This window comes from Schistocerca americana, chromosome 4 (genome assembly GCF_021461395.2).
Source record: "Schistocerca americana isolate TAMUIC-IGC-003095 chromosome 4, iqSchAmer2.1, whole genome shotgun sequence".
Taxonomy (NCBI): Eukaryota; Metazoa; Arthropoda; class Insecta; order Orthoptera; family Acrididae; genus Schistocerca; species Schistocerca americana.
The window spans coordinates 734,695,212-734,836,039 of NC_060122.1; the positions used below are offsets into that span (position 1 = coordinate 734,695,212).

Here is a 140,828-nt window from a genome sequence, read left to right on the forward strand (position 1 = left end):
TCTCTGCTGTTTCTTTGGCCTCCACGTTTGAGGGTGATTTTGTAGACCGAGGAAGGAGTGTACCCTCTTCGGTGTAAGCAGGTTTAAGCCGCTCAATTGAGACTGTCTCTTCTTTACCATCCTTATCAATTTTGAAGCTGTGGCTTCCTCTTGTGATTACCCTGTATGGTCCAGAGTAAGGCGAAACAAGCGGCGGGCGCACCGTATTATCCCTAAGCCACACGTGGGACGTTGCTTGCAGGACTTTATGTACAAACTCTCTCCGGTCTCCATGTCTGACAGGGTTAGTGGGTTTGATGTTTATCATTCTAACGCTGAGTTGTCTCGCGAATTGCGTGCATAGCTCAGGGGCGAACGGCTGTGTAGATGCTGGAACGATAAATTCTCCAGGAACCCTCAATTGCTCTCCATAAACCAATTCTGCGGAAGAGCATTGTAAGTCCTCCTTCACGGCCGTTCTCAATCCGAGTAGGACCAGCGGTAGTGTTTCAGGCCATGAAGTGGAACTACACATTAACGCAGCTTTGATCGTGCGGTGTAGTTGTTCCACCATTCCATTACTAGATGGATGATAGCTTGTGGTGCGTAGGTGGTTGCACCCGCACAGTAGTAAAAGTTCATTGAAAAGTTGGCTTTCAAACTGCCTTCCGCGATCTGTTGTTATGTTTTGCGGAACGCCAAACCTGGAGAACCATGAATGCAACAGTGCTTTTGCAACCGACTCCGCAGAAATGTCTTGTATTACAACTACTTCTGGCCACCTGGTAAAAAGATCAATGATTGTGAGCAAATAGCGTTGTTCTGAAGAGCATGATAGCGGGCCCACAATGTCCACATGTATATGTGAAAATCTTGCAGATGGCGTCGGGAAGTCAGCAATAGGTGCAAAGACATGTCTGCTGATTTTATTACGCTGGCATGTTAGGCATGCACGCGCCCATGCACGACAATCTTTTTGTATTCCAGGCCACACTACTTTCGAGGAAACTAACTTGGCTGTAGCTCGTACTCCTGGATGTGATAGGTAGTGTAGTGCACTATAAATCTCGCGACGATATTGTTCTGGTATGTAAGGTCGCTCCCTTCCTTTTGCTACATCACACCAAATTCCGTCTGGAACATTTGGGACAGACACACGTCTGAGCTGCAGCGCAGTTCTCTGTTCCTCTATTAGACGGCGCAAGAAAGGGTCTTCTCGTTGTTTAGACGCTAACTCGGTCCAACGAATTGAATTTAAACTGGCACAATTCCTAGACAGGCAATCTGCGACCAGGTTGTCTTTTCCTGAAATGTGACGCACGTCAGTTGTGAACTGTGCAATGTACTCGACTTGCCTGCACTGACGTTGTGAACTGAGCTCTGTGTGTCGTTGAAATATAGCTACTAACGGCTTGTGATCGGTAAAAATTGCAAAGTGCCTCCCTTCGACAGACGCGCGAAAATGCTTTATGGCTAAGTAAATAGCAAGCAACTAACGGTCAATAGCACTCCATTTTTGCTGCTGTCGAGTCAGGTTTTTAGAGAAAAATGCGAGCGGCTGCCATCTGCCATCAACTTCTTGCTGTAGGCTGCACCCACTGCTGTTTGGCTCGCATCAACCATGGGCGCTAAAGGAGCGCTCAATCTTGGATGTCCCAGTAGTGTTGCCCGAGAAAGACATTATTTTAAGTCATGGAAAGCTGCTTCAGCATCTGGACTCCATGGAATTTTACGATTTCCTGTTGTACTTTTACCTGCAAGTAACGTTGTGAGTGACTCTTGGGCGGCAGCTAATTTAGGTAAGTGACGTCTGTAATAGTTGAGCATGCCTAAAAATCTGCGAAGTCGTTTGTAAGTTGTGGGAAGGGGCATCTGTTGTACTGCTTCAACCCGCTCAGGCAAAGGTGACAGGCCTGCTGCTGAAACCAAATATCCCAGGAACTTAACCTCGCGTTTTCCAAACGTCCACTTTGTTTCGTTAATAATTATGCCATACTCTGTCAGACGGCGGAAAAGCTGCCGCAGATGTTCGACATGCTGATATACAGAACCAGAGAATACTAAAATGTCGTCCATATAAAAAAATACGAATGGTAATTTTCGAAGCACTTCATGCATGAATCTTTGCCATGTTTGGGCAGCGTTTCTGAGGCCAAATGGCATAAAATTGTACTCAAACAAACCGAATGGTGTGATAACTGCTGTTTTTTTAATGTCAGATGGAGCCATGGGAATCTGGGAAAATGCTTTGGCGCAATCAATCACACTAAATATTTTGGCATTGCTAACCGCACTGTTAAAATCAGTCACATTGGGTACTGGGTAGCGGTCGGGAATTGTGCGGGCATTGAGCGCCCTGTAGTCTCCACATACTCTCCATGAATTGTCTTTTTTACGGACCATGTGAATTGGAGATGCCCATGGTCTATCAGACCTACTTACAATACCTGTTTTTAGAAGTCTGTCGAACTCAGGTCGCGCCGCGAGCAGCTTCTCTGGAGGCAGACACCGCGGGCGCAAGGCAACGGGTTGACCTTGTGTCGTGCTGATGTGGTGTTGAGTATTGTGTCTGCATTTCCTGGTTGCGTTGACGGGTTCGGTAAGTGCTGGAAAGTCTTGAAGGAGTTCACGAAAAAGTGATTCCTCCGACAGTGCTCTGATATTGCCTACAGTATACGAATCGTTACGACTGTCGGGTGTCTTCTTGCGTGACGCACACGTGTGCGCCCCGCTTAGTTGCGGGTACGAAATCGTATCACAATATCCCGACGCGGCACAGGAGCCGGAAATCTTCGTGCGGAAAGACATGGGCACATCGCACTGCACTTGAACCGACGCGGAAGACGCAGTAGGCAATATCCCTTCTGTAGGGAACTGTCACCAAACGACGGTTAACCAGGTCGGGCATAAGTCGTTAGTTCCGTAAAAAGTACGCTTCAATTATAGGACTCAGCACATCAGCAACCACAAAAGTCCATTTTGGATGGAAGTTGGAATTCAGATGTAATGCCAACTGTTTCTCACCATATTCTGGAATTGTTTGCTGCAGTCAGCACATGTTGCGTTGTTGTCGTGGGTATATCACCTCTCTTTCTTGGATAAACAGTGACTTCTGAACCTGTGTCAATCAGAAACTTCTCACCTGAAGAGAGGTCCAACACGAACAATCGGTGTGATTGGTTGACTGCAGATACCGTGGCGTTTTCACCTCTTTGAATCACGCTATGACTCGGGCGCCTATGTTGTTGTTGACGAACGTTAGCGCCCTTTAACGCCCGCATTTTAAGTTTGGGTAGCTGCAGGGTTGAATACATTGACGGGCAGTGTTACCGAAGCGTCTGTGGTACCAGCACCATTGATCTGTCAAATCCTGTTGGATAGCATTTCTTCGTCTTTTCCAACTGCGACTTCGTAGCTGGTGGTGGTGTGAAGTTACTTGCACGTTGAGTTTTGCCACTTGTGCTGCCAGTTGCTGTATGGTGGGTTCGGTCGATGAGCACTGCTGTTGGGAAGTATTATTGCATGTTCCTGGCTCACTGACGTCAGATTCCATCACACTACACGTTCTTGGGCCTCTATCCTGGCTGTAGTTGAATTCGGAACAAGCAGAAACTTCGGTTAAGGTGTTTGCGATGGTGTCTGCCTTTTTTGCTAAGACTTGCAATGGTAAGTCTGTTTCTGCTGCAATGACGGCACGGATGTTGGCAGGAAGTTTACGCAGCCATATTAGACGTAAAGACTCTTCAGATAGGAGTTCCGGGCCAGCTAATGTACGTAAGGCTTTGAGTACTTGTGACGGAGTCTTGTCGCCCAAATCTTCGTATGCGAAAATTTTTTGTAGTCGCACATCTGGTGACAACGTATAATGCTGTATGAGAGCTTCCTTTAGCACAAAGTAATTTTGTTGCGACAAGGTTTCTTCTACTTGCTCTATCACTTCTAAATTTAGATGTGAAACCACTATATTAAATTTGTCAATGTTGTTAGACACCCCACGCTGCCGAAATATGCATTCAGCCTGCGTAACCAAAGCTGGGGGCGCGTCGGCCAGAACGTGGAAACCTTAACATTTCCATGTCGCGCGTAGGTACTCCCATCTTTTGCGTTAACATCTGTCGTTCCGTTTTGTGGCGAATCAAAGGGCGTGGACCGCGATCCTTGGTCGAACAGACTGTAGTCTTCAATCTTGATTCCACTGCCCCATACTTTTGTCTCTGAATTCATTATTCTCGTCGGTATATATATTTTCTTTATGCTTCTGCTACGATCACGTCGGGTTCACCACTATGGGAGCCTTTATATTTTATGAAGCAACAGCTTTTTCATGAGATGAGAAAACATTTTATTTTCCAAGCACAGATCAAAAACTAACAAGAATAAACAACTAGTAACCAAGCCGACTACAGCAAAGATAAATATCTATCAGCTGCAGCTTTCACCCGCTGTTTTTGGCGCAGTGGATTAATGACGTCGCCACAAGTTGTATACCGAACTTTAGCTGATCTTTATAGGTTAACTGCAGTACGGGATACAAATTTAACGTATGTCGACTTTTTCGCCTTCACTAGCACTAGTATCCTATTCTTCAGTTGATCTATAATTATAGGTCGACTGAAGTACGGGATACAAATTTTACAGGTGTTGCTTTTCCGCCTCCGCTACTATGACATCCTATTATTCACCTATGCAGTTGACCTATATATGTCAACTGAAGTACGGGATACACGACTGAAAAGTATCGTAGTAATAGCAGTGCTAACGAAGGCACGGAATACAGAACTGAAAAATATCGTAGCAATAATAGTCATAGCGAAGGCGAGAAAAAGCGACAACTGTAAAATATGTATTCCATATTGCAGTTGACGATCCCTGCTTCAAATCTTTCATATTCATAGGAATAGATAAATTCGAACCTACAAACAGAAATCAGACAGCGAAAACTGTCCAGAAACAAAAGCAATTCTTCCCTAATATATCAAACTCACTAAGAAGGAAAATCTGCCTTTTAAAAGCACAGTCATTTATTTCAGTTTACAATTAAGATGCTACGCCACGAAAGATAACCGATTTATTATCTACGGCTCGAAAATAAGGACATTAATATCTATGAGTAAAATATGACTTCATTGGTCAAAGCCGACGGGTTGTATCCCATCCTCCAGCTGACCCGATAATTTTGAACCAGTATTCTGCAAAAAAAAATTATACTGGATAATACCGCTATTACCATATTTCCATCAAATTATTCTAAGGATAATCAATACACTTTTAATGTAGATGAACCAAATTTTCGAAATCTAAACTATTCAGACAGAAGAGAACTGCAAGCCAGTGTTTCGTGGTGACATGCCTCCAGTCGAGAACTAATATTTCAAAGTTGAACTAGAGTGACCTGGTCTTTCATGGCCTTTTTATACATCATAAGGACGAATGGGAAGTAAAACTGATTTATTTTGTAAAACTCACTGAGTCACAAATTACTTATTGGTGCCATTAAATTCTAACCACATAGTATTTGGTACCAGAACCATCGGCAGCCATTTTCTGGTACCTATTAGGAGATATTAATGTCACCCCTAAAACGAATCTTTTGAAATACAAGAAAAGAGAATCAAAATACACGTACGTCTAACGAAACTAAAGAACATGATGGAAAGGGAGTCTTGAAGAGCGCCTGACTCTTACATGGGGCAAAGAAATGGAAATCCTGTTATTTTCGATCGATGGTTGACTGGCTTCCCACATCTAGATTCACGTAAACCTCAATGTTTCTGTTATTATAAACGGTTAAGCTCACTTTCAGGTTAGTGTTATTTGATACGAGTTCCTATGGCAGTGAAATGTAAGAGAGTCTGCTTACCGAGTAGACACTACTCGTGGAAAAGAGGTGGTTGTTGTCTTCAGTCCAAGATTTATTGGATGCTAGTCTACCCTGTGCGAACCTTTTCACGTCAACATAATCGACTTCCTCTCCAGCCATATGCATTCAAGTCTTTGTCTTAGTCTACAACACTTTTAGTCAAGTTTACGCGGCAAATTTCTTTGTACCTAGTTCGTGTCAGTACGTCTTCTTCGTTACTCGATCTTCTCAACTAATTTACAACATTCTTCTGTAGCACAAATTTCAAGACCTTCAATTCTCATTTCGGCTAACCAATAAAGCGCAAAGATTTCACTTCCGTACATAGCTGTACTACAGACGAGTACCTTCGGAATAAACTTCGTGATATTCAAATTCATCTTATTTTCAGAAATTAGATTCTTGCATCTGTCAGTCAACATTTTATACTGTCTCGACTTCGGCCATCATCAGTTATCTTGATACTCAGATCAGAGAAGCACCCAGAAATGGAGCCGAAAACGCAATCAGACTTCACTGTTTGAGAGGGTCTCTGGTGTTATTTCAGAGATTACGTAAATTTACTAAGAACGTTCCGGTACTATACCGCTTTTCAGTTGACTTTATACATCTTCACGCCTGGATATAGGCACTCCTGTTCTTGGAAATGTCATGAAGCCGTTGAATCCTCAACTGAGGCAACACGGCCTACAGCTGTTGTACCTGCTCCTTGATGTCCTATGTCCTGACACAGGGAATAGCTTGACGCTCGAGTTGGTCACACATATGTTTTTGTAAAGGCCTCGTCTCCAGATTTGTAAAAGCCTAGTCGCTGCTGCTGTGTAAGCCGAGTTTGTGAGTTCGTGAAACGGCTTCCGGTGCAGCACACCTCTCAGACAATTTCTTCTTTTCACTATTACACAGCTATGCTCCAGGATCAGGTAACATGTTATGAAGACGAAGGGTCTACAACGCTGCAACAAATCTGTAAGAAAGTCACACAAGTGAGTTAAAAAGTTTACTTACACTGAAGCGCCACAGAAACTGGCGCAGGCATGCGTATTTAAATACAGAGATATGTAAACAGGCAGAATACGGCGCTGCGGGCTGCGGCGCCTATATAAGACAACGAGTGTATGGTGCAGTTATTAGATCAGTTACTGCTGCTACGATGCCAGATTATCAAGATATACGCGAGTCTGAACGTGGTGTTATAATCGGCGCATGAGCGATGGGACACAGCATCTCCGAGGTAGCAATTAAGTGGGGATTTTCCGATAGGACCATTTACTAGTGTACCTTTAATATCAGGAATCCGGTAAAGCATCAAATCTCCGGCATCGCTGTGGCCGGAAAAAGATCCTGCACAACGGGACCAACGACGACTGTAGAGAATCGTTCAATTTGAAAAAAGTGCAACACTTCCCCAAACTGTTACAGATTCAAAGCTGGGCCATCGACAAGAGTCAGCCTGTGAACCATTCAACTATATGCTTTTTCGGAGCCGAAGGCCCACTCGCGCACCCTTCATCATTGCATCACACAAAGATATACGCCTCGCCTGAGTCCGTCAACACCGACATTGGACTGTTGATGACTGGAAACTTGTTGTCTGGTCGGACGAGTCTCGTTTCAAATTGTGTCGAGCGAATGGATTCTACGGCTATGGATACAACCTCATGAATACATGGACCCTGCATGTCAGCAGGGGACTGTTCAAACTGGTGGAGGCTCTACAATGTCGTGGGGAGTGCGAGGTTTAAGTAGTATGGGAACCCTGAACCGTGTAGATAGGACTCAGACAGGTGGCACAATTATAAGCATCCTGTCGGATCACCTGCAGCCTTTCATGTCCATTGCGCATTCCGACAGACTTTGTCAATTCTAGCAGGACAATGCGACAACCCGCACGTCCAGGAAAGCTATAGAGTGCCTCCAGGAACACTCTTCTGAGTTTAAACACATCCACTAGTGAAACAATCACAACATATAATTTTAGTACCCATTCAGATGAAACCCCAAGAGTACCCATCTTGGTCGTGCTCATAAGCATCTGACAGATCTCAATTTCTGTAGAATGTTCAAAAGTTATTAAGCCAAAAATTTCATGAATGGTGAATCTTGAGGTATTCCCACATCTAAAATGTGGCAACAAGGCATACCACACACGCACACACACACAATGTTGCACCATGAATTTAAGTGTTAAGCAGTTATAGCGAACATTAAGTATGATCTATAGATGGTATAATGCACAACAGAGCCTCAACTTACTTTCCTCACCTAAATGCTTCTATCATGCTTACCAAGGGTCACACTGATCTTTCAAAAATTAAAAATCTCGAAAAAATACGTCAGCAACAAAAATACTTCAGTGTATATGTCAAAATGTACAATGTTATTGCCCACAGATTAAATATTTTCCACATCTAATCGTTTTGTGAAGCTTGTGAAGCGTTACAATGTGACTCTCCACACCCAAAACTCTGCAAAAATACGTCTGCACTCAAAAAATGCGATGATTACGTCAGGTGTCACAGTATTATTCTACATACACACACACTTACCCGTCAAAGTGATGCATAAAACATCATTTTGGGCTCCCTAAGTACGAGCCTCAACGTTATTTCCATGCCTGAACACGAGTGGCAAAAATAACATGATAAACAGACAGCTGACATTAGAAGTTAGGCCTAACTAATGACGCAGGAAACGCTTGATAGGTAAAATACTACCCTAAGCAGGAAAGCACAAAAACAAATAGGCAGTCTGAAATAAGATCAGCCACTGGAAGAAGGTAAATAATTCCGTTACTTCGGCTTACTCGTGCTGAAAGATACAGTGCACCTGCAAATTAAGTACTTCCACATATCACTAGTTCTGTTGTAGTTGGCGAGCATTACAGTAGTATTTTTACATCCAAAATACGTTAAGGGTGTTCTCATTTCAATCTGGCGTTCATAGAGCGGTAATAACATGTCAGTTTCGAAAGCATTTCAGTAAGGTTTTAGCTAATCAAACCATTAGAGAATGGGGCTTTGTGGTTCTTGCTCTTGAGCAGACAATGTAGTAGACGATATTGATTTATATAATTACTTTTTATTGCAATTTATTGGACCTAGACGACAAAAGCAACGTCTATGGAAGGCTGCAAGATACAAAACTTAGAATGTGCCGTCAAAGTTCTCTAGCCTGCATTACCCACAATCAGCTTTTAAATAAAACCAAAATTTGGTCAAAATGCGCAATGTAAAAGATATACACTCACATGCAACGTAGCTAAAATACTGAGAAACGGACAAAACACAATTTTAGGACGGGAGGTCGAAATTGTTTTGATGAGATTATTTAGTGTGATACATCATTTAACCTGATAATACTATCACGATGTACAAGGAGCTCTTCTGCTAGTTTTACATTCATCAGAACATGGCCAAAGATAATGCTGGGACAAGGCAGAAATGAAACCTAGGCAGAGATGATGGTGCAACGAAACATGGATCGAAAATCAACAACTCTAAAATAACAATTGGCACGAACAAAAAATAATTTGTTATTTATCGTGTACAAACACATACCCACGCACATACACACGCACACACACACACACACACACACACACACACACACACACACACACACACAAAGACCCACAAATGTTACTTATCCTAATATGCCAGTATAATTACAGATCACAAGAAAATTGCAACTTTGTAGCTAATTAAATAATTATCTTGTTTCCCAAAATATGGAAGACTTCCAACACAAAATGCAAGAGGTACTGCGGTTGTAATTTAATTATCCTATAAAAAAATACGCAAATTTATCTTGCTGGCACTAGTGGTGAAAACTTACAGTTTAAGCAGCACTTCTCATCGACCTAAGTGCAACTGTTGTACCACACTTTTCAAGCACAATGACCATTCAAATTAAATGTTTCCACATCTAAATTACCAATATTACTTATTACACTTCACAGCGTTCACTTATTAGCACAGCTAAAAGATATGATAGATTAGTGGACGACCGTTGATCGATTTTTATCTGAAGAATCAAATTCATTTAAATGTATAAAATTTTGTTTCCGTTACCTTGAACAACAAATAGGCAGTACTGCTGATCTAACATAAAGCTTCAAGTGCAGTTTTCGGCGAGAAATAGCGAAGTATAAATCGTTATCTCCATGGCTCTGACACTGACGTTATCTTATACTCGCGAAAAGCAATTGCAACTTGTTCACCTTTCATTCATATATACAATGCATTTCCCATTGCAATATGATTATAATCCCTAACATAAGCAATTACGTTTTCAGAATTCCGTAACTCAGTCGGTTAAAACAGATCGTTATATGATCACTTTATTGTCCATCCGTCTCTCTGTCTGCCCAAATGTTAAAAACCCTTTTTCTCAGAAACTGGTAGAGTATGAGGTTGAAATTTACGCCACCTACTAATGTCTACGGTCTCTTGGCGGTGAAAATTTTAAGCTTCTAAGGTAATGCAATCACTAGATATTGCCAACCACGTCACATATTTTGACACTCGCGAACTCCTTTATCAGAACCTATAGGGTATTCCTGTTGATGTAGAACCATGAAATTTGGCAAGAAGCAAAGTTTCATAGTACAACCAGAGGAAAAAATCTTAACTTGTTAATTTGTAATTATGTCACACGGAAACCATCTTTTCGTCATTTGTTACAGACTGTATGTCCACTTGTCAGTTAAATCCCTTTTTCTCAGGAACACGTAGACGTGTCAATTTGATGTTTCTTTCACATACTATGGTCAATGGTCCGTTAAAGCTGTAATAAATGTAAGCCTCTAAGTCAACGAAAGCAAAAGATATGACCATCTATGTCACATATTTCGATACCCCAAAACTCACTTACTAGAACTTACAGTCTACTTCCCATTGGTCTAGGATAAACAAATTTGGCAAGGAGCAAGATTTAAGTATGCAAGTAAACGAAAATTCCGAAAATTATGAATCTGTAGTTATATCACACAACAAATTTTTTTGTCATTTCTTATCAGACTTCCTGTCTGTCTATATATCTGTCAGGAATAGGTAGGAGTATCAAGTTGCAATTTATGTCATGTACCGACGTGGGTGGTAAATTCGTGGTGTAGAAAAGTTAAACTTCTAAGTCAATGTAATCAAAAGATCCATTCAAGTACCACAATTTGATACTGACTCATTATAGCCAATAGTGTACGTCCTGTTGTCGTAGAATAATGAAATTCGACAATACCTGATAACACGCATAACTGAATCAGTACAGAATCATAAGTAGGTGACTCCTACTCGCACCTGGCCATTTTGTTCCCTTGTTTTTGATATATATAAAGGCGATTGTCTAAAAAAAAACCCTGAGAAGTTAGAACTGTTGAAACATGTTCCGTCAAGTTTCTTCATCGTGTGCAGTCTTAGTTCAATGGATAATTTGATGAAGAATTGAGATGATGATATAAGTCCATCATTACTTATCTAAGCACACTTCTATAGGAAAAACTTAATGTTCTTATACGCTGCTTACCAGTCTGCACTTGAGTCTTCCACTTTTCCTGCAGCCATTGTACACTTCAGTAGCTTTTATTCTGCTATCGTGTAAATCAATTCCTACCGCTATCGATGCTACCTAGAAAAATAATCGCTCTACGAATATATATGGTGGATATTCCAGTGGACACAGTCGACAATTGCTGGCAAATCACTGAAGACCGTCTTCCAATTATGAAGCTCATTGTCCTCTTAGTAACCATCCTATTCCTCTTTTTTTTTCATCAAAAGCATCTCCCTCACTGTATTCATCGCTGTTCAAGTCAATAAAAAAGGCTCAGTTGTTCAGACAATAATCTGAAATCCAATTTGCAAAATGAGTAATGTCAGAGTAAAAAGTGCTTGCTTTTGTTTCTAAATTTCTTTGATGACGTTATTTTGAGGTCACTGAAAGTCATTGTTCACGTGACAAATTTCAATACTAACATAGAGTTTAATTACTTATTTTCAAATCATTACTTGATTGCCTTTTTCAAAATTTAATGCCAAACATAATGTAAGAGTGACTTCTCAGTTTTCTTTATCATAACATACTCATTTGAAATTAGTGTCAAAAAACGTGACAACCTTCAGTTGCCACATCACTGTTTAATAGAACGTGTTTTTCTTTCCCATCATCTTGTACAGGATTTTGGATGTAAACTGGTCTAGTGGGCTGGCGACTGTTAGTTATTTCTTTTTCGTTCATTAGTGTAACTTTTGGATTAATTATCAGTGGTATCCCTTTTCTGTCCAGTGTTGTTCGTGAGTGAATGTACAAAATAACTTTCATTTTTCCAAATTATAAGCCCTGTTCGGTTTAATTACTTTTAATTTTAGTAGACTTTTCCATCACAAGGGTCAGTTGTACACTTTCCTCCTACTTATCGGTATTACTTCTTTGGGAAAGATAGCCTTATCCAATTAGTAAAATTCCATTAGGCATACACGCAATCCATGGTCATATTTTATATCACAAGCAGTATAGGCCGTTTAGTAAGAGGGAGGTTACAAAGTCTCCTGGCGTCTCCAAAGTTTAAGACCAATGTAGATTTACATATAAGGTTAAGGTTGTGTGACGGTACGTCACGTAAATATTTACATTTTAATCGGTTGTAAACTGCAGTTAAAGTATTTTATGAATATAATTAGTGTAAAAGATATAGATAATGTTGTTGAAACAACTGATATGCAGCGATAATTTAAGAAAAACATCTTTATGTAATGTCTATGAAAATAAAAAAGGATCGAAAGAGACGCGATTGTACGGCCGAGGAGGAAGGACGTATTTTATGACACACACACTGTTTTGTTTCGCTATACAGAAGGCAGCCATTGAGCGGCTATACATATTTTATGTAAGTTATTCGTATTTCTACTAAAATAAAATTGTTATCATTATCACAAAAAAATTTCTTTGTAATAGTTGTCACCTCAAATGCTCACAGTGGCTAACTATTTTTAATAGCCATTTTTTCAATAATTTGCGCTGCGAGAAGCTCATCTTCTGATGCAGCCTGTGGTCGGCCATTACGCGGCGAAGTATTAATTTATTTTTCAAAGTGTTAAATGCGAGAGGTTTTGTTATAAGAACCTTTTCAAATTGCAACAGATAATTAATTTACGTTCAAGTTCACGTTTTTAAATGACACAGATTCCATGAGTTCAGTAAGTTTTACCTTGGCCGCTCCACGGCAACAATCGAAATTCTCTGAAGCCTTGCTTTGCAATCAATAAATAGAAATTAACAAAATTACATTCAATTTAGTTAATGGCAACTATATTTTAGTCACCACATTCAAAATTTAAAGTTGGTACATGAATAACAGCGGCCCTTCAAGAACCCATTTCATATTTACTTATGTACATAAGTGAAAGTGATAATAAAAGATAATATCCCTGAGAGAAAGAGTCATGCTCAAGCCAAAGAAAAATTCATGCTGATAAATTAAAAATAAAAATAGATATAAAATATATATGTAATTTTTTGTATGCAATGTAACAAATGCCACCAATGTCACAGTTGGCTTGATAACCATGTCGTTTCTCAATACATGACTTATCATCTCCATGTCCAAAATGCACAGTAGTTACCAGTATCTCAACTGTTCTTTTTTTCCACTACAATAATGAAAGTTATTAAACATCACGGAATAATACAGAAGTTCCTTGAGACTGTCATGCTCTTTCATTACAACTTCATTAGTGCGACCGATAAACTCTTATTTTTAAAATATCGTGTGTTCAAGATGGTAGAAAGTTGAGTGAGTCTAGAATTTACGCAGAAATTCTCGAAGCACTGCAGTATTTACTCTTAAAAAGCATTAATATTGATAAAAACATAGTAAAAGATCTATCATGTAATGCTTTTGATAATTCGTTAAGTGCATTTGATAATTTTCATCAAATAACTACTGCTAATCAGACAATAAAAATATTACATAATCAAATTTTCTAACTGAGATATTAGAATATGGAATTAAAACTGTAGCAGTAGATGCAAAAATAATTTTATTTCCTGAAGTTTGATCTTATATAAATGAGTAACCCTTATCACCTTTCAGACAATCATATTTGATGTCTGAAATGTAAAAGCTTTACTGATATGTCACCAGATACAACAACAACAAAAATGGAAGAAAATAATTGAAGATTCTGTGTTATATATAAAACTAAAGAGAGTAAATTTGTTAAAAAATTTAATACTTGAAGCAGTGAGAAATTCTCTCACTCCTGATGTTCATCAAGAAATTAATAATGAATTACGCAAAAAATGTGAAAATTTTTAAAAGACATATTGCCTCTCTTGGTATAGGTGATTTATGGCAAGATGATCTAGGAAAGATCGATCCTAGTAAATGTTAAGGAATTTCAAAAATAAATAAAGGCTATGAAAATTTACAAACTATAACTGTTGTTTTTTCAAAATATACTTGGTCTATTTCAGTTAAAAATAAAACTATTAAAATAGTTCCAACATTTTTGAAAAGCTTTTATAGCAAAGATTTCTAAGAAGTTTACAAACAGATAATGTTAGAAAATTGGATAATAACGATTTTCAAGAACTTATAAAAACATAATTTTAATCATTATTCAGCTTTGACTAAATTAAAAGCATCTATTGTAGAAAGATTTGCTAAAACATTTTCAAAAGTAAAGATGTGGAAAAAGTTTGACTTACAAGGAAATTATAAACTGAATGACCTAGGAGATAATTGGTTGATGAATATAATAACACAAAGCATTCAACCATTAAAACGGAACCAATAGAAGTTAATGACAAAAATTATAAGATAACTGTCTTTATACTTACTGATAAACTTAAATATAATGGTGATTGAGTCAGAATCAGCAAGATTAAATGAATTTTTGAAAAAGGTTGTATAGCTAACTAGCTAACAGAAATTTTTTAAATTGAAGATGTTATTCATTCAAATCCAGTCACATACGAATGTAAGACATTGGATGGAGAAAAAATTAAAGGAAATTTTTATGAGTATGACTTGCAGAGAACTAAATGCCCTTAGGTATATCTTGTGAAGAAAGTTTTGAAAAAGAAAGGTGATGAAGTATCTGTCAAATGATAGGTTTTTCATAATTCACATAATAGGCAGGTTAGTGAGGACAAAGATTTCCTACATCTTGTAAAAGTTGTTGCTCAGTCTATCCGTTATCCAATGAAAAGTAATTTCTGTAAAAATTTATATCCTAATTCAATTTTTCTTTCATTTTATTGTACAAGTTAATAGAGTTATCATTATATTCTATTCTTATCATTTCTTCACAGTTTGGATGTATATCTTCAAGTACATATAATCGAGTTTGTCTTTCTTCTTTGACATCCAATCATGTAGTAATCATAATCAAAGTCTCTGTCAAATAATCTAAGAATAACAAACGTATCTTTCAAATCAGTATTTTCATTTGGGATGCGACATGTTGTTGCATTTCGAAAATTCGTTCTACCAAGCAATTCTTCTTCTCCTTTCACATTTGTGATTTCTTCTCTTGCTTTCTTCAGCACACACATAGCCATTTGTTCATCAATCTGTAAATCTTAAATTTTTTCCTATAAATTTTCAATTGTTGTTAGTAGTTTATACTGACTGTATTTTCTAACTGAAAGATTAACTTGTTCATCAAGCCAATCTTGGAATTGTTCAGAACCTCCCCATTCCTTGCCTTATCAGTCCATCTAATTTTCAACATTCTTCTTAGGATCACATATCATATGTTTCTATTCTCTTCTCTTAAGGTTTTCACACTTTTCATGTCTCACTGCCTTATAACACCATGCTGCTAATGTACATTAACAGAAATTTCTTCCTCAAACTAAGAATTATGTTTGATACTAGTAGACTTCTCTTCATTGGGAATGCCCTTTTTGCAAGTACTAGTCTACCTTTTACATCCTCCTTGGTCTTTTCGCCATGGGTTAGCTTGCTGCCTAGGTAGCAGAATCCCTTACCTTCAACTACTTCATGATCTCCAATTCTGATGCTAATTTGCTCACTCTTCCCATTTCTACTACTTCTCATTACTTTCGTCTTCCTTTGGTCTATTCTTAATCCCTAATCCGTACTCATTAAACCGCTCATTCGATTCAACCGATCCTGTAATTTTTTCACTTTCACTGGGTATAGCAAAGTCATCAACGAATCTTAACACTGATATCCTGTCATCTTCAATTTAAATAGCACTGTTAAACTTTTCTTTTATTTCTGTAATTGTTCCTTCGAGATACAGATAGAAGAGCAGGGGTGAAAGACTACATCCATGTTTTACACCCTTTCTAATCTGTGCACTTCGTTCTTTGTTTTCCACTCTAATGGCTTCCTCTTGTTTCTTGTACACATAGCACATTACCTGTCTTCCCCTACAGCTTACCCATACTTTCCTCAGAATTTCGAACGTCCTGCACCATTTTACACTTTGAATGTTTTTTCCAGATTCGCAGATTTCATGAATAATGTCGTTATTTCTCTTCATTGATGCTTCCAATATCAACCACAACGTCGGAACTGCCTTTGTGGTGCTTTGCCTTTTGTAAAGCCAAACTGATCGTCTTCAAACAGATCCTCAATTTCCTTTTCCATTCTTGAGTATATTATTATTTTCAGCAACTTCGATGCATGAGCTGTTAAGCTGATTGTCCGAAGCTTCTCGCACTTGTTGGCTCTTGCATCTTGGAGAGTGTGCGGATGATATTTTTCCAAAAATTTCGAGGTATGCCTCCAATCTCCTTAGCACATCCATATCAAACTTCGTTGTGCATTGATTCTTTCTGATTGGTCTCTTGAACCTCAGCCTTCCCTTCACCATTTTTAAATTGTGATCTGAGACCGTAGCCATCCTTGGTACTCTGTTGTTGTTGTGGTCTTCAGTCCTGAGACTGGTTTGATGCAGCTCTCCATGCTACTCTATCCTGTGCAAACTTTTTCATCTCCCAGTACCTACTGCAACCTACATCCTTCTGAATCTGCTTAGTGTATTCATCTCTTGGTCTCCCTCTACGATTTTTACCCTCCACGCTGCCCTCCAATACTAAATTGGTGATCCCTTGATGCCTCAGAACATGTCCTACCAACCGATCCCTTCTTCTGGTCAAGTTGTGCCACAAACTTCTCTTCTCCCCAATCCTATTCAATACTTCCTCATTAGTTACGTGATCTACCCATCTAATCTTCAGCATTCTTCTGTAGCACCACATTTCGAAAGCTTCTATTCTCTTCTTGTCCAAACTATTTATCGTCCAAGTTTCACTTCCATACATGGCTACACTCCATACAAATACTTACAGAAATGACTTCCTGACACTTAAATCAATACTGGATGTTAACAAATTTCTCTTCTTCAGAAACGCTTTCCTTGCCATTGCCAGCCTACATTTTATATCCTCTCTACTTCGACCATCATCAGTTATTATGCTCCCCAAATAGCAAAACTCCTTTACTACTTTAAGTGCCTCATTTCCTAATCTAATTCCCTCAGCATCACCCGACTTAATTAGACTACATTCCATTATCCTTGTTTTGCTTTTGTTGATGTTCATCTTATATCCTCCTTTCAAGACACTGTCCATTCCATTCAACTGCTCTTCTAAGTCCTTTTCTGTCTCTGACAGAATTACAATGTCATCGGCGAACCTCAAAATTTTTATTTCTTCTCCATGCATTTTAATACCTACTCCGAATTTTTCTTTTGTTTCCTTTACTGCTTGCTCAATATACAGATTGAACAACATCGGGGAGAGGCTACAACCCTGTCTTACTCCCTTCCCAACCACTGCTTCCCTTTCATGTCCCTCGACTCTTATAACTGCCATCTGGTTTCTCTACAAATTGTAAATAGCCTTTCGCTCCCTGTATTTTACCCCTGCCACCTTTAGAATTTGAAAGAGAGTATTCCAGTCAACATTGTCAAAAGCTATCTCTAAGTCTACAAATGCTAGAAACATAGGTTTGCCTTTCCTTAATCTTTCTTCTAAGATAAGTCGTAAGGTCAGTATTGCCTCACGTGTTCCAGTGTTTCTACGGAATCCAAACTGATCTTCCCCGAGGTTGGCCTCTACCAGTTTTTCCATTCGTCTGTAAAGAATTCGTGTTAGTATTTTGCAGCTGTGACTTATTAAGCTGATAGTTCGGTAATTTTCACATCTGTCAACACCTGCTTTCTTTGGGATTGGAATTATTATATTCTTCTTGAAGTCTGAGGGTATTTCGCCTGTTTCATACATCTTGCTCACCAGATGGTAGAGTTTTGTCAGGACTGGCTCTCCCACGGCCGTCAGTAGTTCCAATGGAATATTGTCTACTCTGGGGGCCTTGTTTCGACTCAGGTCTTTCAGTGCTCTGTCAAACTCTTCACACAGTATCATATCTCCCATTTCATCTTCATCTACATCCTCTTCCATTTCCATAATATTGTCCTCAAGTACATCGCCCTTGTATAGGCCCTCTATATACTCCTTCCACCTTTCTGCTTTCCCTTCTTTGATTTCGGAATCTCTGCCTTACTATGATATAATCTAATTGAAATCTTCCTGTGTCTCTTGGCCTTTACCAAGTATATCTCTTTCTCCTGTATTTACCAGACACAGTATTCGCTATCACAATGTGAAATTTATTCCGGAACTCAATTAGTCTTTCTCCTCTATAATTCACTCTAACAAGTTCATATTATCCCACAACCCTTTCTTCTGCGGGTTCCCCTATAACCGCATTTCAATCCCCCATATTATTGGATTTTCATCTCCTGTTAGATATTTAATTACGCGTTCAATATCCTCGTATGCTTTCTCTATCTCTTCATTTTCTATTTACAACATCAGCATATTTATCTGAACAATAGTTGTCAATGTCGGTTTGCTGTCGATTTTGATGAGAACATTCCTATCACTGAACTGTTCACAGTGACTCACTCCCCGCCGTACCATCCTATTCATAACGAATCCTACCCCCATTACACCACTTTCTTCTGCTGATGATATTACCTTCTACTCGTCTGAGCATAGATCCTTGTCTTCTTTCCATTTCACTTTGCTGAGCCCACTATATACAGACTGAGCCTTAGCATTCCCCTTTTCAGATTTTATAGCTTTTATATCACATTCTAACTTCTGACATTCCATGCATCGACTCCTGGAACGCTATCCTTTCAATGGTTACACAATCTTTTTCTCATGATCACATCGCTCTTAGCAGTTCCCTCCCAGAGACCTGAGTTGGGGACTAGTCTGGAATCTTTTCTCAATGAAGAGATCATTGATACAGTTCTTGCGTTGCAGGCCACTTGTCCTGTGGATACACTTTATATTCTTTTAATGCTGAGATTTCCATTTTTTTCTGCATTCTCATCCATTGACCAATGCCGATTCTTCTGCATTTTAGTGACAGTTGCACACCCCAAGGTCAAGAGAATGCCCTGAACATCTGTCAGCTACCCCACCCTCTTTGATAAGGCCGTTGGCAGAATGAGGGTAACTTGTTATGCCATAAAATTTTCAGCTACCGTTGCTGATGTTTTTTATTCAAAGTTTAAGCAGTGGCAGGTTTGAATCCGAGATCGAGGAGATTTTGATTACTAAGTTATGACTCTACCTTTTGACCACGTGTGCTAGCAGTAAAAGGTTCAAAAATGGCTCTGAGCGCTATGGGACTTAACTTCTGAGGTCATCAGTCCCCTAGAACTTAGCACTACTTAAACCTAACTAACCTAAGGACATCACACACCACCACGTCCGAGGCAGTATTCGAACCTGCGATCGTAGCGGTCGTGCGGTTCCAGACTGTAGTGCCTAGAACCGCTCGGCCACCCCGGCCGGCAGTAAAAGGTATATGGTGGATTATTGTTTAGGTCAGCCAATAAAAATTTGGAAGTTTGGGAGGTTTGTTGATCCAGTGTGTACATAGATGATATAACCGATTATATTCATCTCGGTTTTGTAAATTTAGTTGATAAAATGTATGTAAAGAAACAAAGAGAGTTTTTTATTTTTCACAGCATAGTGAAGAGGATGAGTAACTGTATTATGACACGTGATATATGTCAAATGTGCAGACTTCCGATGCAAAGTGTCAGATCAAATAGTTTGAAGTAACTGATTTCCAAGGACCTTTTCTAAAGACAAAAGAAGGTTTTGCCGGTATTTTTGTAGTCTTGGACATATTTTCTACATTTATAAAGTCCCTCGCTTTGCCGAAGGCGGTTGGAAAAGAAGTCTTGACTAAGCTAGAGAATGACTATTTTGTGAAATTTGGTAAACTGAAAGCCATATTTTCTGATAAAAATCACAATTTACATGTTAAACATTGGAAGGGTTATCTTGCCAACCAGTTAAAGAAACTTCAACATATCACCTGGCAGGAAATCCTTCCAGACGCTACATGCAGGAAATTGGCTGATAATGCTGCAAGTAATCAACAGCAACCTTATGACATGGGGGGATATAATAGAGAACATTGCGTATGTACAGAATAGTTTCATTCATGATGAAAAAGGTTTTACTCTGAACTAATTAAGAGTTAGAGATCCATAAGTTTTGTGGAGGAGAAATTATATTTCCCCCCAGAAATGAGTTAAACTGGGACAAGAAAAAGAAAAGAATGAGGGAACTGGGGGAAACTGCATTAATGGAGACAAAGAAATTACATAATGATAAGATAAAAACTGTTGGTATTAATATAGGAGATATAGTATTGGTTAGAATAATGAGAAAAATCCAGAGAGATCAACAATGAATTATCAGAGTTTTTGGACATTATAAGAGTCTTTTGAGATGATGTGTGTACTACTACCAAGTGTGTTCTGTCTAGTCTACCCCCAATTGAAGAAGAAATTTGCCTTTAAGATTACAATAGCTTTGAAGCTGTATATGGCTAGAGTGGGACAAAAAAAGAATGTGAATTTTGTGAGACAGGCAGTTACTGAATACAGAACTTGGGATCCAGGTAGTGGATGTACTTCCAACAGTGGTCACTTGATTTTAGGAGGTATGTAAAGATGTCTTCTTGTATGTAGGATTTTATCGTCTAGGGGATTCAAATACTGATTTTGTAATGAAAAATAAAGGTAATGCACAATGTCAGATTGTGGAAATATAACAAGAAATTTAATTTATAGATGTGGCAGTCATTTACGAGTTGTTACAAAACGTTCTTGAGCAGTAATTTCCGAGAGATGTGATACAAAATAAGAAAGATACACGCAATGACAATTTGTAAGGGAATACTTTGTTGAGTACATGAAAATACACTTGAAAAAATGCTATAATTGGGGCCCAATGATATAGAGCCATAAATGAAATGTGCATAATGGACAAATTATAAGGGCACCTGAAGATATGTGATGAAAAGTGGTATCTACTGTGCATAAAAAAGTAACTAAATATACCTTTGGTGTCATGGTTTCAGTTATTGTAAATGTTTGGCGTGATTTTTAAAATTTCACCATATAATACATCTCTGATTGCTAATTCTGAGAACGTAAGATTGATTTTTTTCTTCATTGGTCGAATTCTAGAGCACTGTTATTCTGTTAGACACTGCTTTGATTATTAGATAAATATCAATATTACTCCATGATGTATTTGATGACTGCTGTTTGAAATCATGAACCTCATTTCTCATTACTTGAACTGATACTACTAAAAACACTAGCTAGTTTTATGTGTCGAAAAAATTTCGTAATTAGATGCTCTAGGGAACATTTAATGATGGGGAGGGGGGGGGGGGGGGGGGCAGGGAACATGCGAAGTTACTCCTAATTTCGAAAGATTAAATCTTTTATTTTTTTCTTGTTTCTCTCAGTTTCTTTTAACTCATATGTATATATTTTATACTTTAGAAATTTGTTTTTGTTCTGTAGTACGAACTGTAACTATGTTTTACGTTAATTATGATAATACAGAAATCTCTTATGAACCCTCAAGCAGGAGTACCATTTTTTACGACACGTGAGCGCTTTGGCGTACTTTGTACACGTGTAAGGAACAGCAGCTGCTAAGATAAACATGTATGACCGAAATCAAATTGTAATGTCATTTTAATTAAACAAAGACTAAATAACCTTACATTATACGAGCTAAATCTCTGCTTCATTGAACAATAATAAAACAAACATTCATTATATCACTCTATTGCCGCATACGGTTGTTACCCCACATTAATGAATCAATCAAAGAATTAATCAGCGTGGTTGCGTCAGATCTCAGACAACCGCTTATTCAGTTGTTAATTATCTTGTAGACAATTGCCTCACTGCAGAATTACGTTGCTAGCTCGGAGTCTGGGTCGTTTTCTTGCACGGATCGTATCGTAGGTTTTTTCTAACTCAGCTGGCTGTTCATTTTATATTACTGCTGCTTACTTGGACGTATGACAGCTCAGATTATCTCTGTGTTAGCTGAAGCAATAATGGAAGAATAGTTAAGGGCTCACAATTGTAAAACGGGAATGGAACGGTACAAGACAATGTTATTTATGGTTGGCTCAGTTTATACACAGGCGCCACTACTCAAGGGTTAACTGGATGCATAAAACTTTCGACTTCATTTTCTTTGTAATGTTGTTCTTAAATGTACGATGCATAGCTAAATGTAATACGTAGCACTGTTGGAAGAACAGTGATGCGAGAGCAATATCAATAGTAGCAGTCAAATAGAGGGAGTCAGCGATCAATCAGTGTCAGAGCTGCGGCATATATATGCACAGATACGTCATTTAACATGCTAGAATAACATGTCACACAGAGAAACATGGCACATTATGGTTGGATCAGATATTAATGTGAACATTAAGTAAGATAATGTTAGACCGTTTCAATACTGCGAGCTTTGTGGTGTACTATAAACAGACATCGCAAATGCAAGTTTTTCGTTATTTTCGTTACTAGAATCTCCTTGTTTGCAGCCATCCTGATTACACAAACCAAGGTATATCAACATTATTATTTTATATCCAATTCATTTCAGCGTGTGGGATGAAACATTAACCAACACAGTGGAAAGTTTTAAATTGTTAACAATACGTAAAACTGCTTAGTAGAATTCTGTATATGTGGTCGTGATATACATGTAAAAAGTGGATTTCGCTGTTTCAAAACCTTGTAATAGGCGTTGATAGCAGCTCCTTATTTGCAGATACTGTCGTTGGGGAAATACGAACTTCCATCTCTATAATAACAATTGCATTCAACCAGACAACGACCACATCTACTTTGACAGAGGATGATACAATATCCAGACGAGTAATATATTAAGCAAGAGGATAAATCCACTGCAATGTCAGGAATTATGGAGCTAGTTCAATAACATTACACTCCGACGAGCTCTTGTCGACGTCAAATGCACTGGCCATGAAAAGACAAGCTGCAACGTAAAGCTCTCAGTACCTCTCACTCAGTCAAGACTTCCAGTGTAGTTTAACATTCAGATGCAATTTTATTTTGTTTTGTAACGAAGTTTGGGCAGCATATGTTATGCTGTGGTTAAATGTATTTTTTGGAGAGATTTTCATCGTTAGTATTGACATTGTCGATCTTTCAGGTTAGCTGTAGTCATTCACGACATTCACCTTTCTCTTTTGATTGTAGGTGCTGTCGCGTATGTTTTTATGTATCTTTAGCAGGGGTGTGTTTTTATAAACGTATGCAGTGTTTCTGTCAGTCATATTTATGTAAACAACTTCGGTAGGCAGTAGATTGTGTGAAACTTTCTGACAGAATAAAACTGTGTGCCGGACCGAGACTCGAACTCGTGACCTTTGCCTTTAGCGGGGAAGCGGTCTACCAACTGAGCTACCCAAGCACGACTCACGCCCCGTCCTCACAGCTTTACTTCTGCCAGTACCTCGTCTCCAACCTTCCAAACTTTACAGAAGCTCTCCTGCGAAACTTGCAGAACTACCACTCCTGAAAGAAAGGATATTGCGGAGACATGGCTTAACCACAGCCTGGGGGATGTTTCTAGAATGAAACAGCTCAGTTGGTAGAGCACTTGCCCGCGAAAGGAAAAGGTCCCGAGTTCGAGTCTCGGTCCGGCACACAGTTTTAATCTGCCAGCAAGTTTCATATCAGCGCACACTCCGCTGTAGAGTGAAAATTTCATTCTAGAAACATCCCCCAGGCTGTGGCTAAGCAATGTCTCCGCCATATCCTTCTATCAGGAGTGCCAGTTCTGCAAGGTTCGCAGGAGAGCTTCTGTAAAGTTTGGAAGGTAGGAGACGAGGTACTGGCAGAAGTAAAGCTGTGAGGACGGGGCGTGAGTCGTGCTTGGGTAGCTCAGTTGGTAGAGCACTTGCACTGAAGAGTGCAAATTTCATTCTAGAAACATCCCCCAGGTTGTGGCTAAGCCATGTCTCCGCAATATCCTTCCTTTCAGGAGTGCTAGTTCTGCAAGTTTCGCAGGAGAGCTTCTGTAATGTTTGGAAGGTGGGAGACGAGGTACTGGCAGAAGTAAAGCTGTGAGGACGGGGCGTGAGTCGTGCTTGGGTAGCTCAGTTGGTAGAGCACTTGCCCGCGAAAGGTAAAGGTCCCGAGTTCGAGTCTCGGTCCGGCACACAGTTTTAATCTGCCAGGATGTTTCATATCAGCGCACACTCCGCTGTAGAGTGAAAATTTCATTCTAGTAGATTGTGTGATCTGCGGCGTCTAGCGTCTATGTCGTAGGTAGCACCTACCAATAGTATGAGGGAGGTTCAAAAAGTAACGCAACACTTTTTCTTTGAAACCAAGTCAGTTTTACTCATTATTCCAACTACCACCTTAATGCCCACTCTTTTGGATACAAAACCCTATTTTTCAACATACCTCTCTTCATTACGAAGGCCTTACATCACTTTATTAGGAGAACCCGTATGCCCACATGTTACCACTCAAACCAACTTCATGCTGCGTCGTAAGGCATATGCAATTCCTCACAGATGGTCCTTAGTTTGATTGTGATACGTCGATCATCTAGAATGAGTGTATCAACACCTTCCAATGTTTACGGAGTCACAATGTGCGGCCAGCTGGCACGAGGGATATTGCACAGATTTGTGCGAACTTGTGCCGATAACAAGAACATCACCCAACGACTCACCATGCCTTTATTCACTGCCAGGTCTCTATAGACATTGTACAAGCGTCTATGAATATCTGTGAGTTTATGGTTATCCGCCAAAAGACGCTCTCTGCTTGGAACGCACCTTCGTCACAGACTCCATTTTGAAGGCTACATATAGCACCGCCATGTTTCTGAACTTCATATAACTATAGGGCTTGAAACGGGAACACTCCACGATAACCCACAACAAATTAAGTGTTTTTTCAGCTAAAATAAATTGTCCTAGAAAAAAAATGTTGTGTTGCTTATTGGATACCTTCCCTAGTGAGGCTACTCTTTCACTGTTGGTATAAGGCACGACATTAATGAGAAATTTAAGTTTGACAACTGTATAACAATGATGACTAAGTTGATATTATATACATCGTCATTACAGAATACTCAAGAACGAATGAAGATTTATTTCGTTTTCATAATAACAACTGATGAATATTGCAGCTTGTTCTGCTATTGTTTACAACATACTACATATAATTTTGAATTTACATACCAAATTTTAATACAGTTGGTTTCAGTAAATTTAGTGCAGAAATGGGTGCTTGAGCGTCTAAAATAATCAAAATTTAGTTTGTTATCTTTTTACAAGTCTAAAGTTCAGACAAATTCATAGTCAAAACACTGCAAAATACACTCATGCTCATAAATTAAGGATAATTGCAGAATGTGGTTCCACAAAACGTGGCATTACACAAAACTGGCGCTAATAGCATAGGCACGTAGGGAACATACACGACACAGATCTGTAAGTCCACGGTATTGGTGGTAAGTTGAGAAAACCGTCCCGAAACACATGTGCTACAAAACGCCACTGTTTCCTGCCCTAGTACCCCGACATCAATATGGGATTGATAACCATGCACACGTACAGAGGCCGAAAAACGGGTTGCCATACTCTGGATCATGTGGTCGAGCATCTGCTGGGGTATAGCCTCCCATTCTTGCACCAGTACCTGACGGAGCTCCCGAAGTGTGGTAGGAGTTTGAAGATGTGAAGTGGAATGATCACATAAAACAAATAGTGGGAAAAGCAGGCGCCAGGTTGAGATTCATAGGAAGAATTCTAAGAAAATGTGACTCATCGACGAAAGAAGTAGCTTACAAAACGCTTGTTCGTCCGATTCTTGAGTACTGCTCATCAGTATGGGACCCTTACCAGGTTGGATTAATAGAAGATATAGACATGATCCAGCGAAAAGCAGCGCGATTCGTCATGGGGACATTTAGTCAGCGCGAGAGCGTTACGGAGATGCTGAACAAGCTCCAGTGGCGGACACTTCAAGAAAGGCGTTACGCAATACGGAGAGGTTTATTATCGAAATTACGAGAGAGCACATTCCGGGAAGAGATGGGCAACATATTACTACCGCCCACATATATCTCGCGTAATGATCACAACGAAAAGATCCGAGAAATTAGAGCAAATACGGAGACTTACAAGCAGTCGTTCTTCCCACGCACAATTCGTGAATGGAACAGGGAAGGGGGGATCAGATAGTGGTACAATAAGTACCGTCCGCCACACACCGTAAGGTGGCTCGCGGAGTATAGATGTAGATGTAGATGTAGATACGTCGAACGAGAGCATCCCAGACGTACTCGATGGGGTTTAGGTCTGGAGAACAGGCAGGCCACTCCATTCGCCTGATGTTTTCTGTTTCAAGGTACTCCTCCACGATGGCAGTTCAATTTGGCCGTGCATCAAGAGGAAGGTGGGACCCACTGCACCCCTGAAAAGGCGGACTTACTGGTGCAAAATGACGTCCCGATACACCTGACCTGTTACAGTTCCTCTGTCAAAGACATGCAGGGGTGTATGTGCACCAATCATAATCCAACCCCACACCATTAAACCACGACCTCCCTTTCAAGGACATTAATGGGTTGGTATCTGGTTCCTGGTTCACGTCAGATGAAAACCCGGCGAGAATCACTGTCCAGACTATACCTGGACTCGTCCGTGAGCATAACCTGGGACCACTGTTCCAATGACTACGTACTGTGTTCTTGACCCCAGGCTTTAAGGCTCTCCTGTAACCAGGAGTCAGTGGAATGCACTTTGCAGGTCTCCAGGCGAATAAACCATGTCTCTTCAGTCGTCTGTAGACTGTGTGTCTGGAGACAACTGTTCCAGTGGCTGCGGTAAGGTCCTGAGCAAGGCTACCTGCAGTACTCAGTGGCCGTCTGCAGACACTGATGGGAGACATCTTCGCGGGTACCGGGCGCGGTTGGGCCACCCTCTCCCCAAGGGAAGTGGCGGGTTCAGCGGCGTTCGCGGCGCACGAGGGTCAATGTGGAGGCTGACCGTGTGGTATCGCCCGCTCTGCCTGAGTGGACATGTGGCCGCTCCTTCAGCAAGGTCCGAGCAGGCACGCGGGGGGAGGGGGTTATTAGTGATTGGGAGCTCCAACGTTAGGCGGGTGATGGAGACCCTTAGGTCGGGGAAGAAGGCCAGTGTTCACTCTGTCTGCTTGCCGAGGGGTCTCATCCGAGGTGTGGAGGAGGCCCAGCCGGCGGCGATAGAGAGCACTGGGTGCACCAGACTGCAAATTGTTGCTCATGTCGGCACCAATGACTCTTGCCGTCTGGGTTCAGAGGTCACCCTCAGTTCATACAGGCGATTGGCGCAGTTGGTGAAGGCGGAAAGCCTCGCTCGCGGGGTGTAATCTGAGCTAACTATTTGTAGTATCGTTCCCAGAACCGATCGCGGTCCTCTGGTTTGGAGCCGAGTGGAAGGCTTAAACCAGAGGCTCAGACGATTCTGCGTAGATCTGGGGTGCAAATTTCTCGACCTCCACTATCGGGTGGAGAAATGTAGGGTACCGGTGAATAGGCCAGGCGTGCACTACACGCAGGAAGCGGCTACAAGGGTAGTGGAGTACGTGTGAAGTGCACATTTGGGTTTTTTGGTGAGAGAATTACCTCCCTAGGCCCGACAAGACGCCTCCTGCGACGCGACAAGGTAGTGGTAGGCAAAACGCAACAGGGAACAACAATATTAATGTGGTAATTGTAAACTGCAGGAGCGTCTATAGAAAGGTCCCAGAACTGCTCTCATTAATAAACGGTCACAATGCCCACATAGTACTAGGGACAGAAAGTTGGCTGAAACCAGATGTAAACAGTAATGAAATTCTAAACTGAGATTGGAATGTATACCGCAGAGACAGGCTGGGCGTTGAAGGGGGAGGCGTGTTTACAGCGATAAAAAGTGCAATATTATCGAAGGAAATTGACGGAGATCCGAAATGTGAAATAATTTGGGTGAAGGTTACGGTTAAAGCAGGCCCAAATATGGTAATTGGGTGTCTCTATAGGCCCCGAGGCTCAGCAGCTGTTGTGGCAGAGCACCTGAAGGAAAATTTGGAAACTATTTCAAGTAGATTTCCCAACCATGTTATAGTTCTGGGTGGAGATTTTAACTTGCCGGATATAGACTGGGAGACTCAAACGTTTATAAGGGGGGCCAGGCACAAAGAATCCAGTGAATTTTTTTAAGTACATTATCTGAAAACTACCTTGAGCAGTTAAACAGAGAACCGACTCATGGCGATAACATATTAGATCTTCTGGTGACAAACAGACCCGAATTATTTGAAACAGTTAACGCAGAACAGGGAATCAGCGATCATAAAGCGGTTACTGCATCGATGATTTCAGCCGTAAATAGAAATATTGAAAAGGTAGGAAGATTTTTCTGTTTGGCAAAAGCGACTTGACGGCTCAACACAAAAGTTTTGTCTCAAGTACAGATAGTGTTGAGGATCAATGGACAAAGTTCAAAACCATCGTACAATATGCATTAGATGAGTATGTGCCAAGCAAGATCGTAAGAGATGGACAAGAGCCACCGTGGTACAACAACCGAGTTAGAAAACTGCTGCGGAAGCAAAGGGAACTTCACAGCAAACATAAGCATAGCCAAAGCCTTACAGACAAACCAAAATTACGCGAAGCGAAATGTACTGTCAGAAGGCTATGCGAGGGGCGTTGAATGAATTCTAAAGTACAGTTCTATGTACTGACTCGGGCAGAAAAGCCTAAGAAATTTTGGTCTTATGTCAAACCAGTAGATGGATCAAAACAAAATGTCCAGACACTCTGTGACCAAAATGGTACTGAAACAGAGGATGACGGACTAAAGGCCGAAATTCTAAATGTCTTTTTCCAAAGCTGCTTCACAGAGGAAGACTGCACTGTAGTTCCTTCTCTAGATTGTCGCACAGATGACAAAATGGTAGGTAACGAAATAGATGACAGAGGGGTAGAAAAACATTTAAAATCGCTCAAAAGAGGAAAGGCCGCTGGACCTGATGGGATACCAGTTCGATTTTACAGAGTACGCGAAGGAACTTGCCCCCCTTCTTGCAACGGTGTACCGTAGTTTTCTAGAAAAGCGTAGCGTTCCAAAGGATTGGGAAAGGGCACAGGTCATCCCTCCCCCCTCCCCTCCGTTTTCAAGAAGGGGATGTCGACCAGATGTGCAGAACTATATACCTATATCTCTAACGTCGATCAGTTGTCGAATTTAGGAACACGTATTATTTTCGAGTATGATGACTTTTCTAGAGACTAGAAATCTACTCTGTAGGAATCAGCAAGGGTTTCGAAAAAGACGATCGTGTGAAACCCAGCTCGCATTATTTGTCCACGAGACTCAGAGGGCCATAGACACGGGTTCCCAGGTAGATGCCTTGTTTCTTGGCTTCAGCAAGGCGTTCGATACAGTTCCCCACATTCGTTTAATGAACAAAGTAAGAGCACATGGGCTATCAGACAAATTTTGTGACTGGATTGAAGAGTTCCTAGATAACAGAACACAGCATGCCATTCTTAATGGAGAGAAGTCTTCCGAAGTAAGAGTGATTTCAGGTGTGCCGCAGGGGAGTGTCGTAGGACCGCTGCTGTTCACAATATATATAAATGACCATGTGGATAACATCGGAATTTCACTGAGGCTTTTTGCGGACGATACTGTAGTATATCGAGAGGTTGTAACAATGGAAAATTTTACTGAAATGCAGAAGGATCTGCAACGAATTGACACACGGTGCAGGGAATGGCAATTGAATCTCAATGTAGACAAGTGTAATGTGTTGCGAATAAGTAGAAAGAAAGATCCTTTATCATTTAGCTACAATATAGCAGGTCAGCAACTGGAAGCAGTTAATTCCATCAATTATCTGGGAGTAGGAATGGAATGATCATATAAAGTTGATCGTCGGTAAAGCAGATGCCAGACTGAGATTCCTTGGAAGAATCCTAAGGAAATGCAATCCGAAAACAAAGGAAGTAGGTTACAGTACACTTGTTCGCCCACTGCTTGAATATTGCTCACCAGTGTGGGATCCGTACCAGATAGGGTTGACAGAGGAGATAGAGAAGATCCAACGGAGAGCAGCGCGCTTCGTTAGAGGATCATTTAGTAATCGCGAAAGCGATACGGAGATGATAGATGAACTCCAGTGGAAGACTCTGCAAGAGAGGCGCTCAGTAGCTCGGTACGGGGTTTCGTTGAAGTTTCGAGAACATACCTTTACTGATGGGCCAAGCAGTATATTGCTCCCTCCTACGTATATCTCGCGAAGAGACCATAGAATAAAATCAGAGAAATTAGAGCCCACACAGAGGCATACCAACAATCCATCTTTCCACGAACAATACGAGACTGGAATAGAAGGGAGAACCGATAGACGTAACCAAAGTACCCATCGCCACAAATCGTCCGGTGGCTTTCGGAGTCTGGATGTAGATGTAGATGTAGATGTAGGTGTAGACCTGCTGTGTTTGACCAGCCTCCAGTCGCCCTAGTATTCTACCCTCATAACGTGATCAATATGTGTTCTTTGAGCCATTTTCAATACACAGTCACCATTAGCACGTCTGAATACGTCTGCACACTTACTCGCTACAGCGTACTCTGACATGCACCAACACACTTCTGCGTATCTGCACTGCTGCCAGCGCCACCGTGCGACGACCGCAGGTCAAATGCACCGCATGGTCATACCCCGAGGTGATTTAAACCCGCAAAAGCCCACCAAAGCGTTGTTTCGCCATGTATCAGCTTTATCCTAAATTTATGAGCATGAGTGTAGATCTCTTAGAACCAGTTTCTTCACATACTGAAATACTGGGAAAAGTGTGATGGCTTGAAAAATTATTCTTAAATGTCACTGTCACAGGTCACTATTAAACTGTATTACATGTTTTTATCTTACAAAGGGATCTTTGCGACTGCTCTGAATTCCCGCTGTACATCCTATCACATACACTGTTTCATGGATTATTGCTGACATATTCACTGACCAATCCAATTCTTGACTGTCACAGAACTCAGAATCCATCCCTACAGAGGATGTTATATACAGCACTTTCCGCTTGTTACAGCAAGATGCTATAGTACCTGGTGCTAACAGATAGCCGTGAACACGACTGTTGTCCTTGAAAACGAAATATATGAGGCCTATCTGACATAATTTCTGTGTAGAGTACTCACCTCGCCTCCTGTAATAATGTCCATCCCGCCGCAGTGGATGCGCCTGGTCGTGGTCTCATGTAGAAATGGTCATGTAACGGTGAGAATGGTAGAAAAATCCTTATCTAGTTTTCAGTATAGACCAAAAAATTGTTTCAAGAACTGTCCATTATCAGTTGGTGTGATTTTTAACACAGCTCGTTTAGCGTTACACACAATGTATTGCGCAATATGCCATATAGATTGCTCCATACAGTACACTAGCAAATATCGACGATATCAAACTCCTTTTATTACTAACAGTTGTCCATTTAAGATACCACACTCAATTCCGGATCGTTCCTCAATAAATTATTAAGCCGAATCGCAACTTGTGAACCGTGAGATGACATGAGCTACGGATTCCTGTGGCAGCCATCAGCCAACTAGTTAATAACGCAATAATTAATTTTGCAAAATTTTTAACAACGTCCTTACGCGCGTCAGCATTCACTGCGACTGCCGCCCCTATGCTCTTTCATGAAACAATATCTCCTAACGACCAGAAAGAGCCATAACCGGAGTGACAGTACACCGTGGCTGGCGCCACTTGGCTCTTATCTCAAACTATGACATTGGAGTTTCTGCCGATAAAACATAGCTTCTGATTTGGGCGTTGTAGCCGATCACAGCAAAGTAAATATATGTCGGAGCTTCCCTTAGCTAATAGCAATCGAGAATGCTATCACTAGTTGGGTATAACACCAAGGCAGGTCAGTAAAACGCCACGCCGCACACCCTGTCCTTCGGCAGAGACTGTAGACCATTGATACATATTGCCCCATATTACGAATATTCAGTACCTATTTTAACATAATTGTTACATAATTTAAAGCTCTTTCACTTTTTTTGAGACAATAAGACAAGTTTATGATCCCTGTTTATAGATATAAACTATTCTTGAGCTCTTTCCTTTTCATCCCATAATTCTCCAACTTATGCATCAATGTTGTATGATCCACACAAGCAAACGCTTTTGTTAAAGGAAAGAAAGTACTTAGGCTTAACATTTTTATCTTTCCCAGTAACTTTGCTAGTGGCTCACACACAAGAGAATAAATTGTGTCTATTCTGTGGTTACTGCATTCCTACAGACAGCCTGACACCAGACGATGTGTATTGATACTGCCACTGCCTTCCTATCGGTTGCTTTCTCAAAACATCTGGAAACAGTGATAGCAAAGAAACTGGACAGTAATTGTCTACCTTATCAAATGGCTCTGAGCACTATGCGACTTAACTTCTGAGGTCATCAGTCGCCTAGAACTCAGAACTAATTAAACCTAACTAACCTAAGGACATCACACACATCCATGCCCGAGGCAGGATTCGAACCTGCGACCGTAGCGTGTCTTCCTTATCAATTTCATCCTTTTTATGGAAGGGATTTCAGTCTGTTAAGAAATTAACCACGCCTGAAAAACACATTGCTCACGAGACTGAGCACAGACGTAAGATGCGTCGAATCTCCATAATCCTATCTGAAATTTCATCATACCCATTGCAATCTTTACTCTGTAATGATGTAACATTTGATTCAGTTGCACCCTTGCTTGTGTGTTATAGCTGTATGTGATGTAACACCAGCTTTCAGGAGCTCTGCATACTTAACTATACCAAAAAATATTGTTTTCATTTGCCGATTATTTACAAGAATTGATCATTAAACACGTCGTACAACACTGGTGTATTACTGGCCATTTCATTCACACATAAGAGTGGCGTAATACGTTGAGCATCCATAATCGGCCCTGATACCCTTTTTAGAGCTGACATTATAGTTTTAATTTTGTTTTCAGAGCTTTCTATTCTCTCGGTGTAAGGCATTGTTTTACCGTGTGTGATGACGTTCCTCAGGATTTTTCAGTATTGTCTGTGCTAAAATTCTGTTAACAGGTTATGACTGTCTTCCATGTTATGATACAAGTCCTGTTTCCTCCCACATTATATTCTAGTGCCATTAATTATTCAAATTGGTTTGTTATTAAGGTCAGAGGAACGTATTACATTTGTCCTACAAGTGGTCTGTATTGTAGACATCTTGCCGACTTAGCCCTTCGAGATTTATTGTAAATGTCCTCATTGTAAGTGGACTCACGTTTCTACCCATATCCATGCATCTCAGCCACCATATAATAGTAAAATAACATTTTCCCAATGCTAATACTTTGAAGATCGACATGAAAATACCTGGTCTCTTTCATAAAATGTTTCCCCTTATCCGTCACCTCGACGTACGGTACGTACTCGTAGTTAGGTAGAGTTGAATATTAAGAGACTATTTGATATTAATAACCCATAGCTGTTAAATGCAGAGAAACTTCTTCCACTGTGGAAAAAGAATCAGCACTATAGTAAATAAAACTAGTTTTTAATTTTATGAAACTCAATGTTTCGAAACTACACCTGGTTGAAGGAAATATTAAAAATAGTGAGTCACTTGTATTATATTTAGTTAGTCTTGATCACGAGGAAAAATGAAATTACAGTTTACTGGCTGTCTATTGTGATTTATTAACAACAATTTTCAAAATCAAGCTTGGTAAAAATCAATATCAACTTCGCGTCTTAATATCTCGGGATGTAATGGGAATATTGCGATGCAATCAACGCCATTGTGTATGTGCTTTGTCATGCTATGGATTGCTGAAGAAAAAATATAGGAGGTCCATTTAAAAAAAACATAACTTTGTATTAAAAAACACATATGCTTTCGTTTTAGAATGTTTCCAAATATGTACATTCATGGGCCCCAGCCCTACATTGATACCGGTGAAAGTCGTTTTCCAATAGCTGTTACTGTTCCAGAGATATTTTGGGTGGACAAGGTAGCTGGGACACCCTGTATATGTAGAGAATAAGAACGGTCCTGTCACACTTCCCTGGGCCACACATGATAATAACCTTGTCTCTGATAAACTTGACATCTTACAATTAAGACGACTTGAATTATAAAACACCAAGTTTTTATAAGTACACTACTGGCCATTAAAACTACACACCACGAAGACGACGTTCTACAGCAAATGATTAGCTTTTCAGAGCATTCACACAACGTGCCGACATGAGGAAAGTTTCCAACCGATTCCTCATACACAAAGCAGTTTCTCATATACAGCAGTTGACCAGCGTTGCCTGGTGAAACGTTGTTGTGATACCTCGTGTAAGGAGGAGAAATGCGTACCATTACGTTTCCGACTTTGATAAAGGTCGGATTGTAGCCTATCGCGATTGCGGTTCATCGTATCGTGACATTGCTGCTTGCGTTGGCCAAGATCCAATGACTTAGCAGAATATGGAGTAGGTGGATTCAGGAGGGTAATACGGAACGCCGTGCTGGATCCCAACGGCCTCGTACCACTAGCAGTCGAGATGACAGGCATCTTATCCGCATGGCTATAACGCATCGTGCAGCCACGTCTCGATCCCTGAGTCAACAGATGGGGACGTTTGCAAGACAACAACCATCTGCACGAACAGTTCGGCGACGTTTGCAGCAGCATGGCCTATCAACTATGACACCATGGCTGCATCACAGACAGGAGCGCCTGCGATGGTGTACTCAACGACGAACCTGGGTGCACGAATGGCAAAACGTCATTTTTTCGGATGAATCCAGATTCTGTTTACAGCATCATGATGGTAGCATCCGTGTTTAGCAACATCGCGGTGAACGCACATTGGAACCGCGTATTCGTCATCGGCATATTGGCGTATCACCCGGCGTGATGGTATGGGGTGCCATTGGTTACACGTCTCAGTCGCCTCTTGTTCGCATTGACGGCACTTTAACAGTGGACGTTACATTTCATATGTGTTACGATCCGTGGCTCTACCCTTCATTCGATCCCTGTAAAACCCTACATTTCAGCAGGATAATGGACGACCACATGTCGCAGGCCCTGTACGGGCCTTTCTGGATACAGGAAATATTCGATTGCTGCCCTGGCACATTCTTCAGATCTCTCACCAATTCAAAACGTCTGGTCAATGGTGGCCGAGCAACTGGCTCGTCACAATACGCCAGTCACTACACTTGATGAACTGTGGTATCGTGTTGAAGCTGAATGGGCAGCTGTACCTGTACACACCATCCAAACTACATCTACATCTGCATCTACATTTATACTCCGCAAGCCACCCAACGGTGTGTGGCGGAGGGCACTTTACGTGCCACTGTCATTACCTCCCTTGACTGTTCCATTCGCGTATGGTTCGCGGGAAGTACGAATGTCGGAAAGCCTCCTTGCGCGCTCGAATCTCTCTAATTTTACATTCGTGATCTCTTCGGGAGGTATAAGTGGGGGGAAGCAATATATTCGATACCTCATCGAGAAACGCACCCTCTCGAAACCTGACCAGCAAGCTACACCGCGATGATGAGCGCCTCTCCTGCAGAGTCTGTCACTTGAGTTTGCTAAACATCTCTGTAACGCTATCAGGCTTACCAAATAACCCTGAGACGAAACGCGCCGCTCTTCTTTGGATCTCCTCTATCTCCTCCGTCAACCCGACCCGGTACGGATCCCACACTGATGAGCAATACTCAAGTATAGGTCGAACGAGTGTTTTGGAAGCCACCTCCTTTGTTGATGGACTATATTCTCTAAGGACTCTCCCAATGAATCTCAACCTGGCACCCGCCTTACCAACAATTAATTTTCTATTTGACTCAATGCCCAGGCGTATCAAGCCGTTATTACGGCCAGAGGTGATTGTTCTGGGTACTGATTTCTCAGCATCTGTGTACCCAAATTGCGTGAAAATGTAATCACATGTCAGTTCTAGTATAATATATTTGTCCAATGAATATCCGTTTATCATCTGCATTTCTTCTTGGTGTAGCAATTTTAATTGGCAGTAGTGTAACTTATCGATACGTCGGCAACGTAATGCACAAATCTTCCTTGTTAAAGAAATGCAGAAATCAACCCATGCCTCCCATAACACACGTAGCGTAATCTATTATTGCATGTTTTTCAAACTGCTCGTTTTGGTAATATTCAGTATACAGTAGTATATGCCTATGTACGGTATAAATAAGGAATATGTTATCCACATCTTCCGTCTGAGCAGACTGATTAACTATGTGTTATATTTCTCATGTAATGATGCAACCTACTCTTACTTTGCTCTGATAAACCATCTAAACTCCGGGAGACTGAAGTCTCCTACCATCCGAGATCAAACTTTTTTAGAGAGCATGATGTAACAGATTACCTTACAATTACAGCTTCTTATATAGCATTATTTTGGCAACAAATTAAGTTTCAAAAGAATTTTTCCTACAAAGACATGACAACAAAGTTTCTTTTAAAATTTAAAGGATTTGTCCTGATTTGGTTTTAATGTCATGCTATACCAACAATATCAACAACATGTATAATAACGTACGAAATCCTGAATAGAACTAAATCACTTAATCATTACAGCTAGAAGTATGTACAATGCTTACTGGGATTCGTCTTGTCATTTATTTCAGACATGAAGTTTTAGAATTTTAATTTTGCCTGTTGCGTTTAACACGTTGGTCTATACATAAAAGATAAGGAGAGCTGAGAATTCCACGGTTACCTCTGGGTGTAATTAAGGTAAAAGAATTTGTATTTACTGTGCAACACATTTGCATGTAAAGGGAGCACTTGACCATACCAGTTGCTATCGTTACTCACATGACACTAGAAAAAGGTAACACTACTTCATTAAGATTGAGAACTTGAGAGCTGCGCGATCATCCCTGTGCATATTACTGATAGCTACGTACCGACTTCTGGAACACCAAGTGAATGTATTAAAACAATAGCTTGTCGGTTGAGATCAAATAGCGACTACGTCGTCCCTAGGACTTTCCGTCAATGCCGAGGTAGAATATGAGGAATTAACTGTGAAGGAAAATAAGTTACTTTCATTATACAATAATGAGAGCCACAAATGTTGTGGCAACTGTGTTAATCTAATGGCGCGATTAACTGTGAATCAAGTTATTCCAGCACTTATTCCAGCGTCGAGGGCCGGTGTAGCTTGCTCTACAGAGTCCACCCACCGTTTTGGAGTCTAAAGATGGTTCTTAAATAGAATCTAAACCGGTCGCTGTAATAAAAATAAAAAGTTGCGATCAAGACTGTTTTTATTCTTTAAATTCTGGGAGAACATTTGTAGCAATCGAAAACTGTTGGCAGACGGTTTATCTACAACGAATTTTTGCCTGACGCAGCCTACTATCCGAACACGTCTTACATATATCCGCAGAGATCGGATAAAATTTGTTGCACCCTGTTGGCAAAATGTCCGGATTCGAGTCTCGGTCCAGGCAACCGTTTCAATTATTTTAACAACAGTTCGTAACAATAGCAGTTGCTTTCGTCATTTGTTGCACAGGCAGCATCATTCTACAAGAGGTACGCTATAGGATATCGCCTGAAAGACATTCTGAGCTCCTTGATAGATCGTAAACGAGTAATCTTTAACTATCAATTTAAATCACTTGAGACAAGGAAACACAGTTTTTGCATGTATTTCACAATTTATTATTTTACATGAGGATGGTTTCGGATTATAAGCTCATTTTCTAGTGATACTATTTCAAAAATGTTGATCACGTTTCTGGTGTACTGTGTCCACAAAGCATCTACAGCCATCAAAGTAATTACGTTGTATTATATCGTGTTCCTACAATATACACCAGAAACATTGAGGGATAATATGAGACACTGATGATTTAATATATAATAGGTCACTGGTTTAATATGTTATCACTAAACAATATTGAGAACGGGTGAATACATTACAGAGCAAAATTTTTCCCTACACGGTATTGACAATAGGCCATTATTGACTTCATAAAAGATAGCCAGCATTGTTCCAATAATTTTCGCTCTTTTTAAGCATGGAATTTTAGTCGCCCCAGATAGTCCCCCCTGATTGCTGCCGGCACGGTAGCTCAGCGTGTTCGGTCAGAGGGTTATCTGCCCTCTGTAAAAAAAAAAAAATCAGTGACGAAATTGAAAAAGCGTGATGGGACGTTCACCCTGAATAAATAGAACTAACAATACCGAACAAAATGAGGTCAAAAACAAAAAGAAGTGGTCAGCGTGACGGACTGTCATATCAAGGGGCCCGGCTTCGATCGATTCCCGGCTGGGTCGGAGATTCGGAGATTTTCTCCGCTTAGGGACTGAGTGTTGTGTTGTCCTAATCATCATCATCTCATGCCCATCGACACGCAAGTCGCCGAAGTGGCGCCAACTCGAAAGACATGCACCAGGCGACTGGCCTACCTGACGGGACATTTCATTTCAGTACAAATTGTATATGAACAGTAGAGAATGGCTGACAAAAGGGAAAGGATTAATTTATTTTTCTTTAAATATTAATGCAGTGCCGGTATACAGAAGTGGTCGTACAGTAGTAGTTCTGGGTGGACGTTTGGCCTTTACGACTAATTTATAATATTCAAAGGTCTCAAAGTACATGTTGTCTCTCTCTGTGGCCTCAGTGCAACATTTCAATAGTACAGATTATTTGTGATTCACTTCTAAACAATGCTGTGCGGATGTGAAATCTGTTTTCTTCTACCTGGTGCATACATTCCCTACACAATGCGAGTTACAGGTTTGCTACCAACCCATATATTCAAAGTCTCATTTCTGTCTTCTAGAGTATAATGTTCATAGAAAAACAAATAGTATGATTTCTTGGTCGTTGCCATTCATTGAGGTAGTAATGACTACTACTACCGCATACTGCAGCCACACAGATGCTCACTGGTGTCAACTATTCCGAATTCAGCTGATTCAGCAGCGCGAAGTAGGAGTAGGAAGCGTTTATCAGCTGCAAAAGAAAGACAGGAATAATTAACTTCAGTACGGTGGAGATATCACTCATCATGACAAAACTTGACAGCAGGATTGTTTATCTATTGCCCACAAAAATTATCTTTCGTATATAACAATGAACCGTCAATAATTACTCCTGCAGAAATAAGGTGTGTCTCTACAGAATCTCCAGGAACAGGAGTCTGTGGGAAACACCTGTCAGAAGAAGGGACTGGATAATTCAACAGGTCTTACGAGATTACAGAGTGGTTTCAACGATACTAAACGGAGCCATAGAAATAACAACCGCAGGGGAAGACAGATATAGAGGTAAGTCTAACAACTGAAGACATCGTGTTAAGTCTTCTTCTTAGGTGAAGGAGGGTAGAAATTTGACGCGAGTAGCACCAGGGCAGACAGAAGAGTCATGAGAATATAAAAAATTAATGTATTGAAACTGACAGAAATCGGGTTTCAAATAAGTCTCTATTTCACTTTAGTGTATTGCTATATACTTTTAAAGATATGAATTTTTCTACCATATGGTTATTCTCTAGAAGACTGACCAGTAGGAATGTCTCCCTGGTGATGGTGTAGAACTTGCTGGCGGTTAGCAGCAGGGGACGCCCCGTGCGGCACTGGAAGATCCGCAGCTCCCTGAGGAAACGTGGGGATCCCCCAGTCCAGTCGCAGCTGTACGCAGACACCTGCAGGCGCTCGCTCTGCAAACATAACGGAAAATTGAAATCACAAATGGCATCTTATGATTTTTCTGCTGGTGTCAGTTTTCGTCATCAGTAGGCAGGATCGTTTTTCTCAGATATTTGAAAATACAGGTTGAGGCAGCCAAGACAGGCCTCCTGAAACATATCCAGAACGAGTAAATACATTAAGAGCGGTTTATAGTGGAGAACGTGGTGATATTTCCAAAGAGCGCATGTAATTTTTAATGTTTATAATCGTAGCTGCTGAATTGTGACACAGACTTTGTTGTTTATATATATGTAATACAAATACGTATTTCTTCTGAGGTGTTGGAAAGAAACTTCGAAGACTATTTTTCTGATGATACTGTACATGGTTGTTTTTATCGCTGTACAGTCTACATGAACAACCAGAGCAGTGGGCTTTGGAATACTGAAAATTCTCATCAGTTAAATTGAGAGCCACAATGAAATTTTCTCTCTGCAGCGGAGTGTGCGCTAATATGAAACTTCCTGGCAGGTGAAAACTGTGTGGCAGACCGAGCCTCGGCCTCGGGACCTTTGCCTTTCGCGGGCAAGTGCTCTTCCAACTGAGCTATCCAAGCACGACTCACGCCCCGTCCTCATAGCTTTAATTCCGGGAGTACCTCGTCTCCTACCTCCCAAACTTCGCAGAAGCTCTCCTGCATACCACGCAAAACTAGCGCTCCCGGAAGAAAGCTGTGAGGAGGAGGCTTGAGTCGTGCTTGGGTACCTCAGTTGGTAGAGCACCTGCCCGCGAAAGGCAAAGGTCCAGAGTTCGAGTCTCGGTCTGGCACACAGTTTTAATCTGCCAGGAAGTTTTTTAAATTGAGAGCCTCTGTATGATGCTGCAACACGGTTGACATCCTCTCGGTTATTTTAAGAATAGGTTTATCAATTTCAGGTTCAAGAAACAGTACCCTAGTTTACACCAAGATGGAAGAAACGAGCTAACATTTCGTTCTGGGATGTAATATCAAACAACTTGCATGTGACGATAAGTGGCAATCCAACTGGGATGTGAGACATAATTTCGACACACACCTACCTTCAGACACTTGAGGCTTTACCTGGTCGAGACACTGTGGTTTGACTTCAGTGGGCGCCTCACTAAACACTGCGTGACTACACTAAGACTTGGAAAGGGGTCAGCTCCGGATCTACGATATTTCCGAACCGGGGTGAAAACTTGATAGTGCCCCCCACCCCCGCCCCCCCTCAGGTTGAGCATTTGAGATAGGGCGTAAAAATTAAAAAAAAATCAAGTGTCCAAAACCTGTTCATTTTGTAGGGCACATCTTTCTGAGGAGTTTCATATATAAAACATGTATGTTCGAGGAAATGTAAGACACGTTATTTGGTCTTAAGTGTGCCAAAGTGCAGAGTCACTCCTCTCCAAACATGATTCTTCTGTCACACGTCACTGTATTTCGCTCGGTGGAATTCAAACGTGTCTACTTTGTAATAGAAGCCATCAAAAGCCAACAAACCTATATTCAGGACAGTGGAAATTAAAATGTCCTGTGTTGCTTCTCTTGCTTCCAGTCGGCCGCTTTGACATCCTACACTCCTTAACAAAACTCACATTTAGTACTGGGTGAGATTACTTGTAACCAGGAGAATAAGAACCCTTCAGAAAAATTGCACTCTTTATTGCCTGTTAGCTAATAGCTTTCTCTTTTGAGTGACAAATTAAGACAAGAGACAGGGAAGACAGTATACATTTCTTCAATCCTTAGATCTCAGCATGTTTTTCTCTCTCATCTTGCTATAGATTTCGAAGGCGTACTTTCCTTTCTGCGAAAGAATCTATTATCTCATCAAAGTTCGTCAAACGTTTTGCTACATGAAAAATCAAGATGTTGCTATCTAATATTGAAAAAGCCGTTAATGCGAGTACTACCCAAGACTGATGCAGTTTCTCGATTTGATTACGTCTATTTTCTCACTGCCTGCAGGATAAAACAAAATAGGCCTTTCTAATATTGCAGCCAAATAAGCGAGACTGTTTTGACACAAGTGGTCATTTTTATCTACCTCATTTACATAAATAACACGACAGAAAATAATTCACGACATACCACTATTAAGTGGCAATTAGGCGTACTACAGCAAAAAGTTATATGTTAGGAAATAATTTCACATTTCATCCATATGCTCCAGTTCCTCAAGCGGGTGACCGAAAAGTAGTAATACGAAATATTTACATAAAGTTGAGATCGCCATATTCTTCCATAATATTTGTGTGATGTCCCCTTTTTTCTCTTTCCTCGTTCTAACAAACAATCTTGTCATCATTATTTCTGTAACTATACCTGCCATTGTGAAGATTTATTCTCCGGTTAACTTACTAACCCTGCCAGAATCACAGGTTCAGTTATCCCACATTTATTATCCAGTAAAGTGTTATTACGTGTTCGTGTGACGCGTTTTCCGCGCTCTTTCTAGAATAGAACATAAAGCGGCCGTTAACCAGGGACTGTATAACTGGCCCTTAGTAGTGCAGCGATCTGGCAAAACTTTTCTGTCAAAAGTTCATTTTCTTGACCCTTCCCTATTATTCCTTTTAGTCGTTTATTTCCACTGCGGTTGGCTGAATCTACGGATTTCGCTAGTAATTATAACAACGCTGATCAATCGCACACCCAATTGTCCACATAAAGGAACAGCGATTGGCCCGGCCGGTGAGGCCGAGCGGTTCTATGCGCTTGTCTGGAACCGCGCCCCGTCCTCACAGCTTTACTTCTGCCAGTACCTCGTCTCCTACCTTCCAATCTTTACAGAAGCTCTCCTGCGAAACTTGCAGAACTAGCACTCCTGAAAGGAAGGATATTGCGGAGACATGGCTTAGCCACAACCTGGGAGATGTTTCTAGAATGAAATTTGCACTCTACAGTGCAAGTGCTCTACCAACTGAGCTACCCAAGCACGACTCACGCCCCGTCCTCACAGCTTTACTTCTGCCAGTACCTCGTCTCCTACCTTCCAAACTTTACAGAAGCTCTCCTGCGAAACTTGCAGAACTACTTGTTGGCAAAATTGAACTGTCTGATTTTTTTATCGAATGTCCCTCAATGACTTAACATCTGTTGTGTATGAACTACGAATAATGGACGCAGCTGCATAGTTGCAAAATCAAGCAAACGTTTTGGCAACGGCAGATTCCTTTATGAGTGTCATGTATCTATTCAAGACATCCAAAATATTTGAGCTGTTGTCGTCAAAGTACGCATATTGTTCTTAGCTTCACCGGTTTCGCATGCGACATCACCGGCGACCCGCTCCAAGTCATCGGTTAGTTTTCTTTTTATGTGATACTTATTGTCCTTGGGATCCCACAATTTCAGCTTTTCTCTACAAATAGCTATAAGTTATTTAGTTTCTTTGCGGTTATACTCCATACTTAGCGTGGACACACTGCCCCAATGCGAATATAATCACTCAAGGTGTCACTACGCTTGAGAACAGTAAGCCATTTACGCAATATGTGGTATGCCGTAACTTGTCAGACTGTACAATGCATGGCGGCGCAGTGCGATATTTACTTGTCTCTCATGTCCGAAACGATTGGCATGAGAATCCCATTTCGGGTAGAATTCAAAATGCCTGGGAAATACTGTCCTGCAAGCAACTGATTCGAGGTGCAATGCATCAACTCATATGAGTAGCTGTCCAGAAGCAGCCTTGCAACAGTGAGTCGTAGCTTTGCGTCTGAGAGCGTACTAGGCTTAAGACTACTGCAGCGTACGCTTTTGTTCTCTCCGTCTCTTCCTCAGCCGTAAACATGGTGCTCCCAGTCTGGCCATATCTCCTCCTTCCTTGACGAGCTAAACTAGAGAGCTCAGTGATAAAGTATAAATAAGTCTCGGTTTCGATCCCTGGCCAATCCTAGCATTTTTAACTCTCACTTATTACTTCTTTCCCCTCTGACAAAGTTTGCTGATGTGAAAAACGGCGAGGAAAAGTAAGGCTGATACAAATTGTTAAACTTTCAATCAATAAAGTATAGCAACACTATATTGATATACTTTTCAGGTTACTAAAGGTGCTTCATAATAAACAGAGGCGAAATGTTCATGGCAAAATATGAATACGTTAATTCACTCGCAAATACACGTGAACCGGAACTCATTAACATCAGTAGCATTATGTTTTTAATATTAATGTTACATTAACGCCACCTATTTTTCCAAAAATGCATTGTGGTGTGCTTCTTTCTATAAAGTGTCCGTACTTTAGACAACTTTTCCTTCTTCTGGGACGCCGGCCGCGGTGGTCTAGCGGTTCTGGCGCTGCAGTCCGGAACCGCGGGACTGCTACGGTCGCAGGTTCGAATCCTGCCTCGGGCATGGGTGTGTGTGATGTCCTTAGGTTAGTTAGGTTTAAGTAGTTCTAAGTTCTAGGGGACTTATGACCTAAGATGTTGAGTCCCATAGTGCTCAGAGCCATTTTGAACTTCTTCTGGGATCCATGCCACCGGTATCAAAAAGTTCGTACAAAGAACCTTTTCTGCGGTTGGGTTTTATCACGATAGTTGACAACGGTAACGAAAAGCCCCAGCGTGTTCCGCGCAGTAAAGTGCTAACAGCAGAGAATATGAAACTGAGCAAATAAGACCACTTTGAAAGAAGTCATGTATAGTTCGCTGGAAAAGACATTGAACTCTTCAGACGCAAAGAAGCTGCATAGTAAAGTTCACACACGAATTCATCATGCTACTTTTTTCAGTTGCTAGAAGCTGGTCGTGAAGCTTCATACCGAAGCGCTCTTCGAATCGCTGAAAACAAGAAACCTCATCAATAAGAGAGGATCTCATCAAGGTTTGCTTAATAGATACAGTTATGTTGGTTCTAGGAGAGCAACGCGTGGAAAAAATATTTATTTCTAACAACACGATCAGATGTTGCATCGAGGACAAGAGTGTGGATATTTTAGGACATAGTACTCACCGAAATAAGATCAAGTAATTTTTTTGTACTGCAGTTAGGTGAATCGACTGACGTTTCATGTAGTTCCCAGCTGCTTGTCCATGTTCATTTCATAAAAGATGATGGCCTGAAAGAAGGATAATTGTACACAGAATCATTAGACACTACTACACGCAGAGAGAATAATTTCCGATCAGTAACGAATTTTGTTGAAGGAAATAAGTAACAATCGTCGAAGTTGGTTGGTTTGTGTATGTACAGACGGAGCAGCTGCCATTTGGGCGTTCGCTCAGGACGCCACAGATTGGTGAAAAATGTTGCTCCAAATGCAACATTCAGTCATTGCATTATACATCGCTATGCTCTGGCTGTGAAAACACTTCCACCTGATTTGTTAAATGTACTCACTTAGGTAGTGAAGACTGTAAACCGTATCTGAGGTAGTGGAACAAACACAAGAGTTCTCAAAGAGTTGTTCAAAGAGGTTGGAGCGAAATTCGATGTTGTCTTATTCCACACAGAAGTTCGATGACTGTCATGTGGCAAGGTGTTGCATAAAGTACTTGACCTCTTATCACAAACTGGTTTGATTCTGGAAAGGGCGTGGACGGAAATGGAGAAAGATTAACATGCTAAAATAACAGATAATATATTTCTTTCCAAAGTGGCATATCTTGCGGATTTCTTGCTGAACCTCGGCTTTCAAGGAAATGTGGTGAATATTTTGACGGCACAAGATAAAGCTGCCAGTCGTTTTTTTTATTTATTTTTTAGGTTGGGGTTTTACCAGCGCAGGACTGAAGTTCAAGACATTTCGATGTTCCCATAATTGACAGTATTGCTCGATGCCAACAGTGAAAAATGCTCATTGAGAAATGAAATAAGTCACCACTTACCTTCAGTAATAAAGTCTATCGGTAACTATTTTCATGAACTGGAGAACTGGCAAGTAAATGCCTCGGTTTAAAGACCGTTTTCAGGGAGCGAAGGAATATTTTCAGATTGTGAAATTCAAGCGAAAGCAGAATTTCTTTATACTACATGAAGACAACACACTGAAAATAGATTTCTCCAAAACAGAACTGGCAACATTTTGGAGACTGCTGGTTGACGAGTATCCATTATTGTCAGAAAAGTATTGACAATATTGATACCATTCGTCAAATCTTACAGATGTGCAAGCGGCCGGCCGTTGTGGCCGAGCGGTCTAGACGCTTCAGTACGGAACCGCGCGGTTGCTACGGTCGCAGGTCATGCCTCAGGCATGAATGTGTGTGATGACCTCAAGTTAGTTAGGTTTAAGTAGTTCTAAGTCTTGGGGACTGATGTCCTCAGATGTTAAGTCCCATAGTGTTTAGAGCCATTTTAACCATTTGATGTGCAAGTTGCTTTCCGACTATGGTGGCACTGAAAACAAAAGCAAAGAACTGACTGAACTTGGACCACGATTTATGATGTGCATCTTCGAGACCAGACCTAATATAAAAAAAGTATTAAAAATAAGCAATAGCAACCATCTCATTGCCTTTCATTACTTCTTGCTTTAATACAACACTTACAAAAAGATGTAAGTTTTATTTGCTAAGCGTTAACAAAATGTTGTGTATTTTCCTGTAATATTAAAAATTAGAATGTTGAAACATTTTTTTCAATAATAATGAATTATGTGTGGGTCCACCTTTTTACAAGCACACATTTGTTTTGTATTATTACCGATGCGTGTTTCACCACAACTGCGTCATCCACAGTGGGATTTTTCTTTTACTTTTTCTTGCAATTTACACTGTGTGACTCCTGTGACTGTCAGTGGAAATCGTCCACAGGTCTAGATTTGTAAACCATGTCATCCTTGCTGGACTGGTATTGTTCTGAGCTGTGGATGGATTTTATTTTGCGTGTTTTTGTTGTTTTTGTGAATTTGAAATGACGTTTTCTCCTGCTCATTTCTGAAAAACTGCGTCTGGTTATTTTTGTTCACTCTCAACTTTAGTTAGACAGTAAATTTTGTTGGCGGTTTTGGTTACTGTACGATGTAGTTCAGGGAACTTGTCTTAAAAAGTTTGACAACCACTGCCCTAAACTGACTGTCTTATTAGAAGTGGTTTGTGAAAACCTGCCACTGTGAAAACAATGGGTTTATTTATAACTAACTTTTATGCTGCCAGTCACGATTTACTTTTATTTATATTTTACACGAAGCGTTTCGGGAAGTGATTCCTGTTTTCAGCTTCGTTTTTTTTTCTGTGTAGTATGCCGTTTCTACGTATATATATTATTATTATTATTATGTGCGATTGGACCCATACGGATCACGCAAAGCTTTTCCGATTCAATTTTTTAATTCTCCAAACTTCTCTCATTCTTTCCCCATGAATTCTCTTTCTTTCCTCTGTCCATTTTGTCCCCTGTCTCTTGCAAACTTCATTCTCGGGTTGTACTTTCCAACTATTGATTTTTTGCCTGTATACATTTCTGTTTATAACTTCTGAAGAATTTATTTGTGCATTTGCTAGATCTGTTTTGGTTTCTTGTATCCAGGGTACGGTTTTCAAATTTTCAATGTATATTAAAATTTTGTGGGAGAGTCTGGGTGGTGGGAGTCCGTGGATATGACCGTAAAATTTTAGTCTTCTTTTCCGGATGTCTGCGGCGTGGTTAGATAATTTTTCTGTAGTTTTCCGAGACTGTAACCTGTATCCATCTTCCGTTCTTTTTGGGCCAAGAATCTTTCTGATAATTTTGCGTTCCTCTTTCAGGATGCCTTCCAGGTCGCCTTTTCTATGGAGTGTGAGTGTTTCGCTGGCATATAGTGCTTCGGGCTTGTATTGTAGTGTCGTATTTTTGAGTGAATGGAGAGACACTTTTTATTGTAGATATTGTGGGTTTTCCAGTATGCTCTTTTCAGTTTTTGTAGTCGAACTTTTTGTGCAGTTTTCTCTCCCCCTGTGGGTTCTAGGACCTCGCCTAAGTATTTAAAGAATGGAACTCTCTCAATTTGTCCATATTTTGTAGTCAGTTTTTGAGTTTCAAATTTTGAGCAGATGAATTTGGTTTTTTGGAAGGATTTTGCAGCCCAACTTTTTCGGCGCATTCTTTGAGAATGTCTATCTGTTTAATTGCTGTGGTCTCGTTTTCTGCTAGAATGGCCACGTCATCTTCAAATGCCAAGCATGAAATTTTAATACCATCTTTAGATCTTCCTAGTTGTATAGGCTTCCAGTAATTTTGATTCTTCAGTTCTTTTTCCCATTCTCGGATGACTTTGTCTAAGACAAGGTTGAAGAGGAGTGGAGACAAGCCGTCACCTTGTCTGACGCCGGTTTTGATCAGGAAGGGCTCTGATATTTCACCCAGGAATTTTATCTTAGAAGTTGTGTTTGTGAGCATTTCTTTGATAAGGTTTAGGGTTTTCGGATCGAGTCCTAGCTCCTCAAGGATAATAAAGAGAGATTGCCTATAGATTGAATCATAAGCCTTTGCAAAATCAACAAAGGAACAAATGATCGGACTGTTTCTGACTGCTTTGTATTTTAGTGTTGTCTTCAAATTGAAAATTTGTTCTGCACAGGATCGGTGAGGGCGAAAGCCAGCTTGGTATTCACCAATACTGTGTTCGAGTTGTTCTTGTGTTCGTTGAAGAAGACAAGCTGAGAGGATTTTATAAGTGACTTGGAGAAGGGAGATTCCTCGATAGTTGTTTATATCTGCCATGTCTCCCTTTTTATGCAGTGGATGAATTAGGGCGCATTTCCAATCTTCTGGTAGTTTTTCTGTCTGCCAAATGTCTGTGATGATTTGAGTGAGTTCTTTGAGGGAATTTGGTCCAAGATTTTTAAGTAGTTCTGCAGTGATATTGTCTTCTCCGGATGCCTTGTTGTTTTTCAGTCTATGAATATGTCTTTGGATCTCCTCTAGTGTAGGTGGTGGGGATTCTGGATTTGTGTAGATAACAGTTTCTTGAGGGAATCTTGAGGAAGGTTCAGGGCAATTGAGGAGTCCGGAAAAGTATATTGCCAGCTCCTCACAATTTTCCCGATTTGTGAGTGCTAGTTTTCCATCTGGTTTTCTGAAACATAGATTTCGTGAGCCGTATCCATTGATTCTCCCAGCAAAGGTCTTATAGAAGTCTCGTACATTATAGTTACGGAAATTTTCATCATTAGACTCACACTGTTCCTTGAGGTACTTCCTCTTGACTTGTCTGATTGTTTTTGCCACTTGTCTTCTGGTGTTGTGGAAGTGATCTGGATTTTCTGGGGATTTTTTACTGTTATACTTCAGAAAGGCTTTCTTTCTTTCTTCCAGCTCTTTTTCACATCCAGAGTCCCACCAGGGGTGTTTTGTGTTCTTTCTCAATGGGATCAGTTCTTTTGCCTTCTTTGTAATTTTTGTTCGAAATTTTTCCCAAGAGTCAGCTGCTTCCTTTTCCCACTCCTCCTTCAGATTGGTTTCTTTGATTGTTCGTGTGTCAAATTTCATCATGTGTGTTTTCTTCGGATAGAATTTTTTTGGGGTGAATTTCACTTTAATGCGTGTTAAGTAGTGGTCTGAGTCAATGTTCGCCCCTCTGCGGACTTGGACATCATGGATCTCTTTCTGTACGAAATAGGAGATGGTAATGTGGTCAATCTGATATTCGCCGATCTCTTGTATGGGGGACCTCCAGGTCTTTTGTTTTCTAGGTTTTTTTCTCAAAGATGTAGACATTATTTTTAGATTATTTTGTTGGCATAGTTCAATAAATCTCAGTCCGTTTCTGTTGGTGAATCTGTGTGCTGGATATTTTCCTACAGTTTTTTGGTGTTCTTTCTCTCTGCCAATTTGTGCATTGAAATCTCCCATTAAGATTTTGATATCATCCCGGGGAATTTTGGCCATGACATCTTCAAGTTTAGTCCAGAATTTTTCAGTTTGTAGTTGGCGTTTTTTGTTGTCTATGTTTGTGGGTGCATGAACATTTATCAATGTGTATTTCTTGTTGGCGCACTGGATACGTATATATATATTTTTTGACTTGTGAAGTTATGCTTTGTTTTTTGACTTTACTGCAATATATAATATTACCGCCTAATTCTGTAGGTCTTGTCACCAGAGAAAATATACTTCGAAACAAAAGTTAAAAGCATGTCGACGCGGCTGTAGGTATTCAGATTTATTTAACGTCAAATGAACAGATGCCAGGCTTGTGATCTAACCAATATGGATTGCCATCTTAAATAGGCCCGACCTCAGTAAGTGCCTGGCATTTTCTGCACTACACAGTGGTTTGTCGGTTCTACTTATAACTTTGAGTCAACTGAAACTTCAACTGTAATGTCAGACAATTCACTATACCAATTGTTTTCTATCAACATCACAACGTCCTACATCGATTCCTCCAGCGGAAACTTTTTAGGAACACTCTTCGAAATAAATTTCGCTTCATCCTTAATCTTACATAATGCGTTTTCCAGAACGATTTTTTTTTCTTTTCTTAGTCGTCCCTTCCTTGAAATCATTCGTCTGCTGCTTTCCAAGTCGAAAATTTCGTCTTACTTTTAGTTTGTGCCTTTCGCATCCACTCTGGCTCTCTCCGAAAGTTTCCGTAACCACATTATCCTGCCCGTCATGTTGGCGTGGCGTCCTAAGGCGCGATGCCACCCTCTCCTGCTTTCACACAGTCCCTCGAATTCTAATTTCAGCGCTAAAGTCTCACGATCTACCACACGGATCATGATGCTGTTTCCAACAAAATTAGTCTTAATTCTATATACATCTAAAAAAAAGGGCCCAGATAATCATTTCTCTCCTCCACTATTTTAATTTATTAACTTACTAAGTAGGATTTCGACCAGTCTGTACAGTTGAATGATCTACACTTGTCACGTTTCGTGTGATAGTAGCCAACCTATACTCGAAAACACCTCATAATACTGCTACAAATTCATTAGTAGTTTACACTATTACATTGCCCTACATGATATAAGTAAAGGTCCCTTTGTTGGTTGTTATTTCTCTGTAAAACGCCGCGCTATTGTTCACATAACGATCAGATTTCATGGTCAGGGAAAAGATGTGTTGCCACTATTGGCACACCACACTACAGGTCTCACAACTTGCAGAAGATCTTTATGCATGTGATCAGGATTTTAAGAATTCGAACGTGATATTCTGAATTTCTGGTCCCCAAAAAGGCAGCGATGATTCATCAGAAAAAAACGACAATCCAGCGTTAACCACTCCATCATGGACAGTTCATAGTACTCCTCTAGAGTGACAATTTTTTGCAATCTCTATTAGGGGAGGTGACCATCAGCAAAATACTGAATAATCAATAAAAGAGTAATGTTCTGTCAATGGAGGCATGAAATATCACAGGTTTGAACGTGGTAGGGAAGCTAAAAAATCTTAAAAGGTAAATGCTAAGGCTTCTATAGTGAGTGTAGGTGAAGTGAAATGGAAATTAGACCGTCTGATCAGATAAGCATAGGGTAATGTCAACAGCAGCAGAAAATGGTATAATGGGAGTAGGATTCGTTGTGAATAGGAAGGCAGGACAATGGCTCAGTTATTGCGAACCGTTCAATGATATGTTGTTTTTATTGTGATCGACAACAAACCAACACCGACAGCAACAGTTCAGGTGTACGTGCCGACGCCGCAAGCAAAAGATGAAGAGAGAGAAAGGAAGTATACGAGGATACTGAACGAGTAATTCGGTAGATATAGGGAGATAAAAATATAATAGTCTTTTGTAACTGGTATGAAATTGTAGGGTAAATAGTAGAAGGGTTACAGGAGAGTGTGGACTTGGTGGCAGGGACGAGAGAAGAGAAAGACTAATTGAGTTCTGCAATAATTATCAGATAGTAATAGTGAATACTATGTTTAAAAATCACAAGAGCAGTAGGTATACTTGGAAAAGGCAGGGAGAAAATTCCAGTTACATTACATGATGGTCAGGCAGAGATTCCGAAATCAGATATTGGACAGATACAGACTCAGATCACAGTTAAGTAATGATGAAGACTGGGCTGAAGTTTAAGGATTAGACAGAAAGAATCAACGCACAAAGAAGTGGGACATGGTAGTGATATGGAATGAAGAGATATACTTGAAGATATCCGAGACTATAGGTACTGTCGTATTGTGTAGCTCAGTGGGCAATTCAGTTGAAGGGTGGTGAACATTTCTAAACAGAGAAGTTACAGAAGTTGGAAAGGAAAACGTAGATACAAGGAAGGTACTTGCAAAGAAACCATTGGTAACAGAAGAAATACTTCAGTTGATCAACGAAAGAAGAGGGTACAAAAATGTTCAGGGAAATACAGGAATACCTAACTTAACAATGAAACTAACAGAAAGCAGGGACGCTAAGGTGAAATGGCTGCATGTAAAATATGAAGAAATCGAAAAGGAAGTGATTGTCAGAAGGACTGACTCAGCATACAGAAAAATCAAAACAGCCATTTGTGAAATCAAGTGCAGTGCAGTGAGAATTCCACTGTTAATTGTAGAGAAGAGAGCAAATAGGTGGAAAGAGTACAGTGATGGTCTCTGTGGAAGGTTGGACTTATCTGATGACGTAACTGAAGAGGAAACAGGAGTCGACAGGGAAGAAATAGGAGATCCAGTGTTAGAAAAAGAACTGAAAGGAGCTTTGGAATGTAAGGGTAACATTCCATCGGTGTTTCTAAAACCATTTGGGAAATGGAAACAAAAAAAATATTCATTTTGGTGTGTAGAAAGTATGGGACAGGCAATATACCAATAGACTTTCGCAAAAACATCATCTGCACAACTCCAAAGCGAGCAAGAGCCGACAATTGCGGGAATCGTCGCACAGACAAGCTGCTGCCAAGAACAATATACAGAAGAATGGAAAAGAAAATTGAGGAGAAGTTGGATACCGATTAGTTTGGCTTTAGAAAAGGTGAAGGCACCACAGACAGTTCTGACTCTGCAGTTGATCATGAAAGCATGACTGAAGAAAAATCAAGACACGGCCGTAGGATTTGTCGACCCGAGAAAAGCAATGTCAGTTTCAAATGGTTGGAAATTGTGAGAAAAATAGCGATAAGTTGCAGGGAAAGACGGATAACACACAATATTTGCAAGAACCAAGAGGGAACAATAAGACTGGAGACCAAGAAAGAAGTGCCCGGATTAAAAAGACTATAAGACAGGGGTGTAGTCTTTCGCCCCTACTGTTCAATCTATACATCAAAGAATAATGACGGAGATATAAGAAAGGTTCAAGAGTGGAATTAAAATTCAAGCTGAAAGGACATCAGTGATAATATTCGCAGATGTCAATCCTACTCTCAGTGAAAGTGAAGAAGAATTACAGGATCTGCTGAATGGAATGAGCGGTCTAATGGATCCTCAATATGGACTGAGAGTAAACCGAAGAAACACGAAACTAATGAAAAGTAGCAGGAATCGACGAGGAAAGTAATGTATGGAAAATAGTGGCAAGAAGAAGGGACAGGACGATAAGACATCTATTGAGACATCTGGGGATAGCTTCCATGGTACTAGAGGGAGATGTAGAGGGTAAAAACTTTAAGAGGGAAATAGAGATTGGAATGCATTCAGCATATAATTGAGGACGTAGGTTGCAATTGCTACTGTGTGATGAAAAGGTTACCACTGGAGAAGAATTCGTGGGAGCTCATCAAACCAGTAAGAAGACTGATAGCCGGTCAGTGTGACCGAGCGGTTCTAGGCGCCTCAGTCTGGAACCGCGCGACCACTACGGTCGCAGGTTCGAATCCTGCCTCGGGCATGGATGTGTGTGATGTCCTTTGGTTAGTTAGATTTAAGTAGTTCTAAGTTCTAGGGGACTGATGACCTCAGATGTTGAGTCCCAAAGTGCTCAGATCCATTTGAACTCCGTCACAAGTACTCAAAGCCATTTGAACCATTTTTTTAAGACTGATAACCCCCCGCCCAAAAAAAAGAATATGTTTTTGGGACTAGATTGGATAGCCCAGCGTTCAAAAACCCCAATCCCATTTGACCAAAAACTGTTACTAGCTTCCTCCGGTAGTTCTATCCGGTAAAATGTAAGTCCCAAATAGATGCCGAGTCGTTTTCTCTTAACTGAGAATTTCCGGTGTGGTTACTTTAAGGTTACAAAGTTATAGCTGTGTACCTCAAAGATGTTGGCAGCAGTTGTTGGATCATATATGGGGTTTACCCTTGTTGTGTCTGTAGCATGTGCTCCATACTCCAATTCTCCCGAGTTGTCATATGGTTCTCTGCTGACAGTTCACCTTTGCTAGTGTATCCGCAACTAACGCACTTTTGGATAATCTTTTCAACACTGTGTAGTGACTCTCCTCACAGATGGTGGAAATTAGTTAGTAATACACATTGCTCAAAAAGTGCATTACGTAACTTAAATAACATCAGACATCCCTTATTTTTTATTGACCTCCATCAAACAAGAATACTCTTCAAAGCAGATGATCAGGTGACAGTTCACGAAATATACTTTCAGCAAGAAGTAGTCAACAGTTCCACTTATCTCCAACACATACTTTACGAGAAGCACTATTACAATGTTGAACCACCAAACGCAAACTTGCTCTATTTTTCGATGTCTATCTCGCAAACAGGTTATTCTAAATCTAGAAGGTTGTGGTCAAACGTTACAGGTTTAATGACCCTATGATAGAGATAAAATACAACAAATTTCCACTAGGAATTCATGTTCTCAAGCTTTACTTTTAGTCACTACATGACGCTCCTAATAAATACCAAGTTGTTATTGCTATCCACGATTTGCTATATGGGGCATATTCTGACGCAGAAAATAACATTTTCCTGAAAAATTGAAATTCTTCTGGATGTTGCACAGCGTCTTTTTATAAAATTATAACAGTTAAAAATATAAGTTTCGCCCACATTAAACGGCCGTCCTCAGGGAAGGGCTTGTCCTGGTGAAGGTTGTTGTAATACGGTCGAAACGTCGTTTTTCTAGTTTATACCTTTTCAAAAATTTTATTTTTACACAATGACGTGGTACACCCAGCAGCATTTAAACCATTTTCCCATCGACAATAGATGCCTTCTGGCTGCGTGTCTCATCGCTCGCGAAAGTGATTGTTGCTGGACATTCTCAGAGGTCGATTCCTGCAGCACCGTCTGTGGGCAGGTCTAATGGCCAGTAGTTCAGTGTAACGCTCCTCCAGCCCACGCCTTCTGGGGTATAATCTGCCTCAGTACCCTTTAAGGAACTTATGTACTGGTCCTTGTGTTTTATCATCCTGAGTGTCATGTACACTGGATGTTCCAGTGGAGAAAGATGTCCATTTACATGGTCGTAGAAGCTGTCGAACTTAACACTTCTTGATGATCTTCTTTGCGATTGAATTACATTTTTAGTGTTCGACATAGTAGTCGAAGGTTCATAAATGTTAACGGCCTTGATATTAGCAAGTTCATGTTTCATAGGGAAAACACAAGTGCTCCGTTCCACAGTGTGAAATGTATAATGAAAGTTAAGGTTATATGTTGAAAATGCAATACGTAACTATACCATCTACGTAGTAAATCGCGAACATCTTAACAGTGTATCGTTAGCACAGAATTAGACATGTAGACAAGGCCTTTACAATCAGTGTAGCATTGTAGAAGATGAGCTGGAAAGCGGAAGTTTCACTGTTCTGATGTTCGATAGATGCATCTCCGTGGCACTTAAGCTATGACTTGCCATTCATTAGAAAATGCTTCCTTTATTGTTGGATTGTCTCAGTTTCTTTCGAATGTATGTTCCTTGCAACAACACCTTGTGAACACCCACCTCGACCATTCATATACTGTCGTGTATTACACGAAATACAAAGTTTCTGTGCCGTGCTGCGGCTCACGTTGGTCCTGTTTGTAGGTTTCCGCCCTCTGTTGGAAGCCAGACTGTATTGTTTAGTTGGCACGGCTGCGATTGTTTTGCCTTCTTCTCGTGTTGACTGGCGCCACTCGGTCTCGCAAGCGTTGCCTGTCCACTAGTGGCAGCAGTGGCGCTTATCGAAATGTAGTAACTGTTACGCTATCTTTGAGGCGACGTCGTTGTTTTTCCGGGTCGTGCGAATGGGCCAGTTCGGATGGGAACTCAGGAGGACCCAGGTCTGCGCAGTGCTAGAACACGCCGGGACCGCTGGCGGCACGCATGGACTGCCGGATGGAAGGGCTGTGGTCACGAGGTTGCACGACCTCGTTGTAAACTGGATCCAGCAAGCTTTAAAATGAGTGCATTTCAATCCAAGTAGAGAAACCTCCACCACTGTGGTATCTCGCGATTCTCCAGTGACCTGGGTTCGTGTTGCTGCCCGTACTGCGCCAAGGCGAAGAGTAGCGAGTGGAGTGCTTGGGGAAGGCGGATCTGATTAGCTTTCCTCGACTTCTTATTACCATTTACTGGGTTCAACTTGTTACAATTTGTTAAGTTCAACCAGCGGTAATTTTTCTTGCCTGGTGGCCGATAACACCCCAGTTACTTCCCCTGGGGGTTAGTGTATGTAACGGCAGTGTACTTTTCCTCACCTTGCTACTGGTGTCTGGTAAGGCTTGTAAATCTGACAGCTTTGTTGATTGCAGGCCGGTTGGTGATCCCTTTACTCTGGTGGTTGTGATTCCTTTCTCGTTCCAGGCACTCTAAACACAGTATTCTGGGGACGTAGTGCAGACCGCCGTTTCCGGCTTTGTCGTATTGTTCCATCGTTGCATTTGGTTTATCTGACGTCAGGTAGCTTCAGCAAGATTATCATTAGTCACTCGTTAGACTGCCACTAGTCTGAGTTACCATCTTCTGAAGAGAATGCAACTTTTGGCTGCCTATCTCATCGCTCGCGAAAATGTTTGTTGCTGGATCTTTTCAGAGGTCGATTCCTGCAGCACCGTCTGTGGCCAGGTCTGATGGCCAGTAGTTCAGTGTAACGCTCCTTCAGCCCACGCCTTCTGCGGGTATCATCTGCCTCAATACCCTTTAAGGAACTTATGTACTGGTCCTTGTGTTTTATCATTGTATTATTTATTACAATACGCTGTAATGCCAACATTAAGGGTTATATATGTCTAGTTAATAGTTCTGGTCGCCTTCTGGAATTAATCTAGCAGTGTGTGTTCTGTGGATGTTAAGGGCTGTGTTACAAAGTTTACCATCATCTTATTTCACCCGTTTGGTGATGAGTTGCTTGTTTTTTTTAATTAATCTTTGTTATTATATTTGCTGCTTTACAGCAGGTTTCTAAATTTTTTATATTATTGCCATTCCTGGCGTGTAAGGTCTTCAGGTGTGTTGTGGTCATTTGCCTTAAAATTCTAATTTGGTATTTGTATTTTAGCAGTTAGCCTTAAAACCTCATTTACTGCCATTCCTGGCGTCTCATGTCTTCTGCTGTGTTTGTGGTGACTTGCCTTTAATATTTCAATACCCGTAATTTGTAAGTTGCAGCGAGTTTTAAAAAATTCTTAGTTCATTGCCATTCCTGGCGTGTAAGACCTTCTGCCCGGATCACAGTGGCTTGCTTTCAAAACATTATCTGTTGTATCAGTATTTATGGTGATTTGCTAAATTGTAACTCACTGGAAACACTATTATGTACACATTTGTTTATTCCTTCATTAATAACATGTGGTATTTCCAGAATGACATTTTCACTCTGAAGCGGAGTGTGCGCTGATATGAAACTTCCTGGAAGATTAAAACTGTGTGCCGGACTGAGACTCGAACTCGGGACCTTTGCCTTTCGCGGACAAGTGCTCTACCAACTGAACTACCCAAGCACGACTCACGTCCCGTCCTCACAACTTTACTTCTGCCGGTTTTAATCTGCCAAGAAGTTTCATATCAGCGCACACTCCGCTGCAGAGTGAAAATCTCATTCTGGAAACATCCCCCAGGCTGTGGCTAAGCCAAGTCTCCGCAATATCCTTTCTTTCAGGAGTGCTAGTTCTGCAGGGTTCGCAGGACAGCTTCTGTAAAGTCTGGAAAGTAGGAGACGAGGTACTGGCAGAAATAATGCTGTGAGGACGGGGCGTGAGTCGTGCTTGGGTAGCTCAGTTGGTAGAGCACTTGCCCGCGAAAGGCAAAGGTTCCGAGTTCGAGTCTCGGTCCGGCACACAATTTTAATATGCCAGGAAGTTTCAACATGTGGTATTTTTATTTATTGTTGAGTCTGGAATTACTGGTTTAACACACACACACACACACACACACACACACATATATATATATATATATATATATATATATATATATATATATATATATATAACCATAGTGACTATATCATATTACTTAAGTGTAACAAGAGTTCCCATTAAAATGTGGCTGAAAAAAGAACACTCTTTCGTTTTCCTCTTATTATTATCGTTGCCTGAGGTTCACAGTTGCATAATGGACAATATTTAAGAGGGTTGAAAGTGAAAATACGTTAACTGTGGTAGAATTACTGTCAGTAGTCTCGTAAAGTCTATGCATCTCTTCAGCATGTTATGAAATAGAAGGGCACAAGGAATAACAGATCATAAAAACCAGTTAAGTATGACGGTGACAAAAAGTAATTCGTTCCTTTCATAATGTAATTACTGTATGCTTGTAATTGTATACTTAAAGCATGTAAACTGGTAATTCTTACCATTGTTCTTTTCTTTTCAGCTCTTGTGTATAAAAAGGAGGAGGCATGAAAGGATACTTGCTGTTATGAAACATAGTCTCCCCAATTCTGATACATATACAGGATAGACAAAAGTTAAATTACTTCAGTAATTCTCCAGAATACTCGAATCAAGGAGACAGCAGCTGAGCAAAGTTCTCTGATCTGGAAATTTCAGAACAACTAGATCGATAATTTTCTGCCGTTGATGCAACAGTACCGCAATTTCAGTGGGGATGTTGGAAGCAGTTGCGCTAGGATACACAGCGTCTGTCATGGAAGAGCAAATGGTGAACTTCTTAAACGAAAAGAAAAAATGCGGGAACTAGAATTTCGATTTTAAAAAGAGAAAAGATAAAAAGAAAAATAAAGAACGAAGGTTTATACTGTCATCATTTAGCCATTTATCATTCACTTAGTGACATCTAACTAGACAACTTATGACAGATGTATCATCTAATTAATATGTACCCAATTTTTACTGGACTATCTTATCATAACGCACAGTTAATGAAAATAAACGGTTTTACAGCTCTGAGGCATGTTCATGAAAAGCAAGGAGGATCATTAATGGCAACAAAGTACAATTTTTGAAGAACAAGATAATAGGGTTGGTAAAGAATGAGGTGTATGTAGAAGGAGATGCTACTGAGAAAGTCAGTATACTCCATATGAAATTTGTGTCAGTATTTGTAGGGAGCTTGTCTAAAAAGTCATCCAGAAAGTTCATTGAAAAACAAAAAAAACGTGGATACTTAAACTGATTAAAATTTCATATAAGAGGGGTTGGGGAATTTATTATAGAGGCCACAATAAGTGGATATCCCAATACTTGCATTCTACAAAATATACTGTACAGTTTTAAGGAAAGTCATTTAAATGTCCTGAAATATGCATGCAATGACATAAATTAATAATGCAGATAGTAAAATTAAAACTATGTGAGATATCGTTAAAAGGAAGACATGGCAACAAATGAGTCTACAAGTTATTCTGACGAATAAATCATATGAAAATATTGTGCCTGTGGCACTTTGAAATTCTATAGCAACCGATTTCTAAATATAGTAGCAAAAAATGAATTAACAGCTTTCATCAAAAAAACTTCAAGCAGATAGATATAGAACCAACTTTCTTAGCAGAAATTAACAGAATAATAAAAATTACAAAAAATTTCATATTTTATTATTGGAATTTTAAAAAAATTCTGAAATGTTGTTCTAACTTAATAGGTAATATTCTCAGTTATATTTGGTATACATCACTGTCACAGAGAATTTTTCCATACAGGATAAAATATGCTGTGGTTAATCCTCTTAATAAGAACGGTGACAAGAAAGGCTAAAACAACTATCATCCAGGTTTCTTACAGATGTCTTTTTCCAAAATATTCGAATGTGTAAGGTACTCAATTGTACTCCCACATATAAAGAGAAAACATTTACTTAGCACATCAGAGTTTGGATTGCTCGATCAAGAATGTTATTTATGCATTTAATCACAAAATATTACAAGCCTTAAATAATAAAATTTCAGCAGCTGTTATTTTTTGTGATCTTCTCGAGGAGTTTCATTGTGTCAGCCATGTTACTCTGTTTGACGAACTTATGATTTATGGAATTCATGGCTTTACATACAACTGAATCACACTTAACCAGGAGAAAGTAAAAGGTATTGCTGAATAATTCAAGCAATGCTGAAAGGAGATATAATTTTAATGATTAGGGAGAACTCTTTAAGAGAGTCGAGAATGTTCATTTTTGTGTCCACTCCTATTTCTTAAATGTTATATATAACTGCTCTTCGACTTGACATTCATCAAGCAAAATTGATAATTTTTCCAGATGATACTAGTGTTGTAATGAATCCCGTTAAAGAGAAAGCAATAGAAGTTGTTAATAATGTTTTTCAAGGCATTATTCAGTAGTTGTCTGAAAATGGACACTCTCTTAATCTGGAGAAAACACAAAATGTTCAGTTCTGTACAACAAATACAGTCATACTAACAGTTGACCTAAAGTGTGAACAGGAGTCAGTAAACAGGGTAGAATTTCCCAAATATATTGTTACACGTACTGATGAAAACCTGAACTGGAATAAATTTATTATTGAGCTTTTCAAGCAATTAAGTTCAGCTACTTTTCCTATTCGTATAATTGTCAGTCATGAAACCAATCGAATGAAACTTGTGATACAGCTACCATGTTTCAACGCAAAAATATCTTCTGGAATAATTTTCTGGGGTAACTTACTACTTATAAAGAAAGTATTGATCGCACAATAGCGAGCAATAGGAGTAAAATGTGGTGTTCACCCACATTGAACATGTAGGTAAGTCTTCCAGGAGTTAGGAATCTTAGCTGCAGCGTCAAAATACATATATTTGCTAATACAATTCATCTTTAATAATACAGTGATGACCAAACCACAGCACTAGAGGTAAAATGACATTTATTAGCTATTAAGAAAGCTGTCAGTGTCTGAGAAAAGAGTTCAATGGGCAGCATAAAATTTTTGATCATTTGCCCCGTAATACGAAATGTCTGACAGGTAGTAAAGCAAGTTTTACATCCAATATGAAATCATTTCTCCTGTACGACTCCATCTATTTCATGGACGAATTTCTACTCATAAACCGGCAGCCTGGGGGGAAAAAACTTGTTTTAAAGTGGAGCTCCATAAGTAGGATTAAAAATTGTTAATGTTAATGTTAATCATGTGTACATATCCTGTGAACTGTAGGCTCCGCATCTAACTAGCCAAACCGTGGGGTAAGACGTATGAGGCTTTTGCAGTAAAATAAATGCCTTACTGCAGCGTCTATTGAGCTCCCCTCTCATCTAATATCTATTTGCGTCACATGATGATACCCCTTCCAGGAAGTGAAAAGCAAATCAATCACAGTAGAACTCCACTAATCTGAACTCTAGCTCTCCGCCTCACCAGCTATCCGATTCATTTTGAGGAAAAAGAAATTTCTTCTGTATCGCTAAAATCGTCGCATTTGTTCAATGGATTTTACAGTACACAGTCCATTCTACGCTTCTTTATCGCTCTAAAATCAGTCTGCAGCGAATGTTTTAAAAGATGTATTAAAAGATAAAAACTACCAGTGAACAACGAATACAGTAGGCGTTTTGTTGTACGCACAATATGCGCAGTACGCACGTTGTTCTATTTGTGGTGCCCCTCCTTCAGAGGGGCCTTCATCAGTCTGTTCTTGACCTTAACGCATACACTGATTTGTCACTATTCGTTCCGTCTTCCGTGTCGTTTCGTTTTCCGCCCGTGTTTTAATTTACTATGCGGCATATGTCTTTTAAAAGGAAACGCTTTGTCTTATCGTTAGCAGACAATATAGAAGTCACTGAACGGTTAGACAAAGGGGTGAGTGCTAAGCAGTTAACTGAGGTATTCAGAGTGGGAGCCTCAACAATTTCAGACAAAAGAAAAAAATTCCTCAATATTAAACTTTGTGTCTGTCCTTGAGACTGAAAATAGGAGCTCGTCGTGAAAAACGATAAAAACAGCAGAAAACAAGTGCTTGAAGAGTTTTTGGGATAACGAACATTGGGAAACCCTCTTCCAGGGCCAATTATTTGCGAAAAGCAAAAATTTTAGTTGAGAAAATCGACAGTTTGTCTTCAATTAAAATGAGCAGTGGCTGGCTACGAAATTTCAAGACAAAGCACAGCGTTCGCGAGTTGGATTTAAACTGATGCTTTTCATTTATTATTGGATTTAAGTGGTGAAAAACTATATCAGACCCAAAAGCATCAGAAAATTTTATTGGAAAAATTCAAAACACCGCAACTGAGACAGGCCTTCCTTTGAAAGCTTTGCCTGAAACAAATTGAGCTTCTAAAAAAGAAACTAGTGCCCATGGCCATAAAGTTATTGAAGACTGTGTTACCGTGATGAACTCTGGTAAGTCTAACAAAAACAACAAAATAGCCTTTCTATTGAAGGAAAATCGAAAAAAAACCGAGCTTTCAAAAATGTGAAAAACTCCCCAACTTTTATAACAATCAACCAAAGGCCTGGGTGACTGCTATTTCGTTTTGCGAATGGTATGACTCGCTCTTCACATCTGAAGTAAAAAATTCCAAGAGGACACAAGGGGAAGAAGGCACTAACGTGACATTATTTCTAGACAATGCACCTACCCACTCCAAAGAAAGATAGACAAGACGTTTCAACACACGCTTCCAAAGGCAAATGTAACGAGTTTGCTGCAGACAATGGAGCAATCGATGAGCGAAGCTATAAAGAAACTTTACAGAGGACAATTGTCGAGGACTGAACATAATATGAAACTGATGAAGGCATTGTGGCTCATCACCAAAAAAATGAATTTAAAGACTACTCTCATATGGTGCTGGAAGCACGAAATCTGATGAAGGCAACCACATTAAAGAGAGCTTGGAATAAATTTAAAGGCACTTCAACTAAAGATAAGATGCAGAAAGGCGAAGATGAAAAGAAGCAGCTTGAAATGAAAAGAAAGAAAAAGAAGAGGCAGAGGACTAAATTTCACTTGAGGACATAAGAAAGATCCTTTTCGAAATTCCACATTGTTCCGACTCCACTGCAGAGTATGTAGGCAAGTGACTTGCTTGTGCTTCGCTGGACCTTGGATTCGAATTCTCTGTGATGGTGAAATCTCTCAGAGTGTGACAGAAGAAAATGATGGCCAGGAAGATTACATTGGCACTGAACCACATGCAATACTATCAATTGTGTGGCGTTAGCATGTCTTGACGCTGCGCTAACATGGAGCGGCATCCTGAGTGTGTCAATAGGTTACGAGACTTGGCTTCACAAAAACGATTGAAGACGGCGAAACAATTGACTCTCACCGTATTTTCAAAAAATGACATTGTAGTGCACAAAATCGAAACATTATTGTTCTGTAGTCACTAAATCAATATTACAGTAGTATGTACACCAAAATTTTGGTTTCCTTTTTTAAAGAAATGACCTGTTTTCATAATCTGTATCCAGATGTTTGATTATCCGGACCAGGTCTGGTCCCAAATAATTAAGTTAACTGAAGTTCTGATGCACTGAAAATACGTACAAAAAAGCTGTTCTAGTTATATGGCTATGAGAGCAACCTTTCCTGTGGCAGCAGATGACAGCTATTGTATATGGTAAACTGTGGAGTCATTGACAAGAACTGTCTCAGATAATTCTTTCAATGTAACATCATTAAATGCTATATCATCTGAGCATTACCGTACACCTGGCAATATATGAAATGATCCTATTTTAAAGATGTGAAGAAAGAAGTGATAGAAATTTAGAGTTTAACTTCCCATTGGCAATAAGGTAGTCAGAGACGGAGGGGTGGTGAACATCTTAGTACAAGGCGAGTCACACTTTCGAAATTTATGTGGAATAATGTATTACAAAAGGACCATCAGTGTTGAAATACTAGTTCTGTAGTCGCAGATAAGATGGCGTTACCACGGTGATGGAACAGAATTTGTTGGGAAAATAAGTGGAACCAGAGAGAAATTGTCTGAATCCCTGCTCTTTAGCAGGTTAGTTGTATTTCATACAACACGAGAGTTTAAAGAGAGATTCGTTGACAGCCCCCCCGCCCCCCCCCCCCCTCCCTCAGGAGCCAGCACTTTGCCGTTGGTTGGGAGGCTTGCACTGTAGGTAGAATTTTGCACAGAGCACCGTTTAATCATCGTTAATCGTTGGTTTATGATTCATGAAAGAAGGTTGTATACGTGGAGGAGACCTGGTGATAGTGAGAGGTTTCAGATGACTATATAATGATAAGACAGAGATTTCTGAACCAGATTTTTAATTGTAAGACATTTACAGGGGTAGATGTGGACTCTGGCCGCAATTTATTGGGTATGAAGTGTAGATTAAAAGTGAAGAAATTACAAAACTGTAGGAAATTAAGGCGATGTAACCTGTATTAATTGAAAGATCGAAAAGGTTGTTGAGAGTTTCAGAGGGAGCATTAGGAAATAACTGACAAGAGTAGGGGAAAGGAATATAGTAGAACAAAATTGGGTCCATTTGAGGGAGGAAATACTGAAGGCAGCAGAGGATCAAGTAAGAGAAAATCGAGAGCTAGCAGAAATCTATGGGTATCACAAGACATATCTAATTTAATTGAGAAAACAATAAAATATAAAAATGAAGTAAATGAAGCAAATGAAAGGGAATACAAAGTCTAAAAAATTAAATTCACAGCAAGTTCAAAGTGGTTAAGAAGGAATGGTTCAAATGGCTCTGAGCACTATGCGACTTAACTTCTGAGGTCATCAGTCGCCTAGAACTTAGAACTAATTAAACCTAACTAACCTAAGGACATCACACACATCCATGCCCGAGGCAGGATTCGAACCTGCGACCGTAGCGGTCGCTCGGCTCCAGACTGTAGCACCTAGAACCGCACGGCCACTCCGGCCGGCTATGAAGGAATGCCTAGAGGACAAATGGAAGGATTTAGAAGCATGTATCACTAGGGGAAAGTTAGATACCGTCTACAGAAAAATCAAAGAGACTTTGGAGAAAATCTCTCTCAGCTGTATGAATATCAAGAGCTCAGGTGTAAAACCAGTCCTAAGGAAAGAAGGGAAAGCTGAAAGGTGGAGGGAGAATATATGTATCGTCTGTACTAGGGAATTATTATAGAAATGCAAGAGAACGTACATGAAGATAAGATGGGAGATAAGATACTGCGTGAAGAATTTGACAGAGTGCTGAAAGATCTGAGTAGAAACAAAGCCCAAGGAGAAGACAACTTTCAGTTAGAACTGCTGAGAGCCTTGGGAGAGCAAGTCGTCACGAAACCCTTCCCCCTGGTGAGCAAGATGTATGAGACTGGAGGAATACCGTCAGACATCAATAAGAATATAATAATTCCAGTTACGTAGAAAGCAGGTGCTGACAGATGTGAAAATTACTGAACTATCTGTTTAATAAGTCGTGATTGCAAAATACTAACGAATTCCTTACAGGTGAGTGGAAAAACTGGTAGAAGCAGACCTCAGGGAAGATCATTTAATATAATCCATTATGGAGTCGAGGTAGCAGTTGTCGCTATACTGGTTATCACTGTTAGCATTCAACCGCGATTCTTATACATATATTTTACCAACGCGTTTCAAGAGACAATGCTCTCATCATCAGGTTGTAAAGACTATGTCATGAAATTAAACGTACTAAAAAGACAAAATACCATCACAAATAGTTGGGAAGTCCATAGACTAAAACAGAATTAAAAGTATATTGGACTGTGGGTCCTCGTCTTACATTGAAGTTGTTGACACAAGTCGATGGCCGTCCAGCCAGCCGTGGTGGCCGTGCGGTTCTAGGCGCTGCAGTCCCGAACCGCGGGACTGCTACGGTCGCAGGTTCGAATCCTGCCTCGGGCATGGATGTGTGTGATTCCTTAGGTTAGTTAGGTTTAAGTAGTTCTAAGTTCTAGGGGACTTATGACCTAAGATGTTAAGTCCCATAGTGCTCAGAGCCATTTGAACCATTTTTGATGGCCGTCCCATAGCTACCAAGTATGCTGTCGCACTGTGCCGGCTCGGGTGCTGTTGTGGACTGACGTGCCTAGGTGTTGTGGCGTCACAACACCTAGGCACGTCAGTCCACAACAGCTCTAGAGTCGGCACAGTGCGACAGCATACTTGGTAGCTATGGGACGGCCATCGACTTGTGTCAACAACTTCAATGTAAGACGAGGACCCACAGTCCAATATACTTTTAATTCTGTTTTATTCTATGGACTTCCCAACTATTTGTGATGGTATTTTGTCTTTTTAGTCCGTTTAATTTCATGACATAGACTTTACAACCTGATGATGAGAGCATTGTCTCTTGAAACGCGTTGGTAAAATACACTCCTGGAAATGGAAAAAAGAACACATTGACACCGGTGTGTCAGACCCACCATACTTGCTCCAGACACTGCGAGAGGGCTGTACAAGCAATGATCACACGCACGGCACAGCGGACACTCCAGGAACCGCGGTGTTGGCCGTCGAATGGCGCTAGCTGCGCAGCATTTGTGCACCGCCGCCGTCAGTGTCAGCCAGTTTGCCGTCGCATACGGAGCTCCATCGCAGTCTTTAACACTGGTAGCATGCCGCGACAGCGTGGATGTGAACCGTATGTGCAGTTGACGGACTTTGAGCGAGGGCGTATAGTGGGCATGCGGGAGGCCGGGTGGACGTACCGCCGAATTGCTCAACACGTGGGGCGTGAGGTCTCCACAGTACATCGATGTTGTCGCCAGTGGTCGGCGGAAGGTGCACGTGCCCGTCGACCTGGGACCGGACCGCAGCGACGCACGGATGCACGCCAAGACCGTAGGATCCTACGCAGTGCCGTAGGGGACCGCACCGCCACTTCCCAGCAAATTAGGGACACTGTTGCTCCTGGGGTATCGGCGAGGACCATTCGCAACCGTCTCCATGAAGCTGGGCTACGGTCGCGCACACCGTTAGGCCGTCTTCCGCTCACGCCCCAACATCGTGCAGCCCGCCTCCAGTGGTGTCGCGACAGGCGTGAATGGAGGGACGAATGGAGACGTGTCGTCTTCAGCGATGAGAGTCGCTTCTGCCTTGGTGCCAATGATGGTCGTATGCGTGTTTGGCGCCGTGCAGGTGAGCGTCACAATCAGGACTGCATACGACCGAGGCACACAGGGCCAACACCCGGCATCATGGTGTGGGGAGTGATCTCCTACACTGGTCGTACACCACTGGTGATCGTCGAGGGGACACTGAATAGTGCACGGTACATCCAAACCGTCATCGAACCCATCGTTCTACCATTCCTAGACCGGCAAGGGAACTTGCTGTTCCAACAGGACAATGCACGTCCGCATGTATCCCGTGCCACCCAACGTGCTCTAGAAGGTGTAAGTCAAATACCCTGGCCAGCAAGATCTCCGGATCTGTCCCCCATTGAGCATGTTTGGAACTGGATGAAGCGTCGTCTCACGCGGTCTGCACGTCCAGCACGAACGCTGGTCCAACTGAGGCGCCAGGTGGAAATGGCATGGCAAGCCATTCCACAGGACTACATCCAGCATCTCTACGATCGTCTCCATTGGAGAATAGCAGCCTGCATTGCTGCGAAAGGTGGATATACATTGTACTAGTGCCGACATTGTGCATGCTCTGTTGCCTGTGTCCATGTGCCTGTGGTTCTGTCAGTGTGATCATGTGATGTATCTGACCCCAGGAATGTGTCAATAAAGTTTCCCCTTCCTGGGACAATGAATTCACGGTGTTCTTATTTCAATTTCCAGGAGTGTATATGTATAAGTATCGCGGTTGAATGCTAACAGTGATAACCAGTAATCAGGGAAGATCAGTTTGGATTCCGGAGAAATGTAGGAACACGCGAGGCAATAATGATTCCACGACTTCTTATAGGAGATATGTTAAGCAAAGGCAATCCTACGTTTAGAATGTCTGTAGACTTAGAGAAAGCTCTTGACAGAGTTGATGGCAGTTATAAAAGTCGAGAGCCATGAGAGGTAAGAAGTATTTGAGAAGGGAAAGAGACAGGGTTGTATCCTATCCTCGATGTAATTGAATCTGTACATTGAGCAAGCAATAAAGGAAACACAAGAAGAATTTAAAACAGGAATGAAAGTCCAAGTACATTAAATAAAAACTGAGGTTTGCCAGTGACACTGTAATTCTGCCAGAGGCAACAAAGGACTTGGAAGAGCAACTAAACGGAATGGAGTATTGAAAGAAGGATATGAGATGAACATCAACAAAAGCAAAACGATAATAATGGAATGTAGTCGAAATGAATCAAATAATGTGAAGGAATCTAGATTAGGAAATAAGACACTTAAATTAGTACATGAGTTTTGCTATTTGGGCCGTAAAGTAACTGACGGTGCTAAGCACAGAGGATATGAAATGTAGACTGACAATGGCAAGGAAAACGTTTCTTGAAGAAGAGAGATGTGTTAACATCGAGTGTAGATTTAAGTGTTAGGAAGTCTTTTCTGAAAATATTTGTATGGAGTGTAGCCATGTATGAAAGGTAAACATGGACGATAAACAGTATAGACAAAAAGAGAATAGAAACTTTAGAAATCTGGTGGTACAGAAGAATGCTGAACGTAACGTAACTAATAAGAAGGTACTGAACAGTCTTGGGGAGAAGAGAAATTTGTGGTGCAACCTGTCAAAAAGAAAGGAACGGTTGGTAGGACACATTCTGAAACATCAAGGGATCACCGATTTAATGCTGGAGTGAAGCGTGGTGGATAAAAATCGTAGAGGGAAAAAAATTCGAAAGATGAGTACAGTAACCAGTTTCAGAAGGATGCAGTTTGTAGTAGTTACTAAGAGATTAAGAGACTAGCGCAGGATAGAGAGCTGCATTAATGCATTCTTCGGACTGAAGATCAGAACAACGACAACAATGTTGACCTACACAGTCTGACACTATTCACCACTCTAATTTGCGCCTAAGATGCACAATATTAGGGGAAGCAAAGCTAAATCCGTTCCATCAATGTTACAAGCTAGTTCATCTGGGCTTCAAGAACTATCAATGTTCATTGTAGAAAATTCATAATTAGTTGATATATCATACAGCAAACCTTAGCTAGCTGTATTACATAAACAAAAATGGGTGTAAAATGCAATTTGAAAGCATGTTGTGCGCTACACTGATCAGTGAGAACATTATGACCATCGACCTACCATCAACACGAACCTGTCCAGGCGATAACTGCGCCACCAAGCGAGAAATGACAGCTAGTCAGACACGGTCGATGTAGTATCAGTGAGCGTGCTGTACCTTTGTAGCATGGGGAAGGTACTAGATCTATCTGAGTGTGACCGAGGGCAGATTGTTATGGCCCGGACGCTTGTGACGACTTGTTGGGTGTTCAAGGAGTGCTGTGGCGAAACGAAGGTGAAACCACGTCCAGAGGTCGTGGGGTTGTGCCATCCCCCATGACAGATATCGGACGCCGTAAGCTGGGCAGTTTGGTAAAAGAGTACAGGCACTGAGCTATGAAGGAACTAACATCAGATTTCAGTGCTGGGCAGAGTACAAGTGTGTCTGAACACACAGTTACCGAACACTCCTAACGACGGGCCCCCACAGCTGATGACTCACGCATGTGCCAATGTTAACACTAACCAAACACTAAATTTCTATTTTTTCGATATAGTATAGAATTTTTAAGCTGAATGAAATATCCCTTAGTTCAGCAAAGACTCAAAATTCCAGTTACTCACTTCTGTAGCAAAATTACCTCAGAGATAGCCACATAATAACATACACTACTGGCCATTGAAACTACTACACCCAGCGAAGATGACGTGCTACAGACGCGAAATTTAACCGACAGGAAGAAAATGCCGTGATATGCAAATGATTAGCTTCTCAGAGCATTCACACAAGGTTGGCGCCGGTGACGACACCTACAGCGTGCTGACATGAGGGAAGTTTCCAACCGATGTCTCATACACAAACAGCAGTTGATTGGCGTTGCCTGGTGAAACGTTGTTGCGATGCCTCGTGTAAGGAGGAGAAAAGCATACCTTCACGTTTCCGACTTTGATAAAGATCGGATTTTAGCCTATCGCGATTGCGGTTTATCGTATCGCGACATTGCTGTTCGCGTTCGTCGAGATCCAATGACTGTTAGTAGAATATGGAATCGGTGGGCTCAGGAGGGTAATACGGAGCGCCGTACTGGATCCCAACGGCCTCGTATGACTAGCAGTCAAGATGACAGGCATCTTATCCCCATGGCTGTAACGGATCGTGCAGCCACGTCTGGATCCCTGAGTCAATAGATGGGACGTTCGCAAGACAACAACCATCTGCACGAACAGTTCGACGTCGTTTGCAGCAGCATGGACTATCAACTTGAAGACCACGGCTGTGATTACCCTTGACGCTGCATCACAGACAGGAGCACCTGCGATGGTGTACTCAACGACGAACCTGGCTGCACGAATGGCAAAACGTCATTTTTTTCGGATGAATCCAGGTTCTGTTTACAGCATCATGATGGTCGCATCCGTGTTTGGCGACATCGCGGTGAACGCACATTGGAAGCGTGTATTCGTCAACGCCATACTGGCGTATCACCCGGTCTGATGGTGTGGGTTGCCATTGGTTACACGTCTCGGTCACCTCTTGTTCGCATTGACGGCACTTTGAACAGTGGACGCTACATTTCAGATGTGTTGCGACCCGTGGCTCTACCCTTCATTCGATCCCTGCGAAACCCTATATTTCAGCAGGATAATGGACGACCGCATGTTGCAGGTCCTGTACGGGCCTCTCTGGATACAGAAAATGTTCGACTGCTGCCGTGGCCAGCACATTCTCCAGATGTCTCACCAAGTGAAAACGTCTGGTACATGTTGGCCGAGCAACTGGCTCGTCACAATACCCCAGTCACTACTCTTGATGAACTGTGGTATTGTGTTGAAGCTGCATGGGCAGCTGTACCTGTACACGCCATCCAGGCTCTGTTTGACTCAATGCCCAGGCGTCTCAAGGTCGTTATTACGGCCAGAGGTGGTTGTTCTGGGTACTGATTTCTCAGGATCTGTGCACCCAAATTTCGTGAAAGTATAATCACATGTCAGTTCTAGTATAATATATTTGTCCAACGAATACGCGTTTATCATCTGTATTTCTTCTTGGTGTAGCAGTTTTAATGGCCAGTAGCGTAAAAATGCTTAATCGATTATATATTATGGGAACATCTGAAGCTGCACATAAAACTAAATGTGCTTTATTTTCGTTCTGTATCTCACAGGATATCCGTTAAGAATTAGATATAACTTATTTATTCACCATGTGTAGGTAAACAGAAGAACTGAAAACTTAAATTGTAAATTATAACCAAATGTTTGATGTGGCCCGTTCTATATCAGAAATTCACTGCCAGACTTGAAGTTATATTGTCGGATGCAGCTGCGATCACTTTTAAAGAAGAATTAAAATTGAAAGAATCGTGTTATCAGGGTGATTCAGACCTTATAAAATAAGTTGCTAACTGATACGCAGACCGTATTTTTGAGTAGTCTGAGAGAGTGTAAAATCAACTAGGAAACGTAAAATCCATAACGAAGTAGGAGTAAATACACTGAAGCGTACATTAGTCTCCACATCTCAAAGAGAACATAGCGTCATAATAAAATTATGATGCGCAGCGTAATTTTACTTTGTGTTGTAGTGTACATCAGGAACATTTTCTTGTTTTCTGATCAAGAGAAATATACGTAATTTACTGCTTGCCAGTAATGTGTGAACACCATAATTATGTGCACTGTGTGTACAACTACACATAAAAGTTATAAAATTAGAACAAGCGCTTCATCGACAGTTGTTATAATAGGCATTAAAAACCAATGGAAACACGAGAAAATGTACAAATAGCGCATTATCAGGCTGACAACTGTACGAAAGCTACACACAAAATGAAATCTGAGAAAAAAAATCGAAGCAGCATAAATTGCGCACATAAATATATCAGCAGCGAGCCACAACCATCGGCAACATCAGAACGCAAACCGTTACATCACGTAATACCGTATTCCGCGTACCTCAGACAGGATCTCATCCCCGAACCAGCAGTACAGGAACATCTGCTCCGCTATTGCAGATAGGTAGGAAGCATACTTGAACAGCCACCCCGAATCCGCTTTCTGTAAAAGAAATGGTTGTTGTTTGTAAACTAGTCAACCAGCTGAAACTGAGAAGTGCAGCACAGTTGGCACTTGCTATGCTTACGACAGCGGACAAAGAAATTGCGAAACTTTCTTTGATAATGTTGAAGGGCATACTCGAACGTTCCAGGGACATATCAGGAACTCCAACACTGCACAACTAGTATCTGACATTCGATGCAGGGGAATTCTACTGTTATTAGATCTTAGACAGTCAATGAATCCTCTAATCTACATCGGAGTGTACTGTACCGAATATGTGGGACTCCATCGTAAACTTGTGCTTTACTGGACAGTTTAAAGACAACTCAGTTTGCCTCAACGCTTCAATTTGCGAACGCTGAACTTTTCCTCAATGATATAATTCTTACATTCGTTTCCTAATTCATTACAAGCGGCCAATAATGGCGACTTAACGAAACATAATTGTTTAATCGAAACTTCCTAGCAGATAACAACTGAATGCCAGGATTCAAGCCAAGGATCTTTGACTAATGCAGGCAAGTGCTCTACCAGCTGAACCTCAACGTCCTATCGATAACGAGATCATTAGACACAGAGGAAAAGCTTGGATTGGCGAAGTGTGGAGAAGGAAAGCGGCTATGCCTTTCAAAGAACCATCCCAGCATTTGCCATAAAAGGGTTAGGGAAATCACTGGAAATCAGGAAGCAGATCTGATTAGTACAGTCATCTTCCCGGAGCTACCCAAGCATGATTGACGACCCGTCGACACAGCTTTATTTCCGCCAGTACCTCATCTACGTTCCAGGCAAAAGCCCCAGGTTCGAGTCCTGATCTGCCATAAAGTTTTGATCTGCCAGAAGGTTCAGATCAGCGCACACCCCGCTGCAGAGTGAAAACTCATTCCGGAAAAAAATCCAACGGGCTTTGAGTAAGCCAGTCGCTCCGCAATATTCTTTCGCTAGTCCCCCAAGTTATGTAGGAGGACTTCCGCGTAGTTCGAAAAGTAGGAGATGATGTACTGGCGGAAGGAAAAAAAGAGAAAAAAACAGGGATACGCTATAATTATTTACTGAGAAACACAAATAGTACCTGATCCCCACAGACGTGGAATAAATAAAAAAAAAGGCCTCCAGCATATTTTCATGTAAAAGGTAACAGATAACATGTCACAAAACATGTAAATGATCAATACAATGAAGGGGAGATTATATTTCCTAGAATACTGTATGCATGCACTATCAAGTGTATAACTCATTTTACAACATTTACGTACCATTATCGAATTACTGCACTGAATTTGTACAGAAGTCATATACTCGCAATATTTGGTATTATTAGTAAAATATGTGCACCAGTTTGTTCTACTAAGAAATTCGTCAGGTCAGTAGAAGGAGTTGGCCACCAAGAAATCCTTTAGGTTCCTCCTAACCTGGACTTCTTATGAGTGTTAGTCAGTTAGTTGGTTGGTTGTGTCTTCCATTGATCAACCCCGTGGTACGGTAACCGTTATGATGTGGAACGTGTCAAGTGCTCAAGAAATGCACATAGCACAAGAAATGCAGGTTACTGAAAATGTGTGTGCCCGAATAATGGATAACTTCTGGACCAAAGTAAGTGACTTTAAATATTCGTGAAGCTTATTCTTACTTCTAGTGTTGATCTGAAGAGCTGAACTGTTGATTTGAGAAAGACGTATGTTTTAATGACAACAGTCATTAAGGAATGAATAGATTGGGAAGCAGTAGTTAGCACTCTTATTTCCCTAAACAGGCCTTTCACACCATACGTAATTGTTATTATATGTTTAAGGACCTGACATACTTTAGCTTAGCTGAATGAGTCACCCCAAAAAATAATCCCATAGAACATTACGTAATGAAAGTAAGCAAAGTATGTTACCTCTTTTTATTTTTATGCCACCTACGCCTTAGAAAACTCGATTTGCAAACAGAGATTTGTTTAGAAACTTCAGCATTTCTGTGGTATGCTCCTCCCAGCTGAATTTATTATCAACCAGTAATCTTTAGGATTTAACACTGTCAACTTTTTAAGCATGCACTGGCGAGAAACCTTTTACAAGTTCTAAACTTCTTTTTCGAAGTTTAGTGACAAATCGTTGGATAGAAACCATTTACTAACGCCCACGAAAATTTCGTAATCGGATGTGTCCAAGACTATGTTTCATTTGCTACTGATGTTTGTATCTTGTGCAAACAACTTTGACATCTGGTAATGTTACTCATGAAAGGTCATTGATATATGCAAGAAAATCAATGAGCCCTAAGATGGAACCTTGAGGGATAACCCATGCAATTAGTTCTTAGTTGGCGTTATAGCCTAATACATGTCGCTTTGCTAATCACACCCTTTATTTCCTGTCATAGATATAGGATCTGTACCATCTTGCAGACTTTCCTGTTACACTGTAATATTCTAATTAACTTGAAAGGGTGATGCGATTACACAGTCGTAATCTTTGACAGATCACAAAATATGTAAGCAGCCTGCAGTTTATTGTCTAATGAATTAAACAGATATCGCAGTGTATGTAGTTAGTCTTCTGAATATCAGAAACCTTTAGAAACCTGAACGTTTTTTGTCAACTCGTTAAGAAGTTGTTTGTATATTATATTTTCTAAAATTTTTGAGAATGCTAGCGAAAGTTGGCAGAAACTTTACAGTACTTCTTTACCTCCTTTGTTGAAAAAATACTGAACTTCAGCTATTTCAACTATTCAGCAAGTGTTCCAGTGATAAACGACTGGTTACACAGATAACTTAGTATATTAAAATGAAGAAATTCCTCCAGCTGTATTTAAGGTGTCGATTTAATTTTGGCAACTAGTTTCAACGTCGTAACAATGTCATCTTCAGGTTCATACACTTGTTGACGTCAACTGCTTGCGGCTGATACTAGAAGTCAGTAGTGAGATATGGACGTACTCCGTGTGGGTAGTAACTAATATGAAGTCAAACGGAGCACGTCCATATCTCACCACTGACTGAGATATGGACGTGCTCCGTTTGACTTCGTATTAGTTACTACCCACACGGAGCACGTCCATATCTCACTACTGACTTCTAGTATCAGCCGCACGCAGTGGACGTCAACAAGTGTATGGGCCTGAAGATGACGTTGTTACAACGTTGAAACTAGTTGCGAAAATAAAATCGACACTTTAAATACAGCTGGAGGAATTCCTTAATTTTTAATATAAATTTATACCAGCTGACGTCCCACTGTCTTCCATTTCAACTATGGATGTAAGAATATAACTTAATATGTTACTGAACTCTGAAGGGCACTGCTTCGTTAACTTACTTGATATTTTATGATAAACGCTCGAACTTTCTAATTTTAAGGATTTTATGGTGGAAATTACTGCTACTGGTGCAGTGAAGGTCATATTCATATTAGTGATGCTGTTTGTAATGACTGGTCTGAGATATTCTGTGGCAGCATATACTGAACCTGATAAGTCCATCATTTCTGTAACAGTTATTAAATACTTGTTAAAGCGTTTTGCAACACTGTATACATCTGCTGTATCATTCACTCTTAATGCTATCTGCATCTGCCAATGTCCTTCACCATACTCATACTGTATTTTGTATGTGACATGATTATCTATTTTTCGTGTCCACCCCCGGTAGCTGAATGGTCAGCATGATGGATTGTCAGTCCTCTGGGGCCCAGGTTCGATTCCCGGGTGGATCGAGGCATTTTCTCCGTCCAGGGACTGGGTGTTGTGCTGTCCTGATCATCATCCTATCATCCTGATCGACTGCAGGTCGCCGAAGTGGCGTCAAATTGAAAGACCGGAGAACGGACTGCCCGATTGGGGGGGGGGGGGGGGGCAGTAATCTATTTGCGTTGTGTCCATATTATTATCTTTAATGCTTCTTAGTATGTCTTGCAATGAGTTATAGCATTAACAGGGTAGCTGTTTCTGACTAACAGATACAGTGTCTTTATGTTTTACAAGATACCTTCATTCCTTGAGTAATCTATGGCTTCTTTATATATTCTGGTCTAATCTGGGTTTGTTTTAGGAGAAACCAATATTCAAATTAGGTAATGAGTTTATTAATAAAAGTGTTGAATATTTCATCCATGACAAGACTACTTTGTACACTACTCCATTTCATTTCTTTGAGGAATGTCCTAAAAATACTATCGTCTTGAATTCAGATTTAGAAGATTTTATTTCCTGTTCAGTATTAACATTTAAGAAACCGAACTGCATGTCATGGTCTGAGAGGCAGTTGACTATTGATTTTATGATATAATTTTGTTCATTAGATATACTTATAAATATATTATCAATATTCTTTGTGAGCAGTTAGATATCGTAGTTGGAAAGTTTACAGTGGCAGTTAAGTTGAGTGTTAACGTTACTGACATTAATAAATTGTTACTGCAAGATTTTCTAAGAAAATCTACATTAACTTCACCAACAACCGTTATATATTTATGAAACAGATTCGCATTCTATGATTATGCACTGATATCAGCTGTTTGCGATATATGAAAATAGGTTCCAGGCCAAACTCTGACCTGAATATCCTGCGAATCCCGAACAGTCGGCTTAACCACTACAGCTATCTAAGCACTTCTCCAGGACTCATCCAAGCTTACATATGTCACGTAGTCACAACCCCTATGCTCGCACATATTCTGATTCCTGCACAGGGACACAAACATTACATTGTCATTTTACCCTGTTGAGACATGTCTGAATCATTGATGGTTACAACGACTGTGTTTACAGTGTGTCTGTATCTTCACAATACAACGTCCTTCGTTTTTTACTGTTATATAGGCCAGTAGAGCTTCAAGATGATTTACGAATAGGTTAAAATTATCTGTAGGGTCTTGGTATACACTTCCTATTAGGAAGAATTTATTATGGAATTCTACTGCTGTCGCATATGCTTTCATATGCTGCTCTAGGCAAAATTTATGAATGTCTGTTTTCTTAAATTCATGACACTTCATGATGAATACAACAAATCCCCCTTTGCCCACTTATTTTCTACAGAAGTGAGGTGATAATCTAAAACCTGTAACGTTAAACCCATCTATACCAGTGGTCACACGGTGTTCAGAGACGCACAAAATAGCAGGGGGTCATCAAATGGGTTTGATGACCCTAATTCACCAACATAGACAGTTATTTGATTTTACTTCTTACTTCTCTAATATTTTGATGTAATTAAAATATCTGGCATTTGTCACTGACTAAGACAAAACTAGGTGCAAATAAAATTTCTGTTGATTGCTGAAAGCAGTTAACCTACTGCTGTTCGTGTTGATACAATATGCCAGAATCATGACGTTTGGATTCTTTCTCAGACAGGATATTTGTGTCCCCCCCCCCCCCCTCTCAGCGCCGCCCTTTGAACTCCAGCGCTGTTATCCGAGCCCGTTTACCCCTCCATTTTTCCATTTTCTTTTGATGTGAAGGACATGCCTGAAATAATACTATCTACTGACAGAATCAACAGGAATCAAGCTAATATGTGACCTTGCAACTGACGTAAGCAGCGGTTCCAACTCCAAATTAACTCTCTTGCCAGAGGAATTCAAATTAGGTAAGTAATGGAGTCTCAGAAAGAGAAACTCACCATTTGTATGAATCGATGCTGATGCAATCTTTACCAGGTCGTACACTACATTGTTCCCAGGACCTCTTTCGACACTATTGCCCAGACCACCTCTATCTTGATTAAGTTTTTCAAAGTGATCCTAAATCTTCTGTGACCTTCTCCAGGTAAGTGCTATCTTTAAAAACGTTGGTGACTGGTATTCTGATCCAAGTTGATCCTATAGAAATGGACCTGCACCTCAAGCATGAGGAGTACCTAGCAACAACGCTTTCTTTCTCTTTACTGACTTCCCCATATTCATACTTCTCAGTTTACTGCTAAAAATTTGTTGTGCCCTGTCTGCACCTAGATTTGCCTGAGGCTCATCAGTCTGTAACTGAGGCAACAGGTCAATCTTATTTTTCAAATTCACCACAACTCTATCAGATGAAGCTCTAAGCCTGTTCCTTCTGTACCCTGTTGCCTCTTCACAACTCTCTTAACCCTTCTCCCACTTTAACCTGTGCAGATCTTCCCTAATTTTGTCTAATTCAGCCTGGGGGGGCGACAATTTCCCCCCTCCTGTTCCACTATCTTCCTATATCTACTAGATATCCTACAAAATCGATGAAGAGCACGTTGACCTCTCCAATTCCCACGCCGCTAAAGTCACCCCATGCCAAAACTACAGCACCCATCACTTCAAATGCTGAAACTAACAACTCTAAGGCAAGTGAATCTCATTTCACTAGCGATACTCTAACATGGAAAAGTCGATAAGATTACAGATAAAAAAAAGGAACACTTTTATAAATGTTAGGTCTATACACAAATTTATGTAAATAAAGTTCTAGTGCAAAATTCTGAATCAAACAATTTAAAATTTACGTCACTTTCATGAAACAAGAACTAAATAATGGAGGGATCCTCTACTTACATAGATGGAAATAAAAAAGAACAGTTAAAATAAATTATCTAAGATAACTGAGCCAATGTGTAGACAAAAACGTAATTATGTCAGCACATTGCGATCTATTCTCTTTTTATGGAATAATACGTTGAGAAAAGTGGAACCTTTAATACTAAGCTTAAAAACACACTAATTTACGTATTTACTGAGGACTCTTTGCTAAAATAATGTTATTAGCATCTAAATAACTTACCATTACGAGAGCACAAAAACTCGTGCGTCTCACCTTGAACAGAGCTGCTGTGTTTCTCACTTGATACAGCGCTCGCCCGCGAAAGGCAAACGTCTTATCTTCAAGTCACAGTCCGGCACACAGTTATGTGAGTGGTGTCGATGCGGAAGTTAGCAGACAAAACGCTTTGGACGGCTACTAACAGGTCAGAGGCATGCCATTTTCAATTTAAAGCAGAAGATGTACAGGAAACCGTTTTAGCGTGCGACCATGCTGTCCCCGAAATAAAGCCTGACCTAAGTTCTTGTACAACTTTCTGTTTTACATTGCAATCTACAAACCATTTGATATTCATATTCGTGTCTTTCAAGAATGTTCGTGTTTGCATGCTTTTTTTGACATTCTTCTACACTACGTATGGCCACATTCTCTTGTTGTTGTTGTTGTTTTTCTTGTTGTTGTTATCGTGGTCTTCAGTCCAGAGACTGGTTTAGTGCAGCTCTCAATACTACTCTATCTTGTGCAAGCTTCTTCATTTACGAGTAACTTCTGCAACCTACATCCTTCTGAATCTGCTTAGTGTGTTCATCTCATGGTCTCCGTCTACGATTTTTCCACCCCGCTCTTCCCACTAATAATAAACTGATGACCCCTTGATGCCCCAGAACGTGTCCTACCAACCGATACCTTCTTCTAGTCAAATTGTGCCACAAAATCCTCTGCTTCTCAATTCTGTTGAGTACCTCATAATCAGTTACGTGCTCTACACATCTAATCTTTAGCATTATTCTTCTGTAGCGCCACATTTCGAAAGCTTCTATTCTCTTCTCGTCCAAACTATTTATCGTCCATGTTTCACTTCCATACTTGGCTATACTCCACACAAATACCTTCAGAAAAGACTTACTGACACTTAAATCTATATTCGACGTTAACAAATTTCTCTTCTTCAGAAACGCTTTCCTTGCCGTTGCCAGTTTACCTTTTATATCCTCTCTGCTTCGACCATCATTAGCTATTTTGATCCCCAAATAGCAAAAGTCACCTACTACTTCAACTGTCTCATTTCCTAATCTAATTCCCTCAGCGTCACCTGATTTAATTCGACTACATTCCATTAACCTCGTCCTGTTTATATTGATGTTCATCTTATATCCTCCTTTCAAGACACTGCCCATCCCGTTCAGCTGCTCTTCCAAGTCATTTGCTGTCTCTAACAGAATTACAGTGTCATTGGCAAACCTCAAAGTTTCTATTTCTTCTCCATCGATTTTAATTCCTACTCCAAATTTTTCTTTTATTTCCTTTGCCGCTTGCTCAATATACAGATTGAATAACATCGGGGACAGGCTACAACTCTGTCTCACTCCCTTCCCAACCACTGCTTCCGTTCCATACCCCTCGACTCTTACAACTGTCGTCTGGTTTCTGTACAAATTGTAAATAGCCTTTCGCTCCCTGTATTTGACCCCTGCCACCTTCAAATCTACAAATGCTAGAAACGTAGGTTTGCCTTTCCTTAGTCTTTCTTCTAAGGTAAGTCGTAGGGTCAGTATTTCCTCACGTATTATATTTCTACTGAATCCAAATTGATCTTCCAGAAGGCCGGCTTCTACCAGTTTTTCCATTCGTCTGTAAAGAATTCGCGTAAGTATTTTGCAGCCATTCTCTTATTGATGTGAATAATTTCGTTCTGCTCTCATTGCAATATCCTAAACATAGCATTTAATGATGCATGCTTATCATTAATCTCTAAGAGCAACCTGTGTCACTTTAAATTAATTATGAAGCCACTAGCCACCAGCGCTCACTTTCTGTGCAATCAGGTGCTATATATATACGTAGCCAATATGTGTATGGTGTTGTTAATTCATTACGCAACCATGTTTAGCATACTGTTGACATGATAATTGGAGCACATTCCTCTATTCCCCCGGATACCGGTGTTACTGTAAAGTACGAGATAAAAAGTGCATACCTATTAGAAGAAACATACACATTCAACTAGTTACAAGATAACGCGTCACAGCAATGGTCACAACACACAGACTGCCTTTCGTGCTTCGAGTGACGCTTATAAAGCAAGATAAACAATATGAGCACCATGTAGAGAAGCATGATCAACTTACAAAAGTTAGCAGAACCGGATAAATATAAAATAAGGATGTGGAAATAAAATGAAAATAGAACTTATTATGTAACAACTATGAAGGATTATGAACCGCGTGTGACTTTACACCGTCGTTTTATTTCCACGTCTCTGTTTTACATTTATCAGATTCTTCTAACTTATGAAATCGATCATGCTTGTGCCCCCTCTACTTACATAGTTTCTCTTCCTTTGTAAGCTAGACGCAAGAACACGCATGGTAGTTTGTATTTTGTGACCATTACTGTGACACGTTGTTCAGTAACAAACTGAATGAGTAAGATTTCTTTAATATGCATGTGCTTTTTATATCGTATTTTACAGCAGCTGTTTGCACTCTGTCTTTTATGTTCTATTATAGTTCTGATGATGACTGCTTAGAAATTGAAGCAATCAATATTGTTACTAATTGTTGCTACTAAGCCATTTACAGTGAAAATCTAAAAGTTTTTAAACATGGCTGCTTAGTTCAATGACAATTAAAGATAAAGCAATTACAGCCCTCGGTCACAAAATGTAAGTCTTTTGACCGGGTTTCAACTCTTCTATGAGTGCCTTCATCAGAAATTAAATATTCTAATTGACCTATAACGTAAGTACAAATTTATGGGAAAATCTTTTTATATAAAAGTGTAAGTACTGACTAACAGTACAAGAAAGAAACAGTGCTTACATGTCACGTATAATATAAATATCAAGGGAGAAATGCTTTAGTCACAAAATTTTAAAAAAATGACATGGAAGGAGAGCCACTGTGGTCCGCTTATACCTATAAACCCATAGGTAGCAACAGACTGAGGCGCCTGCGTTAGCAAGTGCGAGCAGGTGATAATTACACCAAGAGCGCCATCTAGTAGCCGTAAATATAAGTAGGCTACTTAACATTTAAAATGTAGACAGCTGAATGTTAAGATGAACAGTATTTAGTACATGAATTAACAGGCAAAGTTTTATTTGACAACAGCAGACATGGTAACTTTTTGTTTATGTGAAAGCTTAGAAACACAGTTTGAAAACTGATTAGCAGCACAAAAAGTAGACGTACTTACACGTCACGTACAAAATAAATATGTTGTAGATATTAGATCGTAGGCTCCTCAGACAAAGTCTAGTTTTATAAGCTCGCTAGTTAAACTAGTTGTGTATGTATTACGTCTCGTAAGATTTTTAGGTGTCAACTGATGAACCAAAACATTATGGCCATCTGCTTAATACATGTTGATTCACATTTGGAATGAAATTCAACAGCAGTTTTGCTTGGCATGAACCTAACAAGATCTTGGTACGTTTCCAAAGTTATGGACACCGGATGTCTACCCACAGCACGCCGAATTAGGAGCCGGTGGGTTGTGGGTTGGTGCGGAACTGGCGCCATATAGCGTCTCAGATGTGTTCCATCGGGTTCAGATCAAACGAAATTGATTTCCAAGATAGCAACATGAGTTCACTGTCATGCTCCTCAACATATGTTAGCACGGTTCTGGCCTAGTGACACTTATCCTATTGGAAGATACCATTGCTGTCGGAGAAAACATCAAGCACGAAAGAATGCTGGTGGTCCGCATAGATGTTCAAGTAGTCCACACCTGCCTTCGTTTACTTCAACAGGGCCCACGGAAGCCCAGGTGGATGTCAGTCATCGCATACTACTGCCTCCAACCGTCGTGCATCCGTGTAACACGAAATGTGATTCATCCTATCTGATACACTGTTCCATTAATCCATAATCCAATCTTTATGATCCCGTGCGCCCTGAAATTGTAACTGATGATTCACTTGGGACAACACATAGAGATCGCCTGCTGCAGAGTACATGCCCCATGTTCAACAATGTGCGTTAAACGATGAGTTGGAGCGAATTATCAAGTACTGATAAGCAGATTAACGCATTATTTGTGAACTGAATTCATTCTGTCTAGTGTTCAATTCTTCCGTGCTAAGTTTGATGATAAAAAGAAGTTCAGCTGAGACTTCAGATTGCACTTCTAACGGTGTAAGCTAGTTTTGTAAAGCTGAATATGTATATTTAAATGTGATATGTAAACTCATAATTTGCGTTTATGTTGCTCGAAGTTCAATATATTCGTTTTTAACTGTACGTGCTGAATAGTCTTTCTTAGCCCTAACCCATGTTTGCTAAAATACGCTGCACATAGAACGCAGCTACCTTGTTGAGCTAGGGTCAAGCGAATGGTGCCGTAACAGGAAGTTGTTCTGTTCATGTAAGTGAAGTCTTTGATCTTTATTGAATAATTCTCCTTTAGATGTTCAACCTTTTACAGCTTTACACTATGTCGTCATACCCGCCATAGGCCGCCACGTGTCCTGCTTTACGTTCTGTGATGCAGCGTGGGTGTTGAAAGGTAACTTCAGGTAACATGCCAGAAAAGCATGAACTACTCTCAGAGGCAACGATGTGCAAGCCATGATACTTGCAGTGAGACGCAAGAATAAAATATCTACTGCCCATGCAATGATCACTAACACTGTCTGATCCGAAATAATACCTCAAAAGTCATCACACAGCACACACGTTCAAATAGCACAGCACATCGCATAATAAAGCGCCGTATATCTCGTTATACAGGAGATTATGCGAGTAAGCAACTCCATGAAAGTAACAGGCGTGGTTAATTTGCGTTAAGTTCACGTTTGTAATGGTCGGCAATGCTACGGCGGTGTTTCCCCAAGTACGCACAAACCTGTACACGATGAATGCAAAAACTAGGCATCTGAAAAAGAATTAATCAATAGAAATCAAAGAGCAGCATTTCACTCGTTCACCATTCGTTTGACCCTGGCAGCGTTCTAAGTGCAGAGTGTTTGAGCAAACATGGATATGGCTAAAAATGACTTTTCAACACGTGAACTTAAAAATGAATGTATTGAACTTCAGGTAACATAAACATAAATTACAAGTTTACATATTACTTTTAAATATACATATTCAGATTTACGAAACTAGCGTACACCGTCAGATGTGCCATCTGATATCCCAACTGACCTTCTTTTTGCCATAAAACTTAGAACGTAAGAACTGAACTCTGGGCAGAATGAATTAAATTCACAACTGATGCGCTACTCAACTTTTCAATACTTAGTAATTCGCTCCAACTCTACCCTTCCTCCATTGCCTAAAACTCCACAAAATACGAGGTTATCCAATATTATCTAGACGCTTTCAAGTGACTGTAAAAATGTTTGCACTGAGGTGAGTTATTATATAACTCAAAAATGAGATCGACAGGAAGTGCAAAATGGCTAAGCAGGGATGGCTAGAGGACAAATGTAAGGATGTAGAGGCTTATCTCACTAGGGGTAAGATAGATACTGCCTACAGGAAAATTAAAGAGACCTTTGGAGAAAAGAGAACCACTTGTATGAATATCAGGGGCTCAGATGGAAACCCAGTTCTAAGCAAAGAAGGGAAAGCAGAAAGGTGGAAGGAGTATATAGAGGGTCTATAGAAGGGCGACGTACTTGAGGACAATATTCTGGAAATGGAAGAGAATGTAGATGAAGACGAAATGGGAGATACAATATGTTGTGGATTGGCAAGACAACCAATCCACTAGGAGGAAGCCGAAAGGCACGCGTTTAAGCTCACGCAGGCTGGCGTGGAGTCTGGAACAGGATACGGAAATGAGACTAGTAAAAAACGTACGTAGCTTCTGGAATACCTAACTTTAATCCATAATTGGTGAACATCGCTCTTGACAGTACATGTTTTACAGCATCAATAGTGACTGGTAATGGCGCCTTGCTAGGTCGTAGCAAATGACGTAGCTGAAGGCTATGCTAACTATCGTCTCGGCAAATGAGAGCGTAATTTGTCAGTGAACCATCGCTAGCAAAGTCGGCTGTACAACTGGGGCGAGTGCTAGGAAGTCTCTCTAGACCTGCCGTGTGGCGGCGCTCGGTCTGCAACCACTTACAGTGGCGACACGCGGGTCCGACGTATACTAACGGATCGCGGCCGATTTAAAGGCTACCACCTAGTAAGTGTGGTGTCTGGCGGTGACCCCACACAATACTGCGTGAAGAGTTCGACAGAGCACTGAAAGACCTGAGTCGAAACAAGGCCCCGGGAGTAGACAATATTCCATTAGAGCTACTGACGGCCTTGGGAGAGCCAGTCCTCACAAAACTCTACCATCTGGTGAGCAAGATGTATGAGACAGGCGAAATACCCTCAGACTTCAAGAAGAATATAATAATTCCAATCCCAAAGAAAGCAGGTGTTGACAGATGTGAAAATTACCGAACAATCAGTTTAATAAGCCACAGCTGCAAAATACTAACGCGAATTCTTTACAGACGAATGGATAAACTAGTAGAAGCCAACCTCGGGGAAGATCAGTTTGGATTATATAGAAATATTGGAACACGTGAGGCAATACTGACCCTACGACTTATCTTAGAGGAAAGATTAAGGAAAGGCAAACCTACGTTTCTAGCATTTGTAGACTTAGAGAAAGCTTTTGACAATGTTGACTGGAATAATGTCTTTCAAATTCTGAAGGTGGCAGGGGTAAAATACAGGGGGCGAAAGGCTATTTACAATTTGTACAGAAACCAGATGGCAGTTATAAGAGTCGAGGGGCATGAAAGGGAAGCAGTGGTTGGGAAGGGAGTAAGACAGGGTTGTAGCCTCTCCCCGATGTTATTCGATCTGTATATTGAGCAAGCAGTAAAGGAAACAAAAGAAAAATTCGGAGTAGGTATTAAAATCCATGGAGAAGAAATAAAAACTTTGAGGTTCGCCGATGACATTGTAATTCTGTCAGAGACAGCAAAGGACTTGGAAGAGCAGTTGAATGGAATGGACAGTGTTTGAGAGGAGTATATAAGATGAACATCAACAAAAGCAAAACGAGGATAATGGAATGTGGTAGAATTAAGTCGGGTGATGCTGAGGGAATTAGATTAGGAAATGAGACACTTAAAGTAGTAGAGGAGTTTTGCTATTTGGGGAGCAAAATAACTGATGATGGTCGAAGTAGAGAGGATATAAAATATAGACTGGCAATGGCAAGGAAAGCGTTTCTGAAGAAGAGAAATTTGTTAACTTCGAGTATAGATTTAAGTGTCAGGAAGTCTTTTCTGAAAGTATTTGTATGGAGTGTAGCCATGTATGGAAGTGAAACATGGACGATAAATAGTTTGGACAAGAAGAGAATAGGAGCTTTCGAAATGTGGTGCTACAGAAGAATGCTGAAGATTAGATGGGTAGATCACATAACTAATGAGGAAGTATTGAATAGGATTGGGGAGAAGAGAAGTGTGTGGCACAACTTGACCAGAAGAAGGGATCGGTTTGTAGGACATGTTCTGAGGCATCAAGGGATCACCAATTTAGTATTGGAGGGCAGCGTGGAGGGTAAAAATTGTAGAGGGAGGCCAAGAGATGAATACACTAAGTAGATTCAGAAGGATGTAGGTTGCAGTAGGTACTGGGAGATGAAGAACCTTGAACAGGATAGAGTAGCATGGAGAGCTGCATCAAACCAGTCTCAGGACTGAAGACCACAACAACAACAATCGTATAGTACCTAACCTCAATATAAACTTTTTTACAAACACTTGAAACTGTATGGATCATTTGTATATAGGCGTGTGGACGAGAACAAATCGCGACTTAACTCACCACAAGCGGTTGCACAGAATTTAGCGCCACAAGGTAGTTTCGATCAGTCTTTTCGATAATCGTGTGCAGAACACAAGTAATTCAAAATCATGGTTCTCCATCGAACAAAAACAATTCATCAGAACTGCCCGTTCCAACCAGTGTGGCTCTGGTACAAATCATATCTTATCACTGCAAGCACTGTCCTCTCCTGTCCATTCGATGATCTAATGACTGACTTCCTCTTTAAACAAGAAGAATATGGTAAACTCTGCCGTCAAGGCCTGTAAGTGGCAGAGAGCTCACGGCCCGTCAAAGACAACGGTTTCAGACGTAGTGGGTATGCAATGAGTTTTAAAACGTACCAGAGACGATACGAAATGAAGCTGGCTAGTTAAATATCTCAGAGATAGCTATAAAAATAATCAGCATGGGTCTCTGAAAAGCAAAATAGATGGCGAGAAAATGGAAGAATCAACAGCTGTCACCTTTCAACGTCAAATGGTTTGTCGGCTACTAACGGTTCCACGATCCTTCAAACACTTTCCAAAGACTCTGATGTCAGTAACAAGGAAATTGCTTAGCACACTGGACTCGCATTCGGGAGTCCGACGCTTCATATTCGTGTCAGGCCATCCAGATTTAGGATCTCCGTGATTTTCTTAAATCGTTCCTGGCATATGCCGGGCAGGTTTCTTTCGATGGGGTACAGCCGATTTCCTGCCCCATAATTTCGTAATCCAAGCTTGTGTTTCGTCTCTAACGACCGCGCTGTAGACGGAATGTGAAACTCTAAATCTTCCTTCTTTTCTTGACGAGAACAGCCGACCATCTTCACCGTTTCCCAGATGTCCGTTCCCAGCAGTCGGACCGTAACAATTTGTCCTTTGACGCGGTCTCATATGCCAATGGATTTCCCCATTCGCCCCTGTTCCGCTTATACACCTTCCCTACTGAGTCACGGCACATTCAGTTCAAATGGTTGAAATGCCTCTGGGCACTGTGGGACTTAACATCTGAGGTCATCAGTCCCCTAGAACTTAGAATTACTTAAACGTAACTAACCTAAGGACATCACACACATCTATGTCCGAGGCAGAATTCGAACCTGCGACCGTTGCGGTCGCGCGGTTCCAGAGTAAAGCGCCTAGAACCGCTCGGCTACACCGGCCGGCACGAATTCAGACTCGGGGTGGCAGTGGCCACAATGTTTTGGTTCATCGGCGGATGCCTTGCATCATTTTACGACTAGATGGACGCTACTGGTGGTTGTGACTGACCACTGTTGTAGTGACGAAGGCGCTGACGCTGACGGTGATGACGTCAGCTAAGAACTCTCCTAGCAGTATGGGACCCACCAGGGCGCTCAGCCGCTCGATTAACCTGCAATCAACAACATTCTGATGATGATGGTGTGGGCAATGACACGCCCGTCCACTGAACACACAAAGGTAATCAGTTATGCCAATTATAACATTCTACACTCCTGGAAATTGAAATAAGAACACCGTGAATTCATTGTCCCAGGAAGGGGAAACTTTATTGACACATTCCTAGGGTCAGATACATCACATGATCACACTGACAGAACCACAGGCACATAGACACAGGCAACAGAGCATGCACAATGTCGGCACTACTACAGTGTATATCCACCTTTCGCAGCCATGCAGGCTGCTATTCTCCCATGGAGACGATCGTAGAGATGCTGGATGTAGTCCTGTGGAACGGCTTGCCATGCCATTTCCACCTGGCGCCTCAGTTGGACCAGCGTTCGTGCTGGACGTGCAGACCGCGTGAGACGACGCTTCATCCAGTCCCAAACATGCTCAATGGGGGACAGATCCGGAGATCTTGCTGGCCAGGGTAGTTGACTTACACCTTCTAGAGCATGTTGGGTGGCACGGGATACATGTGGACGTGCATTGTCCTGTTGGAACAGCAAGTTCCCTTGCCGGTCTAGGAATGGTAGAACGATGGGTTCGATGACGGTTTGGATGTACCGTGCACTATTCAGTGTCCCCTCGACGATCACCAGTGGTGTACGGCCAGTGTAGGAGATCGCTCCCCACACCATGATGCCGGGTGTTGGCCCTGTGTGCCTCGGTCGTATGCAGTCCTGATTGTGGCGCTCACCTGCACGGCGCCAAACACGCATACGACCATCATTGGCACCAAGGCAGAAGCGACTCTCATCGCTGAAGACGACACGTCTCCATTCGCCCCTCCATTCACGCCTGTCGCGACACCACTGAAGGTGGGCTGCACGATGTTGGGGCGTGAGCGGAAGACGGCCTAACGGTGTGCGGGACCGTAGCCCAGCTTCATGGAGACTGTTGCGAATGGTCCTCGCCGATACCCCAGGAGCAACAGTGTCCCTAATTTGCTGGGAAGTGGCGGTGCGGTCCCCTACGGCACTGCGTAGGATCCTACGGTCTTGGCGTGCATCCGTGCGTCGCTGCGGTCCGGTCCCAGGTCGACGGGCACGTGCACCTTCCGCCGACCACTGGCGACAACATCGATGTACTGTGGAGACCTCACGCCCCACGTGTTGAGCAATTCGGCGGTACGTCCACCCGGCCTCCCGCATGCCCACTATACGCCCTCGCTCAAGTCCGTCAACTGCACATACGGTTCACGTCCACGCTGTCGCGGCATGCTACCAGTGTTAAAGACTGCGATGGAGCTCCGTATGCCACGGCAAACTGGCTGACACTGACGGCGGCGGTGCACAAATGCTGCGCAGCTAGCGCCATTCGACGGCCAACACCGCGGTTCCTGGTGTGTCCGCTGTGCCGTGCGTGTGATCATTGCTTGTACAGCCCTCTCGCAGTGTCCGGAGCAAGTATGGTGGGTCTGACACACCGGTGTCAATGTGTTCTTTTTTCCATTTCCAGGAGTGTATTAAGCACTGCGCATGACCTGTCCGTCCAAAAAGTTTCGAAACAGTACTAGTAAAAGATAGAGAAAAGTGAAAATTCTGGTTTCAATCATTCAGATGTCGTACATAGACTTTCCACACTTGATTCAATGCCCAGAACATTCATACAAGCATGCGAAACTGTCAGAAAAGTTCTTCTTTGGAACGTTTTCAAGTCGCGTGTTACATTGTCTTGAATGTCGCTTATGTCGTCAAACCGTTGACCATTCACTTGAATTTTTGCACTTAGTCGTTCTGTGGTAGGTTCGCATTTGTATTACCGACTCCAGACACCTGTGATGATTTTTCAGAGACACGAATTATCGAAGTTTTGCATTTCAATCAAGTCGTGGCAAGTGTCTCCACATGGATGTCTTTCTTCGGGAGTTACAGTGTGCGAAACAAATTTTGCACACACTTTTCTCTCATTCAGAAGATTCTGGAGAATGTCTAAAACACTTGGTCTAAAGTTGTTGCCCCATTGTGATTTGTGCCACAGCTACTCTGACACACTACGGCCGCTCACCACTAGTTCACACCGCCTGCACCCAACTGACTGGTAGAAAGTAAATCTGTTGTATACAGTCGTTAGTTCAAACTACCACCATAGTCATTACGTAACGTCGCTTTGCGCCAGGAATAAAATCAGTCTCATAATTGTTTTGATAGATGGTGTAGATAAATAATACTACTCACTTTTATTACAAACTGACCATTACCAGTTATTTCAGAATTTTTCTGTGGACACATGGAGGGTGAAGTCACAAAAAATACTGTAAGTGGTACTGCAGGCATCTGCAGGACACACAAAGAATGGGGGATGTGTTTCTCACCAGTTATTGGTCATGAGACAGGACAGGACAGCATAAAGAAAGAAATCATGATGCACTGAGACCTAGAATCATCAGGATTCAAGAATCCTGTCAAGAAGAACGAGTTTCTGGATGAACATATAGCAACAGTGAATTTATTCGTCTCTGTTAAGTGAAAGTGGCAATCAGTTACTAGCAGGAACTCACAGGAAGGTCCGGAGACTATACTGAAGCATTTAACAGCGTTTCCTGTGAAGAGTATTCATCCAAAAAATGCGCAACGAATGAGGCAAGAGATGTAACTACGACGGACTTCTGTGAACCTCAGAACAGGAATAGTGTGAGAAGGATTAATAATAATATAGATGGATTGTTTAAAGGACAGCCGGCCGTCGTGGCCGAGCGGTTCTAGGCGCTTCAGTCTGGAACCGCGCGACCGCTACGGTAGCAGGTTCGAATCCTGCCTCGGGCGTGGATGTGTGTGATGTCCTTAGGTTAGTAGGTTTAAGTAGTTCTAAGTTCTAGGGGACTGATGACCTCAGATGTTAAGTTCCATACTGCTCGGAGCCATTTGAAACATGTTTAAAGGACACGGTTATGGGCGACAACATGCAGAGGTTCATCTCCAGATAGACGGAATAACTGGAACAACTTTCAAGTAGAAATAGCAAACGACATTTCTAAAGAAACTGCAAGGAGCCAGACAGGAAATCTTAGTTGTGGAGGTGCAGTCTCTGAATCCAGCAGCCAAATATGGAAATGGACACCTAGTCACTGATTAACAGAAGGAGATGACAGAGATTCGAATTAGGTTAGGAACGTTTTCATTAAATTTAGACTGTAATATAAGAAACTAGTATAGTATGTGGATACTTCCACTAGTAGTTTGTGTCATCCCAGATTGCGATGATTATTGTAGTGTCGTTTAGCTCACAAGAATTGGACTTGGTGCATATCTTCATACTTGCTCGATTTACAATCACTACATTGAGAAGGAAGGCGAGAGAATGTACTCCATATTCAGACGGACCAATTTTGCAAAATATCATTAGTAAAATGACTATGCAAAGGGGAATCAGGAATTTTACCATGCTACTCGCGCTCTGGAGTATTTGAGTTGTTGTCTTTCCTAAACTTGGTCATTTATCCACTTGTTGTTAGCCTTACTGACGTTCATTTGTGATGCTGTAATTGGAACACCAGAGCTGCATGTTTGCCAGAGTTTTAGCTGGAATTCGTATACTGTCCACAGAATGGATGGATGTTGGACACAGTCTAAGCTGTTGAGCCTGGTAGCCTAGGGACCCCTTGTTGAGTGTTTCTTACGAACATCGCTTGTCACAGTGAACGTGGGAGGTATCAGTTTCTTTGTGAGGAGGCTTCATTGACAGCATGGACAGTGTGAGTTATTTGTAGAGGCGACGGGCAGACCAAAAGTAAAGATCTCACGAACGGCACCATGAATGACAGAGTTTATTCCTATATGTGGTAACTATTGGAGGAGACATGACCACAACCTATTATAATTTTTCGTGCTAGAGAATCCATATTATATCAATAAACACACAACCATGAGTTTTAGGGAGAAAAAATAAAGTAGTGCATCACAATGAAGTGCATCATGTTTTTTATGTACCACTGCATGATAGATCTTGAACACCTGCCATACAAAACCGAGCCCATCGTCACTGGGGTGAACTAGCTCCATGGAAGAGGTAAGTATTTAGATCTAAAAGGTATGAAAACACTTAAATTCTTGTAAGTTTTAGTCAATAGCAATACTTTGGTGTGAATTTCCGACTCTGTATTATAAACTTTAGCTACCACTGTTGGTGTTTGTCAGTTAGTATGTCGACAGGTTGCATCACTGTTATCTAACCGTGTACACCACCAAAGTGAACGTTCGTTATCTAACCGTGTACACCATCAAAGTGAACGTTCTAATTAGTTTATAAGATATATCCCTAGAGCATTTATACAAATGCACCTTAGTGTCATAACTATACTTTCAAATCTGTTGTTAAGTACATGCTGGAATAACAGGAATGTAGTTTAATGGTGAAGGAAATAGTTAAACATTATCATAAGAAGTAATTGGTTGTGGGAGGTGCATGTTACTGGGAGATATGCGTGCTGCCAGAATGCAAACGGCGGGATGTGGCAGTTTTCTAAGTGCATACCGCAACATGGGCAGTTACACACACTACACATGACATCATCATTTTACTTAAATTTCTCATATTTGTAGCCCATAGGGTATATATTACAAGTAATAGTTAAGAAAGTGTAAGAATCATTCTTGTTATCAGATATTACAGAATTAAGTTTTTTGTATTCACATTATCAGTGCCTTTCTTTTACTTGTAAATTGTTATTGTAAATAAATTGTCGCTTGTCGAGCACTAGTGGTATGTGTGAAGTGTGTGCAGAGTTGGACCTGGCACTTGACGGCACATACTCGTGATGCACTGTGTCAGCATTGTGTGGCTGGGGAAGGCATGTTGCCCACTGCGCAGCAGGGGCTGGTCGAGACCCACCTGGAGGCGCACAGCTGACTGGGATCCTGGGCAAATCCCAGCAGATCTTGACAAAATGAGACCTCTGAGGCCCATGGGCTCACCAACAAGCGCATGTGTAGTGGGTGTGAATCGAAGCAAGAGAGAACCCAGTGGCAGCCAGGAGAACGAATCTGGTGTTTACAAACTCCAGAAAGAACAGACAGCATGATTTGTGGGACGGCGCAGCCACATAGCGCTCCTACTGGGCACAAGCACTTGTGGAGGATCCCCAGAATGTTTAACACCTCCATGGCTGACCATGTATCATGACGCACCACAGCGATATCTCTCTGTAATCGGATCTCACTACCTGCCCAGATTCCATTTTGACAACTGAGTATTAGTGATTCATTATCTTTGGCCAGGCTACAACTAAACGCACCTCTGAGCCATGACATTAGCTGCAACATGCACCTGTTTTTTTATTTTTATTTTTTTATTTTTCGTCTTTCTGACGTTATCCAACTCCAGTCGGCCCTGAAAACGGAACCGACCAGGACCAACTTATATCAGTTGGCATTTGGATAGTGACAATACACCTGTTGCGCTACTTCTTCGTTCTTCCAGAATGTATCCTGCTCACTATAGAGTTGCGTTTAATGCACTACTAACCTTATGATGCCATCATAAAATCTACGACTAAATTTGTGAACAATCATTTGTAACAATTGTATTTCTCTGTAATATTTTATTCTTATTTTTAATGTTGGAACACTTTAAACTGTTCTTTGCCTTGCACTCTATGACCACATCGGGCACGTATTCTCTGTGTACAAATTTTTTGACAAAGTATCCACTGATATCATGCATTTGTTGTGTTCTTTTCATTTGTATTTAATATCTGTATTGAACTTCCACACCATTTATTAAGTTTATCATTACGAACGTAATATGTTCCTCTTTTGTCATATCATTTGGCGAGACACATGTCTAATACAAACATTTTATTTGTACATATTTTCAACTTCCATAGTTAGCTCCCTGTTTATATATTATAATTTTCAGTCGGTACCTAACCACTTATCCGCTTGCACATACTATTGCCACATGTCACAGTTGACAATGTCACATCTCCAGTTACATTCCTATTTATTAATATAATTCTTTGTCCAAGTACTACAGGCACTTACACATTTCTACAAACTGGTATTATGTACACCTGTCACATATCACTTGCGTCATCAGTTACTGTATTCATCACGTATGAATGAGCACCAGCTATTTTAGTTGTCATCTATGACTGAGTGTTTATGAAAGATGATTAATGAATGCTGCATACTAAGTCGGTTAAAAGACCTGTTTCTTGGATTTCCAATCAGGAAGAACATATTTTTGTGGAAGTACAGGAATACTTCAATATTTTAAAACTATTTTGAACGTTTCTTCTCTGGCTTCAGTAAACGAGTTAGGTTTATTCAGCTGAAAGCATTTGATTTGAGTTTTATTTACTTTAACTGTCCAGCTGTGTTACTGATACTTGCATAGACCATGCTATCAAATGACGGCAACATCCGACCCAGCCTTCAGACCAGCATTCAAGAGTTAAGTACATAAACTGATATCTGATAGAATCCCTGAGAATATTTATGTGTTGGTTGTTGGTTCATCTTGTTTCATCTTCATCTGTGACTGGCAAATTTGTCTCCGTTACCTTGTTAATTTTTCGTTCAAAGTAATTGAAATGTGATCAGATATTTACGGTTCAAAGTTTTGCTTATACGTGCCCCACTACCCTAATTTGAGAGGAAAAAATTCCCATTCAGATAATTTATTATGAGTGGATGTTTGTGAAAGATGGCAGTTCCTTCCGATCTTCCTTTTTTACACCTAATTTATTCAGTCAAACAGACCATTATACGTTCTACAGCCAGTGAAACTACTATTATAGAGTGTTTACATTGATTGTGATGCTGAGTTTAATGGTAGCCATTAGAGATGGAGGAGCGAAACACTTGTTTCATCACACAGCCACGGCTGTGGCAGATGAGGCTTAAGGTTGCCAGGTCTGAGAACGTGACAAATCGCACATATAGACAATAGAGAGAGCGAATGGAGACCCGGGTCAGCTCCTTTGCACAGTGGAAGCTGCTGCAGAGGACTCGAGCGAATCCATATGGAAGGGGGAGGGAGGGAGGGTGGCACTGACCTTAGGAAGAGGGGAGCAGGGTCACAGCGTATTCAGCATACTGTCCCTGCGGCCAGGCTGCGTTGGACTGAGGGTGTGAAAATTATTGTGGGCCGAGTCAAAGTCCATTCCGCTGTTGTTTTCTGGGAAGTTTTCTATAAGATTATCAATTAGGCCAACGAAAATGAGGCGACACTGGAGGAGGCCGACACTGGATCGTAGAGAGAGCTGTAACTTTTTTGTCGTCATATGGACCTACGAGCCGGTCTGTTCCCCACATGTGCGAAATAACAGTGTGTTGATTAGGTTGCGGTATGACCTAAAACATAACAGCTGGCTTCTGTTTGATGCCTCTAGATGTATTAGGATTGGAGCAACGGTTTTTTCCGTCTTGTTGAGGGAGGCTACACTGTGCGCTAAGTGATATGCGACTGGTGCTGGAGTGCTTCACCAGTTGTAAGTTGGTGGTTTTAGTTTTTGTGGCAGTCTCCAAGTGGAGCTTTTGGTGGAATTGGATTTAACGTAGGAAAACTAGAGTTTCGAGCGCGAACGGAAGAGGAAAGTAGTCTGTTCAGTCTTGGAGAAGAGATATTGCTTTGGACTCAGAGCTTGAGTGTTGGATCAAGACGGGAGGAGGATATGGGAGTCTGCTGTTCGACATCATGCCAAGGTGCGATTATCACCACATGTCATGATTTCTTCATGCGCATGACGAGCATTTCGCAGCATTGGAATCTTTAGAGTGCACATCTCTTATTTCATTGTGTGCTCACAGCAACAATCGCTGTAATGTTTAAGAACATTGTGGTAGTTTCTTTCGGGGTACACTTCACAGTGACTGTCGTTTATATTAATCACAGTCAGATCGCATTATCCATTTTTTAAAGTCGGAATTGCCGGCCGCGGTGGACGAGCTGTTCTAGGCGCTTCAGTCCGGAACCGCGTTGCTGCTAGGGTCGCAGGCTCGAATCCTGCCTCAGGCATGGATGTGTGTGATGTCCTTAGGTTAGTCAGGTTTAAGTGCATCTAATCTTAGGGGACTGATGACCTTAGATGTTAAGTCCCATAGTGCTTAGAGTCATTTGAACCATTTCAAGTCGGAATTAGTGTCACGTTACCACCCTCTGTTCAGTTTTGACAAACGAACATTTCACTTAGTGAACATGAAGAATAAATATTCGATGTGAATATGAGAGACAATATAATCGATGTGTTACGTTGATCTATGTCACCTTTAATTCATTTGGTATTAAATTCGATCTGGTGTATTAGTAGATAAGATCTCTTGATCACCTTTACCAATTTTAGTGATCTATGTAGGAAATTTGCACAGAACATAACTTAATCGTAGCTAACACGTGGTTCAAGAATCATGAATGAAGGTTGTATACATGGAAGAAGCCTGGACACACTAGAAGGTATCAGACAGATTATATAATGGTAAGACAGGGATTTAGGAACCAGGTTTTAAATTGAAAGAAATTTCCAGGGGCAGATGTGGACTCTGACCACAATCTATTGGTTATGAACTGTATATTAATACTGAACAAACTGCAAAAAGGTGGGAATTTAAGGAGATGGGACATGGATAAACTGACTAAACCAGAGGTTGTACAGAGTTTCAGGGACAGCATAAGAGAACAATTGAAAGGAATGGGGGAAAATATACAGTAGAAGAAGAATGGGCAGCTTTGAGGGATCAAGTAGTGAAGGCAGCAGAGGATCAAGTAGATAAAAAGACGATGGCTAGTAAAATCCTTGGCTAACAGAAGAAATATTGAATGTAATTGATGAAAGGAGAAAACATAAAAATGCAGTAAATGAAGCAGGCAAAAAGGAATACAAACGTCGCGGAAATGAGATCGACAGGAAGCACAAAATGGCTAAGCAGGGATGGCTAGAGGACAAATGTCAGGATGTAGAGGCATATCTCACTAGCGGTAAGATAGGTACTGCCTACAGGAAAATTAAAGAGACCTTTGGAGAAAAGGGAACCCCTTGTATGAATATCAAGAGCTCAGATGGAAAGCCAGTTCTAAGCAAAGAACGGAAAGCAGAAAGTTGGAAGGAGTATATAGAGGGTCTATACAACGGCGATGTACTTGAGGACAATATTATGGAAATGGAAGAGGATGTAGATGAAGATGAAATGGGAGATACGATACTGCGTGAAGAGTTTGACAGAACACTGAAAGACCTAAGTCAAAACAAGGCCCCAGGAGTAGACAACATTCCATTAGAACATTAGAGCCAGTCCTGAAAAATCTCTACCATCTGGTGAACAAGTTGTATGAGACAGGCGAAATACCATCAGACGTCAAGAATGATACAATAATTCCAATCCCAAAGAAAGCAGGTGTTGACAGATGTGAAAATTACCGAACTATCAGTTTAATAAGTCACGGCTGCAAAATACTAACGCGAATTCTAGCTTTTGACAATGTTGAGTGGAATACTCTCATTCAAATTCTGAAGGTGGCAGGGGTAAAAAAAAGGGAGCGAAAGGCTATTTACAATTTCGACAGAAACCAGATGGGAATTATAAGAGTCGAGGGGTATGAAAAGGAAGCAGTGGTTTGGACGGGAGTGAGACAGGGTTGTAGCCTCTCCCCGATGTTATTCAATCTGTATATTGAGCAAGCAGTAAAGGAAACAAAAGGAAAATTGGGAGTAGGTATTAAAATCCATGGAGAAGAAATAAAAACATTGTAATTCTGTCAGAGACAGTAAAGGACTTGAAAGAGCAGTTGAACAGAATGGACAGTGTCTTGAAAGGAGGATGTAAGATGAACATCAACAAAAGCAAAACGAGGATAATGCAGTGTAGTCGAATTAAGTGGGGTGATGTTGAGGGAATTAAATTAGGAAATGAGACACTTAAAGGAGTAAAGGAGTTGCTATTTGGGGAGCAAAATAACTGATGATGGTCGAAGTAGAGAGGGTATAAAATGTAGACAGGTAATGGCAAGGAAAGCGTTCCTGAAGATGAGAAATTTGATAACATCGAGTATTGATTTAAGTGTCAGGAAGTCGTTTCTGAAAGTATTTGTATGGAGTATTTCGTATGGAAGTGAAACATGAACGATAAATAGTTTGGACAAGAAGAGAACAGAAGCTTTCGAAGTGTGGTGCTACAGAAGAATGCTGAAGATGAGATAGATAGATCACATAACTAATGAGGAGGTATTGAACAGAATTGGGGAGAAGAGGAGTTTGTGGCACAACTTGACTAGAAGAAGGAATCGGTTGGTAGGACATGTTCTGAGGCATCAAGGGATCAACAATTTAGTATTGGAGGGCAGCGTGGAGGCTAAAAATCATAGAGGGAGACCAAGAGATGAATACACTAAGTAGATTCAGAAGGATGCAGGTTGCAGTAGATACTGGGAAATGAAGAAGCTTGCACAGGATAGAGCAGCATGGAGAGCTGCATCAAACCAGTCTCAGGACTGAAGACCACAACAACAACAACCTGTGGGAAATAATAGGATTTGTTTTGGAGTTAAAATAATAAAGTCACGTTTCTTGTCATTTGTGTTTAAAATCCGTTGTGTATATTTTTCACCATAGTGTCACTGAAGGGGTGGTTCTGTGTCTTACAAATACTGAGAGGTAAAAGTTCGTTAGAGGTATCCACATACTTGTCTTTTTTTCCCTTTATTGCATTTCTATTCCCCCCCCCCCTTCCTTCTCCCAAGGGGAGGGGGGCTGGTAACAGCGTAATAGGCCGCTCTACAGCCTACAGAAACGTTAAAAAACATAATGAGAATATAAACAAACAATAAAAACAGGTGATAAAACGGTGAATTTCTACAAAAACTGTGAAATGGCGGAAATTTGTGGAATTTAAAATATAAAAACAGGGTGTTAACGGTGCGGATGAAGACACACAGTAAGTAGACAGGCGCAATTAAAAAACTCGGTGACAGTCTGGTTTCTGTTCGCACAAGATAAAAAAAACAACTAGCGAAAGTATGGTGTCAGTTCGCAACACTGATGGGGTACGCACAACACTGAACACTCACTTTAAGCAACACTATAGAGGCGTCACAGCAGTAGTAGGGGTGGAGGAGATCCCAGACTGATGAGGGTGAAAAAGATTGGGAGGTGAGGAAACAAAAAAGGGAAGGAGCTGATGGAGAGAGGACATAGAAAAAAGGGGGCAGTGTAGACATGGGAAGGTGTGGGGAAGGCAATGGAGGGGAAAACAAAAGGACACGGGGTCAGAAGGGAGTCAGAGATGGGTAGGCAGAGAAAAACAGGATGGAGGGGGGTAGAGGGAGCCTGAGAATAGGATAGAGGGAGGGAGGTGGAGGTAAGAATGATAGGAGGGATAAATGGAGGGAGAGAGGTCACCATCTGGGAGGGGGAGATGATGGAAGCCACCTTGGGAAAGGAGATGAAGGGTGTAGAGGGGTAGGGGGACACAATGGTGAAGCTGTGGGAGAGGATGGGGGTTGGAGAGGAGAGGAGCAACCAGAGAATCAGGGGGATCAAGTTGGTAGGAGGTGTAGAGGACACAGATATGTTTGAAAAAAATGAGCAGATGGGGGAAAGGAATCAGGTCACAGATGATCCACATGTGGGATGGAGGCATATACAGAAGACGAGGCGAAGTGCATGGTACTTGAGGATCTGGAGGGACATATAGAATTTGGGGGGAGGGGGGAGGCAGATATCCAGGTGGGACTGGCAGAACAGAGGATGCTATGGATTAAGGATTTGTAGGTGTGGAGAATGGTAGAGGGGTTCAACCCCCATGTCCAGCCAGAGAGGTGTTTGAGGACTCAGAGGTGGTAGTGGGCTTTGGATTGGATAGAGCGGAGATGAGGGATCCAGGTGAGGTGACAGTCAATGGTGAGGCCAAGGTAAGTGAGGGTAGGGGAGAGGCGGACAGGACAGGCGCAGATAGTAAGGGGAAAATCAAGGAGCCAGAGTGAATGATACCACCTATGATGATTGCCTGGGTCTTTGAAGGATTGATTTTAAGGAGCCACTGGTTACACCAAGCAGCAACAAGGTCAACGTGATGCTGGAGAAGGCGTTGGGACTGTTGAAGAGTTGGAGTGAGGGCAAGGAAGGTGGTGTCATCGGCATACTGCAGGAGGTGGACCAGAGGAGGGGGGGATGGGTGCCTATCTGCCGTGTACAGGAGAAAAGAGGTAGAGGACAGGGGAGAGGACAGAGCTCTGGGGCACACCCACGGAGGGGTAGAAGGTGTGGGATTTGGCGTCGTTACGGATGGTAATGTAGGAGGGGCAGCGGGAGAGGAAGGAGGCAATCAGACGGACATAGTTGACAGGAAGGGCGTAGGTCTGGAGTTTAAACAGGAGACCGGGATGCCATACATGGTCGTAGGCCTTTTCGAGGTCTAGGGAGACAAAAATGGCGGAGCGACTGGAGATAACCTGGAGGGAGAGGAGATGAGTGAGACGGAGGAGTTGGTCATTGGCAGAGAAGAAAGCTCGAAAGCCACATTGGGTGTTGGGGAGGAGGCGGTGTCAGTGGAGGTGGTGATGGATGCGCCAGGCAAGGATGGATTCAAAGAGCTTGCTGAGTACCGAAGTGAGACATGTAGGGTGAAAGAAGAGGCATCAGATGAAGGCTTGTTGGGTTTGGAGGTCATCAGGATACAGGAGGTTTTCCACAGGTCGGCGTAGAAGCCAATGGCAAGGATTGCGTTGTAGAGGGCGGCAAGGACTGCAAGGAAGGAGGGAGGGCAGTGTTTGAGATGGTGGTAGGTAATTCCATCATGGCCGGGGGCGGTGTTGCTTTCAGTGCACAGTGTGAGGCTGATGTCCTGTGTAGTGATGGGAGCGTTAAGTCCTGATGGTGTTGTGTGGCCCATACTTGCCCACCAGAACGACATTTTAATACTCTGCAGCATCGAAGCACAGTTGGAGTGCTATAGTTACTTTGATACATAGAGTGGTCAGAAATACTCTGAAAAACTTTTAAGGGTGTTTCAGGGTAGTTTGTGCTGAGAAATAATTGTTAAGGAAAAAATTCGATACGTTGCGCCGTTTCTATGTTAACTAGCACTGAAGTTAGCTAGTCAGGTAGCTGCGTACGCAAATTCAAGCGGCTCTCCAACTACAGTTAGTGTCACTTATTCTCGTAGTGTAAATGATGGCTCACGAGTGTGCTCAGCCTTTGGTTTGCTGTCGATTCTTACTATCGTCCCCTGTCTTATTTGGTTTCAGGGTCTTATTTAGTTTCAGGAAACCACACGAAGAACACATTTGGCGACATTGTCTCTGACTCGGTGCTTGAATTTGTGCGCGCCATGGCCTGAGTGGCTAATTTCAATGTTAATTAACTCGGAAACGGCACAAAGTATTGAATCGTTTTCTTATCAATTATTATTTCCCTGCACAATCTACCCTGCAATGCCCTTACAAGCGTTTGTGACCGTTTCTCACTACCCTGTATATGGACGTTCGGCAGTGCCCTGAAGAAGCAGCCATTCCGACATCCACATATACTGAATTTGGGAAACAATGAAATACTATACCACAACATCCAGTGGAGGATTATAGCACTGTATAGCCGAGTATGGCTCCAAGTTGGATAATTTGGAAAACATATTGCGAACTGTAGTCACAAAATTTGAGTGACAGTACAGTATCGGCTGTAGCTACAGGTTTACACACTTCAGTGCCGACAATTTGACCATCATCTCATTAGTTTTTCTTCACCATCACATAAGAGAAATAACTCGTATACATTTAAGGTGAATATTGTGCTGGAGAAAGTGCATAGAAGCAACTAGTCTATAAAATAAATCAAATACAACAGCTAAGTTTCTACAATATTTCACCATCAGTAGATATACAAAACAAGAGGCAGATGTATTGAAAAGACAAATTATTCTAGTTTTAAGTTGAGTAACAGGGACAAACACTCTCGTAGACATAATATTCGTAATGAAACGATTCATCTCTGTACGTTACTTCGGTCCACACATTGTCCACTTAACGCTATGCCTATGCCACAGTGTCTTACTCAAAAAACAAAAAGGACTACATATCTACTCACATATCGAAATGGTACTGGGGACACGTCTATCAATGGGGAGTCTAAAGCTCAGTCCACGTAGCAGAATTTCGTTTCAAAAACACTGGTTGGGTTAAACAGACGTAAGGTCATGCTCCTTTTTTTGAGACCTAAAATTCTGTGGTTTATACGTGGTCGAATACCTCACTGACGTCTCAAATGTAGTGGCAAACACGTTCGAAACTGACATGTGTTCAAAGTCTAAGGTGTGGAAAAGGCAGATATGGAGTGTCCTGACTGATGGAAATGTAGCCAGCTCTATAGTGACTATTCTGAATTTCTATGGGGAACATTCTAACCTCGCTTCTTCTTACAGACTATAGCATTATAACACATCACACCCATTCCTTGTCACCTCTTTGTACTCATTCATATTTAAAGGACGAGCGTCGTAAGTAATTTCCAGACAATTTCATAGTACCAATTTGCGTATAGGGTGCAATACTAATGACATTCTTTGCTTCAGCTTGATGCACCGTGTGAATAAAAAAGGCCTCGAAAATAACGGTAGCATGTGCGTGTGTAAACTGAAGTGTGGACACTGTCTAAAAGCTCAGGTAGCCCTAGGTCAAACGGGCACATAGTTTGAAACACATTTCAAAGAGCACTCTACAGTACACAGTAATAAAATAGTGCTCGAAGAACTTCTAACATCGAAGAATTCTGCTGGAACGATTGATACCCATCTGGGAGAGCTACACAGTGAACCTGAGGGACACCACCTGTCGATGTTGGCTGGGATTGGGATTTTTACAATCCGTTTACAAGAGCCTAGCAACATATTCAATTTGCAGAAGGATTTTACTAACAGTGCATTTTCTAGAAACTTCGAAGGCTCTTCCAAACGTCTACCTCCACACAGTGCCCGTATGAGCAACAATCTCACACATCGAGCGTGGGAAAGGACGGCGCATTGGCTCACACATCGTCTTAGCAACAAGCCGGCATAGAGACTGGCTTTCTTATACACAGTAAAACCTGCGGGCCCTATAACGCTGCCAAGTGGAAGCATATGCAATTAACCATTACTGCCAAATCTTGTTATACCTTTTATACTCGCAATATTTTACACAGTTAATATTTTAAGACACTTAATTTAATTTTAGTTACTTCAATAACTCCATTTTTATAATTTTACTGTTTTGCACCTTTTACAGTTTACATTTCCTCGGTTTTACTTTCTGAATAACTGATAACTTTTATGTAATTTTAATTTCAATGTTTTGGCGTAAATCTCTCTCTTTTTCGCTCTTGCTGCTATGATTCACCGAATGTAAATCCGTGTTGCTCATGATATCTCTGCCCTCCTCTTCCCTGCCTTTTTTCCCAATCCACGCCACTCTATTTCGTCCCCCCTGTTCACACCCTTTTCCTCCTCTCCTCTCCCCTCCATCTGCCAGTTGCCTATTTAAAACACAGATCATAGTTGTACACCACAGTATTCTGATGCGTAGTTACAATACAGACACAATTTAGTTCTGACGCAACTACAAGGCTAAGTTCCACAGTTACGTACATTTTAGTTCTTTTAGATCTAAGATGTTCCAGGGAGATCAAAATTAATCATAATCTAAAAAACAATGCGCAACTGAGACTGGAAAATAAACTATACATAATTTTATCAACTTTTGCTGAATTTCGCTGAAGCTTGCAAACATGAGAAAACGTATCACCGTTTCCATCCCACCTGGCAATGTCGTTGTGGTAGCGCACACACTCCTTGAGGCGTCTCCTCATTTCCTTCTCAGTGTCTGTGGAAGTAGACGCATAGCGGCAACTGTGACAGTTGTCTCCTTTTCCACACTTCTCGACATAGCCCATGTTCCTGGCCATGACGTTGAGGAACCGCACATGTCCAGACACGTTTATCATGAGTGAGCAGAACACGCCGACCAGCGTGTTGGAGACGAAGCAGCCGTAGAAGAGGCCTGTCGACACGACGATGTACACCACCTGAAAACAATATGTTACTCTGAGTGTCTTTACTGGTTTTTCTTCTTCCTTTTTAGGATGGCTGGTGCGAGCGAACCCTCTCTTCTTCACCCACACAGATTTTAAATATGACAAGCATGAAACGGAAAATAATTCAGATAACATTAAGTGGAAGCTGGGGTTCTTCAAGTGGTGATGAATGACCCTGATGATACCAGAATTGTTGAAGTTGGCGTTGCTGTGGATGTACTAGAGACAGTATGCCTAGAGACAGATGACCAGTTCTCTGGAACGTAAAATGGAAGTGAGTGAGTAGTTGAGACGAGGTTCAAACTGGCAAAGCAAACTATCAGGTGAACATTGCAACGGTTGGGGCATTATAAAGGTCTATGACGTAAGTAATGTGAGAACTGCGTGTATCAGCATTGGATATGTTGCACCGGGTAAGGTAGAAGTAGTAATGTTCAACGGTATCTAAAAAGCAGGGAGCGAAATTGACGTCGATCTGGGAGTACGTGGCGATGACGTTCAGATGAAATACAGACGTCCTGGCCAGTGTGAACTGTTGGTAGTGATAATAATAATAATAATAATAATAATAAACTGGAGTGTGACAGGGTGACGGACTTTCACCATTACTCTTTAATATCATTCTTGAAAAAATTATCAGGACATGGGAAAACGAAGTCAAAGGAATCCAAATTGGCATTAGAAAAGATAATAGATTCAATGTGAAGTGTTTAGCTTTTGCAGATGACCTTGCTATCCTCACAAATAATAGAAAAGAAGCCACTAACGCCATAGAGAAGTTACACGAAATTGCACAAAGAACTGGCCTGCAAATTTCATATGAGAAAACCCAGTACATAGAAAGAGTGCCACAAGACAAATTGCCTATTGTGACAACAAATGGGAAAATCGTACAAGTACCACATTTTAAGTACCTGGGAGAAATCATCCAGCCATCCAGGATCAACCTAAAGGCCAATGAGGAAAGAATAAAAATACTACAGAAAGCATATAAACTCTTGTGGAACTATTATAAGAAAAAGTCCATATCCATTAATGGAAAATTGAGGCACTACAACACTGTCGTACTTCCGGAGGCACTGTATGCATCTGAAACAACACAAATAAGTGGGCAAACTAAAATTAAAGAAATAGAGAAACAAGAAAGGAAAATTCTCAGGAAAATTTTTGGCCCGATACAAGAGCAAGGAATCTGGAAGAAGAGACCAACATCAGAATTATATAAATATACAGACATGATTACGGATACAATAAGGAAAAGAAGAATGCAGTTCTATGGTCATATCCACAGGATGAATGAAAACAGAATTTCAAAGCGAATTCTTAAGGTCATCAACTCAGGCAGGGGAAAAACAAAATGGATAAAAGAAGTTGAAGAAGACCTCAGACAAGCAGACATAACAGTAAACGATGCAGAAAACAGAACTGAATTCAGGAACATCATTGAAAAACGTAAATTTGACACCACAATACAGAAGAGACCAGGATGCAAATGTACAGCGGAGCGAAAGAAACTACACAGTGAACACATGAAAAAAATTTGGGCTCAGAAAAAACATAAACAATCATCATAAAGCAATTCAAGTTCAAACGCTCCCTTTAAATGGAAATAATCGAAAATAATAATAATAATAATAATAATAATAATCCCGTGGAGGCCCGGGAAAAGAATAGGCCTTCGGTATGTTCTGCCAGTCGTAAAAGGCGACGAAAAGAACAAACCAGTAATAGGGCTAACCCCCCTTTTAGTGTGATTAGTTGGTTCAGGACAGAACTAATGAAGCCTCGGACAAGCGCTGTCATGGTCGGGGACGACACTTGAACCCTGTGGCCGTCCACAGTGGTAACGACACTGCTAGCCACACAGAAAATGATTTAAATCCAAATAGAGGTGTTTTGCAGGATATGCTTCCTCCAACCACTCTAGAAGGAAAACAAAAACAGAGGATGAGATGGTCAGATGAAGTTAACCAACACCTCATGTTCAGTTATTACCAAGCAACAAACTTAGGAACCAACACAACTGGATACAGATCACAAGTATACACAACATTTATTACCAGATACCCAGAATTAAAATTTTTAACACAACAACGACTAGCTGATCAGATCCGTGTAATAATAAAAAATAACAGGATACCCCAGTCAGAATTAGAAAACATCAAACGACAAGTACAACAAACACTGGAACAAAATAATGTGCAATCAGGAGAAGAAGAAAATATAGTAATGGACTCAAACATCCCAGAGCAAACAAACAAAGAACAACACGCATCAGTTAAACAATCAGAGGAAAACGAAATCTTAAGACAGCCACCAGAACAAGCACAAATAGAACATGAAGTGACACACATGTTAGATATAGAAGAAAAATTTCAGCTGACAAATATAGAATACAAAGACACAAATACAAACATTAGACCATTCTTGCATAGACCACCAAATAATCCACAAGTCGAAACAACAATAACAACTATCAACACAATCATACACAACAAAATAAATGAAAATACAACTACGGAAGAGTTACAACTACTGGTTTATATAGGAGCACTCACTACACTAAATATACACACAGAACCAGCCAACACACAGAAGAAACCCACAAAACCAGCGTGGCAACACAGGCTACAGATCAGAATAGAAAAACTGAGAAAAGACATCGGACAGCTAACACAATTTGTAAGAAATGAAATATCAGACAAAAAACGAAAAAGGTTAGGTAAAATCTCACAACAAGAAGCCATAGAGCAATCAGATGAAAAGAAGCAGAAATTACAAGCATTTGCCAAACGACTTAGAAGATACAAAAAAAGTGAAAGTAGAAGGACACAAAACCAAACATTCAACACAAACCAAAAGAAATGTTATCAGACAGTAGATAACACACACATTAAAATAGACAATCCACCAAACATAACAGACATGGAACACTTCTGGAGCAATATATGGTCAAACCTGGTACAACACAACAGGCATGCACGGTGGATACAAGCAGAAACAGACACATACAAGATGATACCACAAATGCCTGAAGTGATAATTTTGCAACATGAAGTCACCCGTGAAATTAATTCTACTCGCAGTTGGAAAGCCCCTGGAAAAGATAAAATAGCACATTTCTGGCTAAAGAAGTTCACCTCAACACATTCACAACTAACTAAATTATTTAACAGTTACATTGCAATCCCAGACACATTCCCTCATACACTTACACATGGAATAACTTATCTGAAACCTAAAGATCAAGCAGACACAGCAAACCCAGCTAAATATCCCCCCATAACATGCCCACCAACAATATACAAAATATTAATCTCAGTCATTACACAAAAATTAATGACACATACAACACAGAACAAAATTATAAATGAAGAACAAAAAGGCTGTTCCAAAGCAGCTTGAGGATGTAAAGAGCAACTGATAATAGATGCAGAGGTGACATATCAAGCTAAAACTAAACAAAGGTCGCTACACTACGCATACATTGATTACCAAAAAGCTTTTGATAGTGTACCCCACCCATGGTTACTACAAATATTTGAAATATACAGAGTAGATCCTAAATGCATACAGTTCCTAAACATAGTAATGAAAAATTGGAAAACCACACTTAATATCCAAACAAATTCAAATAATGTCACATCACAGCCAATACAGATTAAGCGTGAAATATACTAAGGAGATTCATTAAGTCCTTTCTGGTTCTGTCTTGCTCTGAACCCACTATACAACATGCTAAATAATACAAATTATGGATACAATATTACTGGAACATACCAACACAAAATCACACATTTGCTATACATGGATGATCTAAGACTACTGGCAGCAACAAATCAACAACTCAACCAATTACTAAAGATAACAGAAGTGTTCAAAAATGATATAAATATGGCTTTTGGAACAGACAAATGTAAGAAAAATAGCATAGTCAAGGGAAAACACACTAAACAAGAAGATTACATATTGGATAACCACAGCGACTGCATAGAAGCAATGGAAAAAACAGATGCCTATAAATATCTAGGATACAGACAAAAAATAGGAATAGATAATACAAATATTAAAGAAGAACTAAAAGAAAAATATAGACAAAGACTAACAAAAATACTGAAAACAGAATTGACAGCAACAAACAAGACAAAAGCTATAAATATACTATACCAATATTGACCTACTCATTTGAAGTAGTGAAATGGAGTAACACAGACCTAGAAGCACTCAATACACTTACACGATCACAATGCCACAAATATATAATACATCACATACATTCAGCAACAGAAAGATTCACATTAAGCAGAAAGGAAGGAGGAAGGGGATATGGTAAACTCTGCCGTCAAGGCCTGTACGTGGCCGAGAGCTCACGGCCCGTCAAAGACAACGGTTTCAGACGCAGTGGGAATGCAATGAGTTTTAATACGTACCAGAGACGATACGCAATGAAGCTGGCTGGTTAAGTATCTCAGAGATAGCTATAAAAATAATCAGTATGAGTCTCTGAAAAGCAAAATAGATGGCGAGAAAATGGAAGAATCAACAGCTGTCACCTTTCAACGTCAAATGCTTTGTTGGCTACTGACGGTTCCACGATCCTTCAAACACTTTCCAAAGACTCTGATGTCAGTAACAAGGGAATTGCTTAGCACACTGGACTCGCATTCGGGAGTCCGACGCTTCATATTCGTGTCAGGCCATCCAGATTTAGGATCTTCGTGATTTTCTTAAATCGTTCCAGGCATATGCCGGGCAGGTTTCTTTCGATGGGGTACAGCCGATTTCCTGCCCCATAGTTTAGTAATCCAAGCTTGTGTTTCGTCTCTAACGACCGCGCTGTAGACGGAATGTGAAACTCTAAATCTTCCTTCTTTCCTTGACGAGAACAGCCGACCATCTTCACCGTTTCCCAGATGTCCGTTCCCAGCGACATAAAAAAGCTACATTATGTACAGGTAGATAATTTAAGAAAATTCTTTATAGAACAAGCAGAAACTAACAAAATACACAAAGCAATCACTCATATGAATACATCGGCTACATCACTGCAATTTCATAACCACTTCTACAACCCTTTAGATCACATAACATCAACAGAAACAAAGAAAGTAAATTGGAAAAAGAAAACACTACATGGCAAGCACCCGTATCATCTAACACAGCCACGCATCCAACACATGGCTAAGAAAAGGCAATATATAAATTGAGACGGAAAGATTCATGATTGCTTGATCAAGGTCCGCATCACTTTTCATTTTTAACCAGACATAACGTCTAAGAAAGGAAAGAAATAATAATAATAATAATAATTCTGTACGGCTCAGTGGCCTCGTGCTGAATGATATGAGGTATCAGCACTGCCCAAATTCTGCACTTTCCTCCTCTATAGTCAAAAAAGTTCTACCGTTACGTTCTTAGCAGTGTGCGCAAAGACATAAAGGGAAATTGTTCACAGAACTCAAAGAAAAACAACTGAGTACTCCTCCATTGCAATACACATCTGCCTGCACGATCATTGAGCATGATTTTGGACTAAACGTGATGAAACCCTTATTATTCATTTATTGTAGACATTTATTGTAGTCATACTGAGGAACAGAGCCGAGTACAGGACAACCATGAGGTCATATGGTATATTACACACGGGAATCATCTTGAGTACATACTATTTTCGAATAATGTAACTTACCTTTTGAGTATGTGGTACGTATTAATGTTCATTACAGGAAAAACAGTTGCTTGTGAATTATCTGTAATCGATTATCAATTGTAACTGATGTAGAGGTTACGGAAAATATTCAACAGTCCCTGGTTTTACCAGTTTAGTAGGAACGCTAACACGCAGGACAAAAAAAAAAAATCAGTAATTTTCAGGAGACACTGCGCCAATACCGTGGAACACCCATTCTAAGCTTGATAACAGCCTCATTTCGACGACAAAGGGAGAACACTAGGATGGCATACCTAGCTAAAGCATCAAGTGATATTGCAGTAGAAGGTAAGGTAAGGCAGATTTCTGCCCGGCCCGATCGACCACCATGTCATCCTGCGCCAATGACTTCGATGGTCACGGTATGGAGGAGCATGTGGTGAGCACACTGCTCACGAGGTCGTTGGCGGCTCTGTTGACGGAACCGCAAATGATCGGTCGAGTAGCTCCTCAGTTGGTCTCACGAGGCTGTGTGCAGCGCGTACCAGTCCTCCCACCAAGGAAAAATCCCTTTCAGTTCGGGTCCTCCACGTAGAATTCAGCAACGATGACCATTCAGCTGCGCAAGTTTCATAGTGTAGAGATACTGATCTGCAGGAATGGTTGACTCCTATGGTTCACCCAGTGTTCCAAATAGGCCCAGAAACTCTCTGTTGGATTCAGATTGGGTGTCTGATGTAATGGGCCAATCGAGTCGCGATAGTGTGCCTGAATATTGGTGAAACCTGGGACGTATGCATGCAGTCCAGAGAACAATGTTGTTTTCACCTTGGTCGAAGGAACTTTCATTGCCATACTTATCGCGATGATATAGAAAAGCGGGAAGAAATAGTCACCGCCAATGTTTAAATAAACATGTTGGAGCAAGTTCACGTTAACCTTAATGCGTGGTGTCATAAACATCATAGAATCACCTCTGGCTTGAGATAAATCATCCACACACTGTGAGTTAAACACGCTTCACCGTACGTGTGCTTGACACCGTGCATTATTCGAAAAGGGTCAAAACGACAACCCGTCGCGTGACACTACACATCTCCAGTCTGATAATGCCCATTTTGTATACTGTTTAATCAAATGAAGACGTATAGCTTATGTGCCGCTGTGAGCAATGGCCATATGTGACTTGTCCGAATTCATATGCTCACTGCACGTATTTCCCTTCGCAAAGTTTGCTCGGAAACTGGCGGTGGTGGACCTCCATTTACTGTCAGCAGTAATGCTTCTCAGGTTTGAAACGACTCTCATTGATCAGGCATCATTCTGTTTTTACAAAAACCGCATCGTTGTGAATGGTATGTACACCATATCTAGTATACACACTGGACGGTCCTCGTTGATATAACGACAGTTAAGCCAACTTCATTCACGATGTTGTCAAGGGCACGTCTCACGTCCCAGTACGATAGTTCCTTTCTGACATTATGTCACATCCCTACCCATTCAATCCAATTGCACTGTTTATTAGCAACAGACTGTCATATACAGACCGCTTCAATGCCACGATTTACGTCAGCGGTGGGGGCATCACATTACCTAAATCATTTACAGGACTCCTCCAAACAGAACTGACAGCTATTTTGAGAATATTTCTAATGTTTTATCTACAGACTATAGTAATACACAACTTATTTGCATTATAAAATCACCTAAATTTTAAAAGTTTACCGTCTGAAAATTTTATAACCAAAGCGAATCTTAGGTAGACAATAAATGAGCAACTCATTGAATGTTCAACTCACAGTATAACATACTTGCTAGTGGCATGCTCTGTAGCTGCTACACGTGACTTGGAAAGACGAAACGTACAGACGGCTCTGAGCACTATGGGACTTAACGTCTGAAGTCATCAGTCCCCTATAACTTAGAACTACTTAAACCTAACTAACCTAAGGACATCACACACATCCATGCCTGAGGCAGGATTCGAACCTGCGACCGTAGCGGTCGCGCGGTTCCAGAATGTAGCGCCTGGAATCGCTCGGCCACCTCGGCCGGCCCACGTACAGACAATGTCATGGTAAACGAAAATCTGTGGTTACCTGATAGAGTGGCGTCTCTGTGAAAGAGAACGGGTACCAGACGAGGGCCGGGAAGCCGCTCTGGACGCGACACTCTGTGGAGGAGCAGGTCCGAATCTGCAGCAGGGGCAGCACTTCCCAGACCGCGTAGACGGACAGCGCCAGGCACAGCTGCCACTGGAAAACGCGGCGCCCTCGGAGTGCACATCCGCCAAATATGGTTGCCTTCTCCTGGGCGTAAATCCGCCCGTAGCGCTGCGAAGACACATTGGTCAAACACGTCTGCTTATTAACCTGGTTGCTTAACACAAGTGAAAGTAAATACGCAAGGGACTGAAGAAGATAATTACGAAAGATATGATTCGAATCGCTTTAAGATATCAAAAGTGAAGAACTTTTTATTATATCCATGATGGGTTGAGAACACCGCGATTGTTCCCGTGAATATCACTAAAGAAAAAACATCAAGCCACCCTTTTTGAATTAACGATTTAATGCACCGTAACTAGCATCGGATATGGACTCATTATCAGGCGGCACCGCAAATTTCTCGTACAAATTTTACACTTTTGTCCTATAACATATCAGAACATTCATGATATTCCTGTTTACAAAACCTGTAGCATTATCTAAAATGTCTTTACGTTTTACTCACTTTATGATATGTTTCGCTTTATACATTACAGAACAGAGGTCTGCTTCATTGGTGTGTGACACGCTGACAGTAAATGCGAAAAGTATGAGGTCATCCACATGAGTGCTAAAAGGAACTCGTTAAACTTCGGTTAGGCCGGCCGGGGTGGCCGAGAGGTTCTAGGCGCTTCAGTCTGGAGCCTCGAGACCGCTACGGTCGCAGGTTCGAATCCTGCCTCAGACATGGAGGTGTGTGATGTCCTTAGCTTAGTTAGGTTTAAGTAGTTCTGTGTTCTAGGGGACTGATGACCTCAGATGTTAAGTCCCATAGTGCTCAGAGCCATTTAAACTTCAGTTACACGATAAATCAGTCAAATCTCAAGGCACAAATTCAATAAAATACCTAGGAATTACAATTGCGAACAGTTTAAATTGGAAGGAACACATAGAAAATGTTGTGGGGAAGGCTAACCAAAGACTATGTTTTATTGGCAGGACACTTAGAAAATGTGACATCTAGTAAGGAGACTGCCTGCTCTGCGCTTGTCCGTCCTCTTTTAGAATACTGCTGCACGGTGCGCGATCCTTATCAGATAGGATTGACGGAGTACATTGAAAAAGTTCAAAGAAGGGCAGCACGTTTTGTGTGATAGCGAAATATGGGAGAGAGTGTCACTGAAATGACACAGGATTTGTGCTGGGCCTTCAAAGAAAGGCATTTTTCGTTGCAACGGAATCTTCTCACGAAATTTCAATCACCAACTTTCTCCTCCGAATGCGAAAATATTTTATTGAGAGCGACCTACATAGGGAGAAACGATCACCACGATAAAATAAGGCAAATCAGAGTTCGTACGGAAAGATATAGGCGTTCGTTCTTTCCGCGCGCAATACGAGATTGGAATAATTGACAATTGTGAAGGTGGTTCGATGAACCCTCTGCCAGGCACTTGAATGTGATTTGCAGAGTATCCATGTACATGTAGGTTTAGATTTAGAACCACGATGTAGACTAGTGATTAAACGGTGGTCACATGTGATTACATGTGATGCCACGTCAGCTAGTGATTGGCTGTACAAAAGAACAATATGGCACAATAATGGAATACTTCTACACCTACCATGTATTCTGATATACAGATTTTTGATCTTAGACTAGATTCTGACGGAAGTTATACAATCAGTTTTCTAAACCAGTGGTAACGTGCTACAAACAGCTTTTTTCAGTAGAATGTTTCGCTTTACCTTTTTGATGCTGTGATACATAAATCAAAACCTCTCTTAAAATAAGTAAAATCTGTTTACGTATTGTAAGAGCTTTTCGAGAAAATCACGAATATTCTGTTCTTATAGGAGAAAAACGTGAAGTTTGCACGAGGAATACTACCTAGCATCTGACGATGTGCCCAGTCCGAAACTAGTTACGATGAAGCAAATCGCTCATTCAAAAATGTTCTATGGTTGCAATTTTTTTTTCAGTGATACTGAAAAAATTATGACGCTAATTGAAAGAAGTTCAAAAACTTAATGCAAGCCAGCGAATTTGTTGCAGAATGGGACTGACATACACAAAAATGTTTCATTAGTTTGGCAGGATACAAGTAATGTCAGTTTCAGATGTGATTGCATCGTCACCAAAGAAATAGTTTCTCGACGTTACCCTTTATGTTGATGTTAGATAGACAATGGTCGCCATAACATCAAGAATTCAAATCACGTGTACTCTCATTCCACACGCTGATCTGTGAATACAATATTCCTACTTTCATCTCAAATCGAGTATATGCACTTTATGAAAAAAAAGCGCACCACGAATAAACTATGTGCATGGCATATGGGCCACCTCTGCCCCTTACACAGTTATTCGGCTTGACATTGCTTGGTAGACTTGTTGGACTTCCTCCCTGTCGGTCATCAGTAATATGGATATAGGCGTTCTGGGCCACATTGCACTTAAATGCGTGATCGAACTATGCGACACTACTGATGTCACATACCAAGAATAAGAAGTGAATTGAAAAGTGTAAGCGTTAGTGTGGGTTGACTATGTGCTGCGGCAATGGTATAATAAGCCATGCTTCTTTTTCGATGACGGCATCCCAAGTCTGCCCCTTTCTTTCGATGACACATCAAAAGCTGGATGTGGGAAATCTGAAAACTGGCAGGGTAATGAAGACTATTGGGAAATTTACAAAAATTAAAGTTGGTCATTGATGTTAACGTAAAAAAATTACATGTTTTTATTAACCAATTGCGTTGTACACATACACACGCGCGCACACACACACACACACACACACACACACACACACACACACACACACACACGCACACGCACACACAGACACACACACGTGCACGGTTTTATCCAAAAATTACGTAAAGGGAGTATTTGAAAGTACTTTACAGAGTACTAACACTATGTGAATGCTCTTTCTTGCGTGGTATCCAAAGGTAGTTACCAAACAATTACATATAACGGGAAATGCATATGTGGATAGCTCAAACAAAGCTTCATATTAATTATTTCCTACATCTAAATTGTTGTCAAGTTTCACAAGATAATCAGACAGGCAGCAGCAGTGCTAAACTTGTTGAGCATACATTTTGCAAGTCTCAGGTTGTCTGATAAAAGCATGCATGCATATTTGTCAGGTTAGCAATATGTAAAATGACAAGAGGTTGTGAAAGTATTGACTCACTGAATAAGTACTTTTGCTTCTACCATGAAGTCACATCCAATCTGCATAATATGACGTAAGTACACTTGCTGACCAGAGTAAAACCTAAAAAAATTCTTTTGACATCAAAGTCAGTTAAAAATTATAGTGAACTCTTATTAACTGTTTTTCATATTTGTGCTGGTTGTCAAAAATCACATTGTTCTTTTGAGACCCAAAAATTTGCATAAATATGTGAGCAACACGAAAGGTACAATGTTTACATCAACTAGGTGTATGAAATATGATTCAACCTCCAAAGTACAGTACTCCAATTCTATCTTCATACCCAAAGAGATATGACTTGCTAAAGAGGCAGAAGACAAACTTCTTATGAAATTCATACTCTCCATAAATAGTAACAAGCCAAAGTCTGAGTGTGAAAGGTAACTACGAACTAGTGATATGTAGTTGACGAAGTCGAATTTTATTTTAAATGCTATCCAGTGAAACTTTAAAAAAGCGAAATAAATTTAACACCTGCTTCAGCTCCTGTTGCCTGTCAATCCAACAGACAGTGACTTTAATATTTCTAAATGCATATCATATTTGGTTTAAGACACAATAATTATTTTCTACTTTTACGATGCTTGTCAAGTGTCACGATGTTCTTTCCTAGTCTAAAATGTCACCGAAACAAAACTGTCCAATGTTTACATCAAATATCTCAATTTTATATTATAGGTAGACACGTATCTCTCAGATTAGTGTCTAAAACATGATTATGAACTCTCTGGTAAGTACCTCAGTACTATTTCCATGCCTAAATAGTTTCAAACAGTTTCCATTATATGTTAGGCCTCAAAGATCAATTGGTAGTAAAACTAACTAGACCAGGCTTATAGCAGAAGAAAATACACGTTAGCTAAATTACTATGCTAAGCAGGCAAGCACACAACCAACATGTAGTGTCAGTTACTAGAGGAATGTAATTATTGAGGCCTACTCTTGGTGGAAGTCACATTACATCATGAAATAATATTTCCTCACCTAAATTGTTCTCGTGCATCATTTTAGTAGGGATAAAGACAATGCATAATGTTATACACTAGATAAATCTGATTGATGATACTGATTGACAGAGGCCAAGGGGTCAAATCTCCCTAAAACATTTATATGCTGTATTTCCTACCACGTACGTTAAATAACACCAATATCCAACGTAAATATGTGTTACGAAAATATAGAATATGTGCAAACACACACTCATATTCACAAAATAACCAAAAGACGAGAAAAATGAGCAAACACGATATTAGGAATGAAGGAACAGCAACTTCAGAAATATGCATAAAATATAATAGAACTAATCTGCGGAAGATATGTTGTCTTGTAAAAATTATGGGCAGTGTCACTTACCTCCAAGCAAGTGTCAAGCTCCTCAATTAGTTTGTTCGTTAATGGGCGCATCTTGAGGAAGACAATAAACTTGAAAATGGCCATGCCGAAGGTGAAAGTGACGCAGGCGTTGGTGGTGACGCTAAGGATGTCTCCCCAGAAGTGCAGCATGGCGGACAGCTGGCTGGCCAGAAACGTCACAACAGAGAGCATCACGAAAGCAGAGTAGGCGCCGTACGCCAGTGACCACTTCCCTCCTGGAGGCACCCACACGCCAGCAAGGCGAAGAGCTCGCTGCTGCATGCTCAGGTCTGTGTAGAGACGCTCTGTGCAGGAGGAAAGTCCGTCTGTACCTCACATGTGGTGAATGCAGCCAAGGAATAATACGTTAATTTTTAAGTCCTAATAGACCTAGTAGATCAGCATGTTGTTAGTATTGTTCTGTTGCCACTCCAAAATTTGGAACTTGTAACATAATTCTGTTGAAGTCTCCGCTCTTTACGTCAATCTCTGATCTACTGATGGGATACCAGTTAGATTTTACACAGAGTACGCGAAGGAACTTTCCCCCCTTCTTGCAGCGGTGTACCATAGGTCTCTAAATGAGCATAACGCTCCAAAGGATTGGAAAAGGGCACAGGTCATCCCCGTTTTCAAGAAGGGACGTCGAACAGATGTGCAGAACTATAGACCCATATCTACAACATCAATCAGTTGTAGAATTTTGCAGCACGTATTATGTTCGAGTATAATGACTTTTCTGGAGACTAGAAATCTACTCTGTAGGAATCAGCATGGATTTCGAAAAAAACGACCGTGTGAAACCCAGCTCGCGCTATTCGTCCACAAGACGTCAGAGGGCCATACATACGGGTTCTCAGGTAGATTCCGTGTTTCTTGAGTTCCGCAAGGTGTTCGATACGGTTCCCCACAGTCGTTTAATGAACAAAGTAAGAGCATATCGACTATCAGACCAATTGTGTGATTGGATTGAAGGGTTCCTAGATAACAGAACGCAGCATGTCATTCTCAATGGAGAGAAGTCTTCCGAAGTAAGACTGATTTCAGGTGTGCCGCATGGGAGTGTCGTAGGACCGTTGCTATTCACAATATACATAAATGACCTTGTGGATAACATCGGAAGTTCACTGAGGCTTTTTGTGGATGATGCTGTGGTATATCGAGAGGCTGTAACAGTGAAAAATTGTAGTAAAATGCAGGGGGATCTGCAACGAATTGACGCATGGTGCAGGGAATCTCAATGTAGACAGGTGAAATGTGCTGCGAGTACACAGAAAGAAAGATCCTTCATCATTTAGCTACAATATAGCAGGTCATCAACTGGAAGCAGTTAATTCCGTGAATTATCTGGAAGTAGGCATTAGGAGTGATTTAAAATGGAATGATCATACAAAGTGGATCGTCGGTAAAGCGGATATCAGACTGAGATTCATTGGAAGAATCCTAAGGAAATACAATCCGAAAACAAAGGAAGTAGGTTACAGTACACTTGTTCGCCCACTGCTTGAATATTGCTCATCGGTGTGGGATCCGTACCAGATGGGGTTGATGGAAGAGATAGAGAAGATCCAACGGAGAGCAGCACGCTCCGTTACAGGATCATTTAGTAATCGCGAAAGCGTTACGGAGATGATAGATAAACTCCAGTGGAAGACTCTGCAGGAGAGACGCTCAGTAACTCGGTACGGGCTTTTGTTGAAGTTTCGAGAACATACCTTCACCGAGGAGTCAAGCAGTATATTTCTCCCTCCTACGTATATCTCGCGAAGAGACCATTAGGATAAAATCAGAGAGATTAGAGCCCACACAGAGGCATACCGACAATCTTTCTTTCCACGAAAACTACGAGACTGGAACAGAAGGGAGAGCCGATAGAGGTACTGAAGGTACACTCCGCCACAGACCGTCAGGTGGCTTGTGGAGTATGGATTTAGATGTAGATGTAGAAGCACTGAATTTCCGCCTAATCGATTTCTTCAGCTGGAAGGCTCCCTGTTCATTATAACTTAAATTTTCACACATCAGAAGATGGCACTGATATATCACAACACATACTTTTGGTTATAACGTAAGATTGCTTGAAATTATTAGCTTCTTTTCATATTAATTTCTTTACTTGATTTTATCAGATTTCGGCTTAAGATTCAAGTTTGTAACCGTCCAATTACATACGTTCTTTTACTCCACGGTAAAACATTAATTTCAAATGTAGGAAGAGGATAATTTTTAAATTGTTGCTGAGTAATGGGAGAAGGGCGACAAGTGTAAAAATTTTTACACCATGGTATAAATTTCCTTTGTTTAATTACAAGGAAAAACCGATGCAGTTCCAGAACTGAAAAGCTTAAATTTCATTTAGCTGGAACGTGACTCATAGTTAACGGCCTTGCCACAGTTGTAACACCGGTTCCCATCAGATAACCGAAATTAAGTACTGTCGGGCTTGGCTAGCACTTGGATGGGTCACCGTCTGGGTCTGCTGAGTACTGTTGACAAGCAGGGTGCACTTAGCCCTCGTGAGACCAATTGAGTAGCTGCTTGTTGAGAAGCAGCGGCAGCGGTCACGAAAACTGATAACGGCCAGGAGAGCGGCGTGCTTACCACATGCCCCTCTGTATCCGCACCTGGTGACGCCAAAGGTCTGAGGACGACATGGCGGCCGTCGGTAGCATTGGGCCTTCAGGGCCTGTTCCGGCAGTGTTTGTTTTGAACGTGACTCACAGTGGAGTTCTGATTCAATTCAGAGTGTGACGCCGCCAAGGTGCGTGCATTCCTGTAGTCCATGTAGTATCGCCGCAGCCCGCCTTTGTCACAAAAAAGGAAGACAATTTGGCCACTGTTACAGTCATTGCACTGTATTCGTTCTGCACTGACCAGTATATATTTGTGACGCAGCTATTGCAGTTTCCACAGATAATTTCTAAAGACATCTAGGAACATATTTGTATGCGGCACATGGATTGTAATATAATTTCAAAATTGTATCGTGACTGTAGTACAGTATTAACTAATTCGTTTTACTCGTACACATTGAAGTGATAGGTCAGCATTCTGATTTTTTCGTGTAGTGTACAGTTTTATATTTAAATCGCTGTGTGAAGCTGAGACATCTATTTACTCTTCGTATTAATATTTAGTGTTCCTTTGTCCTATTAGCGGCGGAACTTCTTTTTAAATTGTTGTCAGTTGCTAAATCTAGGGCTCCAGTTATGATTAGCGTAACGTAACATAAATTTTCGAGGAATTACTTTGATTTTAGACCTTTATATGCGATGGTTCACACGTGACAAACTATAACAATTTAAGACCTATTTCCGCATTCGGGATTGAATAACTTTTCATAAAATCCAAGCGTCATTTTTTAAGAGAGTAGCCAAATGTTTCAGGCTTGAATTTCCCATTTTCGAAATTATGTCAAACATTACTAAGATTAATTGAAGTATACCTTCCATGTATTAATCCTACTAAGCTTGATACTGGTACAGTGCTCGATATATTTTTTCTTTAAAAAGCATCTAGAAGTCAGTCAGTTAGTTGCATATTCCACAAATCATTTGCATGGTTAATTATAATGATGGGGAACAAGTCAATTTACATTCACATTACGTATCTACACTCCTGGAAATGGAAAAAAGAACACATTGACACCGGTGTGTCAGACCCACCATACTTGCTCCGGACACTGCGAGAGGGCTGCACAAGCAATGATCACACGCACGGCACAGCGGACACACCAGGAACCGCGGTGTTGGCCGTCGAATGGCGCTAGCTGCGCAGCATTTGTGCACCGCCGCCGTCAGTGTCAGCCAGTTTGCCGTGGCATACGGAGCTCCATCGCAGTCTTTAACACTGGTAGCATGCCGCGACAGCGTGGACGTGAACCGTATGTGCAGTTTACGGACTTTGAGCGAGGGCGTATAGTGGGCATGCGGGAGGCCGGGTGGACGTACCGCCGAGTTGCTGAACACGTGGGGCGTGAGGTCTCCACAGTACATCGATGTTGTCGCCAGTGGTCGGCGGAAGGTGCACGTGCCCGTCGATCTGGGACCGGACCGCAGCGACGCACGGATGCACGCCAAGACCGTAGGATCCTACGCAGTGCCTTAGGGGACCGCACCGCCACTTCCCAGCAAATTAGGGACACTGTTGCCCCTGGGGTATCGGCGAGGACCTTTCGCAACCGTCTCCATGAAGCTGGGCTTCGGTCCGGCACACCGTTAGGCCGTCTTCCGCTCACGCCCCAACATCGTGCAGCCCACCTCCAGTGGTGTCGCGACAGGCGTGAATGGAGGGACGAATGGAGACGTGTCGTCTTCAGCGATGAGAGTCGCTTCTGCCTTGGTGCCAATGATGGTCGTATGCGTGTTTGGCGCCGTGCAGGTGAGCGCCACAATCAGAACTGCATACGACCGAGGCACACAGGGCCAACACCCGGTATCATGGTGTGGGGAGCGATCTCCTACACTGGCCGTACACCACTGGTGATCGTCGAGGGGACACTGAATAGTGCACGGTACATCCAAACCGTCATCGAACCCATCGTTCTACCATTCCTAGACCGGCAAGGGAACTTGCTGTTCCAACAGGACAATGCACGTCCGCATGTATCCCGTGCCACCCAACGTGCTCTAGAAGGTGTAAGTCAACTACCCTGGCCAGCAAGATCTCCGGATCTGTCCCCCATTGAGCATGTTTGGGACTGGATGAAGCGTCGTCTCACGCGGTCTGCACGTCCAGCACGAACGCTGGTCCAACTGAGGCGCCAGGTGGAAATGGCATGGCAAGCCGTTCCACAGGACTCCATCCAGCATCTCTACGATCGTCTCCATGGGAGAATAGCAGCCTGCATTGCTGCGGAAGGTGGATATACACTGTACTAGTGCCGACATTGTGCATGCTCTGTTGCCTGTGTCTATGTGCCTGTGGTTCTGTCAGTGTGATCATGTGATGTATCTGACCCCAGGAATGTGTCAATAAAGTTTCCCCTTCCTGGGACAATGAATTCACGGTGTTCTTATTTCAATTTCCAGGAGTGTATTTGGAAGGTACCATTTATTTAGGTATGTCAGACGATGTATTGGGTCACAATACCTCGATACAGGTAATTTTTTCATGTAAAAGAAGATGTTTTATCTAGTAGTAATTAAATTTTCAACAATGGTCTTCGATGAGCCCCTAGAAACTTCGTCTTGACAATAATTCGATTCCTGATTTGTAATCTACTAATTAAGTGGAATCATTTGCTATCCATAAAAAGGAAGGAAACAAAACCCCGCCATCTGCGATATGGAGAGGCATGGTGTCCATACACCCCACTCTCGGCTGTCGACATTCCAAACCTGGAGTCACTACCTGTCAAACAGGAAGTATCTCTATTGGCATTGCGAGACTGAGTGTACCAAGTGCTGGAAATCGAACTGGGTCCCCCTGCGTGAGGGTCTGTGACGTTGACCACTCGGTAGACATTTGGTATCCATACCAAAGCGGTCTGTTTGATTTTCATTTTAGCATTTTTGTAGAGATTTTCATTTTCAGCGTTTTTACCACATGTATCCTCATATCATTTTCATACAGTCATCGTATTATAAACATGATTTACCCTAAAATAGAGCAGACAATCTGTGAATGTTCCCAGATGCCTTTCAGTACACTCAATATTGCTTTAAATTAACCTTCGGCGTCATTTTAAGTAGTGTAAGTGATAATTTGATTCAGACGACATGGCGAAAAACGGATGTATGTATTTGTTCCCCCATAAAAGTGAGGTCAAATTCAGCCACTTTAAAAGTCTCTTCCTCAGTTAAGGATGAGAAGTTAAGTCAATTACAACAGTTGGTAGTAGTGAGACACGAGCGACAAATGGTCGCTTTGTTTGACACGTTCAGATGGACCTACATTCGATTCTGAGTAAAAGTTTGGTGCCAACACTCACGTGGGCCAAAACGGATTGCAGTGGGTAATTGCTTTGATTAGGTTGGTTCGTAGCGCTTTTGTTTTGCGTGTTAGTATTGCGGCTGCTATGGGTTTACTTGTCGATTGTCATTTTTATCTGTAGCTCTCTGTTGCTATTTGACTTTATATATTGTCGGTTTGTCATTTGGAGACTGTGAGTGGAGTATAGACGCTAGAAAATGGAGTAAAAGTAGAGAAATCGGAACATTTCAGACATATTACTCTGTTTGGGTTCAGTGGAGGGGTGACAGCAGTGGAGGCAGTCAGAAACTTCAGCGCCGTGTATGGGCTAATATCACTGGACAGAGCACGGCAAGAATTTTGTTCTCCCGTTTTAAGGAGAATCGATTTGAAATTAGCGACTCTCCACGCTCAGGAAGTCATGGTTTCATGAAGATCGTTTAATCACATTATTCCTCAACGATCCACGTCAGTATATGCAACGATCGAGGTGGTTCATTGGGTAGCACACTGGACTCGTATGCGGGAGGACGACGGTTCAAACCCGGTTCCGGCTATCCTGATTTAGGTTTTGCGTGATTTCCCTAAATCGTTTCAGGCAAATTCCGGGATGGTTCCTTTGAAAGGGCACGGCCGACATCCTTCCCCATCCTTCCCTAATCTAATGAGACCGATGATCTCGCAGTTTGGTCCCCTCCTTCAAATCAACCAACCAGTGTACTCAGTACTGGCTAATGTGGTGAATAGTGATCATTCCACCATCGTACGACATTTGAATGGAATGGGGAAAGTTCAAAAATCGGGTTAATGGGTACGGTTCAGCTTGCTCTAAGCCAGAATCACAAAAACCTGCGGGCTGCCATATGTGGTCGTCATCAATTAGCTCGTGAAGAATTGCGACCATTCCTATCCTTTATCGTTACTGGTGATGACAAATGATGACTCTATGGTAACATAAGGGGAAGAACGGAACATCTGAGCCCCAAAAGAAAAAGCAGCAATGCCCAGTACAAAGACCTGCGTGCATCCACAACAGGTAGATAATGTTATGCATCTGGTGGAACAGCGTCGGTGTGGTGTACTACGAATTGCTTCCCCGAAGTGTAACCATCACTGCTGACATTTATTGTCAACAACTGAGACGTCTTGCAGGTGCAGTCGAAGAACAATGACCAGCAAGACTGCGTGGAGTGGTGCAGTTATACGATAACGCTCGCCCCCTTTCTGCTAGACCGACAAAAACACTACAAAGGACTTAGAGTGGGAAGTGATTCGGCTCCCAAACTTTTACTTGATCTTGTTCCCTCAGATCTTCACCTTCCCCAGTCTCTATCAATCAACCATCAAGGCTCGACCAGTTCTTCACCTCAAAACCACGTAACTTCGACAGTCACGGAATAAAAAAGTTACCACAGCGTTGACAGACTGTTGTAAATAGTGAAGCAGGATATACACTACTGGCTATTAAAATTGCTACACCACGAAGATGACGTGCTACAGACGCAAAATTTAACCGACAGCAAGAAGATGCTGTGATATGCAAATTATTAGCTTTTCAGAGCGTTCACACAAGGTTGGCCCCGGTGGCGACACCTACAACGTACTGACATGAGGAAAGTTTCCAACCGATTTCTCATGCGCAAACAGCAGTTGACCGGCGTTGCCTGGTGAAACGTTGTTGTGATGGCTCGTGTAAGGAGGAGAAATGCGTATCATCACGTTTCCGACTTTTGATTGTAGCCTATCGCGATTGAGGTTTATCGTATCGCGACATTGTTCCTCGCGTTGGTCGAGATCCAATGACTGTTAGCAGAATATGGAATCGGTGGGTTCAGGAGGGTAAATACGGAACGCCGTGCTAGATACCAACGGCCTCGTATCACTAGCAGTCGAGATGACAGGCATCTTATCCGTATGGCTGTAACGGATCGTGCAGCCACGTCTCGATCCCTGAGTCAACAGATGGGGACGTTTCCAAGACAATAACCATCTGCACGAATAGTTCGACGACGTTTGCAGCAGCATGGACTATCAGCTCGGAGACCATGGCTGCGGTTACCCTTGGCGCTGCGTCACAGACAGGAACACCTGCGATGGTGTACTCAACGACGAACCTGGTTGCACGAATGGTAAAACGTCATTTTTTCGGATGAATCCAGGTTCTGTTTACAACATCATGATGGTCGCATCCGTGTTTGACGACATCGCGGTGAACGCACATTGCAAGCGTGTATTTGTCATCGCCATCCTGGCGTATCACCCGGCGTGATGGTATGGGGTGCCATTGGTTACACGTCTCGGTCACCTCTTGTTCGCATTTACGGCACTTTGAACAGTGGACGTTACATTTGAGATGTGTTACCACCCGTGGCTCTACCCTTCATTCGATCCCTGCGAAACCCTACATTTCAGCAGCACAATGCACGACTGCATGTTACAGGTCCTGTACGGGCCTTTCTGGATACAGAAAATGTTCGACTGCTGCCCTGGCCAGCGCATTCTTCAGATCTCTCACCAATGAATACGGCTGGTCAATTGTGGCCGAGCAACTAGCTCGTCACAAAACGCCATTCGCTACTCTTGATGAACTGTGGTATCGTGTTGAAGCTGCATGGGCAACTGTACCTGTACACGCCATCCAAGCTCTGTTTGACTCAATGCCAGGCGTATCAAAGCCGTTATTACGGGCCAGAGGTGGTTGTTTTGGGTACTGATTTCTCAGGATCTATGCACCCAAATTGCGTGAAAATGTAATCACATGACAGTTCTATTATAATATATTTGTCCAATGAATACCCGTTTATCATCTGCATTTCTTTTTGGTGTAGCAATTTGAATGGCCAGTAGTGTATTATTGATGACTAAAGTCTCTGTTACGCGTATCTGTTGTGTTCATTAAACTTATAGAAAAATATTACGAACTTGTCGACCAACCCAATATTTTTGCGGGACATTAACAACAGTAAACAAATTTTACATAAACTTTTTCTTTGTTATTCCTATTTATAAGATCACCTCAGCCATAATATGAAGTAATAGACCGAGAACTATATACAAAGCGACAAAAATATGATGGGAGTAGTGGAACTGGGAAACTAATGGGACGGGGTCCGATAATATGCCAGAAAGTAAACATATGTTGGTCTCAAACTGAAGTTCCTCTAGCGAACATAAGATCTTAAATCTTGTCACAAAGTTCCTACTAGCCTGCAGGAATGGCCGAACGGTTCTAGGCGCTACAGTCTGGTACCGCGCGACCGCTGCGGTCGCAGGTTCGAATCCTCGGGCATGGATGTGTGTGATGTCCATAGGTAAGTTAGGTTTCAGTAGTTCTAAGTTCTAGGGCACTGATGACCTCAGGAGTTAAGTCCCATAGTGCTCAGAGCCATTTTGAACCAAAGTTATAACTATACAGTAGTAGTAACCAGGACAGTATATTTATTCCTAGTCCTGCCAACTATATCAGTACTGTGAAAACACTGACGTAGCTATGGGTACATGTTTAGTTAAAAGTTACACACTCTTGCTTCTGACGGAGACGTCATACGAACCCCAAATGTATTAGATAATTTATTTTACTGTGCAAATCAAACAAAAGCAGATACAATGGTACTCACATTTCCTTCATCGTTTCAGATATTTATTGTGTGTTGTTATGTCGGTACGTAAACTTGTAATGATCAGCTGATGTTACCTGCACTTCATGTGGTACAGTACCTTTGAAGATTGCACTTTAGCGCTTTTGGTCTCTGGTGTATGGTACTGGTTTTTCATTAGTACCATCCCCAGACTCATAGATTATTTTGTGGGCAGATGATACTAATACTGAACTAAAAAATACAGTTTAGAAAGCGTTGCTAACTAAGTTCAGGGTCTTTAAACTGTAAGAAGGCTCCCCATTATCGTTCAGAACCTGTAAGAGTTTTCCACGAAAAATAGGCACACAGTATAAGAACGTGCATATTGAACAAGTTCACAACATTAAATTTATTGTACTTCAAATTGATAATTTATTCTATTACAGAGAGTATACTATAGAAATACTGATACACCTCGAAACTCATTAGTGGCATTCCAAATATTGTTTAACATAGTTGGCATAGCAAGAAAAATGCTATTGCACTTAGTGTACTTTCTTTCAAAATTGCCACAGTGCATCGTATTGTGCTATAACTCTTCGAATTAGGGCATTGCAAGTATTAGAAGCCATTTTTCGTGTGAGTTTAAGGAACACATTCAAATTTTTGTCTGCATAATATACACCTATTTCAAAACCAACAAAACAGTTCACAGAATCAAAGAACAATCAACACAACACTCAAAGCACAGTGTGCAGAAAACTACCAGGTACCATCATATATTTCTAATTACTTGCAGGGAGCTGGAGAAATTAAATTGTTAATAGAGGAATTTCTTGCCAAATGAAGCGATTTAGGAATAATAATATCGTAAATTACTTCAGTGCATAACATTTCGAGTGCAGTCAAATGGTTTGCAGAAGATAAAATTGTAAATATTTTTTCTTAACTATACATGGGCGCTCGAATCTAGAACGAGTGATATGAACTTACAATGTATATGTTACATATCGATTATAATAATTCCATTAATTTGAAAATAGGAATATCTGCTGAATATTTAATTTGTTCCATATCGTTGAGCACTACTTCATATTTTATACATAAAACGAAACCTTAGAATAACTGCACTGTTTGTGTAGCCTAATATAAGAATTCTATATTTCTTTTACATGTTTTGATGATTTCATGATCCTCGTCTACTAAATTTATTATTGAAGGAGGAAGCTACATTATAACGAAATACAACTGTCAGACAACACACACAACGTGTAAAATTCGTGAGGGAAGTGCATTATATCGGAAAACGACTGTTAGGTAATTCATATCATCTACAATATTCAGGACAGAAGAAGAAGTTAATAATTTGGTGACTGAGACTATACGAAGCAGAAACAGTCCACTAAAAATCCAATGTATTGAGGAGAATAACAAGTCAAGTTTCCCCTTATGCGACTCTGTGCATATATTATAACAAAATTAATGTGTAGCATTCCTAATTCGAATGCACGGCACACACACATGGCACCGCAATGGGAGGGGATAGAATTCTTACAATACTGACTTTGCTGAAGATTGCTAGATCCTATTTTATACTTCATGACTTTTTAGACAATGAAACCGATTAATAAATATTCGGTATTTTTCAACTTTTCAAATTTCTTCACAAGCTTGCCGTTCTAATCTGTTAAGGTCTCACGTCGAACGTAAGGAACTGGTTGTTTTATGACATTAATGACGCTAATACTTGTTGTATCTCAAACGGCAGATAACCAATAACATAAATGCGTACAGATTCTGCAGATCCTGGGTTTTGAATGTGCCATACACCCATACTTTCAGTCCTTCGCAAAGTGGAAGCAGCGCAAACAAGTTAGGAAATTACTAGGACTTTACTCGCCGATATACAATTCTCTAGTAAAGCTGTCACAAAGATTTAACCGCCATATGTTGCGAGCCACGTAAGTGAGGATAGTAATGGAATACCGTATTAATGAACGAGCTTCAAGGAATAGTTGCAATCCGTTGTAACACCACTAATTCAAAGCAAGACGACTGCTTTTTATGATGAACCATTTATTTTTCTCTCAGTATCAATCATAGAAATCAACTTTCAGGTTGTAAAATCATTAGCTTCGTACTCCTATGTCTAATCATCACGCAGTCGGAAATCACCATTCTCTGAACACTTAATTACTGAAACGTCAAGCATGTTTAAAGAAACCTGCATCATGCAGTACGCAGCTGTACTTTTTTATTTCTATTATCATTTAGATCATGTTATTACCATCCTTAAATCACATGTACCAAAGGAGAACAGCAACATATATTTGCATACGATATCAATACATAGTACATCATAAAACATTTTTCATTAAATTTAGGTCCTACATGCATTATACACGAAGTGTAACTTAATTGGACATTTATGTACATGCAAAGCACATATTTAACCGTGTGTTCCACAATAGCGATAAGTAATCATTCTTGAAATGTTCCGTATAGATGTAAGATATGGTATCACAAACATATACTTCTGTCTTGCAACGTTAACGTAGATGTGTCTGGATAACGCCAGTAATTTATCTACTGCTACAACTACTGAAAAACTTTATGTTATAGAATCCAGTTATTCCACTCATTTTGACTATCGATTATTTTGGCTATCAACATATCCAGAACATCATTTAGTTCTAAGATACGATAAAGAACAGCTGAAGGAAGACTTTATATCAATTATTCTTTAGTTTGCCAACTAAAGAAAAATGATAATTCCAACCTTAATAAAACACCAGTTTTTTTCGCTTCTGAATAAAATGTTCTCTGACGTACATCATTTCTAAATCTTTCCCTGTATAAAGCAATAAGATTCTGGAACACTCAAGCTCTTAGAGAAACAACACTAAGAAGTGAATCCTTTTATAATTTTTGGTGTACCAGAGGTTGAATCTGTGTTAAAGTGTTAGAATCCAAAGTTCTTGGGCTCAACAGGCAGTTAGTCATAGGATTTTTTTCCTCTCACTTGTCACTTCTATCACCTGTGGTAATGTTTGATAATGTGAAAAATGCCAGTTTCACTGCCGTTCGCAGTCGATGTTAAAGTTTTATGTCCCCCTGTAACTGGCTGGAAAAGTCAGTGCAAAAATCAGAAAAAAGCGACAGCGTACGACCTCCTATATGACCATGTATGGTAAAGCACTGCCGGCCGGAGTGGCCGAGCAGTTCTAGGCACTTCAGTCTGGAACCGCGAGACCGCTTCGGTCGCAGGCTCGAATCCTGCCTCGGGCATGGATGTGTGTGATGTCCTTAGGTTAGTTAGGTTTAAGTAGTTCTAAGTTCAAGGGGACTAATGACTTCAGATGTTAAGTCCCATAGTGCTCAGAGCCATTTGAGCCATTTGAGTAAAGCACTGCTCTGTCCCAAACAAGCTTTGGGTGGCGACAGATTACCAGAGTGATCCAGTTATTACAGGGCTACTCAGACTGTCATAATATTTCATACCACTGCTCTGCTGATTACTCTGCTTATGCCCGGGACTTATATGTTCAGCTTTGTTATAAGTTAATATACGTTGGTATACTTCACGCAAGGAGATAAGGTACGTCTTACTTCAAAATGTAACAGAGCACTTTATTTGTTAGTCTGCATTTCCATTCAGTAGATCATTGTCCTTGTCGTCTGTACATCAATCACTGCCTCCTTTACCACCCCTAGAATTATACTCACATGCCCAGTTCCCCTAACTTCCACGCACTGTGAGTGATATGACACCTGTGCCTGACATTATGTTTGGTATTGTACGAATATACATACCACTGTCTCTGCAATGGTTCCTTCACATCATTAAATTCCTTTTCTTTTCTTTTTTTTGCATTAAGAGTACGTCATCTAAAGCTGTAAAGAAACACAATCTCAGGAATTTTGAGGTTATAATGACGATTTATATTGTTCACTTTCAATACATTTACTATTGTACATTGTCTACAAACTTTCAAGTAGGTTTTTCTAATAAGGTTCACTATCGCCATTCATGGTCCTGGTGCACTCTTTGCAACTCATTCATATTTGTCCTTGATATTATTATTATTATTATTATTACTATTTTTATTATTATTATTATTCAAGTTGCCGCTGTAACTATTATCATTACGCTAAGGAATGAGAAACTTGAAAATATATGTCTGTAGAAGTTCAATATGTGTAGTTCATAGATCCTTTGAAGAAATATCCTTAAGACATTATTTCTAGTAAAGAAAACAAATTTAAAACAATGATATAAAAATGGACAAATTGAAGGGACGTAATGCTTCTTAGCGCAACAATTAGTGAAACGTATAAATAATACGAAAACGAAATTGAGATAGACTAATACGGTAGTTTAGAAACAAAGAGGAATGTGCCATTTTATTGTCCACTGGTTGTTTCGCAATAAACTGAAAGGAGATCTCGATTATTTCAATACAAGACCTTGAAAATACTTCAGTAAGGCATCTGAAAATGTTGACAATTGCCAATAACTTGGAGTAAAATTGCAGGCTGCGGTGTTCCTTATAGGACAGCGTCCCGTAAACAGAAAGACTATCACCTTGTCTGTGGGATTTGCCACTTACTTTCTATCTGAAACAGTATTTTTCCTTTTGATACAGAGATATTTCACACATCATTTAGGTTTAGGTAATTGTACAACGAATAAGGCAACTAACGATACCCAAATTTCTGACTCTTTAATAGTTGATAAAACCCAATTAGCGTATTTAAATTAGTATTCCTCATGATTTTAATCTGTAGGGCAATTTTATTATGATTACAGTTGTGTGTACAATGATAACCGAAAGTGCAGTATATGACGTATTTACCAGCCTCTGGGAGCTTCGACATGACGAACTCCACTGTTCGCACTGCAGTGACGCAATGAAAGGTGCTCAGAGAACGCTTCTCAAAATCCGAGAAGCGGAACCATTTATCATTCTCTTTCCTGCTGTGACCTCAAGCCGATGTGCTAGTTTTAATGTGATAATAATCTCCTGCACTCGGTAGACGGGTTTCATAAAAAATTGACCTCAGTGCACACGAAATCTCTTCCAGTTCTGTGTCTGACCAAAAAGAAGAATTTCATCCGGGTTAAGTTGTTGCTGCTTATTCCATTTGCTGGAAAAGCTGATCGCTTGAAAGAGCCATTCTGAAATTTTTACTCTGTTCTCTGTTAATTAGAAACTCTGCGACCTGGCCCTTTGAGATATATTTCCGGTTTTACACAGAAAGAAAGTACAGGTCGCTAGGCGGGACGTATTTGCAAGAAAGTCGTGTACAGAACTGCGTGGTTGGCAGCCATACATTCAAAATTAATAAAATATTACTGAATAATAAACGCCATTCGCAGCTTTGACAGAGAAAGTAAGACAGGACAGAAGTCAATCTAGTCAAATGTGTGTAGGCCTATATTGGAGTAGCTGTATTTTGCAATGGTATCCAGAGCATAAATGTTTATGTCAATGACAGATAAACACCGTCTTCAGTACTACAGAATTTCACGTTCCATGTGTTCATCTGCAGATACTTAATACAAATTGAACTTCATACTACATCGCCACACGATATCATGGCACAACAGGCAACAAAAAAGTCGGCGTAGACATACTGCCTGGAAAAAAAACTAAGGGTACGGTGCAACATACGTACATCCTTGGGTGTAAGGATGGAGCATGGAGGTCATGATATGAAAAATTGTTGTGAATAAAGCTGTCCAGATCTCTAAATATAATCCTTCATTTATTATGACTTTAAGGCTATTGCCTGTATCAGATCGAAACTTAGAACTTGTAAACCAGCGTTCAGTATGAGCTGCAATAAAAACTAGGCCTAAGCATAGTGTCAACGCATCTGAACGTTGTTTTGATCTGAAATGTCTAGCCCTGTTTTTTTTCTTTTTTTTTTTTTTTTTGCCCTTTAAGGCAAGCAAAACCTGGGCTTACATTTCAGCTAGGTAATGCCCGCCCTCACACGGCGAAACTTTCTACTGATTATCTTCGTGCTTGCTAAACAATCCCTTAGCCAGGAAGGTCGCCGTATCTTTTCCCAATTGAGAACGTTTGGTGCATTGTTTGCATAGCCCTCCAATCAGTTCGAGATTTTGACGACCTCATGCATTATTTGGACATAATTTGGTACGATATCCCTCAGGAGGCCATCCAACAACTCTATCAAGCAGTGCCAAGCCAAATAACTATTTGCATAAGGGTCAGAGGTGGACCAAAGATTTATTGACTTGCTCAATTTGTGAAGCTCTTTCTCTTGAATAAATCTTTAAATTTTCTGAAACTGTAAGCATTTGTTTGTCTGTAAATGTACATCACATCTAACTAATACCGTCCCATTCGGATAATTCCTTTCTTGTGTGTTGTTTTTTGTCTTAGATTGTGTTTCACATCACGGGATTTGTTGAAACCCAAGTTGAAAGGTTGCCTTATGGAATACTCATTCTATTCTCTACAGAAGTTCCTCATGATACCCAGAATGAGATTTTCACTCTGCAGCGGAGTGTGCGCTGATAGGGTCCCTAGTTCGAGTCTCGGTCGTGCACGCAGTTTTAATCTGCCAGGAAGTTCCTCATGATACTTGAGAAATTTTCTACCTTGTTATTTATTCGCATACTCTCTTATAGTTAATTGTTTCGTTTACGAATTTCCTAAGATGCTTTGTGTAAACAATGTATTGACTCTTTCCAAAAAGCTCGCGTTGTCCCGTGAGATCTGGTAGAAAAATAAACACCATAAAATAAATATAAAATATGTGTTATCCCGTGTGTCTCCTACGGTGAACCTTACGTTGCTTGATACGAATGAGGTTTACCAAGGGGAACGCTACGGTCGCAGGTTCGAATCCTGCCTCGGGCATGGATGTGTGTGATGTCCTTAGGTTAGTTAGGTTTACGTAGTTCTAAGTTCTAGAGGACTGATGACCACAGCACTTGAGTCCCATAGTGCTCAGAGCCAAGGGGAAACTGTAAATATTGTTTTTAGCCAACTATTGTGTCAAACTGATATTACACTAAGTTTCCAATAGATTTTACGTTATTATTTGTGTACTGTGCTAATACTTTGGAAGACATGTAAATGTTTTATACTTCTATTTACGTAGTAGTCAGATACCATTCCTTTTTGTATAATATGCAATTGGGAATAGATGTGGAACGATGCCGACACGGGTAACTTGGTGGTAAACAATAACTAAATCCTATCACAATAGGTTAAGAATTCTGAAAAACCAACACAACAGTACATTTTAATTCTAAACAGCGTCCAAAGACGTATTTGCAGGATTTGCAATGCAGCCTACACAAGCAGAGAAATACTTTTTTTCTAAAGGGTGGTGAAGTTCATTTATTATTGACATTGTCTGAACAGACAATGTTATAAACGTTTCTAATTTAGGTAAAATGAGGTACGATGTTGCACTGATGAGCCTCGTGAATTTGAAGTTTTTGATTAGGTACATAACTGCTGGCAAGCGTGAAGCATTCACGATTTTCTCAGTACTTTAAACTGTCGAGCACCTAAGGTGACCCTCCGAGACATTTCCTTAGTTTTTAGTCGTAAATATTTGTCCTGCAATTTCGTCGTTCAGCTATTCTCCTCCAGCAATGTTTTGCTGCTTTAAATGGTGAGCATTAACATTTTATTTTAATTTTTAATACCTAAAGTGATTTGTAAATATATTCATGCATCACCACATGAGCTGATTCTGTCAGATTCATTTCACACACAAACACACAGCATATACACACATCAAAAAAAGTTTTGCATCTCCTCGGTTCCGAGAGTTCCGGAACCTGTACAGAAAAACGGAATAGAGATCAACATAAACATCATTTTCGCCTTTTTTATTGCTCATGAAACCACACATTGCACGTTGTATCACCATACAGCAAGAGCCTCAGAGGTGATGGTCCAGATGTCTGTACACACCGGTACCTCTAATACCCAGTAGCACGTCCTCTTGCATTGATGCATGCCTGTATTCGTCGTGGCATACTATCCACAAGTTCATCAAGGCACTGTTGGTCCAGATTGTCCCACTCCTCAATGGCGATTCGGCGTAGACCCCTCAGAGGGGTTGGTGGGTCACGTCGTCCATAAACAGCCCTTTTCAATCTAGCCCAGGCATATTCGATAGGGTTCATGGATGGAGAACGGGCTGGCCACTCTAGTCGAGCGATGTTGTTATCCTGAAGGAAGTCATTCACTAGATCTGCACAATAGGGGCGCAAATTGTCGTCCATGAAGACGAATGCCTCGCCAATATGCTGCCGATATGGTTGCACTATCGGTCGGAGGATAGATTCACGTATCATACAGCAGCTACGTCTCCTTCCATGACCACCAGCGGCGCACGTCGGCCCCACATCATGCCACCCCAATACAACAGGGAACCTCCACCTTGCTGCACCTGCTGGACAGTGTGTAAGGCGTTCAGCCTGACTGGGTTGCCGCCAAACACGTCTCCGACGATCGTCTGATTGAAGGCATAAGCGACACTCATCAGTGAAGAGAACGTGATGCCAATCCTGAGCGGTCCATTTGACGTGTTGTTGGGCCCACCTGTATCGTGCTGCATGGTGTCGTGGTTGGGAAGACGGACCTCGCCATAGACGTCGGGAGTGAAGTTGCGCTTCATGCAGCCTATTGCGCATAGTTTGAGTCGTAACACGACGTCCTGTGGTTGCACGAAAAACATTACTCAACATGTTGGCGTGGCTGTCGGGGTTCCTCCGCGCCATAATCCGTAGGTAGCGCTCATCCACTGCAGTAGAAGCCCGTGGGTGGCCTGAACGATGCATGTCATCGACAGTTCCTGTCTCCCTGTATCTCCTCCGTGACCGAACAACATCGCTTTGGTTCACTCGGAGATGCCTGGACACTTCCCTTGTTGAGAGCCCTTCCTGTACAAAGTAACAATGGGAACGCGATCGAACCGCAATATTGACCGCCTAGGCAAGGCTTAACTACAGACAACACGAGCCATGTACATTGGCTGTCGGACCCCCTCCGTCTAATAGGCGCTGCTGATACATAGTTGCTTACATTTTTTGGCGCGTTTAGTGACATCTCTGAAAGGGATTGTGTCTGTGATACAATATCCATAGTCAACGTCTATCTTCAGGAGTTCTGGGAACCAGGGTGATGCAAACCTTTTTTTAAGGTGTGTACATACACACGCACATTATATATATATATATATATATATATATATATATATATATATATATATATATATATATATGATTGTCTGAAATCTGGAAGTTTGGCTGTCAGACTCATTGTAAGACTAGCAGCAAAATATTTGCTGCTAGTCTTACAATGTGTCTGAGATCCAAACCTCCAGATTTCAGACAGTCATATAGGTACCAAACGTCGTGTGTCGATAGAGTATCAATCAAAACACCGATTTAGTTTGTGCCGTGTGTTGTTGTACAGTAGAACATGCGTAAACGGTGATTAAAAGTAATACCAGAACCATGGAGAATAGGAAAATCGTATCTGTGAGTTAATAATGCAAAAACCTCTAGTACGTGTGTTGGTACAGTTCGTTGTACTAAAGTTCCCGACCTCGAAACCAATTGATGGCGATTTTTTAACAGTCTACGCATGAAACTGTTGCATGGTAGAACTTTTTGTAACATGTAAAGGATTTTTTGGAATTTGTAGCAATGTTCATTTGGCAATCTGCTTTCGCTTCGTTAGTTTAAAGCAGCAAACACTTAGCATTTGTATAGATAACACCATACCTATCTATACAAATGTACACAATAGGCTTGCTACTTTCAACTAACGAAGCGAAAGGTTTGTGTGTAAGAGAAAATTGACAGGCGAATAAATTCTTCCAGTACCGGAAGAATCTGATGGATCTCAGCGGATTTGCTGAAGATTCTGACTGCATACGAAATGACGAATGTGAGATGAGGAAGACGATCGTATAAGTATTGTCAGCGAAGTAAGTGATGTGCATGACCAAGCAGATATTTCGAACCTAGAAGATGAAGATGATAGCAGTAATAGTGAAAGTGCTGACGGTGTACATCTTGGAAAAGAAAAGTGGATCTGTATGGAACAAAATCCCACCTGAGTGAACAAAAGTAAGGAAGTAGGATACAATAAAGTGTCAAGCTGAAAGAGTCAAGCTTCCACCTTCGGAAACTATTGTAAGACCGTCAGGATCTCTTCAGATAGTATACAGAAAATTATAAACTAGTTAACAACGAAGCTGAAAGACAATGTTACTTATAATCTGTCTTGATTGCAAAAATATTTATTCACATGAACGGTTTCGGTTCCTCTAGAAACATCTTCAGATCTGAAATGACAATGGTACTAACTTACTATTTCACAAATGCAACCCTATTTCGTCCTATCCGATTAACATTAAATGTACCAGTATGTACCTGCAATTTCGGTTACCGGAGTAACGCGTGCACACACAGCTACCTTCACACGCTGCGTCACATTAAATTGGTTGGCAGAATGCACGCCATTTATATTAATTATAAAACTCTTACCGACAGGTGGCGTCTGGTACATTTATTACATTACATATGCACATACTGTATTAAGTAGATTTTTCTAATTTGCTTGTATCTCTAAAAATACTTAGTCAAGATCTGTAGTTGTCAAGGTTAAAATCTGTACTGGTCAAAATTAAAATACACAATAAAATTATCGTTTTTGTACCACCGAAAACAAAGGGCGATTTCTGTATCCATGGCGCTGGTGTAGACTTGTTTTCCTCCATGGCCTGCTTCCGTGGTTCCGTTGCGAAGCTGAAAGAGTTATTATCAAAGGCGATTTTGAAAAGAGTTAGAGAAAATTTGGTAGTGTAGAAATAAAAGATCTGATTGGTCTTTTGATAACAGCTGGTCATCTAAAAAGCAATTTACCCATTGGAAGAGTACTGTAGAGCAAGAAGTACGGTCCACCAACATGTAGTGCCATAATGGGTTGTCAAAAATTTGATGACTTGTTATTGTTTCTACTGCTCGATGATAAAGCTACAAGAAATGTTCGAATTTGCTGCATTTAGAGACGTCTGGGAGGACGTAAATCATAATCTTGGGAAACAATTAACTACGAAACGAAAATCTGACCATCGACGAAAAGTTTGTTCCATTCCGTGGACGATGTGCATCTAGGCAGTAGATGAGTTCAAAACCTGATAAGTATGCAATAAAAATGTTCTAGATAGGTGACTAAAAGTGTCTTTCCACTGAAAGAGCTACAATATCTCTGAAAGGAAAGCAACAAAAGATATAAACATGTTGGTTTCAATTATGTCATTCATAATCCAATAGACTATTTTGGTAGCTGCCAAAATATCACAATGGATAATTTGTTCACATCCACGAATCTGGCAAATTTCCTACTATAATATGGATTGACACTTGCAAGGACAGTTCACCAAAATAAAACATTTCTGCCTAGAGAATATTGACCAAAAAAAGCAGAGGAGAGCATACTACGGAATATTCTTTCAGTCGGGATCATACTCTATTGTCATACTCTCAGGATGAAAATGCTGCGCTACTTTCTACAGTGCATTTTCATCAATTACTTCTAAGGCTGACTTTATAAAGTACTTTAATGATACGAAAGTTGGGGTGGGCTCATTTGATAGGATGATGCACGCTTAGTCATCCAAAAGAAAAACAAGAAAATGGCCCCCGGTATTTTTCATGAACTCATGTGGAGTTGCGCCATATGTGATTTTTTGAATAAAAGCCCGACATATCACGTCAAAAAAATTACATCTAGACGTCAGATTTTTTTGTCTAACTCGATGATAACGTTTTGTTTTTGTGTCTTGTTTTCATAGAGAGCAATTGTTGAACTTCACTGCAGAGGATGACGTTTGGTTTGTGGGGCGCTCAACTGCGCGGTCATCAGCGCCTGTACAAAGTCCCAATTTTTACACAGTCCAATTCTTTTCACAGTCTAATCTAGCCACTGTCACGAATGATGATGATGACGAAATGATAAGGACAACACAAACAGCCAGTCCGCTGGCAGAGAAAATCTCCAACCCAGTCGGGACTCGAATCCGGCACCCGGTGATCCAGAGGTAGCAACGCTAGCTACTAGACCACGAGCGGCGGACACTCCACAGCAGAGGCTGAATGCTCAACACATACAGTTCTTCTGCAGTTATTACAAACAATTTTCTGAATTCCTTCTTTTTACTGTCGCACGTGTTACACGATGGAGTTTTTTCTTTTATTATTGAATTGGTGTGTTATGATTCATACACAACTCTTCCCATACAATGAAGAACTGGTTTCTGTAGTTTTAGTTTTATCCTTTTTGATATGTGCTTGTGTATCTCAACACTCCAGTGCAATAGTGAAAGAAAAAACTTCATCGAGTTACACGTACGCCCCTAAAAAGGGAAGAATGCAGAAAATTGTTTGTAACAACTGCAGAAGAAACGTATTTGGTGAACACTCAACCTCTGCCGTGAAGTGCAACAGTTGCTGTCACACTGACGTGCCAAATCCAGGCAACTCGCGTAATTATGTGAACGAGTGGCGTCTGTTCTTGCGGACATGTACGAAAGAACAGATTCCAGGCATTCATATACATGATTCGCCTGAATAGGAAATGGATCCCACTTCTTCAGTGCGGACCAACCAATACGTCCGACCTTCGGTGGGAATCTCAGAATAGCGAGCATGAGGGAAATTGACAAGGACTGTGGATAGGTAAAGCTCGGTGGGAGTGTGAGTAGACCGTGAGGATGGCCGAATAGTCCACGGAGCTACGGCGAACACAGTGTCATCCGTGGCGCAGAGTTTAAAGTAACTTTCCAAAAAGCAAGAGATCCTCTGCTCCAATTCCGACCCGGCACACATTTTTCACTCGACGCCGCTGATTTCGCGTATTGTTCCGATGTAGCTGACATCAATAATGCCTTTCCTTCGTCCCCCTTCAACTTCAATTTACGTAAACCTTGCGTAATAGTGTAAACATACCAGCTTCAAGCACGTGTGCACCAGCTGTCAAGTACCACATGGGCAGCGTCCCTCGGCCTGGCACATTTATGATAATGGTAATTTGCAAATCTGCTCACTGTAGAAAGTTGTTTATTTACTAACATAAGAGAGAAATCAAAATTTGCGAAATGTGAGACTACCATTAAAAAAATTATAGGGTGGGTCGTGTGATAAACACTACATTTATGATATGGCACTATTGCAGAGGCTACATCGTAATTAACAATTTATAGTATTTCAACTGGAACAACATTTTATTTAAAGAGAGTAAAATCTACAATACCCCGGTTCCCGTCAGATCACCGAAGTTAAGCGCTGTCAGACGTGGCCGGAACTTGGATGGGTGACCATCCGGGCCGCCATGCGCTGTTGCCATTTTTCGAGGTGCATTCAGCCTCGTGATGCCAATTGGGAGCTGCTCGACCGAATAGTAGCGGCTCCGGTCAAAGAAAACCATCATGACGACCGGGAGAGCGGTGTGCTGACCACACGCCCCTCCTATCCGCATTCTCACCTGAGGATGACACGGCAGTTGGATGGTCCCGATGGGCCACTTGTGGCCTGAAGACGGAGTGCTTTAAAATATACAACATGTGTGCGATAGTGGTATTCCGTGATTCTGCGTTGAAAATGATGTCTCGAGGTCCGTTACATATCTACTCCAGGAAATGAGACCCCTGCAATGTCGCAGCTATTACAGTGAGCTTCATGTCGCGGGATTGATTGCAGTTTCGGAGTGTGCAGAATTTGAAATGACGCTGATGTATTTATGTAGTAAATTCGTTTGCACTTGACGCTGCATATCGGACGTACGAACTGTGGCCCACCCGGAAAATTATAATGCTTGCAAGGAGAAACGGAACAGGGTCAGTCAACCTGTGAGAAATCCATAACTGAGGCATGCCTGTGCGTTAACCGGCTCCCAGTCTAGTTGTCCTGACTTCGATACCCCATCGGCGTGATCCCGTTCTGTTTATCTGCAGCCAACGATACTTACTGCACCCGATACTAGTTCCCACGCGTTTCTAAACTGATATTCTGTGCCTGTAGTTTCTTGTTCTGATGCCGAGCTGCCTCAAGATCAATCTATTAATTCGATGTGCTGTCCGTGGTAATAGAAGTAATCATCCACAGCACCACATTCCCAGTGGATCAATCCTGCGACGATCCGCCATCTCCGTCGTCCAAGTTTCTGCTGAACAGATCGCAGTAGGGAGGACTAGACCTTGGACGAGGGTGAGCTTCGTCTTGGCAGTGATGGAGGAGTCCTCCCAAACGCGAGAAAGTTTTGCTCTAGTATTTCTCTCAAACGAAGAGCACCTACGAATCTCACGCTTGCGATCTCCAGGATCTGTGACAACAGATCCTAAATATTCGAAGTGACTGACGACTTCATAGCAAACAATGATTGTGATGTCAAGTATGTTGTTATGAGGGCGATCTACAATAATCGTTTTGTATTGTTGATTTCAATACCACATCCTCTGCTTAGTTCTGCCGAACTTCGTGTGATCGTTTCCAGATAATATTCGTCGTTGCAATTATCAGAGTGTCATCTGCATACCCAAGATTTATCTGCCACCTACAACAATGCCGTCGAACCAGTACTCGCAAGAAAGTTCGTCATACAATGCTCGCTATATGCATTGACAAA

General features: G+C 41.1%; 1 protein-coding gene and 1 pseudogene across 1 annotated transcript; one reads left to right on the plus strand and one right to left on the minus strand.

Moving 5' to 3' along the window:
• Positions 1-39,251: 39,251 nt before the first annotated feature.
• On the minus strand, positions 39,252-116,929 carry LOC124613758 (odorant receptor 4-like). The gene is made up of 6 exons (XM_047142474.1): positions 116,648-116,929; positions 111,957-112,190; positions 103,930-104,195; positions 88,052-88,208; positions 39,859-40,014; positions 39,252-39,308 (listed from the first exon to the last, which is right to left on the minus strand). The coding sequence occupies exons 1-6, from the start codon at positions 116,927-116,929 to the stop codon at positions 39,252-39,254; spliced, it is 1,152 nt and encodes a 383-aa protein (XP_046998430.1).
• A 2,094-nt stretch (positions 116,930-119,023) lies between these two features.
• Positions 119,024-119,142, plus strand: LOC124614586 (annotated as a pseudogene).
• Positions 119,143-140,828: the final 21,686 nt, after the last annotated feature.

What these genes read in the sequence shown, in the direction of transcription:
- LOC124613758 (XM_047142474.1), bottom strand. Translation starts at nt 116,929, where the DNA reads ATGCAGCAGCGAGCTCTTCGCCTTGCTGGCGTGTGGGTGCCTCCAGGA. An exon ending in CAGAGACGCCACTCTATCAG is followed by an intron (nt 104,196 to 111,956) that starts GTAACCACAGAT and finishes TATTGTTTTCAG; the next exon opens with GTGGTGTACATCGTCGTGTC. An exon ending in CCTTCGTCACTACAACAGTG is followed by an intron (nt 40,015 to 88,051) that starts GTCAGTCACAAC and finishes TTATGTTTGCAG; the next exon opens with AGCGAGCGCCTGCAGGTGTC.